Source organism: Sphaeramia orbicularis, chromosome 10 (assembly GCF_902148855.1).
Source record: "Sphaeramia orbicularis chromosome 10, fSphaOr1.1, whole genome shotgun sequence".
Lineage (NCBI taxonomy): Eukaryota > Metazoa > Chordata > Actinopteri > Kurtiformes > Apogonidae > Sphaeramia > Sphaeramia orbicularis.
Window position 1 is genome coordinate 48,985,763 of NC_043966.1, and position 124,604 is coordinate 49,110,366.

The 124,604-nt window shown below is 44.0% G+C and overlaps 2 protein-coding genes and 1 long non-coding RNA gene across 7 annotated transcripts; 2 read left to right on the forward strand and 1 right to left on the reverse strand.

Annotated features, from left to right (window-relative positions):
- Positions 1-43,508: 43,508 nt before the first annotated feature.
- On the forward strand, positions 43,509-70,607 carry LOC115427100 (nocturnin-like). 3 transcript variants are annotated; one of them, XM_030145499.1, is made up of 3 exons: positions 43,509-44,069; positions 67,024-67,317; positions 69,391-70,607. In XM_030145499.1, exons 1-3 carry the CDS (start codon positions 43,844-43,846, stop codon positions 70,251-70,253), a joined length of 1,383 nt encoding a protein of 460 aa, XP_030001359.1. In that variant the 5' UTR covers positions 43,509-43,843; the 3' UTR covers positions 70,254-70,607. The 3 variants fall into 3 exon arrangements, with proteins under 3 accessions (XP_030001359.1, XP_030001360.1, XP_030001358.1); XM_030145500.1 differs by lacking the exon at positions 43,509-44,069 and adding an exon at positions 63,365-63,506; XM_030145498.1 differs by lacking the exon at positions 43,509-44,069 and adding an exon at positions 65,024-65,342.
- An 822-nt stretch (positions 70,608-71,429) lies between these two features.
- LOC115427101 (ETS-related transcription factor Elf-2-like) lies at positions 71,430-109,030 on the reverse strand. Of its 3 annotated transcripts, none has more exons than XM_030145501.1 (6): positions 108,899-109,030; positions 107,185-107,301; positions 87,852-87,935; positions 76,699-76,891; positions 76,337-76,578; positions 71,430-72,610 (listed from the first exon to the last, which is right to left on the reverse strand). In XM_030145501.1, the coding sequence occupies exons 1-6, from the start codon at positions 108,999-109,001 to the stop codon at positions 72,126-72,128; spliced, it is 1,224 nt and encodes a 407-aa protein (XP_030001361.1). In that variant the 5' UTR covers positions 109,002-109,030; the 3' UTR covers positions 71,430-72,125. The 3 variants fall into 3 exon arrangements, with proteins under 3 accessions (XP_030001361.1, XP_030001362.1, XP_030001363.1); XM_030145502.1 differs by having other exon boundaries at positions 71,430-72,606; positions 76,336-76,578; XM_030145503.1 differs by having other exon boundaries at positions 107,185-107,298; positions 108,899-109,029.
- Positions 90,185-109,732, forward strand: LOC115427104 (uncharacterized). Its single transcript, XR_003936437.1, has 3 exons — positions 90,185-90,199; positions 96,452-96,457; positions 109,559-109,732. It is a non-coding gene; the product is annotated as an uncharacterized LOC115427104 (long non-coding RNA).
- The last annotated feature ends 14,872 nt before the right edge of the window (positions 109,733-124,604 follow it).

Genomic DNA, 124,604 nt, shown 5'->3' on the forward strand with positions numbered 1-124,604 from the left:
CAATCACTGTGTGTATGTGTATGTGTATGTGTGTGTGTGTGTGTGTGTGTGTGTGTGTGTGTGTGTGCGCGCGTATGTTTGTACCATAAAGTATTTTTTTCCTCGTTATACCAGTGTGACACAAATATAACGAAGAAAAAAAATGCCTTATTCAAAAAGCCATAGTGTCTGTTTTGCAGTGTGAGAAGAAATTAGCTAGCTATTGATAGTACCAAAGTTGTGAACATTTGTACCCCTGCTCGATGCTTTTTGACTGACTGCAGTAACGTTATGCTACAGTACTGTCTTGTTACATTCCTTAGGCTATACAGTTAACTGTGTATTTAAATGTGTGCCCCTAGAAATATATACTTACATATATATTTAAAACACACAAAAAATTATACACTCTACATTGTGGAAATGTTGCAGCGGTATCATATACAGTTAGCTAGCTTATCATGCCAAGCAAGCATTGAGGCAATGCTAATAGTGAGACAAGTCGCAAACGATCACTTCGTTTGACCTCTTCCGTAACCTGTGCACAGCAAACACATTATCCCGACACATTATTAACATGTAACGTGTAAATTCTGCGTTAATACCTTATATGTTAACCCCGTTAGCTTTGAATCATCAAACTGTTGACGAAGCTCCAGCCTGGATCCGGCACCACTGTTCCACCGACACAAATAAACAGAGCTTTTTTTTTTTTTTTTTTTTTTTTTTTCCAGAAAACAGTATCTCGTAAACTCAGAAAAACAGAGCTTTTTTTTTTTTCCGGAAAACAGTATCTCGTAAACTCATAAAAACAGAGCTTTTTTTTTTTTTTTTTTTTTTTCCGGAAAACAGTATCTCCTAAACTCATAAAAACAGAGCTTCTTTTTTTTTCAGGAAACAGTATCTCATAAACTCAGAAAAACAGAGCTTTTTTTTTTTTTTCAGGAAACAGTATCTCATAAACTCAGAAAAACAGCGCCGATTTTTTTTTTTAACTTATTTTTTCTCGTAATTATGAGATAATTATCTCATTAATTCAGAAAAACAGAGCCGAAATTTTTTTTTTTTTTTTTTTGTGAATGCAATACGCTTCTACGGAAGCGTATTGCATTCACAAAAAAAATAATTTCGGCTCTGTTTTTCTGAATTAATGAGATAATTATCTCATAATTACGAGAAAAAATAAGTTAAAAAAAAAAATCGGCGCTGTTTTTCTGAGTTTATGAGATACTGTTTCCTGAAAAAAAAAAAAAAAGCTCTGTTTTTATGAGTTTACGAGATACTGTTTTCCGGAAAAAAAAAAAAAAAAGCTCTGTTTTTATGAGTTTACGAGATACTGTTTTCCGAAAAAAAAAAAAAAAAGAGCTCTGTTTTTATGAGTTTACGAGATACTGTTTTCCGGAAAAAAAAAAAAAAGCTCTGTTTTTATGAGTTTACGAGATACTGTTTTCTGAAAAAAAATAAAATGTGGCTGTGTTTCTCTGTCAGTGGGACAGTGGTCCCTGGTCCAGGCAGGAGCTCCTTCTATCTGTGCTGCTGAAAGCCTCTCGGGGGAGCGTGAAGTTGTTTCCGTTCTCGTAACCGGTTCCGATTACGGATCATGGAACTAGTTTCGTTCACAGAAATCAGAACCAAGCCCCGCTTTGTGCACGGATCAAGCCCTTCAAGCACACCGGCGCTCGGAGCCTGTAACCCGGCTTCCTGACAGGGCACGACCGCGGTGATGGGAGCTGGCATTAATGAAGTCAAATAAAATGACATTCACCAGCATTAAAGAAAATATACACAGCAGAAGAGTGCAAATGTGGATTCATTTATTTGTCGGACCTGATGGAAAGCATTAGTCAGAACTAGATCCATGGAGGAGCGGCTTGGTGTACCGGTTCGTCCCCCCTCCAATAACTTTCCATCAGGTCCAGGTGGACAGCTATCCGCTCCCCGGTGTGTAAGCCGGACTGGAGCGGGTGGACGGAGCAGCTCAACTGTCAGAACAGCGGCGCTTGGAGCCTGTAGCCCGGCTTCCTGACAGGACAGGACGCGGTGATGGGAGTTGGCATTAATGAAGTCAAATAAAATGACATTCACCATGATTAAAGAAAATATGCGTCTTGGTGTCCCGGTTCACCCCCCACCCCCGGACAGCTTTCCATCAGGTCCAGGTGGAAAGCTATGGGGGTGGGGGGTGAACCGGGGCACCAAGAGCTCCTCCACGGATCTAGTTCTGACTAATGCGTTCCATTAGGTCCGACAAATAAATGAATACACATTTGCACTCTTCTGCTGTGTATATTTTCTTTAATGCTGGTGAATGTCATTTTATTTGACTTCATTAATGCCAGGACCTGGAGTACGCTGCTGACACCATCCTGCTCAGCACATCCTACAGTCAGCTGACAGATGCTCTGGGCAGTTACAGTGAAGAGGCACAGAAGCTTGGCCTCCAAGTGAACTGGACAAAAACCAACCTCACGCATGTCAGTGATGGGCCAGATCCACCTCCCTTGCAGCTTAGTAATGACATTGTAGAACCTGTCAAGAGCTTTGTGTATCTGGGGTGATGACAGACAACGGGGACCTAAAACCAGAGATTACCCGCAGAAGGGCCCAGGCAGCATCAGCTCTGATGTCTCTCTGGAAACCACTGTGGCGGAACCAGACCATCTCACGCAGGACGAAGCCCCGGATCTACAACTCTGCCGTCCTCTCCATCCTGCTCTATGGCTCGGAAACATGGCCCTTAAACCAGATTCTGGCTGCCAGAATAGGTGGCTTTGATAGCAGGGCTCTCAGAACCATCGAAAACATCAGGTGGACCCGGCGGGTTTCCAATCAGGTGCTTGGAGCCCGCACACGCCAGCCCAAAGCATCCAGCCTGGCCGCGCAACGTCGCCCCCGCTGGTTCGGTCATGTCCTCCGCCTCCCTCCTGACCATCCAACAAGAGCCATCCTTCAGTTTGACCCAAAGGCCGCAGACTGGAAACGACCACAAGGCAAGTCCCGCACCCGATGGCTCGACGTCATTGCAGGCGACCTCCGACAACATGGAGTTACCATGGAGGACGCAGAGCAGCTGGCACAGGACCACCAGCCATGGAAAACACTGGTTCACCTGGTCGGCCCAATGCACCGGGACAGGACACCCGCCCCATGGCAGGAGTCCTAGTAGTAGTGGTAGTCATTAATGCCAACTCCCATCACCGCGTCCTGTCCTGTCAGGAAGCCGGGCTACAGGCTCCGAGCGCCGGGGTTCTGACAGTTGAGCTGCTCCGTCCACCCGCTCCAGTCCGGCTTACACACCGGGGAGCGGATAGCTGTCCACCTGGACCTGATGGAAAGTTATTGGAGGGGGGACGAACCGGTTCACCAAGCCGCTCCTCCATGGATCTAGTTCTGACTAATGCTTTCCATCAGGTCCGACAAATAAATGAATCCACATTTGCACTCTTCTGCTGTGTATATTTTCTTTAATGCTGGTGAATGTCATTTTATTTGACTTCATTAATGCCAGCTCCCATCACCGCGGTCGTGCCCTGTCAGGAAGCCGGGTTACAGGCTCCGAGCGCCGGTGTGGTTGAAGGGCTTGATCCGTGCACAAAGCGGGGCTTGGTTCTGATTTCTGTGAACGAAACTAGTTCCATGATCCGTAATCGGAACCGGTTACGAGAACGGAAACAACTTCACGCTCCCCCGAGAGGCTTTCAGCAGCACAGATAGAAGGAGCTCCTGCCTGGACCAGGGACCACTGTCCCACTGACACAGAAACACAGCCACATTTTATTTTTTTTTCGGAAAACAGTATCTCGTAAACTCATAAAAACAGAGCTTTTTTTTTTTTTTTCCGGAAAACAGTATCTCGTAAACTCATAAAAACAGAGCTTTTTTTTTTTTTTTCGGAAAACAGTATCTCGTAAACTCATAAAAACAGAGCTTTTTTTTTTTTTTCGGAAAACAGTATCTCGTAAACTCATAAAAACAGAGCTTTTTTTTTTTTTTTTTCCGGAAAACAGTATCTCGTAAACTCATAAAAACAGAGTTTTTTTTTTTTTTTTTTCGGAAAACAGTATCTCGTAAACTCATAAAAACAGAGCTTTTTTTTTTTTTTTTTTCGGAAAACAGTATCTCGTAAACTCATAAAAACAGAGCTTTTTTTTTTTTTTTCGGAAAACAGTATCTCGTAAACTCATAAAAACAGAGCTTTTTTTTTTTTTTTTCCGGAAAACAGTATCTCGTAAACTCATAAAAACAGAGCTTTTTTTTTTCTTCCGGAAAACAGTATCTCGTAAACTCATAAAAACAGAGCTTTTTTTTTTTCAGGAAACAGTATCTCATAAACTCAGAAAAACAGCGCCGATTTTTTTTTTTAACTTATTTTTTCTCGTAATTATGAGATAATTATCTCATTAATTCAGAAAAACAGAGCCGAAATTATTTTTTTTTGTGAATGCAATACGCTTCCGTACGCTTCCGTACCAAAACAGCTTCTTATCGCGTGAAACGCTAAAAAATGACATTTTTGCCTCTTCTGCTCAGAAAAGCATGAAAACACTAAAAACAAGTCAAAAATAAGTGTTTTATGGCTGTTTTGTCAAAGTCTAATCAGTTCATGAAGTGTTGCTTGAGAAAAAAACATCCATGTGTCAAAGTGACCAAAACAGCTTCTTTTCGTCTGAAACGCTAAAAAATGACATTTTTGCCACTTCTACTCAGAAAAGTAGGAAAACGCTAAAAACAAGTATGAAATAAGTGGTTTATGGCCTTTTTGTTCAAGTCTTTTCAGTTCATAAAGTTTTCCTTGAGACAAACACATTCTTGTCTTAAAGTGAAAAAAACAGCTTCTCATCGTCTTAGACGCTCAAAAATGACATTTTTGCCTCTTCTTCTCAAAAAACAAGAAAAAACTGAGAGGTCTGGGCATTGTGGTGAGACTGTAGCCTGTAGCCCAGCGAAAGGAGCACGGAGCCTTGAGCCTGGAACTGAACACGAGACCGGAGCCTTGAGCCCATAAGCCTGGAAATGACCACAAACATGGAGCCCGGAGCCCGGAGCCTGGAGCCCGGAGCCCGGAGCCCGGAGCCCGGAGCTGAACCCGAGCCCGGAGTCTGGAGCCGGTAACCTGCAGAACGGAGCCTGCAACTTAAAAATAACCTGGAGCCTTGAGTCTGGAGGGCGGAGCCTGGAGCGCGAAGCTTAGAGCCACGGGCTTAAGGACTGGAACTCGGAGCCCAGATCCTCAAATTGACCCCGTGCCTGGAGCCATGAGCATGGAGCCGTTAGCCTGGAGCCGTGAGCATGGAGTTTTCAGCCTTGAGTCTGGAGCCTGGAAATGACCCCGTGCCTGAAACCTGGAGCTTTTAGCGCGGAGGAAGGAGCGTGGAGCAAAGAGCCCGTTCCTGGAGCCTGGAGCCTGGAACTGACCCCGAGCACGGAACCTTGAGTCCGGACCCAGGAGCCCGTAGACTGGAACTGACCCCGTTCCTGGAGCATGGATCTTGGAGCCTATAGCCCGGTGAATTGAGCCTTGAACTGACCCAGAGCCTTGAGCTTGGAGCCTGAAGCCGGGAGACTGGAACTTGGAACTGACTCCATGCCCGGAGCCTGGAGCCTGGAGCCTGGAGCCTAGAGTCTGGAGCCCGGAGCACGCAGCCCGCAGCCCGCAGCCTGCAGCCCAGAGCCCGGAGCCTGGGCACGGAGCCTGGAGCCGTGAACTGACACTGAGCCCGGAGCCTTGAGCCCAGAGCCTGAAGCATGGAGCCTGGAGCCTTGAATTGACCCCGTGAATGGAACCTGGATCCTGGATCCCAGAGCTTGTAGCATGGAGCCTGGAGAGCAGAGCCTGTAGCCTTGAGCGGGGAGCCCGGAGCCTGGAACTGACACTGAGCCCGGCGCCTGAAGCATGGAGCCTGGAACTGACCCCGAGCATGGAGCCTTTAGCCTGGATCCCAGAGACTGAAGCATGGACCCTGGAGAGCGGAACCTGGAGCATGGATCCTGGAGTCTTGAGCCCTGACCCCGGAGCATGGAGCCCAGAGCCTGGAACTGACACCGAGCCTAAAGCCAAGAGCTTGAAGCATGGCGCCTGGAGCCTGGAGCCCGGAGCACGCAGCCTGCAGCCCGGAGCCCAGAGCCTGGTGCACGGAGCCTAGGGCACGGAGCCTGGAGCGTGGAGTCTGGAGTCTGGGGTCTGGAGTCTGGAGCCCTGACCCTGGAGCATGGAGCCCGGAGCCTGGAACTGACCCCGAGCCTGGATCCTGGAGCCAAGAGCTTGAAGCATGGTGCCTTGAGCCTGGAGCCCGGAGCCTAGAGCCTGGTGACTTAAGCCTGGAACTGACCCTGAGCCTTGGGCTTGGAGCCTTGAGCCCGGAGCAAGGAACTTAAACCGAGCCTGGAGCCTTGAGCTCAGTGCCTTAAGCCTGGAGCCTAGTGCTTGGAGCCTAGAGCCTGGAACGCATAGAAACGAACCTGGACTATGGAGCCTGTAGCCTGGAACTAACCCCAAGCCCGAAAAGTGGAGCCAAAAACCTGGAGACCGGAAGTTGGAACTGACCCCATGCCAAGAGCCTGGAGCACGGAGCCTGGAGCCTTGAGGGGGGAGCACGGAGCCTGGAACTGACACCGACCCTGGAGCCTGGAGCCTGGAGCCTGGAGCCCAGAGCTTGAAGTATGGAGCCTTGAGCCTGGAGTCTAGAGCCTGGTGACTGGAGCCATGAACTGACCCTGAGCCTTGAGCCTCCAGCCCGGAGCCTTGAACCTGGAGCCAGGTGCCTGGAGCCTTGAATGCGTAGTCACGAGCCTTGAGCATAGAGCCTGTAGCCCTGAACTGAGCCCAAAATATGGAGCCTAAAACCTGGAATCCGGAGCCACGAACATACTCCGAGTCCAAAGCCTCGATCCCTTAGGAAGGAGCCTGGAGCCTGGAAATGACCCTCAGCAAGGAACCTGGAGCCTTGACCTTAAGTTTGGGTCATGGAGCCTGGAGCCTGGAGCCTGGAGCCTGGAGTCTGATGCGTAGTTCCTGAAACAGACCCCGAGCCTAGAGAAAGGAGCTTGGTGCCCGGAGCATGGAACTGACACCAAGCCTGGAGCCCTGTGCCTGGAACCAGGAGCCTGGAGCGCGGTGCCTGGATCCTTTAGCCTGGAACTGATCCCGAGCCAAGAGTCTTGAGCCGGTAGCCTGGAGAACAGAGTCTGCAACTGACCAAGACCCTGGAGCCTGGAGCCTTGAGCCTTGAGCCTGGAGCCTGGAGCCTGGAGCCATGAGCCTGGAGCCTGGAGCCTGGAGCCTGGAGCCTGGAGCTTGGGGCCTGGAGCCATGAGCCTGGAGCCTAGAGCCTGGAGCCTAGAGCCTGGAAGAAGACCCCAAGCCCAAAGCCAAGAGCCCGAAGCCTGGAAAAAACCTCGTGCCGGGAGCCTGGAGCCTGGAACGCGTAGCAAGGAGCTTTGAAAATGGAGCCATTAGCCTGGAACTAACCTCGAGCCCGAAATGTGGAGCCTAAAACCTGGAGACTGGAACTTGGAACTGACCCCATGCCCAGAGCCTGGAGCCCAAAGCCTGGAGCCTTGAGCGGGAAGCCCGGAGCCTGGAACTGACACTGAGCCTGGAGCCTTGAGCCTGGAGCCTGAAGCATGGAGCCAGGAGCCTGGAACTGACCCCGTGAATGGAACCTTTAGCCTGGATCACAGAGCTTGTAGCATGGAGCCTGGAGAGCAGAGCCTGGAGCCTGGAGTCTGGAGTCTGGAGCCCTGACCCCGGAGCATGGAGCCCGGAGCCTGGAACTGACCCCGAGCCAAGAGTCTTGAGCCTGGAGCCCGGAGCATGGAACTGACCTCATGCCCTGTGTCTGAAACCAGGAGCCTTGAGCGCGGAGCCTGGATCCTTTAGCCCGGAGCGTGAAACTGATTCCGAGCCTGGAGTCTGGAACCGGTAGCCTGGAGAACGGAGACTGAAACTGACCAAGACCCTGGAGACTGGAGCCTGACACCTTGAGCCTGGAGCATGTAGCCGTGAGCCTGGAGCCTGGAGCCTTTAGCCTAGTGCATGGAATCTAGAGCCCAAACCTTAAAGACTGGAGCCCGGAACCCAGGTACTCGACGTGACCCCGAGCCTGGAGAAAAGAACCCGGAGCCTTGAACTGACCATGAACATTGAGTCTTGATCCCTGAGCCTGGAACCCAAACCCTGGAACTTACCCCAAGCCTGGATCCCGTAGCATGGAGCCGTGAGCTTGGAGCCTGGAGCATGGAGCCTGGAACTGACCTTAAGTCCGGACCTTGGAGCCTGGAGCCAAGAAATGATCCCGAGCCCGGAGCCCTGAACATGGAGCATGGAGCGCGGAGCCTGGAACTGACCCCGAGCACAGAACCTTTAGCTCGGAGCCTGGGGCCCGGAGCATGGAGCCGTGAGCCTGGAGCCAAAAGTCTTGAACTGACCACGCGTCAAGAGCCTGGAGCCTGGAGTCTTTAGCCCAGTGCCTGGAGCCTTGAGCCCAGAGTCTTGAACTGACCCCGAGCACAAAACCTTGAGCCAGGACCCTGAAGCCCAGACACTGGAACTGACCCCGAGCCTGGAGCCTGGAGCCTGGAGTCCGGAGCCTGGAACTGACCCAGAGTGCGGAGCCTTGAACCTGGATTCTGGAGCCCGGAGTGTGGAAATGACCCTGTTCTCAGAGCCTGGAGCCAGGGGCGTGGATCCCCGAGCATGGAACTTACCCCGAGCCCGAAGCCTGGAGCCTGAAGCCTGGAGTCCGGAGCCTGGAACTGACCCAGAGTGCGGAGCCTTGAACCTGGATTCTGGAGCCCGGAGTGTGGAAATGACCCTGTTCTCAGAGCCTGGAGCCAGGGGCGTGGATCCCCGAGCATGGAACTTACCCCGAGCCCGAAGCCTGGAGCCTGAAGCCTGGAGCCTTGAGCCCAGAGCCTGGAACAAAGAGCCTTGAGCCTGGAACCTGGAGCCTGGAGCATGTAGCCTTGAGCCTGGAACTTGAAGCTTGGAGCCTGGAGCCCCTAGCCTGAAGCCCGGAGCCTGGAACTGACATTGAGCCAAGAGCCCGGAGCCCTGAGTCCGGAACCAGGAGCCTTGAGCCTGGAGCCTGGAGCCTGGAGCCTGGAGCCCGGAGCCTAGACCTGACCACACGTCCAGACCTTGGAGACCGGAGCCTAGAAATTACCACGTGCCTTGAGCTTGAGCCCAGAGCCTTGAGTGCAGGGCCTAGACGAAGGAGGCTGGAACCCAGAGCCTGGAATTGACCCTGAGCCTTGAGCGCGGAGCATGGAGTACGAAGCCTGGAACTGACCCTGAGACTGAAACCTGGAGCCTGGACCCTGGAACTAACCCTGAGCCAGGAGCCAGGAGCCAGGAGCAAGGAGCAAGGAGCAAGGAGCCAGGAGCTTGGAGCATGGAGCCTGGAGCATGGAAATGATCCCGACCCTGGAGCCTGGAGTCTGGAGCCTTGACCCAGGAGCCTTGAACTGACACCAATCCTGGAGTCTGGAGCCTTTAGCCTGGAGCTCGTAGCCTGGAAAAGACAAAAAGCTGGGATTCTGGAGCCTTTAGCCTGGAGCCTTGAGCCCGGAGCCTGGAACTGACCCCGAGCCCGGAGCAAGGAACGCGGAGCCTGGAGCGCGGAGCCTGGAGCCTGGAGCCCGGAGCCCGGAGCCCGGAGCCCGGAGCCCGGAACTCAGAGCCTAGAGCCTTGAGCCTGGAGCCTGGAACCTGGAGCCTGGAGCATGTAGCCTTGAGCCTGGAACTTGAAGCTTGGAGCCTGGAGCCCTGAGCCTGGAGCCCGGAGCCTGGAACTGACATTGAGCCCAGAGCCCAGATCCCTGAGCCCGGAACCAGGAGCCTGGAGCCCGGAGCCTAGAACTGACCACACATCCGGACCTTTGAGACCGGAGCCTAGAAATGATCCCGTGCCTTGAGCCTGGAGCCTGGAGCCGTGAGTGCAGAGCCTTGACATAGGAGGCTGGAACACAGAGCCTGGAACTGACCCTGAGCTTTGAGTGCGGAGCATGGAGTACGAAGAATGGAACTGACCCTGAGAATGAAACCTCAATCCCGTAGCCTGGAACTAACCCTGAGCCTGGAGCCTGAAGCCTGGAGCCCGGAGCCCGGAGCCCGGAGCCAGGAGCTTGGAGCATGGAGCAAGGAGCCCGGAGCTTGGAGCATGGAGCCTGGAGCCCGGCGCCCGGAGCGTGGAACATGGAGTCTTGAATCTGTAGCCTGCAGCCCGGTGCCCAGAGCTTGGAACTGACCCCGAAACCAGAGCTTTGAGCCTGGAGCACGGAGCCTGGAGCATGGAAATGACCCCAACCCTGGAGCCTGGAGTCTGGAGCCTTGAGCCCGGAGCCTTGAACTGACCCCAATCCTTGAGTCTGGAGCCTTTAGCCTGGAGCTCGTAGTCTGGAAAAGACCAAAAGCTGGGATTCTGGAGCCTTTAGCCCGGAGCCCGGAGCCCGGAGCCTACCTCGAGCCCGGAGCCATGAGCCATGAGCTTTGAGCTTGGAGGTTTGAGCCGGGAGAATTGAGCCTGGAGCCTGGAAGAAGACCCAAAGCCCAAAGCCTGGAGCCCGGAGACTGGAAATAACCCCGTTCCCAGAGCATTGAGTCCAGGGCGTGGAACCCGGAGCCTGGCACTTACCCCGAGCCCGAAGCCTGGAGCCTGGAGCCTGGAGCCTGGAGCCTGGAGCCTGGGAGCCTGGAGCCTGGAGCCTGGAGCCTGGAGCCTGGATACCAGAACTAAAACCACTTATTTCTGACTCTTTTTTAGTGTTTTCCTTCTTTACTGAGGAAAAGAGGCAAAAATGTCATTTTTGAGCGTTTCAGACGATAAAAAGCTGTTTTTGTCACTTTGAGACAAGGATGAGTTTTTCTCAAGCAAAACTTCATGAAATGATAAGACTTTTACAAAACAGCCATAGAACACTTATTTCTGACTTGGTTTTAGTGTTTTCCTTCTTTTCTGAGTAGAAGAGGCAATAATGTCATTTTTGAGCGTCACAGACGATAAGAAACTTTTTTGGTCACTTTGAGGCAAGGATGTTTTTTCTCAAGCAGAACCTCATTGTCTGAGAAGACGTTGACAAAACAGCCATAAAACACTTATTTCTGACTTGTTTTTTGTGTTTTCATGCTTTTCTGACTATATTGGTAAAAATGTCCTTTTTGAGCGTTTCAGACGATAAAAAGCTGTTTTTGTCACTTTGAGACAAGTATTTTTTTTCTAAAGCAAATCTTCATGAACTGATAAGACTCGAAACAAAACAGCCATAAAACACTTATTTCTGACTTGTTTTCAGTGGTTTCCATCTTTTCTGAGGAGAAGAGGTAAAAATGTCATTTTGAGCGTTTCAGACGATAAGAAGCTGTTGTTGTCACTTTGAGACAAAGACATTTTTTTCTAAAGCAAAACTTCATGAACTGATAAGACTCGAACAAAACAGCCATAAACCAGTTTTTTTCTGACTTGTTTTTAGCGATTTTCTACTTTTCTGAGTAGAAGAGGCAAAAATGTCATTTTTGAGCGTTTCAAGCCATAAGAAGCTCTTTTTGTCACTTTGAGACAAGGACGTTTTTGCTCAAGCAGAACTTCATGATTTGAGAAGTCTTTGACAAAACAGCCATAAAAAACTTATTTGTGACTTGTTTTTAGTGTTTTCCTTCTTTTTTGAGTAGAAGAGGCAAAAATGTCATTTTTGAGCATTTCAGACGATAAGAAGCTGGTTTTGTCATTTTGAGACAAGGATGTTTTGTCAAGCAAGAACTTGATGACATGCTTTAGCACATTTACAAAACAGCAATAAACCACTTATTTCTGACTTGGTTTTAGTGTTTTCTTAATTTTCTGACTAGACTGGTAAAAATGTCATTTTTTTACGTTTCACGCAAGCAGAAGCTGTTTTGGTCGCTTTTGAGGCTAGGATGTTATCAAGCAGAACTTCATCACCTTCATCATTTCTCCGTTGACAAACAGCCAGAAACCACTTATTTTCTGACGTGTTTTTAGTGTTTTCTTGCATTTCTAAGTAGAGAAGGAAAAAATTTCTTTTTTGAGCGTTTCGCACGAAAATAAACGCTTTGAGACAAGGATGTTTTTTCTCAAGCAGAACTTCATGATACGACTTTGACAAAACAGCCACTTATTCCTGGCTTGTTTTTAACATTTTTCTGCTTTTCTGGGTAGAACCAGTAAAAATGTCATTTTTGAGTGTTTCGCTTCAAGAGAAGCTGTGGGACTTTTCAATTTTTCCAGCCTTTATCTTACTTTATTTTTTTCAAAGACAAAATCCTGGTTTTCCTAACCCCCCTTTTTTTCTTTTTTTTTTTTTTTTTAACCTCCGGTGCTTCTCCTCATCTGGAGCTGGGAACCTAATCTCCTGGCCCGGTCTTACTTTTTTTTTTCTTTCTCGCTCCCCCTCTCTTCCCTCCAGCATCCTTAAAGTTGCACACTGAGTTCTGGCATTTTTCAAACTACCCCAGTGGAGAAGGAATGCTTCCCCACACCGAAAAAAAAACCCAGGGGTTAGAAAAAAAACCCAGGGGTTAGATCTCTGCTCCTCTTGGCCTAGTCTGACGTTTTTTTCTGTCTCTCTCCCCCTCTTTTCTCTCCAGCGTCCTTAAAGCTTTACACTTAGTTGTGGCATTTTTCAATCCGCCCCGTGGAGATGGAATTCTGCCTCACATTGTAGCCACACACTAGTGGAAGAACTCTGTACATGGTCCTGATTCTTTGTCTTTCTTTCTCTCTCGCTCTCCCTCTTTCCTCCAACCCCCTTAAAGCTGCACACTGGCGTCCATGGACAAGGAAGAACACTGGGAAATGTCGCACTGACCCTTGTCAGGGTTCGAACAGGACGGCTGGTGGACGGTGTGGACTCATTCTTTTTTCCAGCCTGTGTGGGATATTGTTATTTTTCCAACGACAGAACACCGGTTAGCCTAACCCCTTTTTTAACCTCCGGTTCTTTTCTCATCTGGAGCTGGATAACGATGAAACATGAACCGCATGTTGAACTTTGTTATTTTTTTGTCCAGAGACAACCCCTGTAAGCCTAACACCTTTTTTATTAACCTCTGGGGCTTCTCCTCAACTTTCGCCGGAAACCTAACCTTGTTCCAGGTCTGACTCTTTTCCTCTCTCTCCCCCTCTCTTCTCTCCAGCCCCCTTAAAGCTGCTCACTGAGTTGTAGAACTTTTTCAAACCCCCCCAGTGGATACGGAATGCCTCCCCACATCAGAGCCTCACACTCGGGGAAGAACTCTCGCCCTGGTCCTGGTTCTTCTTTTTCCCGTCCCTCCCCCTTTTTCTTCCAGCCACCTTAAAGCTGCACGCTGGCTCTAGGCCTTTTTCAAACCCCCCAGTGGAGACGGAATGCACTACAGCCACACACTAGTGGCAGAACTTTTTCCCTGGTCCTGATTCTTTTTTTTCTCTCTCTCTCTCTCCCCCTCTTTCTTCCAGTCACATTGGCATGCGCTGAGGAGGAGGAACGCCGGGAAGTGTCGCGCTGACCCAGGTCAGGATTAGGCCGGGACGGCCGGCGGACCGAGTGGACTCTGTCTTTTTTCCAGGCCTGTGTGGGACTTTGCTATTTTTCCAGGCCTGTGTGGGACTCTGTTATTTTTTTCAAAGACAGAACGCCGGTTAGCTGATCCCCTGTTAACCTCCGGTGCTTTTCTCATCCGGAGATGGATAACGGTAAAACTTGAACCATATGTGGGACTTTGTTATTTTTTTCCAGACAGAATCCCTGTAAGCCTAACCCCTTTTTGACCTCTGGTGCTTTTCTCACGTGGAGCTTGATAACGGTAAAACTCAAACCGTCTGTGGCCATTTTTCAGAACTCTGCTCCTCCTTACCCTGGTCTGAATCTTTTTTTCTGTCTCTCTCCCACTCTTTCCTCCAGCCACCTGAAAGCTGCACACTGAGTTCTGGCATTTTTCAAACTGCCCCGTGGAGACAGAATGCTGCCCCACATTGCAGCCACACAGTGGGGGCTGAACTCTGGCCCTCCTTTCCTGTCTTCAGTGTGACTCGGGCTTCTACAAACTGATTGCAATTTCTGTATTTATCGTATTTTAAATGTATTGTAATTGTATTTTATTGTGTTTTTTATGGTATTTGAATTGTATTGTATTTGTACTGTCTATTTGTGCTTTGCACTGTAAAGAACTTTGTGACTGTGTCTGTGAAAAGTGCTCTATCAATAAAGTTTATTGACTATTTAGCCTACTTACTGTCTGACTGTTTTTTTTCCCCCTCTCTCCCCCTTTCTTCATCAGCCACCTTAAAGCTTCATGCTGGGGCTGAAAATCATGTCCTCTGGCCTGGATAGGGTTAGGGCTGAGGCCTGGGCCAGGGTTGGGGCTCCGGGCTCAGGCTCAGTTCCAGGGTTCAGGTTAGGGCTGAGGCCAGGGTTAGGGCTCCGGGCTCGGGCTCAGTTCCAGGGTTAGGGTTAGGGCTCAGTTCCAGGACCAGGGTTAGGGCTCCTGGCTTGGGCTCAGTTCCAGGGTTAGGGTTAGGGCTGAGGCCAGGGTCAGGGTTAGGGCTCCGAGCTCCAGCTCAGTTCCAGGCTCCAGGCTCAAGGCTCTAGGCTCTAGACTCAGGGTCAGTTCCAGGCTCCCGGCACAGGGCTCCATGCTCCAGGCAAAAGGCTCAAGGCTCAAGGCTCCAGGCTCCAGGCCCCAGGCTCAAGACTCCAGGCTCCAGGCTCCAGGCTCCAGGCTCCAGGCTCCAGGCTCAAGGCTCAAGGCTCCAGACTCCAAACTAAGGGTCAAGGGTCCAGGCTCCATGTTTGGGGTCAGTTCTAAGCTCCGGGCTCCAGGCTCCAGGCTCCACGCTCCAGGGTCAAGATTCCAAGCGCTAAAAGAGGGCTCCTAGCGCTGGGCTACGGGCTACAGGCTCACCCCAATGCCCACACTTCTCGGTGAACCCATGTACCACACACTACAGCACTGCTTGCGGTGGAGCCAAGAAGGATGAAATCCCAGGCGCCGAAAGAATTGCACCCTTCGTAAAACCTTGTAGAAAAATAAAAAAAAAATTTTGAAAGAAGACTGAGAAGAAATTGACTTAGATTTCATTAATTTTAGTGTTTCACACGAAAAGAAGCTGTTTTGGTCACTTTGAGACTAGGATGTTTTTTTTTTTTCTCAAGCGGAACTTCATGAACTGAAAAAGACTTGAACCAAACAACAATAAACCACTTATTTCTGACTTGTTTTTAGTGTTTTCATGCTTTTCTGACTATATTGGTAAAATTGTCATTTTTGAGCGTGTTACACGATAAGAAGTCACTTTGAGAAAAGGATGTTTTTTCTCAAGCAGAACTTCATGATCTGAGAAGACTTTGATAAAACAGTCATAAAACACTTATTTCTGACTTGTTTTTAGTGTTTTCCTTCTTTTCTGAGGAGAAGAGGCAATAATGTTATTTTTGAGCGTTTCAGACGATAAGACGCTGTTTTTGTCACTTTGAGGCAAGGAAGTTTTTTCTCAAGCAGAACTTCATTAACTGAGAAGACTTTGACAAAACACCCATAAAACACTTATTTCTGACTTGTTTTTAGTGTTTTCCTTCTTTTCTGAGTAGAAGAGGCAAAATGTCATTTTTGAGCGTTTCAGACGATAAAAAGCTGTTTTTGTCACTTTGAGACAAGTGTAAGTGTCAGATAATATTTTCTTTGTCACATCCGGGGAGGAGTTATGTGAGGGTGGTGCTTAATTCACCGACGTAGTAAAATCAGCTGTTTGTACCTGTTTGAATGAATGAACTGAGGGGGTAAGGTCATACTTTTGCTGACCGCCGCCCAAGTATATTGTCTTGGGTGTTTTTTTAAATATTATTGGATTATTTCACTGTTTGTTTTTTTACCTTTAATAAACGTATGGACATTACTCTGGAGCTCATTTCCCTTTCTTTATTGTTTAGCAGCGCGTCCGGCAAATAAAGATTTTTTCCCTCGCTTAGCCTCTCGGCGACATTGTTTTTTAAAAGTCGCCCCAACATTGTCAGCAAAAATGAGACAAAATAAACTGGACCGTTGCCGCGAATGAGTCGACAGGCCGTGGATGCGAAGCAAATGAAGATTGAATAAGTAATCACACACACGGACACCTCACAGCTCATCAGCCGGCAACATCGCATGGTGATCAGCGGTATGTAACCTGTTTGGTCTGTTGGAAACTGTATGAAATGGTTGCTGCTGGATGGAAGTCGGCGTGTTGCCTTGGTGTGTTCACTGACGCTGATGAAGAGGAGTTTAATGCAGTGTTTGGACTGATGCGTCCGGTCAGTGTGTGGTTGCTGTGCAGCGCTGGATTTCATGAAATTATTAATCCACGCGATTCCTGTGGCTGTTGATATCGCTGGCTTTGCATTGGATTGAATTGTCACTGTGATTATTATTTTGTGCATGAAAAATGAGCGCTACAAATGCTGGTTCAACTGTTGAGAAACCTGAAGAGAAAAGAAAAATAATTCTCACTGAAAAGGCCATGATGAATACAATTGAATCCATTCAAAAGGATCGTAAAAAGAAAGTGGATGAAATAAAACAACTAATTTTTTCTCTCAAATTGCTCATGGGGGATGAAAAAAATGTTTCACTGGTCAAATCTAAGCTGGATGTTTTAATGCAACTGTTTGATAATGCTACTGCTCTTCATGAATCTCTAATGCTTTTAATTCCCACTGATGAACAACAAAAACAAAAGCTATGTTTTTCAAAGGTCAATAAACACAAGGAAGGATGCATTGAGGATGTTGAAGCATGGTTTAAAATAATCCACATGTCTCAAGGTGAACCTTTATTGGAAACTCTGGAAGGCCCCAGCAGCAAGAGGCCTCGTCAGTGGAAAAGGATGCACAGGAGGATGTGGAAAATGGAGAACAATCTCAATTTCACCAAAATCTCCAAAATGATGATCAGGATGAAATAGCACCATGTGACAGCATTTCAAATCAAGGCAGTGTGAAATATAGCACAAAGTCTACTGTGTCATCTACTGCATCTGCACGTCTCAGAGCTGAGGCTGAAATGGCTGCTTTACTGGCTCGGCAAAAGTCACTCAGGGAAAAACATGCCCTGGAAGAGCAGGAAGAGCAAATAAGGAAACGAAAAGAGCAGCTCCAACTTGAAGCAGAGATAGCTGCATCCATGGCAAAGATAAATGTTTTGAGAACCTCTGGATCAAGTGTTAGGAGTGCTTCCTCTAAGAAATTGGATGGCATGGAGTCTTATTTTGAACAGAAACTTAATATCAATGCAGAGCCTTTTGTACCACAAAAGGATGGAAAAGATGGAGCAGGATCACCGCCTGTAATAAGAACTTTAAATCCATATTTTGGAGGTGCAAGATCAAAGCAATCTGAAGGAGCCAATTATTTACATCAGTCAAAACTCCAGAGCGCAGCTCCTAAGGATGAAGTGCCCTTAGTGTGTCATCTTAAAGATGCAACTGCACCTCCTTTCAGGAACCTCAGCAGTGAACATAACGTAATGTCTGTAATGGAAAAACAAAATGAAATAACATCGATGCTGGTGCAGCAGCAAAGTTTAGCATCACTACCTAAAAGGGATATTCAGATCTTTGACGGCAATCCACTGCAATATCATGCTTTTATGCAGTCATTTGAACAAACAATAGAACAAAAGGCCGCCAATGGGATGGACTGTCTGCACTACCTGGAGCAATACACCAGGGGGCAACCACAGCAGTTAATCAGAAGCTGTCAACATATGACTGATGGAAATGGATATGCTACAGCAAAGGCTTTACTCCATGAACATTTTGGAAATAATCATGTCATAGCATCTGCTTATATGAATAAAATATTATCGTGGCCATCTATTAAATCAGAAGATACAAAGGCTTTGCAAGCATTCAGTCTGTTTTTACGTGGATGTTGTACCGCCATGAAAGATGTATATAATCTGTGTGATCTGAATACATCAGCAAATATGCTCACTGTGATTAAGAAGCTACCATACAAGCTTAGAGACAGGTGGCATACATCAGCTTGTGACATACAGGAAAGGTATCAACGCAGAGCTATGTTTGCTGATATTGTAACCTTTATTGAACGTCAAGTGAAGATTGCTATGGACCCCGTATTTGGAGACATACAGGATCCTCCAACACTGGTGGGAGTCAAGGAGAGTGGCAGAGTAAAATCTATGCCTTGTTCAAAGGTTGGTCTGAGCAGTTTCGCCACCACTGTTACGACCGTTAAAAGAGGAGCTCTTCCAGATAATAAGAGGGATGGATATGAGAAGGTCTGCCTCTACTGTAAAAACCAGGGACACACACTGGAATCGTGTACTCTACTGGAGAGAAAGGCTCACAGTGAAAAGATGAATTTCCTGAAAGCTAATGGAGTTTGCTTTGGCTGTTTGTGCACTGGGCACATCAGCAGAGAGTGTAGGAAGCGTCTTTCTTGTAAAATATGTGGCTCACGACACCCCAGTATGTTGCACATCCATCAAAAGGAAAATGAAAAGGCAGATGACAACAGTATGGTTGAAGTGCGAACTAGTGGTCTCACTGGGGCCGGTGACCAGGATTGTAAATTAGCCATCGTACCAGTCAAAGTCAGATCAAGTAAAGGCCAAAGGTCAGTGGAAACATATGCCTTTTTAGACCCAGGAAGTACTGCATCTTTCTGCACCATGGGTCTGATGGATAAGCTTGGTCTCTCTGGGAGAAAAACAATGATTCTTCTGTGTACAATGGGGCAAGAAAAGGTAGTTGACAGTCATATTGCGTCTTATTTGGAAGTTGCTGGATTGGACAATGACATGTATTGTGAAATACCAAAGTTATTTGTACAAAATAGGATGCCTGTTGACAAAAGCAACATCCCACGGCAGCAAGACTTGGAAAAATGGCCTCACTTGAAGCATATTTGTTTATCAGAAATAGATGCAGATGTGGGGATTTTGATGGGCATGAACGTTCCTAGTGCTTTGGAGCCCCTGGAAGTTATTAGGAGCATGAATGGAGGGCCATACACAGTCAAAACGGTGTTGGGTTGGACAGTAAATGGGCCACTTGGTGGATGCAGTGGTAGTCCTGGGTGTCAATCAGCAGTTACAGTAAATAGAATTTCAGCCATCACACTTGATGAGTTCTGGAACAAACAGTTTAAGACAGACTTCCCTGAGAACAACCAAGATGAGCTGCTGGGGATGTCAAGGGATGATTGCAGGTTCCTGGAAATGGCTGAAAGGTCTGTGAAACTGGTTGATGGTCATTACAGCATTGCTTTGCCTCTTAAAGACAGAAATATCAGTATGCCTAACAACCGCATAATTGCAGAACAACGCATTTTTAATCTGAAGAGGAGGTTTGTAAGGGAGCCATCATTCCATAAGGACTACATTGCATTCATGAATAATCTTATATCAAGTGGATTTGCAGAGAGTGCCAGACACAGATTTGGAACGCAGTGATGGCAAGGTTTGGTATATCCCTCATCATGGGGTATACCATCCTCAGAAGAAGAAGATGCGCGTTGTTTTTGATTGTGCAGCATCATTCAAAGAGGCCTCACTTAATGCACATCTCCTGCAAGGACCAGATCTCACAAGCACACTGATTGGTGTTTTAACCAGGTTCAGAAAGGAACCTATTGTACTGATGTCTGACATCGAGGCTATGTTTCACCAGGTTCGAGTGCCAGAAGAGGATGCAGACTTGTTACGTTTTCTATGGTGGCCCAATGGAGACTTTAGCCAGCGTTTGGAGGAGTATAGGATGGTTGTCCATCTGTTTGGGGCTACATCTTCCCCAAGTAGGCTAATTTTGCTCTCCGGAGGTGCGCCACAGATAACAAAAACCTCTTCAGCCAGCAGGTGATTGAAACCATCATGCACAGCTTTTATGTTGATGACCTCCTTGCTTCAGTGGCCTCAGAGCAGCAAGCTATATGCCTGTATAAGGACCTAAGAAGGCTATGTGCTAAAGGAGGCTTCAATTTAACCAAGTGGACCAGTAATAGTCGCTGTGTGCTGGCAGCAATACCAGAGGAAGAAAGAGCAAAAGAGGTTGGAGACCTAGATCTGGATCAGGATATTTTACCAGTGGAGAGAGCACTGGGAGTGCAATGGTGAGCACAGTCTGACACATTTGGATTCAGTATAACCTTTCCAGATCGACCATTGACCCGAAGAGGAATCCTTTCAATTGTCAGCTCATTCTATGATCCTCTTGGAATCTTGTCTCCTGTGATTTTTACAGCTAAAAGGATCCTACAAGATCTGTGCCGCAAAGGGCTGGGATGGGATGACACTACAGCACCATCTGCTGCTGAGGAATGGACAGGCTGGGTGGAAGAGCTACAAACATTGGATGGCTTCAGCACCAGCAGATGTTTAATACCTCCCAACTTTGGAGAAATAGCCACCGCCCAGTTACATCATTTTGCGGATGCAAGTGAAGAGGGATATGGGACCGTCACCTACCTGCTGTTGCACAATCACCAAGGTCTTTCACACAGTGCCTTTATAATGGGAAAATCCAGGGTTGCACCTTTAAAGCCTGTGACAATCCCACGAATGGAACTGACAGCAGCTGTGGTAGCAGCTCGCATGGACAAATTGTGGAGGAGAGAGCTGAGGATGATCCTACAAGATTCTGTTTTCTGGTCAGACAGTACCTCTGTTTTAAAATATATAAAGAATGAAACTACAAGATTTCGTGTCTTTTAGCTAACAGAGCCACAGAGATTCTAAAGACATCTAATCCATCTCAGTGGAGGTATGCGTCTACAAAACATAATCCTGCAGACCTTGTTTCCAGAGGTGTGAGAGTGGAATCTTTTTTAAAGAATGAAATGTGGATGTGTGGTCCCCCATTTCTCTTGGAGCCAAAGGAAACCTGGCCTGCTGATCCAGATGACTTGGGAGGGCTTCTGTTCGGAGATCCAGAAGTCAAGGTATCTGCAATGGTTTCTGTGGAACAAAAGGAAGAGAATGCTGTGACATGTTTGATAAACCGCAGCTCCTCCTGGACACGTCTCTTAAGAGTGATGGCCTGGATACTAAGACTCAAGGCCTTGTTATTAGAAATCAGGAAGAGGAAGGAAGTAAATGTACACTTTCCTGCATCAAATGTAAAGCAGCACAAGGATGTTAAGATGAGTTGTGGTCATCTCTCATTGGAAGAAATCAAAGCCAGTGAATTAGAAATAATCAAGTTCTGTCAGAGACAAAAATACTCAGAAGAATTTTCTTACCTCCAAAGGGGTGAGAGTGTGAGAGGGAACAGTCACATATACAAGCTCAATCCAATACAAGCTCAATCCAATACTGGATGATGGTGTTTTGAGAGTTGGAGGTCGGCTTAGTAAGGCGGCCATGCCTGAAGAGTCTAAACACCCAGCTATAATAGCTAAAGATCTTCATATCTCAGGTCTCATCATACGCCATATTCATCAAGAGGTCGGCCATGGTGGTAGGAACCATGTGTTATCAGGGTTACGTGAACGTTTTTGGATTCCCTCTGCCAGCATTGCCATAAGAAGGATTCTATCTAGATGTGTTGTCTGTCGCAGGTTACATGGAGCTGTCGGTCAACAACAAATGGCGGATCTGCCTGTCGACAGGATTTCACCAGATGAACCTCCCTTCAGTTATGTTGGGATAGATTATTTTGGACCTTTTGACATCAAGCGTGGAAGGAGTTTGATTAAAAGATACGGAGTCATCTTCACTTGTTTGGTGATAAGGGCGGTGCATATTGAAGTCGCTTCATCTTTGGACACAGACTCATTTATAAATGCGTTACGACGCTTTATTGCAAGAAGAGGACAGGTTAAGGAGCTCCGCTCAGACAATGGCACTAACTTCATTGGCGAAGAGCGTGAGTTAAAAAGAGCTATTGAAGAATGGAATCTGGAACAGGTCAACGACACACTCTCATTGAAAGGAATCAAATGGACCTTTAATCCTCCTACCAGATCATATCACGGTGGAGCATGGGAGAGGTTAATTCGTTCCATTAGAGGGGTTCTTAATTCAACTTTGAGAGCACAAAGTTTGGATGAGGAGGGACTCCAAATGGTTCTCTGTGAGGTTGAATCAATTCTCAATAGCAGACCTCTTACAAAGGAGTCTACAGATCTAAATGACTTGGAAGCATTAACACCGAACCATCTTCTGCTTCTAAAACCCAAGCCCTGTTTACCACCTGGTCTGTTTCACAAGGAGGACAGTTATGCACGTCGCAGATGGAAGCAAGTCCAATATATTTCTGATTTATTTTGGAAAAGGTGGACTAAGGAGTACTTACAACAACTACAGGAGTGCCAGAAGTGGACAAAGGTCAAGAGGAACTTCATTCCTGGGGACATCGTGTTAATAGTGGATGATTCTGCACCTCGGAATTCCTGGATCATTGGAAAGATCACTGAAGCAGTTACTGACAGAAGAGGATTAGTGCGGCAGGTCCAGATTAAGACCCGGACCAGTACTCTTTGTGGACCTGTGACCAAGATCTGCCTTCTACAGGAGTCTGCACAGTCTTAAAGGCTGTTTTGACTTATTTGACTTGACTGAGTGAATCAGGACATGTGCTGGAAACCTCTGTCCTAGACATGACTTGATTTGACTTGTGAAGACTGGGTCAAGATCTATGATGAACTGTATACATATGATGGAGACTAGTAAAGAAGATATGTAAAAAAAAAAAAAAAAAAAAGGGGAGAAATGTAAATTGTATGTCTTCTGTCTTTTTACGTGGGTTATGTATTTGTAATTATTACTGGGGTAAGTGTAATAATTATGGGGCCGGAATGTAAGTGTCAGATAATATTTTCTTTGTCACATCCGGGGAGGAGTTATGTGAGGGTGGTGCTTATGTCACCGACGTAGTAAAATCAGCTGTTTGTACCCGTTTGAATGAATGAACTGAGGGGGGAAGGTCATACTTTTGCTGACCACCGCCAAAGTATATTGTCTTGGGTGTTTTTTTTTTAAATATTATTGGATTATTTCACTGTTTGTTTTTTACCTTTAATAAACGTATGCACATTACTCTGGAGCTCACTTCCCTATTTTTATTGTTTAGCAGCGCGTCCGGCAAATGAAGATTTTTTCCCTCGCTTAGCCTCTCGGCGACATTGTTTTTTAAAAGCCGCCCCAAACAACAAGGATGTTTTTTTCTCAAGCAAAACTTCATGAACTGATAAGACTTTTACAAAAAAAAGCCATAAACCACTTATTTCTGACTTGGTTTTAGTGTTTTCCTTCTTTTCTGAGTAGAAGAGGCATAAATGTCATTTTTGAGCGTTTCAGACGATAAGAAGCTGTTTTGGTCACTTTGAGACAAGGATGTTTTTTCTCAAGCAGAACTTCATTATCTGAGAAGACTTTGAAAAACAGCCATAAAACACTTATTTCTGACTTGTTTTTTGTGTGTTTATGCTTTTCTGACTATATTGATAAAAATGTCCTTTTTGAGTGTTTCAGACAATAAGACGCTGTTTTTGTCACTTTGAGACAAGGAAGTTTTTTCTCAAGCAGAACTTCCTTAACTGAGAAGACTTTGACAAAACAGCCATAAAACACTTATTTCTGACTTGTTTTTAGTGTTTTCCTTCTTTTCTGAGGAGAAGAGGCAAAAATGTAATTTTTGAGCGTTTCAGACGATAAAAAGCTGTTTTTTGTCACTTTGAGAAAAGGATGTTTTTTTCTCAAGCAAACTTCATGAACTGATAAGACTTTTACAAAACAGCCATAAACCACTTTTTTCTGACTTGGTTTTAGTGTTTTCCTTCTTTTCTGAGTAGAAGAGGCAAAAATGTCATTTTTGAGTGTTTCAGACGATAAGAAGCTGTTTTGGTCACTTTGAGACAAGGATGTTTTTTTTTCAAGCAGAACTTCATTATCTGAGAAGACTTTGGCAAAACAGCCATAAAACACTTACTTCTGACTTGTTTTTAGTGTTTTCCTTCTTTTCTGAGGAGAAGAGGCAATAGTGTCATTTTTGAGCGTTTCAGATGATAAAAAGCTGTTTTTGTCACTTTGAGACAAAAATGTTTTTTTCTGAAGCAAAACTTCATGAACTGATAAGACTTTTACAAAAAAAAGCCATAAAACACATATTTCTGACTTGGTTTTAGTGTTTCCTTCTTTTCTGAGTAGAAGAGGCAATAATGTCATTTTTGAGCGTTTCAGACGATAAAGAAGCTTTTTTGGTCACTTTCAGACAAGGATGTTTTTTTCTCAAGCAGAACTTCATTATCTGAGAAGACTTTGACAAAACAACCATAAAATACTTATTTCTGACTTGTTTTTAGTGTTTTCATGCTTTTCTGACTATATTGGTAAAAATGTCATTTTTGAGCGTTTTACACGATAAGCTGTTTTAGTCACTTCGAGACAAGGATGTTTTTTCTCAAGCAGAACTTCATTATCTGAGAAGACTTTGACAAAACGACCATAAAACACTTATTTCTGACTTGTTTTTAGTGTTTTCATGCTTTTTTTAATATATTGGTAAAAATGTCATTTTTGAGCGTTTTACACGATAAGAAGCTGTTTTGGTCACTTTGAGACAAGGATGTTTTTTCCCAAGCAGAACTTCATTGTCTGAGAAGATGTTGACAAAACAGCCATACAACACTTATTTCTGACTTGTTTTTAGTGTTTTCATGCTTTTCTGAGTAGAAGAGGCAAAAATGTCATTTTTGAGCATTTCACGCCATAAGAAGCTCTTTTTGTCACTTTGAGACAAGGACGTTTTTTTTTCAAGCAAACCTTCATGACCTGAGAAGACTTTGACAAAACAGCCATAATACACTTATTTCTGACTTGTTTTTTGTGTTTTCATGCTTTTCTGACTATATTGGTAAAATGTCCTTTTTGAGTGTTTCAGACGATAAGACGCTGTGTTTGTCACTTTGAGATGAGTATGTTTTTTTCTAAAGCAAATCTTCATGAACTGATAAGACTCGAACAAAACAGCCATAAAACACTAATTTCTGACTTGTTTTTAGTGTTTTCCATCTTTTCTGAGGAGAAGAGGTAAAAATGTCATTTTTGAGCGTTTCAGACGATAAGAAGCTGTTGTCACTTTGAGACAAGGACATTTTTTTTCTAAAGCAAAACTTCAAGATTTGAGAAGTCTTTGACAAAACAGCCATAAAAAAAACTTATTTGTGACTTGTTTTTAGTGTTTTCCTTCTTTTTTGAATAGAAGAGGCAAAAATGTCATTTTTGAGCGTTTCAAATGATAAGAAGCTGGTTTTGTCATTTTGAGACAAGGATGTTTTTTCAAACAAGAACTTGATGACATGCTTTAGCACATTGACAAAACGGCAATAAACCACTTATTTCTGACTTGGTTTTAGTGTTTTCTTAATTTTCTGACTAGACTGGTAAAAATGTCCTTTTTGAGCGTTTCACGCAAGCAGAAGCTGTTTTGGTCACTTGTGAGACTAGGATGTTATTTCTGAAGCAGAACTTCATCACCTTCATCATTTCTCTGTTGACAAACAGCCAGAAACCACTTATTTTCTGACGTGTTTTTAGTGTTTTCTTGCATTTCTAAGTAGAGAACGAAAAAAATTTCATTTTTGAGTGTTTCACACGAAAATAAACGCTTTGAGACAAGGATGTTTTTTCTCAAGTAGAACTTCATGATACGACTTTGACAAAACAGCCACTTATTCCTGGCTTGTTTTTAATATTTTTCTGCTTTTCTGGGTAGAACCAGTAAAAATGTCATTTTTGAGTGTTTCGCTTCAAGAGAAGCTGTGGGACTTTTCAATTTTTCCAGCCTGTGTCTTACTTTATGTTTTTCAAAGACAAAACCCTGGTTTGCCTAACCTCCCCTTTTTTTTTTTTTTTTTTAAAACCTCCAGTGCTTCTCCTCATCTGGAGCTGGGAACCTAATCTCCTGGCCCGGTCTGACTTTTTTTTTTCTGTCTCGCTCCCCCTCTCTTCCCTCCAGCATCCTTAAAGCTGCACACTGAGTTCTGGCATTTTTCAAACTACCCCAGTGGAGAAGGAATGCTTCCCCACACCGAAAAAAACCCAGGGGTTAGAAAAAAAACCCAGGGGTTAGATCTCTGCTCCTCTTGGCCTAGTCTGACTTTTTTTTTCTGTCTCTCTCCCCCTCTTTTCTCTCCAGCATCCTTAAAGCTTTACACTTAGTTGTGGCATTTTTCAATCCGCCCCGTGGAGATGGAATGCTGCCTCACATTGTAGCTAGTGGAAGAACTCTGTCCATGGTCCTGATTCTTTGTGTTTCTTTCTCTCTCGCTCTCTCTCTCCCTCTTTCCTCCAACCCCCTTAAAGCTGCACACTGGCGTCCATGGACGAGGAAGAACACTGGGAAATGTCGCACTGACCCTTGTCAGGGTTAGACCGGGACGGCTGGTGGATGGTGTGGACTCATTCTTTTTTCCAGCCTGTGTGGGATATTGTTATTTTTCCAACGACAGAACACCGGTTAGCCTAACCCCTTTTTTAACCTCCGGTTCTTTTCTTATCTGGAGCTGGATAACGATGAAACATGAACCGCATGTTTAACTTTGTTATTTTTTTGTCCAGAGACAACCCCTGTAAGCCTAACACCTTTTTTTGTTTTAACCTCTGGGGCTTCTCCTTAACTTTCGCCGGAAACCTAACCTTGTTCCAGGTCTGACTCTTTTCCTCTCTCTCCCCCTCTCTTCTCTCCAGCCCCCTTAAAGCTGCTCACTGAGTTGTAGAACTTTTTCAAACCCCCCCAGTGGAGACGGAATGCTTCCCCACATCAGAGCCTCACACTCGGGGAAGAACTCTCGCCCTGGTCCCGGTTCTTCATTTCTCCGTCCCTCCCCCTTTTTCTTCCAGCCACCTTAAAGCTGCACGCTGGCTCTAGGCCTTTTTCAAATCCCCCAGTGGAGACGGAATGCACTACAGCCACACACTAGTGGCAGACCTTTTTCCCTGGTCCTGATTCTTTTTCTCTCTCTCTCTCTCTCTCTCTCTCTCTCTCTCTCTCTCTCTCTCCCCCTCTTTCTTCCAGCCACATTGGCATGCGCTGAGGAGGAGGAACGCCGGGAAGTGTCGCGCTGACCCGGGTCAGGATTAGGCCGGGACGGCCGGCGGACCGAGTGGACTCTGTCTTTTTTCCAGGCCTGTGTGGGACTTTGCTATTTTTCCAGGCCTGTGTGGGACTCTGTTATTTTTTTCAAAGACAGAACGCCGGTTAGCTGATCCCCTGTTAACCTCCGGTGCTTTTCTCATCCGGAGATGGATAACGGTAAAACTTGAACCATATGTGGGACTTTGTTATTTTTTTCCAGACAGAATCCCTGTAAGCCTAACCCCTTTTTGACCTCTGGTGCTTTTCTCAGGTGGAGCTTGATAACGGTAAAACTCAAACCGTCTGTGGCCATTTTTCGGAACTCTGCTCCTCCTTACCCTGGTCTGACTCTTTTTTTTCTGTCTCTCTCCCACTCTTTCCTCCAGCCACCTTAAAGCTGCACACTGAGTTCTGGCATTTTTCAAACCGCCCTGTGGAGACAGAATGCTGCCCCACATTGCAGCCACACAGTGGGGGCTGAATTCTGGCCCTTCTTGCCTGTCTTCAGTGTGACTCGGGCTTCTACAAACTGATTGCACTTGCTGTATTTATCATATTTTAAATGTATTGTAATTCTATTTATTGTGTTTTAATGGTATTTGAATTGTATCTTATTTGTACTGTTTATTTATGCTTTGCACTGTAAAGAACTTTGTGACTGTATCTGTGAAAAGTGCTCTATCAATAAAATTTATTGACTATTTAGCCTACTTACTGTCTGACTCTGTTTTTTTTCCCCCTCTCTCCCCCCTTCTTCATCAGCCACCTTAAAGCTTCACGCAGGGGCTGAAAATCATGTCCTCTGGCCCGGAAAGGGTTAGGGCTGAGGCCTGGGCTCCGGGCTCCGGGCTCCGGGCTCAGGCTCCGTTCAAGGGTTTAGGGTTAGGGCTGAGGCCAGGGCCAGGGTTGGGGCTCCGGGCTCAGTTCCAGGGTTCAGGTTAGGGCTGAGGCCAGGGTTAGGGCTCCAGGCTCGGGCTCAGTTCCAGGGTTAGGGTTAGGGCTCAGTTCCAGGACCAGGGTTAGGGCTCCGGGCTTGGGCTCAGTTCCAGGGTTAGGGTTAGGGCTGAGGCCAGGGTCAGGGTTAGGGCTCCGAGCTCCGACTCAGTTCCAGGCTCTGGGCTCAAGGCTCTGGGCTCCGGGCTCAGTGATACAGGATCTCCGCTCCAGGCTTTTGGATCTGGGCTCAGGGCTCCGGATATTTGGTCAGTTCCATTCTCTGGGCTCAAGGCTCCAGCCTCTAGACTCAGGGTCAGTACCAGGCTCCCGGCACTGGGCTCCACGCTCCAGGCTTCGGGCTACAGGCTCAAGGCTCAAGGCTCAAGGCTCAAGGCTCCAGTCTCTAGGCTCCAGGCTCCAGGCTCCAAACTAATGGTCAAGGGTCCAGGCTCCATGTTTGGGGTCAGTTCTAAGCTTCGGGCTCCGGGCTCCATGCTCCAAGCTCCAGGTTCCAGGTTCCAGGCTCCAGGCTCCAGGTTCCAGGCTCCAGGCTCCGTGCTCAAGGCTCCATGCTCCAGGTTCCGGACATGGGGTCAGTTCAAAGTTCTGGGATCAAGGCTTCAGGCTCCAGGCTCCAGGCTTCGGGCTCGGGGTAAGTTCCAGGCTCCGGGTTCCACGCCCTGAGCTCAAGGCTCCAGGCACAGGGTTTTTTCCAGTCTCCGGGCTCCAGGCTTTGGGCTTTGGGTCTTCTTCCAGGCTCCAGGCTCCATGCTCCCGGCTCAAAGCTCCAGGTTCAAAGCTCATGGCTCATGGCTCCAGGCTCGGGATCAGTTCCAGGCTGCGGGCTCCAGGCCTCAGGTTCCGGGTTTGGGGTCAGTTCCAAGCTTGAAGCTTCGGGCTGAAGGCTCCGCAAACAAGGATCCAGGCTCCGGGCTCAGGGTCAGCTCCAGGCTCCGGGCTCCAGACTCCAGGCTCCAGGCTCCATTCTCCGGTTCAGTTCCAGTCTCGAGGTTCCTGGTTCAAGGCTCCGGGCTCCAGGCTTTTGGTTCGGGGTCTTCTTCCAGGCACCAGACTCCAGGCTCAAGGCTCAAAGCTCCAGGCTCCGCGCTCCAGGATATTGGCTCGTGATCAGTTCCAGGTTCTTGGCTCCAGGCTCCAGGTTCAGGGTTTGGGGTCAGTTCCAGGCTCCTGGCTCCAGGCTCCACGATCCAGGCTTTGGGCTCAGTGTCTTCTTCCATGCTCCAGACTCCAGGCTCCACACTCCAGGCTCTTGGCTCGTGATCATTTCCAGCCTTCGGGATCCAGGCTCCGGGCTCCGGGCTCCACGATCCCAGATCAATGCTCCGGAATCGGGGTTAGTTCCAGGCTCCAGTCTCGGGTTAAATTCCAGGCTCCAGGTTCCGGGTTCCAGGCTCCAGGCTCCAGGCTCCAGGCTCCAGGCTCATGGCTTCAGGCTGCAGGCTCAAGTCTTGGGTTCAGTTTCAGGTTCCAGGTTCAGGGCTCCAGGCTCCAGACTCAGCACTAACGGCTCCAGGGCTCCAGGGCTCCAGGCTCCAGGCTCCAGGCTCCAGGCTCCATGCACGGGGTCATTTCCAGGCTCCGGGCTCAAGACTTCAGGCCCCAAGCTCTGGACTCGGGGTCTGTTCAAGGCTTCAGGCTCCTGGCTCCAGGTTCACGGCTTTATGGTCACGGCTCCATGCTCAGAGCTCCAGGCTCCAAGCTCAAGGTTCCATGCTCGGGAATTGTTCCAGGCTCCGCGCTCCAGGCTCCATGTTCCCTGCACAGGGCTCCGGGCTCATGGTCATTTCTCAGCTCCGGGCTCCAAGGTCCAGGCTCCACGATCCAGGATCCGACTCCGGATTTGGGGTCACTTCCAGGCTCCAGTCTCCAGGCTCCAGTCTCAGGTTCAGTTCAAGGCTCCAGGTTTCGGGCTCCACGATCCAGGATCCGACTCCGGATTTGGGGTCACTTCCAGGCTCCAGTCTCCAGGCTCCAGTCTCAGGTTCAGTTCAAGGCTCCAGGTTTCGGGCTCCAGGCTCCAGCCTCCAGCCTCCAGGCTAAAGGCTCCAGGCTCATTGCCCCAAACTCCAGGTCAAGGCTCCAGGTTCCTTGCTCAGGGTCATTTCCAGGCTGCAGGCTCCAGGCTCCAGGCTCCAGGCTCCGGGCTCAGTGTCAGTTCCAGGCTTCGGGCTCCAAGCTCCATGCTCCATGCTCTGGGCTCGGGTTCAGTTAAGGGCTCCCGGCTCCAGTTCCAGGCTCCGTGCTCCATTCTCCGGTTTCCAGAATCCGGGCTAGGGTTAAGTTCAGGCTCCGGGCTGAGGGCTCAAGCCTCCAGTCTCCAGTCTTCAGATTCCGGGCTTCCTGCTCAAGGCTCTGAGCTCCACGCTCAAGGCTCCGGGCTCCAGGCTTCGGGCTCTGGGTCAGTTCCATGCTCCAAGCTCCAGGTACTGGGCTCCAGGCTACCCTCTCGGGGTTATTTCAAGGCTCCGGTATTCAGACCTTGGACTCGGGGTCAGTTCCAGGCTCCAGGCTCCAGGTTCAAGGCACCAGGCTCCAGGTTCCAGACTCCATGCTCCAGACTCCGGGATTGGGGTCAGTTTTTGGCTCCGGGCTCCGGTTTCCAGGCTCCAGGCTCCAGGCTCATGGCACCGCACTCCTTCCTCAGGGTCCAGGCTTTGGGCTCGGAGTATGTTCCCAGCTCCGGGCTCCAGGTTTTAGGCTCCACATTTTGGGCTCAGTTCCAGGCTACAGGCTCTATGCTCCAGGCTCGTGACTACGTGTTCAAGGCTCCAGGCACCTGGCTCCAGGCTCAAGACTCCGGCCTGAGGGCTCCAGGCTGGGGGTCAGTTCCATGCTCCGGGTTCAAGACTCCAGGCTAAAGGCTCAGGGTCAGTTCATGGCTCCAGTCATCGGGCTCTAGACTCCAGGCTCCGGGCTCCTTGCTTCAGGCTCAGGGCTCAAGGCTCCGGGCTCAGTGTCAGTTCCATGCTCCGGGCTCCCCGCTCAAGGCTCCAGGCTCTGGGCATGGGGTCATTTCCAAGTTCCAGTCTCCAGGTTTTAGGCTCCACATTTTGGGCTCGGGGTCAGTTCCAGGCTCCATGCTCCATGCCCCAGGCTCGTTGCTATGCGTTCCAGGCTCCTGGCTCCCGGCACCAGGCTCCAGGCTGAAAGCTCCAAGCTCAAGGCTCCAGGCTTGGGGTAAGTTCCATGCTCAAGGCTCCAAGCTCAAGGCTCGGGGTCTGTTCCAGGCTTGAGGCTCCGGGCTCAAGGCTCCATGCTTCAAGCTCTTGGCTCCAGACTCCAGGCTCGGGGTCAGTTCCAGGCTCCAGGCTCCATATTGGTCAGGGCTCCAGACTCCAGGATCCAGGCTCCACGCTCCAGGCTCCAGGCTCCAGGCTCCAGACTCAGCTTTCCAGGCTCCGGGCTGTGGATGCCAGGTTCCGGGCTGCGGGCTCCAGGCTCCTCGCTCCTTCCTCAGGGATCCAGGCTTTGGGCTCAGAGTTTTTTCCTGGCTCCAGGCTCCAGGTGTTAGGCTCCACATTTCGAGCCCAGTTCCAGGCTACAGGATCTATGCTCTAGGCTTGTGACTATGCATTCCAGGCTCCAGGCACCTGGCTCAAGACTCCAGGCTCCGGACTCAGGGTCAGTTCATGGCTCCAGTCACCAGGCTCTAGACTCCAGGCTCAAGGCTCCATGCTTCAAGCTCTGAGCTCCAGGCTATAGGCTCCAGGCTCGGGGTCAATTTCAGGCTCCGGGCTCCATGCTTCAGGCTCCGGGCTAAAGGCTCCGGGCTCAGTGTCAGTCCCAGGCTCCGGGCTCCCCTCTCAAGGCTCCGGGCTCCAGGCTCCAGGGTCTTGGCATGGGGTCAGTTCCAGGTTCCGGTCTCCAGGTTTTAGGCTCAACATTTTGGGCTCAGGGTCAGTTCCAGGCTATAGGCTCCATAGCCCAGGCTCATTGCTACACATTCCAGGCTCAAGGCTCCCAGCACCAGGCTCCAGGCTGAAGGCTCCAAGCTCAAGGCTCGAGGCTCGGGGTAAGTTCCATGCTCCGGGCTCCAGGCTCAAGGCTCTATGCTTCAAGCTCTTGGGTCCAGGCTCCGGGCTAAGGGTCAGTTCCAGGCTACAGGCTCTATGCTCTGGGGTCAGGGCTCCAGGCTCCGCTCTCCAGGCTCCAGGTTCCGCTCTCCAGGCTCCGGGCTGCGGGCTCCAGGCTCCGGGCTGCGGGCTCCAGGTTCCGGACTACAGGCTCCAGGTTCCGGACTACAGGCTCCAGGTTCCGGACTACAGGCTCCAGGCTCCAGGCATGGAATCAGTTCCAAGTTCCGGTCTCCCGGCTTCAGGCTCCAGGCTTCTGGCTCAGGGTAATTTCCATGCTCTGGGTTCCACACACAGGGCTCCAGGCTCGGGGTTTTTTCAAGGCTCCGGGCTCCAGGCTTTGGGCTCTGGGTTGTCTTCCAGGGTCTAGGTTCCAGGCTCAAGGCTGATGGCTCCCGGCTCCAGGCTCAAAGCTCCAGGCTCAAAGCTCCAGGCTCTGGGCTCGCCATCAGTTCCAGACTCCGGTCTCCAGGACCCAGGTTTCGGGTTCGGGGTGTATTCCATGCTCTGGCCTGCAGCCTCCAGGCTTCAGGCTCGGGGTAAGTTCCATGCTCAGGGTTCCACACCCTGGGCTCCAGCCTCCAAGAACGGGGTCAATTCCACACTCCTGGCTCCTAAATCCAGGTTCAAGGCTCCACACTTGGGGTCAGTTCAACGCTCCAGGCTCCAGGCTCCAAGCTCCATGCTCCGCGCTCCAGGCTATGGGCTCGTTATCAGTTCCAGGCTCCGGGCTCCAGGCCTCAGGCTCCAGGTTCTAGGCTCCAGGTTCGGATTTTGGGGTTAGTTCCAGGCTCCTTGCTCAAGGCTCCATGATCCAGGCTTTGGGCACGGTGTCTTCTTCCAGGCTCCAGACTCCGGGCTCGGGTGCAGTTCCAGCCTCGAGGTTCTTGGCTCAAGGCTCTGTGCTCCAGGCTTTGAGCTCGGGGTCTTCTTCCAGGCACCAGGCTCCAGGCTCTAAGCTCCAGACTCCAGGCTCCGCGCTACATGGCTATGGGACCGTAATCAGTTCCAGGCTCTAGGCTCCAGGTTCAGGGTTTGGGGTCAGTCCCAGGCTCCTGGCTCCAGGCTTCGCGATCCAGGCTTTTGGCTCGGTGTCTTCTTCCAGGTTCCAGACTAAAGCCTCCAGGCTCCGCGCTCCAGGCTCTTGGCTCGTGATCAGATGCAGATTCCGTGCTCCAGGCTACAGTTTCCGGGTTCGGACTCAGTTCTAGGCTCCGGGCTCAAGGCTCTGGGCTCCAGGCTCAAGGTTTGGGGTCAGTTTTAGGCTCCAGGCACCGGGCTCCAGGTTCCAAGTTCAAGGCTCCAGGCTCCAGGCTCCAGGCTCATGGTCAGTTCCAGGCTCCGGAATCCAGGCTCCAGGCTCCAGGCTCTTGGCTCGTGATCAGATGCAGATTCTGTGCTCCAGGCTACAGTTTCCGGGTTCAGATTCAGTTCTAGGTTCCGGGCTCCAGGCTCCGGGCTCCGGGCTCAAGGCTCTGGGCTCCAGGCTCAAGGTCTGGGGTCAGTTTTAGGCTCCAGGCACCGGGCTCCAGGCTCCAAGTTCAAGGCTCCATGCTTCAAGCTCCAGGCTCCAGGCTCCAGGCTCCAGCCTCTAGGCTCAGTGTCAGTTCCAGGCTCCGCGCACCGGGCTCCAGGCTCCAGGTTCATTGCCCCAAACTCTGGGTCAAGGCTCCAGGTTCCTTGCTCAGGGTCATTTCCAGGCTCCCAGCTCAAGGCTTCAGGTTGCGGGCTCCAGGCTCCAGGCTCAGTGTTAGTTCCAGGCTTTGGGCTCCGGGCTCCAAGCTCCAGGCTCCATGCCCCGGGCTCGGGGTCAGTTAAGGGCTCCGGGCGCCGGGCTCCAGCCTGCAGGCTCCGGGCTTGAGGCTCCACGCTCCATTCTCCGGTTTCCAGAATCCGGGCTAGGGTTAAGTTCCAGGCTCTGGGCTTAGGGCTCAAGCCTCCAGTCTCCAGCCTTCTGATTCCAGGCTTCCTGCTCAAGGCTCAAGGCTCCGCCCTGAAGGATCCAGGTTCCAGGCTTTAGGCTCCTGGCTTCGGGCTCTGGGTCAGTTCCAGGCTCTGGGCTGTAGGTACCAGGCTCCAGGCTCCACTTTTGGGGTTATTTCGAGGCTCAGGTATCCAGACCTTGGACTCGGGGTCAGTTCCAGGCTCCATGCTCCATGCTCCAGGCTCCAGGCTCCAGGTTCTGGGCACCAGGCTCCAGGTTCCAGATGCCATGCTCCAGGCTCTGGGATCGGGGTCAGTTCTAGGCTCTGGCCTCAAGGCTCCAGGATCAGGGTCAGTTTGTGGCTCCGGGCTCCGGTTTCCAGGCTCCAGAGTCTGGGTCATTTCCAGGCACCAGGCTCCGCGCTCCATGGTCCAGGCTCCGGGCTCTTGGTCTTTTCCTGCCTCCGGGCTACAGGCTCCAGGCTAAGGGTCAGTTCCAGGCTCTGGGCTCAAGGCCCAAGGCCCCAGGCTCCAGGCTTTGCGCTCCAGGCTACGGGTTCCAGGCTCCGGACTCGGGGTCAGGTCCAGGCTACGGGCTCCAGGCTCCATGTTTGGGATCAGTTCCAGGCTACGGGCTCCAAGCTCCAGGGTCAAGGCTCCAGGCTCGTGTTCAGTTCCAGGCTCCAAGCTCCGGGCTCCTATCTCCGGGCTACGGTCTACAGGCTCCAAGCTCTTGGCTCCAGGCTCTAGGCTCTGCACAACAGGCTTCTGGCTCCGGGCTCCGGGCTCCGGGCTCTGGGCTCTGGGCTCCGGGCTCAGGGCGCTGGGTTCCGGGTTCCAGGTTCCAGGCTCCAGGCTCTGGGCTCTGGGCTCGGGGTGAGTTCAGGGCTGTGGGCTCAGGGATCCAGATTCCGGGCTCGGGGTCAGTTAGAGACTCCGGGCTCCAGGCTCCAGGCATCAATGTTCCAAGCTCCAGGCTCCAGAATCGGGGCTCTGGGTTTGTTCTAGTCTCCAGACTAACGGCTCTTGGCTCCGGGCTCCAATCTCCGGGCTTGGGGTCAGTTCCATCCTCCGGGCTCCAGGCTTCAGGCTCCAGGCTCGGGGTCAGTTCAAGGCTCAAGGCTCCAGGCTCCAGGCTCCAGGCTCCGGACTCCAGGCTCCAGGTCCATTTAAGGCTCTGGGCTCCAGGGTCAAGGTTCCGGGCTCTATGCTCCATTCACCAGGCTCAAGGCTCTGGCCTCCAGGCTGTGGGTCAGTTCCAGACCCCGGCCTCAAAGCTATCAGCTCAAGGATCCAGGCTCCAGGTTCCAGGTTCCAGGCTCCGGCCTCCGGGCTTCAGGCTCTGGGTCAGTTCTAGGATCTGGGCTCCGGGCTCTGGGTTCCGGGTTTGGGGTTCGTTTCAGGCTCCAGGCTCCAGGCTCCAGGCTCCGGGCTCCAGGCTCCAGGCTCAGGGCTCCGGTTTTGTGGTAAGTTTCCTGCTCCTGGTTCCAGGCTCCAGGCTTGGGGTCAGTTCCAGGCTCAGGGCACCAGGCTCAGGGCACCAGGCTCTGGGCTCCGGGCTTCGGGCTCCAGGCTCCAAGCTTTGGGCTCCAGGCTCCAGGCTTCAGGCTTCAGGCTCTAGGCTCCAGGCTCCAAGCTCGAGGTCAGTTCCAGGCTCCAGGCTCCTGGGTTAAGGCTCCAGGCTCAGGGTCAGAACAAAGCTCTGGGCTCCCGGCTCCGGTTTCTAGATCCATGCTCCGGGTTCCAGACTCCAGGCTCCAGGCTCCGTGGTCATTGCTACGGGCTTGGGGTCAGTTCCAGGCTCAAGGCTCCGCGCTCCAGGCTCTTTGTTCCGGGCTCCAGAATCCATGCTCGGGGCCATTTCCAGGCTACAGGCTCCAGGCTAAATGCTCCCTGCTCCAGGCTCCAGGCTCCAGGCTCGGTGCTCTGGGTCAGTTTCAGGCTCTAGGCTCCAGGCTCCGGACTCCGGACTCCGGACTCCAGGCTCCAGCCTCCGGTTTCGGGGTCATTTCAAGGCTCTGGGCTCAACGCTCCAGGCTCCATGCTCTGGGCTCGGGGCTCGGGGCTCGGGGCTCGGGGCTCGGGGTCAGTTCCAGGCTCCAGGCCCTGGGCTACTTGCTCCAGATCCCAGGCTCCATTCTCCAAGGTCCTTTATCCAGGCTCCATGCTCAGGGTTAGTTCCAGGCTGTAGCCTCAAGATTTCAGTTTCAGGGTCAGTTCCATGCTCCAGGCTCCGGGCTCCGGGCTCCGGGCTCCGGGCTCCGGACTCCGGGCTTCGGGCACCGGGCTGTGCGCTACAGGCTCATGGCTCTGTGCTCGAGGGCCAGGGTTGGGGATCAGTTTCCGGAACTTTTTCAAACCCCCCAGTGGAGACGGAATGCTGCCCCACATTGCAGCCACACACTGGTGGAAGAAATTTTTTTCCTGGTCCTTGTCCCCCACCCCACCCCACCCCACCCTTCTTCAAGCCACCTTAAAGCTGCACTCTGGCTCTAGGCCTCTTTCAAACCCCCCAGTGAAGATGAAATGCTACCCCACATAAAAGCCACACACTGGGGGAAGAACTCTGGCCCTTATCCTGGTTCTTTTTTTCCCCCTCTCTCCCCCTCTCTTCACCAGCCACCTTAAAGCTTCACATGGGCTCTGGGCCTTTTTCAAAACGCCCCAGTGGAGACGAAATGCTGCCCCACACTGGGTGAAGAACTCTTGTCCTGGTTCTTTTTTTCCCCCTCTCTCCCCCTCTTTCTTCCAGCCATCTTTAATCTGCACACTGGCTCCAGGCCTCTTTCAAACCTCCCAGTGGAGATGGAATGCTGCCCCAAATCAGAGCCTCACACTCAAGGAAGAGCTCTCGCCCTGGTTCTTTTTTTCCATGTACCTCCCCCTTTTTATTCCAGCCACCTTAAAGCTGCACACTGGCTCTAGGCCTTTTTCAAACCACCCAGTGGAGACGGAATACTGCCCTACATCAGAGCCACACACTGGGGTCAGAACTCTTCTCATCCTGGCCCTGGTCTGACTTTTTTTTTTTCCATCTCTCTCCCCCCCTCTTCTCTACAACATCCTTAAAGCTGCACACTGGGTCTGGGCCTTTTTCAAACCGCCACGTGGAGATGGAATGCTGCCCCGTACTACAGCCACACAGTGGGGGCAGAACTTTTTCCCTGGTCCTGATTCTCTCTCTCTCTCTCTCTCTCTCTCTCTCTCTCTCCTCCTCTTTCTTCCAGCTACCTTAAAGCAGCACACTGGCGTGCGCTTAGGAGGAGGTACGCCAAGAAATGTAATGAAGTGTATGTGTAGTCGGCGGACCATGTGGACTCTGTCTTTTTTCCAGGCCTGTGTGGGACGTTGCCATTTTTCCAGGCCTGTGTGGGACTCTGTTATTTTTTTCAAAGACAAAACGCTGGTTAGCTGATCCCCTTTTTAACCTCCGGTGCTTTTCTCATCTGGAGCTGGATAACGGTAAAACGGTATGTGGGACTTTGTTATTTTTCCCTGACAGAACCCCTGTAAGCCTAACCCCTTTTTTATCTGTGGTGCTTTTCTACGTGGAGCTTGATAACGGTAAAACTCGGACCGTGTGTGGCCATTTTTCAGAACTCTGCTCCTCCTTGCTCTGGTCTGACTCTTTTTTTTTCTGTCTCTCCCCCACTCTTTCCTCCAGCCACCTGAAAGCTGCACACTGACTTCTGGCATTTTTCAAACTGCCCCATGGAGACGGAAGTCTGCCCCACATTGCAGCCACACACTGGGGGCTGAACTCTGGCCCTTCTTCCCTGTCTTCAGTGTGACTCGGGCTTCTACAAACTGATTGCACTTGCTGTATTTATTGTATCTTAAATGTATTGTAATTGTATTTTATTGTGTTTTAATGGTATTTGAATTGTATTTTATTCGTACTGGTTATTTAGGCTTTGTACTGTGAAGAACTTTTTGACTGTGTCTGTGAAAAGTGCTCTATCAATAAAATTTATTGACTATTTTTCCTACTTACTTGTCGTCGTCCCCCCCCCCCCCTTTTGTTCATCAGCCAGCTTAAAGCTTCACACTTGATCTGAAAATCATGTCCTCTGGCCCGGTTAGGGCTCTGGGCTCGGGCTCCACTCCAGGGTTAGGGATAGGGCTGAGGCCAGGGCCAGGGTTGGGGCTCCGGGCTCGGGCTCAGTTCCAGGGCCAGGGTTAGGGTCCGGGCTCGGGCTAAGTTCAAGTGTTAGGGTTAGGGCTGAGAGCAGGGTTAGGGTCAGGACTTTGGGCTCCGGGTCAGTTCAAGGCTCCTGGCTCCAGGCTCTAGGTCCTGGGATCCGGGCTCCAGGCTCCGCGCTCCAGGTTCCACGCTCCGGGCTCCAGGCTCCGGGCTCAGGGCTTGGGTTAGGGTTCGGGTTCGGGCTCCAGGCTCCAGTTAGAGTTAGGGTTAGGGCTCCAGGCTCTGGGCTCTGGTTAGAGGGTTAGGGTCAGGTTAGGGTTAGGGGGTTAGGGGGTTAGGGTAAGGGATTTTGAGTTAGGAGGTTTGGGTTAGGGTTAGAGGGATAGGGTTTGGGTTAGGGGGTTAGGGTTTTGGAGTTAGGGTTAGGGTTAAGGGGTTTGGGTTAGGGGGTTAGGGTTAGGGGAATAGGGTTAGGGGGTTAGGGTTCGGGCTCCAGGCTCTAGGCTCTGGTTAGGGTTAGGGCTCCAGGCTCCGGGCTCCGGTTAGCGGGTTAGGGTTTGGGTTAGAGGGTTAGGGTTAGGGTTAGGGGGTTAGGGTTAGGGAGTTAGAGTTAGGGTTAGGGGGTCAGGGCTAGGGAGTTAGGCAGTTAGGTTTAGGAGGTTAGGGTAAAGGGATTAGGATTAGGGTTTGGGGGTTAGGGTTAAGGTTAGGGGGTTAGGGTTAGTGTTAGGGTTAGTGAGTTTGGGTTAGGGGGTCAGGGTTAGGGTTAGGGGGTTACGGTTAGGGTAAGGGGGTTAGGGGGTTTGGGTTACGGTAAGGGGGTTAGGGAGTTAGGCCTAGGGTCAGGAGGTTAGGGTTAGGGGGTTAGGATTAGGGTTTGGGGGTTAGGGTTCAGGTTAGGGGGTTTGGGTTGGGGGTTAGGGGGTTAGGGTTAGGGTTAGTTAAGGTTAGGGGGTTCGGAGGTTAGGGTTATGGTTAAGGGGTTAGGGGGTTAGGGTTAGGGTCAGGGGGTTTGGGTTAGGGGGTTAGGGTAGGGTTACGGTTAGAGTTATGGCCAGGGCCAGGGCCCCGGTTAGGGATTGGGTTAGAGCAGGATTACTACTGCAAAAACACATCATCAGTAGGGTAAAACTAACCTGTCTCACAATGGCCACGATCAATTGCCACCATTTGTCCAGCTCGTTCCTCTTCATTACATACACACAAAAACACAACAGAGAGTCTCCGGGTGCAGAGAGGTGCCATAGGCAGCACACAGGTTGGGTTCTGTCTGTGGTGCCATGACCCGGATCGTGGCACTTCGAGACCAAAGAGGAAGCTTGGGATTTACAGTGAATTTACAATGTAATATGTACAGAGTGCCAATTGGAGTTTTTATACAGTGAGTGGATAAAAACTCACTGTGTACAGACTGTACAGGAATACAGTCTGTAAAAATAAATAAATAAATAAATAAAATTATTATTATTATTATTATTATTATTATTATTATTATTATTATTATTGTAGCATCATGATGGTGCAGTCAGTGAACAGAGAACAGACTAGAGCTATTAATTAAATCATCTCTCTCTCCGTGTCAAACCAAATTCCTGAAAAGCCGTCCTGATCGGTTGGTATCAAGTCAAGGAAAGGACACCATTTTCAAATGACGTTTATGGTGACGGATGAGCTCCAAGAATGAACAAAGACAACAAAACTTAGACTCATTGTCACCTGTTCTTCATAAAGAGCCATCTCCCCTGTCGTGGTAATTTAGGGTACTCAGGAACTTAATGTTTACACTTAGTCGACCACCTTACTCTCAACATCTGTGTCCCATCTTTCTTGTTTTCCCAGAGGTGGAGGTAAACCAAAGGACAAAAGACTGAATAACAAAACTCGTATCTGTTGCCATGATTAATAGTGTCACAGTAATGTATTAATGTGATTGTACTCAGCATGTTAACTCTTTTATGTATACCTATGCATAAGCCATTTGCCTGACCTGTGGTTTCATATATGTGTGTCCTGTTCATGTTCACGGTGACTTATGTGAAAGTAAGAGTAATACTGCTTATAGCATGTCGGAATAATGGTGCTTATCTTACTGATGCTGAGTGAGGTTACAGGTGATGTATAAAGTTTGAGTGATCTTTTTTAAAGTTGGGAGAAGTTTTCTTACAAGTTTGCACAGTCCCGTCTCCCTCTCTAAGGGAGAAAGAGAAACTTGACGCCATTGGAGCATGCAAATGACTGGCAAAGTAGGCTGGATTAGCGCCAAAATGGACAAAGAAAGGCACGGCCCAGAGAGATCAATGACTCATCAATATGCACGAGGAGGGTGTGCTGGGTTGGTTCCTGGCCAAACTATAAAGGAAAAGGACCCAACTTCTCCCCATGCTTTTGCTTTTTGCTTTTTGCTTTATGCTTTTTGTTCTGTTCTTTTGTTCTTTCGGAGTCTTTAATCTTTAGCTTCGCCTTTGCTAACTCTCCAGTTCAGGCTCTTCAGTTTCGTGAGTTTCTTCTCAATTCTTTGGCCCTGTGCGTGCCTTCTCACCTCCTCGCCTCCTTGCCTTCTTGCCTCTTGCCTCCTCTGCTCGGGCCATGTCAACACCTGCTGCTGCTTCGAACTCTGTCAGAGATGTCATCACAACCTCCTCCATCCGCCGCAGAGACCGCTCCCAGCCGTTCCAGCTGTTTTCGTCCACACCGCTGCCATGTCACTCTAGCCGTGTTGGCTCCTTCTACAAAGTCAAGACCCGCATCCTTCAAAGACCTACAACCTGTAAGAAAACTTACTCCTGACTTATCTGAGTTGGTGTTATTCCCAATTTAAGTAGATTTACCTCACCTTAACCTCACTAACATTATAACATCTTGAATATAGCCATCTACCAATTTAGTTTACTTTTCTCCTGTCCACAATCTCCTGCTCCTTTTTGTCGTATTTGTCTCTTGTCTTTGTTTTATTTGTGTGTCTTAGTTTAGTTAATAAATTCTTTATGTGTGTATAAGTCCGCTGCCTCAGTTGTTCTTGTGTACTGTCTATTTTCACACTCGGGTTCCCTGTATAGTCATCGTCCCACCACCTTTGCAAGGTTTCCAAATTATTGGTTTGGGTTAATTTAAGTTTAAGATTTAATAGGTAGATGCGGGCATCTTCAACTATAAATCTGTAATTGAATTAAGCTATAAACCAATGCTCCTTTCTTAAATAATTTGGCTTCCTTTTGCTACATTATTATTATACACAGGAAACCCCACCACCCTCCCTTCCTCAACAACGACTCCACACCCTGGTCCCTGTCACAGCTGCCACTGCCCCCTCCCATTATCACACTCCCACCAAGTGGAAATCCCAACGTCATCTGTCACCCTGCCCATGGCCCACAGACAGTACATTACTTCCAACCATTATACCCACCATCATTTCATATCAAAGGCAAACCATTCGTCCTCCGTCCACTGTCATCCTTCTGTTGCCAACTTAAAAAACCTGATTTTAGTATCTCGACAACACATTAGCTTCCACACCATCTTTTACGCCAGTACATTTTGGCCTTTTAAATATTAGATCTTTAAACAACAAATCGTTTTTATGTCATGATTTTATTACTTTTAATAAATTGGAATTTTTTAATAATCACTGAGACCTAGCTTTCTGAAGGTGACTGTAGCCCCCTCATTGATGCAGCCCCCCCCAATTTTACTTACCTTCACCAACCCCAGCTGAAAGGCCAGGGAGGGGGGGATTGCTGTCATCTTCAGAAGATTTTAAATGCTCCCCCATCCCTCAGACTGATTTTACTACATTTGAATACCTTGGTTTTAAAATAGATCCTAAACACCGAGTTCTAATTTTAATAATCTACAGACCACCCAGGCCAAACAATGTTTTTATCCAAGAGTTTGCCAAGCTAGTATCTGGTTTTATTTCAAAGTTCAATAGAATTCTTATTTTAGGTGATTTTAACATACATGTGCGCTGCCCTGCTCAGTCTCTTGCCTCTGATTTTATGGATACATTGGATTCTTTTAATCTCACACAGATCATACAAGCTCCCACACATTCAAAAGGTCACACACTTGATGTTGTAATTCATCTCAGTCTCAATCCTGACAACCTCAATCTTAAGGATGTCTGTGTGTCAGACCATAAAACAATTTTATTTAAAGTAATCTTATCCAAACCACCTTTTAGTCACTTCGTTGTCGTGCTTTTAACTCTATGTCCACCAGATTGATTGGCTCTGGGAGTAGCAGAGAAGCTCCTGTTGGTGAAGACTACAGAGTTTAAATATTTCAAAATTTTAAATAAACCACATTGTCTCTATTTTCTGTGTAAATCATGTATTTTCCTATATTTAATTCACAGACCATGTCATAAAAAGTTCAGAGTAAATTCAAAAGTTTTTATATCAAAACAGAGAAAATCGATGAAAAAGTGTTTTTTTTTTTCAGCAAAGAAATCTATCCTGAACATAAAATAAGTGTCTTCATCCACTATCATTGGTCAAACTACATGGTGAATCAGTGTTACAGAAGACGACAGTGTTTCCACGTTCAGAACATCGCCTCTGAATGTCCAAATGGGTCATATCTGATGATCATGAAAAGATGACAACCTGTATTTTACACCAATTATTTACATGTATTGATAGGATTAGTGGATCGACAGGTATTAAACATTTTACATCAGTAGATGCTTTTGGTCACCTGTGGCTGTTTCGGCCTTTATGAATTAAATAAAGAATCAAAAATATGTTTGCAGTTGATTTACAACTTAACACTAAATACACCATTACTTTTTACCCATTGTTCTTTTTTTTTTTTTTTTTCAAAACTTTTATCTTGTGTGTGTGTGTGTGTGTGTGTGTGTGTGTGTGTGTGTGTGTGTGTGTGTGTGTGTGTGTGTGTGTGTGTGTGTGTGTGTGTAGGAATGAGAATGGTGTGTATGGGGGACTGAGTGTTATGTTGTGAGTTGAAAGTTCAGCGTCCTGATGGCCTGGGGGAAAAAGCTCTTCTTATTTGTATAAACCAACAGGGCTACTGTACTAACCCCACCGTTTTAATCCTGCTCTTTCCGTAGAACAGGATGATGGGTATGATGAGTAATGTTGGCCAGTCTGCTCTTAATACACAACCAGTTTTCGAGGAAAGCTGATATATTTTGAGAGCACGCCGCTCTGACAGCTCAGGGACACGGCTTCTTGGGCCTGTATGTGACGTCAACGTCGGCATTAAGCGCACTGAACGCTGATTGGTTTAATTTTGAAGGCCCACCCCTTGTTCCACGTTCTGACTCTGGTTCTGCCTGGGAAGAACCACTTTTGACATTACGGGGGAACCTGCACTGGAGTTTTTTTCATTTCAAATGCTTAGATATAGTCAAGTGGAAGGTAAAGGCTGAGTGTTGTTTTTCTGCTAGTTTAATGTCAGTCTGAATTAAAAAGTTGGTTTTGTACTGAGTAGATACAGAGTAAAATGTGATTACATTATCCGCTCCCCTCCCATATTTCCACCCTCGTGTCCGTGACTCACTAGGGACATGATGTAATCCACCGGCTTTCACCTTTTACACGAGAAAACGAAGTTGGCGATTATTGTCCTGGACCAGGAACATTCTCGGGCTTTTTGTCAAATAATGGCGTGTTTTTGTTAGTGTATCTGGGTAACCGCCAGTAACGGACGGTTGGTTCAGCTTTGGACGGAGAAGAATGAACCCCACACGGCGCTGCTCGGCTCTGGTCAACCAGCTGTGCGCCTCCTCCAGAGGACCGGCCCGGAGTGGACCGGCACCCAGGACACTGTTCTTACCATCTGTACTGCCACGACCGGCGGCCGGAGTCCGAACGGGTGACCCCGGTGTTGGAGTCGGGGGGGTCAAAGGAACTCGACCCCAGCTGAAGCCCCGCGGAGCGTCCACCACGGCTACACCACCAGGTACTGTCCATTAGACCTTTTGTTCTGTCCAGTAGACATCTGGTACTGTCTATTTAACCCCAGGTACTGTCCATTTGACAGTTGGTACTGCCATTTGACAGCAGATACTGTTCATTTGACACCAGGTACTGTCCATTTAACTTAAGGTACTGTTAATTAGACAGCTGGTACTGTCCATTATACACCAGGTAGGCCTACTGTCCATTTAACGCCAGGTAACTGTGCATTTAACATCGAGTACTGTCCATTAGACACCGGGTGCTGCCGATTTCAGGATGGTCACCTGACTCGGGTAACCCACTATCACACTACTGCTGGAACTAGTTTAGACTGACAGGTTTCCAGTTCATAGAACTCCTGATACTAAGTCAAAAGGTGACTTTCGTATTGGACTGTAACCATACTAACATCTGACAGTCATTTCTAAACAGGTTCACCACTATAAGTTAACTTAGTTGACGATTGACTTTCCATCTGAATGGAGATTCAGGAGTTTTTGAGTTTTTTTGTTTTTTGTCTAATACTGATTTCCTCTGCTGTCCTCTTTAGATGTCACTGGGATTGGGTTTTCTTGAAATGTGGTCATGACACCAGTTCATAGATTATTACATGAATCAGTGGTGTGCAAAAATATTAGAACACTTGTCAGATCTTAAGAAACTGGTGGTTTATTTGTTCCCAGAGCCTGAATTTCACATTTTGCCATTGCAAAAGGTAAAGATGAAAGGTACTGAGAGTATTTCACCCTCAAATTCAAGTCCAGTCCTTTTTTTTTTTTTTTTTTTTTTTTTTTTTTACATTTTACTGTAATATTTAGTACGGTCCCCCTTGGCAACAATCACAGCAGTGCATCTTTCTGGCATTGTGTCGATGTATTTTCTGAGAGTTTCAACCCCAATGTCATTCCACTCTCTCAGAAGCTCATTCCAGATAGTTTCCTTACTTGGTTGCCAAGGAGGGCCAAGCAGACGTGAGCAGAACTTAGTAAAACCTGATCAAATCTGGTAGAGAATGAGGGCTTCTTAAAGCCACTGTACTCAATAATTATATTAGGAGAAAAGATTTAAAAAGGCCTGTTTGATTTATCTTCTTGGCATATATTGGCAAAATTGCACAAACTAAATTAAAAATGTTCTGGAAGGTTCTTTGGGCTAAATTTTTTTTTTTTCTTTCAGGGCTATGTTTTACATAGGGAAATTGTTTGCACTGTTCAGAGACTTGCAAATTAATCTCAAAATCAGTGTAAAGAATCGTGATAAAATCGAGATTGTGATTTTATTTTTTAAAATCATGATATGATATTTTTGCCATATCTCCCACCCCTAATTGTTTATTATTATTGTTATTATTATTATCATTTTTATTATTATTCATCTTCTGAACTGCTTGACTAGAACTACTATGACTAGATACCTCTGTGTAGATTAGGGGTGTAACGGTGCACTTGTTTGTACTGAACCATTTTGGTTCGGGGCCTTCAATACAATAAGGAGGTGTACCGAACGAATACATGTAGCTTATGTGAAGAATGCAAACACTACCCTTAAGTTTTCAAACGAACCTCAAAGCAGCACGCACACCGTATGAGCAGGGTGGCTGCAAGCATACATACATTCTGCACTGCTGCAGAATTGTCAGCACTGCTGCAACAAACACTTTATTCTGAGGCTGGGGTGCCGATAAGGGGGGGTAAACATGACAACAGAGAGTATAACAGAGGCACAGAAGCCGGGTCAGACAGTCGATGCATGTTAAGTTTCACTTTCAGTTTTTGGTAGTTAGGAGGCCCACCCCCCATTACCCCCCCCCCACACACACACACACACACTGGTCTCCTTCACTGTACCGAAAACATTGAAAATGTGTCGAACCGAAGACCCCTGTACCGAAAACGTACCAAACTGAAATTTTTCTGTACCATTACATCCCTAGTGTAGATATTTATCTGTCTCTCCAGAAAAATTAGAGCAAAAATCTTTGATTATGCGATGGAATATGCAGGGTTTTTATGTGATTTTATGCTGTGAAATTGAGGGAATTTGCAAAGAAATGCTTGAAGTTGTGAAAATATGTGGGAACTGCAAAAACATGTGTTTTGATGAAAAAAACAGATTCTTCTCCCACACCCTGTGGAAGAAGAATCTGGGCTATTAGGCTATTATTAAATGAAAAATGTCTAATTTCATCCTATGATAAGTAAACATACAAAAAGTAAGAATACACTACAGAGAATAAGCATGGCTCAAACAAGTCTTTAACATTCCTGAGTCACAAGTGTCAAAAATGAAATAATTGCTTCCTGCTTCATAAAAGTGAGGCAGAATGGGCCATCTGTTTCAAGGCTATAGCTTATATGTTCATATAACATAATTTTCACTGCAGCAGAAAACATTTTCTAATATTTTGCATTGGAAAAGTGGCTGTCCACTGTTGGTTTTCTCTTATGTTGCAACGTACAGTAGTATCGGGTGCAAAATAGTATGCTGCTGCTTTCATGTAGGACATCGGGGTACTGGTTGGCTTTGTCTTTTGCAGATATTTATGTCAGCAAATGAGTCGCATTTTTCATCATCTTGCAGGATTATTTTCTGAGCTTTCTTCTATTGATTTTTGTTTTTGTTTTTTATTATTTTGCCATAGAAAAAGGCCATCACTTTTCAAAATAAGTTTATAACTAATGCTTTGTTTAGACCCACATTGAATAAATAAGTTTTTTCCTGTATTGTATTGTTAAATGTTAGAATATCAAATTTATTAAAAAGTCTGTTATGTGGGGTGGAATTGCTAGATCTATGTCTAACCCTCCTCCTTTATCTGGAATTGGGGCCAAGAAAGAGACTCAAAATACGTTTTTTTTTTCTTAACTTTGGTTTAGTTTCTAGCCTTCTGCTCCACCTAGGGGCCTACAACAACTCACTGTAAAACATACAAATTTTTTGGCCATAGCTATAACATTTTAAACTTTTTTTGTATTAATGGTTTTAACCTCCCAACATCCAAAAAGAGTCACTGTCAATGGCAATGTGAGAAATTATGGTAACGGATTCGACTGCTGCGCAAGGCGACTGGGAGGCTGACCACCTGTGAGTGCTTTGGTATGGTGGAGGGGTTCATGGCAGCACCTGAGGCTCGTTGAGGACAGTACCTGCAGAGTGATGCATGCTTTCACATTAGAGTATCTAGAACATCAGGAAAGTATCCAGCAAGTAGTGCTGCAACAACGAATTGATTAAATTGACCCAAATTGATTCTGAAAAGAGTTGGCAACAAATTCGGCAGTTGATTCATTGGGTCTTGAGCACATTAGTATAGAGGGTATGCACGTGACGTCACCACTAGCGGAAGTCACCGCAGTTATGCCCAGTAAGTAGCAGAAAGAGGGAGATGAGTGGTAGCGTTGGCTTCAATACTGTCTAAACTTAAGAACAATATTCAATAAAAAAAAATGGGGAATAGCTGTTGTGTGATTGATTGTATGAACAGGTTTGAAAACCAGTCGGAGCTTTCGTTTTACAGACACCAAAAGCCAAAGAAAAGAGAAGTAGATGGATCCACAAATCCAAGAAACCAAACCTAGATTTGTGGTTCCCGTTTCGTGTCAGGTAACATTAATTTATGCTGTATTTTTGGGTAAAATCCTACTTTAAATTACGTATTGTTTTGGCTAACGTTACTTCTTAGTAAAGCTCTTGGTTTCAAGACCAGATCTTTCATGGTTTTTGTCTTAATTTTGTGATTCTGAACCTTGTGCTCCTACATGATTTGTAAACTAACTTAAAATGAGGCTAACACAGTTTTTCAAATACGGGGGTACTCCAGCACAAAGCTTCAACAGTTATTAGGGCCACATAAGAAAATAAAAACACTTGTTACTATGAGTATAAAGTCATAAAATATCGATATAAAACACATAATTTTATGATAATAAAGTCGAATACAAAAAGAATCACAATGTTATAAGAATAAAGTTGTTATTAAAAAAAAAAACCTCATAATTTAACAAAAATGTCATTCGTTTATGAGATTAAAGTCATCATACTCTGACAATAAAGCCATAATATTACAAGAATAATGTAATTTAAAAACAGGTGGGGAAAGTATCATAATTTACAAGAATAAAGTTGTACCCTGCTCGTACAAAGCATCTGTGTTGTATAAAGTGACGTAAATCTCTCTTTATCTCTCTTTAACCCCAACTGGTCAAGGCAGACGGCCATCCTCCAGGAGTCTGGGTCTGCTCGAGGTTTCTGCCTGTTAAAGGGAAGTTTTTCCTCGCCACTGTCACCAGTCACAAGTGTTTGCTCCTGGAGGATTCTGTTGGGTTTCTGTAAATTGACTTAGAGTCTGGTTTTGACCAACTCTATATATAAAATGTCAAGAGATAACTTTTTTGTGATCTGGCGCTATATAAATAAAATTTGATTGATTGAGTGATTTAATTGGTTTTCCCCTGTAAGTCGCTTTGGAAAAAAGCGTCTGCCAAATGCGTAAACATAAACATAAACATAAATATCCTCAGTACCAGTAGATTATGCATGTATTCACTAGGGTCAGTACATCTGTAAATGCATGGTGGATCAGTTGGTTCTCTGCCTAGTTTTGGACCCTGGTTGTCAGTAATGATGAAACCATGTATATTTGTTTCAGGTAAAAATAGTGATGATCCCCTACACCCTGGATGTCAGGTTACGCGATTTCGGGTCACATGTCAATGTCCGTGGACCACTTGTTCTTTGGTAGTTCCAACGGATCAATGTCGAGTCCAGTTGTCCTTAATTTCGTTTCATATTTCACATTTTCCCAGGCCCCACTGTGTTTACTGCTGTACTCCATCATGTTGAGCAGGTTGGTTTTTGCCACTCACTCTGACTTATAGAGGGGCGTGTCCTGGAGAGGAAGTGACGTATGTGCATACCCTCTATTGAGGCATGCCTGCACACTGTGTAGTGTAACAGAGGAAAACACAGAGCAGCATGCCTGAGGCTTCGGATGGTGGGCACCCCTGTTTGGCTGAAACGTAGTTTAGTTTATGTAACAAAACTTGAATATGGAGGAAAAAAATGGCCAAAAGCCTATGGTGCATTATGTTTCAGGCAAACAGGGCTACAGTGGCTACCAGGAATATAATGTAAACCTATCTTGAGATAGTCATGATTACTTTAACCTACTAGTTAGTTAGACACTATTGTGGTAATTATAATGTTTCCATCCATCTCTGTTTATCAGGCCACCAGACTAACATTACCTATCGTTGACTGGAACAAATACATACAACGCTGGTTTGATAGCCTAAAACCGGAGCTGGTTGAAGTCTATAGCTTTTTAGTCTCTAGTCATAACAAGTCTAGTGCCTGCTATCTATACCCGAAGCCATTGCAGGGGTGTAATCATTAGTGTCTTGTCTGCAGCCTATATTGCTTTGGGTTAAATACCGATCTTTGAGAATTGAGTCTTCTGTGTTTATCTGATGAATTGATTAGTTATTAAAATAATCTATCAATTATTAAAATCATCGTTAGTTGCAACAACACCAGAAAAAAAGTCACTAAATTGGTCCCTAGTTGCTTTTGAAAAAAAAAAAAAAACAAAGTCAGCAAGAGAATTTGAATTTTAACCAGTCAACCAATTTTAACCAGTTATGTAGCCAGCCTACTTTTAGCCAGGACTAATGTCTATTTATTCCCTGACAAAATGGTTCAGGATGTTCCACATAGTGGAAGTGGAGTTCATAATCCAGTACTAGTATATGTGTGTGTGTGTGTGTGTGTGTGTTAACTAGCCCTCCCCCCATTGACAGGGGAAGATGGGTTCTAGTTTTAGATCATGGCTGCTAAGTCCCACAGACATACATGTACAGTGACATGGGTTTGAGATGATCTTGTTTAAGGGTGACTTTGGTGTGTGACTGGTAATGGAACTGGGTTCAGGTCTTGTGTGGCCTGGGTCTTTGGTGGCCTGGGTCCTCAGTTGCCTGGGTCTACGGCTACCTGGGTCTTGACAAGGATGGAACGACAATGAATTCAGTTCATTGTCATTTATCAGCAGTGGTCTCAAAACACCCTGACCTGAAGCCATTTCACAGATAAAGGTCACCATCTCAGACAGGAGTGTATGTAGTCAGTGTCAGCCCATGTTATTTGGACCCACACCCACTGAATAAAATGCCTTTTATTTTTACACAAATCCTACAGTGTGCCTTGGAATATTTTTTGAAATCTAGCATGCTTATGCAGATTTTTTTTTTTTACTCTAACTGACTGTATTTGTCCCTTGAGTCTTGTGTCTGTTGATCTGCAACTGTTGTTTCTTTTCTTGTGTATTTGTGTTTGTCACGCTGGCCTGAAGGCTAAGGCTTTTATTAGACTGTTCTTATTTTACCAGGACGCTGCATCTGTGTGCTTAGCTTCTGCTTCATGGACACATCACGCACCACTTGATTCCATAAATGAAGTCGATTCACATCGTTCTTCCCCCTTTTTTTTTAATCTCTTTAATAAAGAGATAAAAAAAAAAACTGACTTATAATAAATAATTTAATAAAAACCTGGCTTATTCTGTACCTCACAGGAATGATAAAAGTTGTATAGTTTAATGTGTAATCTAATGAATCCAAATGAGCCAGTCATGTATTTATCTGAAGTGGAAAAGAAGAGTATTTTGTTTTTAAACTGAACATTATTTGGAATTGAAATTTGGTAGCAGAAGAACAAATGACCTCAAAATAGTCCATGAAAATGTGTCCAGTTTCATCTGTAAATCAGTGAGTGAATGTTTACCTGCCACAGTGGGTTGTGTACAGTATGGATCTACATGAACAACACATATACGTGCATTTATGGACAGGAGGAATCCAAGAGGGTCTGGCTGCAGACCTCCACTGTGAGGCACCTCCATTGTAAAGACCGGAAATACGCACTGGAAATACACAAACTTTCAAAATAAAATTAACCGCCACTGTCGGGACTGGAAATATAAAATTTTCAAAACAAAGCGTACTTCTGGTTATTTTAAGACTACAATAAGACTGAATAGCCTATTTGGAAAGTAAAATATTTAATTTGGTTGCCCAACAGTTTTTTGTTTTTTTTTAATTTTGCAAGATGGGGAAATGATTTTCTTCTGGATGTATTTATGAGGGAAAACGTGTGTGTGTGTGTATGGGGGGGGGGGGGGGGGATGTAACACTGGTCTACAAGTAAAATGTTTCCAGAATAAAAGTAGTGAAATTTTACCACATGTCACTGATAAAGAAAAATCCAGTCCTAAATGCTGGTTGGCTGAAGTTTCCAAAATACAGTCTTGGGTCAAAATGTGAAATTCAAGAATTAACGAGAGAATGGGTTTAACTCCAAAGGAATATTTGTCTCAGAGCTATCAGATCTACTTCAAAACACTGTCTGCACATGACAATACATTCACTTTACAAGTCCTATCTTGTGGAGCATTTATAAATCTATTATATAAATGTACATAAACCAACATATATGTGTAATAACACTTTATCATATACCTTGAAATCAGCAAACCAGCACTCGTCATTTGTTTTCCAATTAATCTTATTAAAATATGTAACATTTAACACATTTCATGTCAGAAGCAGATGGATAAAAAAAATTGTAAACCAGTGTAATATGCTTTTTTTCTTTTTTTGTAACTTTTAATGTATGTCCTAACTGGTATAGATATTTATGCTGGAAAAGAATGTGTATTGGATGTTCTACCTGTGATATTGTCCTCCCTGCGTTGTAGGGACAAAATAGCACTTGTTGTATTACGATAGAGCAGTGGTTCCCAAACTTTTTTGGCTTGTGACCCCATTTTAACATCCCAAATTTCTTGCAACCCCAGACATTCAAAAAAGCGACATTTTTCTCTTGGAGATGTCTTAGCAGGGCCAGGCGGGCGAAGAAGTCTTTCCATTCTCTGAAGCACAGTGATGCATGACATGATCAGGTCAATCAAGATAGACCCTCTCAGATATTATATCCTGCATTTTATTTGAACTTCATTTTTATTAGGAAAAGTGTGTGGTGCTTTGATTATAATGGAATATATATTCAGGGTTCCTACACATTTGAAATTTCAAAATTCCATACTTTTTCCAGACCCTAATTTCCAGATGTCTTTGTAAAAAATTGCAACCAGCCAACCAGTCTTTAAATTTGGGATTTATGAGCCAGTCGTCAGAGATTTTACATCTACCCATCATGAGCTCTGCCAACAATCATACGAGGCATGTTGAATAGCTCGCTCTCAAACAGTTTGTGGACATCACTTGTCTGTCGAAGCAGCAGTGAAACTTGACAACACCTGGGCGGGCTTTAAAATTGGCTGGAGGAAGATAAGAGCAGAATGCTGGACATTCAACTTGTCCATCTGCCCAAATGTTTTCTGTAATGCGTAGGCTACTGTATGTGCTCTCACACAAACATTTTAAGCAGCTTAAAAAAACAGATCGATTCATTTCTTTTTTTAGATATTCATAATTTTATAGAATAGTGGTAACAGTCTGGGAAACATGAATATTTTTTCCATACATTTGTTTCCATTTTCCATACTTTTCCAGACCTGGAAATTTATAAAATCAAATTCCATACTTTTCCATATTTTCCACACTTGTGTAGGAACCTTGTATAATTTACAATAGTTTAAAAATTAAAATTTTTTAAAATTAATTTAAAAATATTTTTTTTAGCAATTTTTTTTTTTTTAATCAATTACTAGAAATTTCAGGCGACCCCATTTGAATTCCAGGTGACCCCCACATGGAAAACACTGCAATAGAGAAAAAAATTAAAGCTTGCTTTTTCTCAGTATTTTCTAAAAATGCTTCTCATTTTACGATGCAAGGTCTGTACTGTGAAATTTTACAGATGCAATTATTTGAAGTGTATAGTGCATAAAGAACCAAAATAATGTAAGGAACAACCTCTCTTTTGCCTTATATTGTTTTAATTGAAAAGATCAAAGACAAAAACTCACTCTCCTTCAAATCACTTTTGTTCTCCGCATTCACAAAAACTTTTCTTTTGTTATCTTATTTTCTTTTGTTCAAAATTTCCTCAGTTAATGTCGACACATCTTCAACATTATAAAAATGAATTTGAATGGCTCGCAGATTGCCTCCCTGTCTTCTTCATCCACTGCATACCAGAGTTTCAGTTTCAGTTGGTGGCGGTAATGCGCCTCCAAGCTGGTTTGCCAGCCTCTATGACACAATAAAGCTGCAGAAAAAGAAGGAACAACCACAACAACAATGGCCGGTTTCAGAACAACATATGTGCTGCTAACTGTGCTCAATTTGCTGTTGCTTCTCCACCAAAAGTTAGACTTACTGCGGAGACGCATTTCTTATATTCGCCAATGCCTGAGTCAATCCCTAACGTACCATCGAAGGAGGACAGTTAGCAGATCGCCAGCTACTGGTCTGGCATGGCCACTACAGCGTATTCAGCCGTCCTCGCGGACTCATGTTAACGCAGATCGTTATCATAGCGGCTTCGTCTTAACGCGGAATGATTTTATAACGCAAAGGAGAAATCTTTGCGGAATTAGATCCTAGTGTTGCCGTGTAAACGTACCCTTATACTGCAGCCTCAGCCTCTTCCCCTGTGCACAGCACATCAGGCGGGTCAACTCTGCTGCATGTCTGCAGTCCTGAAAGATTCTAGTGTCCCATGTGTTCTATAAACATAACAGATAGAAAAATGAGCTTTCCAATGCTGCACCAATGTTGTCCAACAAGTAACTGCTTGCAAACCAGACTACCTCATCTACTGGTGTCTCAGTGTCTGCAACACTAGCACACTAAGCCTGCTGCTCCTCTTCCTGAAAATATATCTTCATAATTCAGAAACGCATCAGGCAAGATAAAAAATTCAGTTCTTTAGTTTACCCTTAAAACTGGTGAATTCCATTCAAGTTATTACAAACAGAAGTCGTACAAAAATGTCTAATTGTAAATCATCCTTCAGTACTATATATATGACAGCAATTTCATAGGATGATAAAGTTAGTTCATTTTTTTAACACTTGTTTTGTTTTCAAGATCCAGCAAAGACAAGATAAGATATTCCTTTATTAGTCCCACAAGGGGAAATTTGAGGTTTACAGCAGCAAAGTACAAGCACACAAGAGCAAAGAAGTGCAAAATCAAAATAAACACAAACAAGAAAGTTATATACACTATTTACAACTGAGCACATGCTGATCATGTCACATGTCATGTATTTGTTTATTGTACAGTTATTACACAGAATTTTTGGAGCAGTTCTTATTGTTGAGCCTGACAGCTGCAGGAAGGACAGACCTTCAATACCTCTCCTTCAAACACTTTGGGTGTCTCCTGACACTGATGAAGCTCTTTAGTGCAGTGAGTGTGTGTTGTAGGGGGTGGGAGTCTTTGTCCATGATGGAGGACAGCTTGGCTGTCAACTTCCTCTTCCCCACCTCCTCCACCTGCTCCAGAGGACATCCCAGGACAGAGCTGGCCTTCTTAATCAGTTTGTCCAGCCTCTTCCTGTCAGCTACTGTGATGATGCTCCCCCAGCAGACCACACCGTAGAAGACTGCAGAAGCCACAACTGAGTCTTAGAAAGTCTTCAGGAGTGCCCCCTGCACCACAAAGGACCTGAGCCTCCAGAGCAGATAGAGTCTGCTCTGACCTTTTTTGTAAAGTGCATTGGTGTTATCAGTCCAGTCCAGTTATTGTTCAGATGAACACCCAGGTACTTGTAAGATGTCACCATCCCAGTGTCCCTTCCCTGGATGTTCACTGGTGATGTGGGGGTGTGGGGGTGCCGATGAAAGTCCACAACCATCTCCCTGGTCTTATTGGCATTGATCAGGAGGTGGTTTCACAGGCACCAGTCCACAAAGTCCTGGATAAGTCCTTTATACAACCTGTCGTCCCCATCCGTGATGAGTCCAACGATGGCAGAGTCGTCAGAGAACTTTTGCAGGTGGCAGGTGGATGAAAGGTGGGAAAAGTCAGCAGTGTAGAGGGTGAAGAGAAACGGCAGTACTGTTCCCTGGGGTGCCCCTACACTGCAGAGAACAGTCCCTGACACGCAGTCCCAGGTCCTCACATACTGTGGGCGCTTGGTGAGGTAGTCCACAATCCAGTATGTGAGGTGATGGTCTACCCCTGAAAGTTCCAGCTTGTCCTTCAGGGTGTGATTATGATGTTGAAAGCATTGCTCAGGTCCAGGAAGAGGACTCGTACAGGGCTCCCAGGTGACTCCAGGTGGGACAGAGCTCAATGGAGGAGGAAAATGATGGTGCCGTCCACTCTGATGCCATGCTGGTATGCGAACTGCAGCGGGTCCATGGATGAGCTCACCAGGGGACGCAGGTGGGCAAGGACCAGCTGCTCCAGGGCCTTCATGAGATGGGATGTTAAGGCCACCAGCCTGTAGCAGCTAAGGTCCTTGGGATGTGGGATCTTTGGTACGGGTACCACGCAGGACGTTTTCCAGAGGTGTGGCACCCTCCCCAGTTTCAGGCTCAGGTTGAACGGATATCCAATGATCCCACTCAGCGGGTCTCAGCAGGATCTGAGGAGCCTGGAACTGAGACCATCTGGTCCTGCAGCCTTCCTGGTCTTGATCCTCCTGAGCTGGTACCCCACCCTGAGAGGAAGAATTGATGGGAGGTTGAGAGGAGTATTGGGGGGTGAAGGTGTTGGTGAACTGAAAGACTGTAGGGAGGGAGGTGAGGGGGGGACTTTGGCAGAGTGTAGGGAGATCAGAGGAGGGGGGCTGCTGCAGGGCTGACACAGTTGGGGGAGGGGCTGATGTCTCCTCAAACCTACAGAAGTAGGTGTCTAGTTCATCTAAACAGCTGATCCCTAGCTGCCTAAGAGTTTGTCTCCTGATGGCCTGAAATGGTTTTCAGGCCTCTCCAAACTTCCCTGGTGTTGTTCTCCTGCAGCTGTTCCTCCATCTTCTTCTTATATTTGTCCTTCCCCTCTCTAATTTTCCTCCTCAGCTCCTTCTGGACAGTTTTCAGCTCCTCTTCATAATCCCAGATCATAAAACCAGATCATAATCCCATGTACATACATAGGACACAGACATCTGAATATACAGATTTCCGTACAAATTGCAATTTGCACTGGTATAACATACAATGAAGGGAGTTTGTTTTTTTAAAAGAATCACAAAGCTAAACCTTAGTTGAGATTTTTCATAAAGTTGTACCAAAGCTCAAAACGTGAATGGGTTTATAAATCAGTTGAGCGTTTTGTATAGATCAGTGAAAATGAACTGTGAGGGCCAAACCAACAGAGACATAGTAAGTTGAGCCTTTTGTATAGATCTGTAAAAATTAATGCAAAGTGATTAAGAATGTAAGGAATTAGGGTAAACTGATTAAGAAATTAATTAAAACAATGAACAGAAAATTCAGATTGCACCTGCATATGTGTTTTTATAAGAACAAATATATATATATATATATATATGGGGCCTGGGGATGCAAGCGTTCTGGGGGTATACAAGCATTCTGAATGAATGATGACTGAATGAGGTATACAGGGATCTATGAGCTGGAGCTGGGGCCAGGGGCCGTAGCTGGGGTTTGAGCCGGAGTTGGGGACAGAGCCAGAGTCCGCAAATTGTTGGTGTGCACTGCTTGTGAACCCTCGGGAACAAGCATTGCACGTGCCAGTACTCTGGAGGCGTGGCTTCGGAGGGATGTCTGAAGAAAGGGGTTTGGACTTTTGAATTGAGTATTTTCAAAATGTAGCTTGCTTAAACCATTTTTCTAAGATCTCGTACCCCACCTTTAACAAGTCAGTAATACTATGTGTAAAACTTGGTGATGTTACCTGACATGATGTCTTCATGGCAGCACCATAAGTTCTGATGTTTCACCATAAGGGAACAAATTGTTGTAACTCAGCTGTGCCAGGTCCAATCTGCATCAAATTTCACATGTAGAAGAAGAGTCCCACCCTCTACACTACAGAATGGGCGTGGCACATGGCCAAGTGAAACTCACTCAGTAGTGCCCCCTAAAGCCTGCTTCTTTCACCAATCTGCACCAAATTTGGTACATGTCTCACTGGGATGTCCAACAAAGTTTATTCGGTCTATGAACCCAGACCAACAGGAAATCCGCCATTTAGAATTTTGCAACCATTTTTGGCGATTTACTGCCAGTGTAATTTATATAACTTCTCCTGGGGATTTAACTCAGTTGACTTCAAACTTGGCCATTTACATTTTAAAAAATGTTTCATTCTAATTCTCTATTTATATAAATACCAAATTTCTCATTTTCCTTTTCACTTGTGGTTCTTTTCTACCTGTCTTTCTCTTGCAATGGTGTGTTGTATGTTGCTGCTGTCAACTGTGAAATTTCCCCATGGTGGGATCAATAAAGTCTTATCTTATCTTATCTTATCTTATCTTATCTTATCTTATCTTATCTTATCTTATCTTATCTTATCTTATCTTATCTTATCTTATCTTATCTTATCTTACCTTACCTTACCTTACCTTACCTTACCTTAAGTCTTAAGAGGTTGTAGATGAAAAGTTGCATACAGATTGGGTGGGTGACCTTGAAAGGGTTCAGGGCAGGACAGCGAATTTTGATGGCTCACCAATAAAAAAAAAATAAATAAATAAATAAATAAATAAATAAATACTGTTATAACTCAGCTATTTTTCATCCAATCAAAAACTAACTTCACGTATTTGATAGTAGTACCACCCTGAACAAAATGTCGTAACAATATTGAATCTAAATAATAGTGCCACCTATTGGTGGACAATGGAATTCACACTCAACTCAATATTGCTACATCCTCAGTCACGTCATACCTCCAGACCCCTGTGTTTCCGCAGTTGCAAAACCCCTCGACCATGACCCACCCTGAGTTGCGTGGGTGCGCAAGGGTCTGTCATAACTGCTCACAGTTACTAGGTTTTGGGGTTTTTTTATTTTTAGACTGGACTGAAAATCACTCTAGATTTATACTCACACATCATGCTGATTGTACTGTTTTTTTTTTTGTATCCCATTAGAGCAAATGGTTCTTTTGTCATTCAAGGTCAAAGTGTCTTTATTAGTCTCCCTTGGGAGAAATTTGTCTTGGACAGAGGGGTCCACTGCACAGACAACACATACCACTCATACAACAATAACATTAAGAAACACCCAGAATAAAGAAATAAATAAGTGAAATAAAAGTGCAATGCGTTATGACATTGGTTAAAAACAAAAGTGCAATGTGCAAATTTAGCATTATGTGTAAAAAGTAATACAGAACAGAACACACCCCTTGCACTGTTACACACAGTTATCTGGAAGACCTTACTGGCTTCCTGTCTTTCTGTTCATCCCGGGTAATCTGCTCATTAATGAGCTTCACTGACAAAGGGATGAATGAGTGTTTGTACCTGCAGTGGAACCCTGTACCTTCTTCCTGAGTTAAGTAGAATGTATTTAGGGTGCAGTGCATGAGAGGTATCTGATAAAATATTGTCTGCCTAGAGGGTCATTTGTCCAAACAGGTCTTGTGGGGTTAGAGGTGCTTGAGCACCGATGACTTTCCCTGCTGTCTTTAACAGATTAAGGGCCTGATTTACTAAGATCGCAAATAACAGGCGCAATGTGCTTGCTCGTGTTAAAAGATGCATGTGCTATTGATTTGTGTGTCACGGGTGATCAACTAAGATTGCCTGTGCAATAAAATGAGGATTTTGTGTGCACTACTGGTTGTCGTCAGGGAGACAGTGCGCCGTAATAGTTGCTCTGGGATATACCAGGACTCATAAATATGAAGCTGTTCTTTTTCCACACCAAGGGGTGAATTGGTACGTCTGTTGTTGTTTATCAGTGAAGTGTGTTATCAGTGAAATAAATACCTATATAATAGTATGTCGCTCTGTTTGGTGAATGAAAACTTTTAAGTCCATGGGCATGATAAAAAAATTAAAAAAATAAAAAACATCTGCTTCTACTCCGGTTCCAGAGTCCATTCACAACGCCGTGGACAGCGCTGTTTCTCTGTGTGTGTGTGTGTGTGTGTGTGTGTGTGTGTGTGTATAGTGTGTGTGTGTATATGTGTGTGTGTATGTGTGTGTGTGTTGTGCAGCGCTAGAACCTGTCCCGTTTGGTCTCCCTTGCACGCGCGTGCGCGAGAGAGAGACATCTCTCAGGAGTCTGGTCCTGTCCTAATGGTGATGTGCCACTGGTGGAATCAGGCATGGGGGGCAGGCCCATAAAGTGGGGGGCCAAATGTCTTAAATTACTATTTTTTTCTCCCGTCATTCCAAAAATGTTGATGTGAAAAGAGCGGATTGCAGCTAAAATTTGCTTAGAGGTCTTATTTATGTCTTTGTGCATAAGAAATCAATATAAGTGAATCCCCAAAGGAACTTTGTGTGGGTAAATGCAAGTTATGCAAATTTACAGGACTTCAGTTTTGTTGCAACATGTTGATGGTCATATGAACTATGTTTTCAGGTCAAAAATGTCCAATTTCATCACAATTAATGGTATATTTTCATGTCACAAATGGCCAAGTTATATTTTAACTGAATTTACCTGAAAAACAAATATTTTATTCTTTTAGATTCCCCAATTTTTCCTATCTGATTATATACTACATATCACGTTTTATTTTTACAGGTTGCAATATGGTGTATCGTGCTGAGCCATCCTGCTTATGTTACGCGAATACATACATTAAGAATGTCACATGTCACTTTTTAAATCAACAGTTTTCTAATAATCATTTTTATAAAGAACTAACAATTCTATATTGTTATTTACTCTTTAGTATGATGATAAATGATACAATAAATAATTATGATACTAGTTTTTGCACAGGGATCATTTCTGGAAATGGTGACATGGCTGCCGTAACCACCATGTCACATCCGTCCACTGCCACATTTTGTGTTTTTGTTAAGCTATTATTGTTTTAGATCCACAATAGTAACATTTAGACAACATTTAGAGGATAATTAGCAATAGTAAGTATATAAATTTATTACTAATAAAGTACTGGTACTGACCAGATCATCATGGGTAATGTCATGTCCGTCCACTGTCAAGTCCGTCCACCGGCAAAAGTTTTCACATACACGTGCTATTCAAAATCCAATATTTCTGAAAATATAGTTTCTATTGTCAAATAATATCAGTAGTCTGTGCACAAATGTATTAGCGTAATTTCAACACAGTTCTATGCATTTCTTACAACTTTTTTTTTTTTTTTTTACAAAACTGGCCACTCATTTGACCCCCTAAGTCAGGCATGTCCAAAGTCCGGCCCGGGGGCCAATCATGGCCCGCGGTCAGATTTTAGACGGCCCACAGCTTGGGTTTTAGAATGTATTATTTATGGCCCGCTTGGACTGTTGAACTGAGTACATGAATCACAAAAGGTTCAAAATGCAGTTTCTCCTTTCGCCTCATGGTGGCAGCACCACTCTAACTCTATCTGGCTCTGTGACTTTGCCGTGAACCCTTCTCACTAATTTCTAACCATGGCGCCTGTAAATAAAAAAATGGAAGTTGACAGTGAGGGCCGCCGCTTCCAGGAGAGATGGGAATTACATTTTTTTTTTTTCACTGAAAATCGAGGCGATTGTATTTGCCTAATTTGTCAAGAGACTGTTGCCTTGTTTAAGAAATTCAATGTAAAGACACACTAGCAGACAAAACAAGCTAACACATACAACAAGCTAGCAGGGAGTGAGCGTTCCGAAAAAGTGAAGCAAATTCAAGCTGCTTTAAACTCACAACAGTGACTCTTCATGTGAACCTGGGAGTTCAATGAATTCACCACCAAGGCAAGCTACCAAGTTGCCAGGTTAGTTGCCTATAACTGCTGGTGTTATGTACTTGTAGATGTGACACAAAATATTACTTTCTGAATGATTTTGTGAAAGACAAGAGTAAGAGTCATGTTTTCATCTGAAATGTTAACAGACTCTGCATTACTGAGTAATATATGAGTAATGATTACTTATATAAGTCATGTTTAAAATGAATGTGGGGTTAAGATTTTTTATCAACTTGGAAGTTTAAGATACTCCATACAGTTTGTTCTATGTTATCTGACTCCAGATGTGAAAGGAAGGCAGAAATGTTATTTTTTTTTTTTTTTTTTTTTTTTTTTTTTAATTTGTTCACACCTGAGTGGCTTAGATTTGGTTACATTGCCATTTAAAAAAATGATATTGTGACAATGAAAATAAAATTGTTGTAGAACAGCGCATTTATATGTAATTTTTACGGTTTAAAAAATGTCCAAAGGGACCACTGGCCCCTGGCAATGTCCACATTATCAGATCTGGCCCTCTTGAAAAAAAGTTTGGACACCCCTGCCCTAAGTAAATTTTAGCCGATTGGTTCTGTGTGTTGCCTTTGGTTGTGCCTATGCGCCTCCATGCTATAACACCTGCAGCCAGTTTTGCGTGAAGTTGTGCCAGTTAAAACCTGCCTTTCAGATGCGCTAAATATAGATGCAAAATCAGCCACCGCAATCAGTTTCAGGTTTGGTAAATAACATTGCACGCACTAAATAAATATTTGCATTTACTCCTCCCAATAATTTTTACGCGTTTTGGCAGAAACACCCATATTGCATATTCATCAGGGCAAACACGCTAAATGGGTTATGCAAGCTATTTTGACCATTTTAGAGGCACGCCCTGTTAGTAGATAAGCTTCAAAATGTCAAGTTTGCGCACATTTTTACACGCGCAAACCTTTCGTAAATCAGGCCCTAAGTATCTGAGCTTTTGACTTCACAGTCAGATTTCCAAACCAGCTGGTAATGCCATACCGTAACACAGACTCAATTGTTGCTCTGTAAAAATCTTTTTTTACGGACACCAAACAGCCTGAGTCGACGGAGGAAATGCAGGCGCTGGTGGATTCGAGCACAGACACATGCCACTTGTGTTAATTGCGTTTTATTGTCACTTTTGTTTTTGTCCTCTGTTTTATTTGCTTAGGGAAAGAAGGGAGGGGGTGGATTTCTTTTCCGTACTTTTTCTGTTCTGTGATGTATCTTACGTCAGTTCTTGAAAATGTAAAAAAAAAAAAAAATCTAAATAAATAATTAAAAAAATAAATAAACAAATGGTTGTCTTCTCTGTGTTTTAGTGTTAATAGGCTATTACTGGAGCACTGCTCTCAAAACAGTGGAGCAGACAGAAGCCTGTTTTTATCATATGCCAACTAGAGAAAATTACCATAATTACCAAAACGTGAACAGTTGACCCAGTTGGCCACAGCTGATAATTCATCACACTGAATGACTGTCAGCAAAAAAAAACATAACGTGCACGCGCTTGAAAACCCTCGGCCTGACTCATCAGGTGCACTACTGCCACCCAGTGGCCTGGCTTATCAAGTGCATACCAAAGTTTTTGGACAGATGGACAGACAGATGGATGACCAGCTGATGACAATACCCTGTGGCCAGTGTGGCCAGGAGTAAAAAGCAAAACACACATTGAATCCAATGCATGTCTTACAGGAGTTATGAAAAACCAATGTGTTAAACTTCTGATGGAACATAAAATATAAATATGAGGAAACTTTTAAAGAAAGCTTCAGTTAAAACTAGAAGCACTTGGAGAGCGCAGACCTCTGCCAAGGCTGATCAGTGGCCCCCCCGTGGGCCCCCCCCCCCCCGATCACCACCAAAATTTAATCATTTCTTCCTTATCCCATTTCCAACAAACCCTGAAAATTTCATCAAAATCTGTCCATAACTTTTTGAGTTATGTTGCACACTAACGGACAGACTAACAGACAGACAAACAAACCCTGGCAAAAACATAACCTCCTTGGCGGAGGTAATCAGCCGCTCACTGATGTTTTACAAATATTTGTCATAAAGAGGAAACTGAACACCATCAGCCTATACATGGAAAAGACAAAGAATAAGTTGGTTTGGTTTGGGTGCATTAACAGGTGTTTTGAATAATGTTTTTAATGTGAGACACCGGGGGTTGAGATCCTGGTGGGTTCTACAGAAGCGGGTTTATTCTGGACTTTCTCCACTCAACACCTCCTATTATGTTACACATGTACATACACCTCAGCTTTTGAAGAGATTTTAGTTTTATGGTGTATTTGAGTAGACATTTTGGCGTGAGGTTTAAGGAGTGGTATTAGAGTTGTGTTTGGGAATGTTACGTCAATGGGATGTCCTCACAAAGGCAGAAACATCCAAATGTGTGTGCGTGTGTGTGTGTGTGTGTGTGTGTGTGTGTGTGTGTGTGTGTGTGTGTGTATTGAATGAATGGCTGAGTGTCTGCCTTCATGTGTATGAAATGCAGTATTCAGTCAGTCACTACACCTTCCTACCATCCATCCTGTTCTGCAGAGATGGTAGCAATGGACAACTGAGCAGAGACAAGACAGTTGAATGCTGCTGTTTATATCCATCATTCACTCTGTGTGAGTATTATTCTTGTATTGTGTTTGTCTGTGGTCAGTCAGTGAATGTGATAGGACATGATGTCTGACTGTCAACACAATGAACATCCAGGTTTTGGGAATGACCATGAATGTGTATCATAGAAAAAAATGGCGTTTAGACCAAATGGTTGCTGTGTGTGTGTTTTTATATATATATATATATATATATATATATATATATATATATATATATATATATATATATATATATATATATATATATATATATATATATATATATATGTGTGTGTGTGTGTGTGTGTGTGTGTGTGTATATATATATATGTGTGTGTGTGTGTGTATATATATATATATATATATATATATATATACACATATGTATATATGGATGTCAAAGGTGCTAGAGAGGTGGTGCTTGGTTATACTTTATGATGTTAAGATGGTGTTAATCACACCAGTGAAGTGGGTGTGGTTCACATTTTTAACACATTTTGGCCAAAGTCCAAAGTGTCATCATCCAGAGCTGAAAAATGAGGTAGAAAAATATGCAGTTTGTTAAATGGTCAGTGGTTAGCCCTATACCTAAAATACTAAACCTTACAAGAGCATAAACGTGTACCTATTTGTGTTCCCATAGAAGCGTAATGGAAAGACCAAACACTGAGGCTTCGTTGTAGTTCTGTAATGAGTTTTTTTTATTCTTCCACCCTGCTGTCAAGTGTCAAGAGAATCAGTGCAATAGTTTTGTATGGTATTGTGTATTTCCACTGACAGGACTCCAGTTTACTACCAGCCTCAACCACTTTCGTGTATCTTTCTTTTGTCAAACGTGCTGCTGTCTAGTGTTGTAGACAAGTTTGGTAGATTATTTGGTAGATTTTTCTTCAATCACAGTGGTAATATTGACAAATAAATTAGACCACGCTGAGGCAGTTTAGTGATAGTCTTACATTTGTGGTCCTGACTGGTTGTAATACGTTTAGTCTTCGAAAAATGCTTGAGGAAAAAATTCCTATAATCCTAATGCTGTCACATTTCCCTGGGCTAATGGTCTAATTCTTGGCATGTCATCCTCTGATTTCATTTGATCAGTGCAGCTTTGGGGTTGGTAGTCGACAGCATTATGCATGTTTCACATAGTTTGAACCATGTTCAATATTCAAATCTTTACATGGTTTGAACAGAATAGGTTCAAATAGAAGTACAGAGGATGTTTTATGTGGGCATAATAGTTTTAGCAGCAATTCTGTGGAAAATAATGAATGCACATCAACCTCAAATCAGATTGAATGAGCAAGGTTTAAAAAAGAGAAGAGCTCAGCCTCTGCCTCTGCTTAATACAGAACACATGTCCTGCCATCCCCACCTGTTGGACAATGTGGTCCATTCTTACCAAACCCACTTACTGCATTAGTTAGGAAACGTCCTTATGATGCACACACCCATATAGCTCTAACACAGAAATGCTTCCTGTAGTTAGCATCTCATTACCATGACGATGGGGACAATGAACAGAGTTTATTGCTCACTAGGTGTCTGTCTGTCTCTCCATGTCTGAGACAGATTTACTATGTGAGCTGACAGTCCTGAGGTCAGTCTGTCAGAGCTTGGGGTGGGGTGAGGTGGAGGGGGGGGGGGTGACTCAGAGGCAGAGGGAGGCAGACACACCAGTGGATAAAGGATTAGTCAAAGCAGAGACAGTGCAGGGAGTGACATTCAGAGGTTGGACTGTGAGCTGTGATAGGTGGGAAGACGGGTGGGAGGACAGGCTGGAGGAGAGGTGGGAGGACAAGTGGGAAGACAGGCAGGAGAGACCATTGGACAGACCATTGGACAGGCAGATGGAGCCTGTGGGTAAGACACCCTGCTTTTCCTATTCACAGCAGCTGAAGACCTCAGCCTTGGTTTAGGGTTCTAACTTGTCTGTGTCTGGGCCTTGGCCTCAGTCTCTACCACCGTCTCGGTCTTGCGTTAGGGTCCTAACTGGTCTGGGTCTGGGACTTGGCCTCAGTCTCTACCTCAGTCTTGATTTAGGGTTCTAACTGGTCTGGACCTTGGCCTCAGTTATAATCTCTGCCACCTTCTTGGTCTTAACACCCTAACTCAAGACTGAGGCCAAGGCCCAGACCCAGACCAGTTCGAATACTAACCTAACTGGTCTGGGTCTGGGCCTTGGCCTCAGTCTCAGTCTGTTTCTTGGTCTTGAGGTAGTATTCTAACTGGTCTTGTGTCTGGGCTTTGGCCTCAGTCTCTGCCTCGGTCTTGAGTTAGGGTTCTACCTGGTCTGGGTCTGGGTGGCCTCAGTCTCAGCCTCCTTCTCAGCCTTAGGTCAAATGCACCCAGCAACTCTGTCCTCTGGGCCCACATAAAAAAAAATTAAAAAATGAATAGAAAGATGAACCTGAACTCATCATTTCATTGTGATGAATTAATTTCATTTTTACTTCTAATTCTATATTTATATAAATATTTAAATAAGTACGAAATTTCTTATTTTTCCTCTTTATGTTTAATTTTTCACTTGTTTGTGGTTTTCTCTACCAATCTTTTTCTCTGAACTTGCTTGTTGTATGTCGCTGTTAACTGTGAAATTTCCCCACAGTGGGATAAATAAATTCTTATTTTTATCTTATTAGACATGGAGGGGAGCATCTCACACTGTTTGTGAGGGGGTAATTACTGCTGTTAATCACATGTTTAACCCCCATACATGTTTGAAAATGCCTATGATTAGTCAAAAACAGAGAAAAATGGACATAATTACCGGGTAGATTTTGCACAGTCTGGAAACAAGAATAGTTGATTTTTTCAGTCACAGTGAGTGCTGGTTCCTGACTGGTCCCCGGTCAGCCCAGAAATGAGTGGATCAAAAGAGACTCATAGTAGAGGTTTCTGACCAACTCTATCACACAATTTAACCAGATGTGAAAACAGGATTTTATGCTGTTTCCATCCACTGTTGTTCTGTAAATGGTAAGAGCTGCTTCTTCAACATCATAATTGTCAGCATGGCTTAAAACTTTGCCCAATTGAAACCTCTTATCTGGATCATAGTATAAGATTTCAGAATATTCCAGTTTGTCAAAAGTGTTTCATCACTGTCTTTTCTGTTTTTGGATGTTTCATTCTCTCAGTCTGCTTCCATTTCACTTAGTCAGATTAGATCGTTTTTCTCTAATCGATACACAAACATTCCCATATCTTCCAACATCTTGAGATTTCTTTCAGTGTTTTTCGGTTCCTGGACTGGCAGATATTTAGTCATCATGATGTGAGATGTTTAAAGGCCAAACTCACCAAAGTAGTAATAGAACAACTGACCCATCTCCGGTGTGTGTTGACAGATAAGCTGTACTGTTTGTTCTGCTGAACCCGGCCCCATGTGTCCCTGTCACTGCTGTCTTTGGGTTGTTTGACCCTGAGTCAGTTGAACTGAGGAGAACTCAGATTCCCCTCATTCACAGAGTCTGGTTTAGACCGTCCTCCTGTCCAGTGTGTTCAGTGTGTGAACCTCTACTGTCTGTTATCTTGTCAGTTTGTCCAATGGGCAGCAGCAGCAGTCGACTGTTCGGTACGTTGGCCCAGCCTCTGAACAGCGCCCCCTTGGCCAAACAACATCTGTTCCCAGAGGTGAACACTGATCAGGACCTGGACCAGGATGAACTGACTGAAGTGGACCCAGACCAACTACTCCGAGAGTGTGAGGAGATCCTGCAGAGGCGTCCGGCCAGACCACACCGGGATCTGGTCTACCTGAGCCATGCAGCGCCTGCCCACCTCCAACACAACCCCACCATCAGGGTGATGCAGTGGAACATCCTTGCACAAGGTAAACCAGGCTTGCAAGAAGGACCACATCATACATGAGCTTCCGTACAGCTATTTTAATTAAATTACATTGATTATTTATTTCTTTACATTTTATTGAAGCTGGACAAACAGTGTTTCATTATACTAGACAAGCATGATGCTACGGATAGATATGTAGAAATAACTTTTTTTATGTGATGCTGTATAAATAAATTATTTCATTTAATAATTCTGATATCAGGAGTAGTAATTAATTAGGAGTATTGAAATTTAAATTCTAGTTTTTATTCCAAATACTAATGAGTTGAAATCCCAGTGTTGATGCTGTATAAAGTCAGTTCACCTGTTAACTGTACCAGTTGTTTTTGTGCTAGTTCGGACTTCTGAATATCTAATGCTAAATGTGGTAGGAGATATGAGTGATGGTACTTTTTAACAAAACTGAGCCTTTTCTCCTCATCTCCTGTGTATGACAGGAGTTGTTTTTTTTTTGTGGTTTTCAGGTTTCCGTTGAGAGTGGATCTGTTTAAGGTCCACTGTTACCCCTTTTCCACCAAAAAGAACCTGGTTCGGTGCCAGTGCTTTACTGGTTCCAACCTGGTGCCTCCATAGGCCAAGAGCCAAGTCAGAGCTGCAGCATTACATCATTGTAAAAAGCGATCACGTGACTGGGTCTGGTGCGGGAGACACTTGCTCAGAAGAAAGTGCTGCTCTTTGTTTACAAGCCTTTATTGCAGTCCACAGGCAAAAAACACAAATATTCACTCTGTGGCATTTGTGATAAACATAAATATGTGGGTTTCTATATAACAAACGTAGACACATAATGCATGGATAGCCTGTAAACAGATAATTAGTGAGGTCAGCAGAACAGTATTCTTACCCAAGTTTATGTGAGGCATAGGAAAACATGGACAAAATGAACTTTATGCATTTCAAATGGGTTTATTCACACTGAAGTAAAAAAAAAAAAAAAGGCTCAAATAAAACATGCTTTCAAAACTTTGCTAAAGGGAAGAAAACTCCAGGTTGTGTTGGTGTGAATCTGCCTCCTCGTCCATGGACAACTGTAAAGAACAAAACAAAGAAACGGTGGTTTAATTTGACATGTTCTCCCCAATGTGGACAATAACCCTGTCTACTGGAACACGGTTCAGTTAACTACTGTTAGAACCATAACCCTGTCTACTGGAACACGGTTCAGTTAACTACTCGGTTCAGTTCTGACTTTATGAACCCTCTGAGAAAACAGCGTTTTAGAGACAACACGGAAATGTTAATGTTAGCTTATTGTTAGCATACCAGTAGCTAGCGTTTTAACGTCCATAACGTTAGTAACTCGCTTTAATCTCTAAGGTTGACTTTTTGTGAACTATTAACCATGCGTTTGAACTACAGACTCATCCACAATCGAAAACCACCAGTCCGTGTCTGCTGTGGCCGAGTTCAGTGCACCCGTAGTCGGATTCCCTGGTCCCCAGTCCAGCAGGTCCAAATGTGGGATTCTTTTCAGCCATCCGCTGCGTCCAAGCTATCTTTTCTGGTCCCTGTAGTCCTTCTTTAACTTCTTGTGTTTGTTAAGAAGCTCGTCCAGGTCCGGTCGTAGTCATCTCTTCATATTTTAACACCAGTTTTGTCTTAGACTTTGGATGAAGCCCACAGTGCCAGTAAGCACTAGGTCTCCTCCTCTGTCCACAGTGGCTTTTTTTTGCTGTCTATTACTCTTTCTCTAAAAACTTAACTAAAAGCCTGCTGGCTGTAGTTTTAATATGCATTTGCATACTAATGCCGGTTCATAGGTTGTTCCCGTTTGGGTCTGTAACCCCCGCACTCCGATGACGCAGGGGTCGTGTCATCGGTTCTTAGTCTGGGCCCAGTTTAGCCCAGCTCGAAGTTGGTGTGTGCCTGGAACCACTTTGGAAGTGGTTTGGCTGGTGCTTAGGCGGTGGAAACACAAAGAACGGGTGCTAAGGCAGGCACCGGCTCCGAACCAGCCCTGGAACCAGTTTGGTGGAAAAGGGGTATGAGTGTTCTGTGGTATAAGCTGTCTGATCTGTCTTTGGATCTGTTTTTTGTTTGTGTTGTGGTTCAGCTCTGGGTGAGGGAAAGGACGGCTTCATTCGATGCCCTCTGGATGCTCTGAACTGGCAGGAGAGGAAGTATCTGATCCTGGAGGAGATACTCACCTACCGGCCCGACATCCTCTGTTTACAGGAAGTCGACCATTATTATGACACTTTCCAACCCATCATGTCTGGTCTCGGTTACCATGGCAGCTTCCTGGCCAAGCCCTGGTCTCCCTGTCTGGACGTGGAGCAGAATAATGGCCCCGACGGCTGCGCCCTGTTCTACCGCCGCTCACGCTTCTCCCTGCAGGCCACGGCCCACCTGCGCCTGTCAGCCATGATGCTGCCCACTAACCAGGTGGCCATTGTGCAAACACTTACCTGCAGGGCAACAGGTCGCCAGCTGTGTGTAGCAGTCACCCACTTGAAGGCTCGCAGTGGCTGGGAGAGGCTGCGCAGCGCTCAGGGCACCGACCTCCTGCACAGCCTCCGCACCATCACATCCCAGACCGCTGGCGGCCAAAACCAGGTGGTGTCTGCGCTGCCGCTGGTTGTATGTGGGGACTTTAATGCCGAACCCTCGGAAGACGTGTATCGGCGCTTCCGGTCATCCCCCCTTGGCCTGGACTCAGCGTACAAACTTCTGAGCTCAGACGGACAGACGGAGCCCCCCTACACCACATGGAAGATCCGGCCCTCTGGAGAGAGCTGCAGCACCCTGGACTACATCTGGTATACCCAGAATGCTTTGAGCGTGGAGTGTTTGTTAGACCTGCCCACTGAAGACCAGATTGGCCCAGACCGACTGCCATCCTACCACTACCCATCAGACCACCTGTCACTGCTCTGTGACATCAGCTTCAGGGATGAGCCCCATAGGCTGATGTAGCTGTCACTTAGCAGCTCTTGACCAATAGGAGAGCACCTCTGCTGTCCATCACTGTTTACATTTACATACAGCATAATCCTGGACCTGCCCTGTACAGACTTAAATAGACACACAAATATCATTATGGTCCATATGACAGGTTATGGGACTCACCTCCTCAGGATTTTATTGCTTCCACTGTACACTTAAGATTATGACTTTTAATTTGATGAACTTATTCTTTCCACAGGTTTTCACTGTTCATTCTACTTATTTAAAGATGGTTCTTCAGGATGACAATAAATCCCAACTCTTGTGGTTGTGACACATTGAATATGAGTAGAAATGTTATGAAATAAAATGTTTTCAAGCTGACGTTGTCCTCTTGAATTTCATCACAGTTCACTTCACCAATATTAATTTTACTTCTTTCATCCCAATAGTAGGAGTCATAGGAAAGTGTGGAGAGTGTCAACCGTTATGTTTAACTGGTTTCTATTTATCATCTTTTCTGTTCCCAATAAACTGACCCTGACAGCACATGTGCAGTTGGATCCTGTTCACTGCTGTGCATCTCTGTTCTAAACAGCTGATGAATGCTGACTGGAAGACTGGAATTTAATTGGATTAGGAAATGTTTCCCTGTGACAGCCCAGAGAAAATGGTTGTGTTAATATATGGCCTAAAAACAAGGGCAATCACATGAGCTGAGGGGATTTGTCCACAGTACCTTATTCACATGGACGCAAACTCACTTAAAACTGTATGGTACCAAATGAAGTATTGAAATAAATTAAATCAATAAAACAATACAATGACTAACATAAAGGAGACACTGACTTATGTTGCTTTAAAACTAATACAGGTCGAATCATTCATTTGTAGAGTTTTCTTTTTCAAAAGGTCCTTATGCTCAAGTACAACATGTACAGCTTACTTTTGTATTTGATTTTCCAAACACTGGATATGGGTTCATCCATGATGAACCAAAAACCTGTTTTCATTAACAAGGCCACAGTAATTCATGATAATATAATAATAATAATAGTGTAAGACCATGATAGTTGTACTGTCACTTTGTGCCTCTACCTTCAGAAATGCTTCCAGAAGTGAACATTGCAGTTGTCATAGGGCAGTGACTCTACACCACCTCCTTGTGGCTGGGTGTCACTTTCTTAATGCACCTCTGAATAAAAGTACTCAGAACACTGTTTTAATCCACATTTGTCTTTTATAATACATATTTGAGTAAAATCTACTTCAATACACTGATAGTTCAAGGAAAAATTGTATATTTTGAATGAGGAACACACCATTGGGTTGTTTCCCGTGGAAGCAGACATTCATTCACTCCCTTTTTCTGAACAAAAAAAAAAAGAAAAGGAAAACCAGACTGGAGCTGATGAAGACTGTGACACTGCAGTGTAGAAACAGAAGTGTGAACAGAGCAGGAAACTATGAGAACCTAAAGACAGAAGTCATACTACATGTGATACAGAGCATCGAGTATCAAAAAGGCTTTTTACAACGTCTCATCAGGCGTTTATATTAGGTTTGATTACAAAAAGGAGGTTTCATGTACAATCTAAGGCTGTGTGTCTGTGTGTTTGAACAACAGTCCCTTTATTCCTCTGAAGGGGCTTCATCTGCTCCAGAAGAGACAGTCTCAGCCAATCAGAGAGCAGCTATGCTCTGTAGAGAGGTGGGACTGGGGGTGGGATGTGTCCTGCGCTTCCTTAGCAGTGTCCTCAGTCACTTCCTTTCCCCCTCCCTCCCCCTGATCCTACTTCGTGGCCCACCTGAACAGGGCCTCAGGATGCTGGGGTCTCTGCAGCTACTGGGAGGGGACTGGAGGGGGGCGGGGCCTCTGCTTCCACCTCTGGTTGCACTGCTTCAGGCTGACTGCTGAGGTGCTTCTGACTCTGGGTTTTGGGCAGAACAGGCTGACTCACTTGGACAGAGAGCTGTGGCAATGGCTGAAGCCACCGCTGCCGGTTTGGCCAGGATGAGCTGCGGCATTGGTCGTCCCGGCGTCAGCTGGACTGTGGTGGTGGCTGGTTTGGTGGTGGCGGTGGCTGGGGCATGTGCTAGCTGCGTAACCACGGGTTTGGCCTGGATGAGCTGCGTCACCTGACCTGAGGGTTGCATGAGTGTGGCCAGCTGATTGGCTGGGATAGTGATGATGGTGATCTTCTCTCCTGCTTTGGAACCGGCAGGTAGCACAGTGGGTAGGGCCTGGATCACCAGCTTTGGGGTTGCATTAGCGTTGGCCACTGTTACCGGGACTCCTGTGGTAGTGGTGAGGATGGGAGAGGAGTTTAATGTCACCTGACCTAACGAGTTGGTCATCACCACCGGCATGGCTCGGATCGGCCTGTAAACACAATACAAAGGACAGTTTACTACGATATAAATTACTGATTAACAAATTATTTTCTTGACTCTGCTGACTATGTTTACTGATTGTCACCACTGTCAAAAAAAGAACTTTGGAACAAAATCAATTGTTCAATGTTTGCATTCACTTAAAGTTTATCTGTTTTGGTCATGCTTATGACATTAATTGTGCTTTGCATATTACATATAAGCAAGAGAGGGACAAATTCAGTAAAAAAAAAAAAAAAAAATCACCATCAATGCACCACGATTTGCACCACATGATTTGCGGGTGGGCAGAACCTATGGGGAACAGCCATTGCCAGCCATAAGTGATGCACCCTTGTTGATTCCAGGTGATGAAGTGCAAGTAAGGCCTCAGTCACAAAGATTCTTAGGAACGATGGGCTCATAAGAATCTCCCAGTTCGTACGAAATCTGGAGTTCATAAACATTTGTGGAGGGAGCATTAGTTTCTTCTGGCCATCTTATGAAGTTGGTACAGCTACCGTTCAAATTGCCAGAGCAACTTGAGGTCTCTGTGAGAAAATTACATGATTTTGTGTCACACAAAGACCGTACAGTTGTCACGTTCTTCGTAAGGGTGCCTTGGGACCTTCCTGCATCATACCTTCATCCACTTCAGGAATTTTTTTGGTCGTAAGGTGGACATACGGCACCCCTATGTGCAACTCACGGCACTTTGATGTTGATGGTAGGAAGATCTTGCACTTTTTCAGAATATTTAGATCAGTATATAAACAGTGGCCGTGTACTAAAAGTCCTGTGTTGTGATCATTGCATTCAACATGGCAATAATGCCCACAACACTGAAACTTCTACAGCCACTGCAAGGTGAAGAAGAGGAAGATCAAGTGGTTGTGGCTGCTGTCTCAATCCAGCAGCAGCAGAAGGGGAGGGACATTCTAAAACGTTAACGTAAAAAAAAAAAAGCTTAATGTAGCTTAATGCTTAAGAACAGTGATCAATAATCACCAGAGTTAATGTGGGCATCTCTAGTCATATCCACTTTCACCTCACCAAAAATCACGATGACAACCCCAATTTTATGGATTCTGTCTACATTTTAAGCCTTTTCCTCTCCATATGCGCAAATAACAAATAAAAAAAACTCAACATAGTTTAATCTTAGAGTATCAGAGGTCGCGTTAACCGAAAATATTCCGTCATTGACAGATTTTTTTTTAAAATGACGGAAAATTCTGAAGGCCGTCCGTCATTTTGACAGATTCAAATACTGAGGGTAATCTACTGTTAACCTTTCCTGCTCGGCTCGTCCGACCGTAGTCAGCGAGCACAGGGCAGATTTCCTCCAGGGCCGATGTCGGGTTAACTCCCTTGCCGGTAGTGGAAGACAGCAGCTTTTATTTATGCACAGTATATCGATCTTTGTACACTTTTTCCTTCTGTCCTCTTACACACTCATACTCAAAACTGCCGCTCCCTCACCTTGCTCGACCACTCACACCATTCGTTCACGCACGCACCACACACCGCTCTCGCACTTAAAGGAACACACACACCAGTCTCATACTACAAAGAAAGTTTTCACACAACACTGTGAGCAGAACCTGTTCGCAGAATCGCTGGTCTGTCTGTCTCTCTTAACGATGCATCAAACAGTCCATAACAGCATCCACCTGTACAGAACCAACAGCACCACTGTTCACAACTACACTGAATACAACAGCGGTACTGCAGTCACATGACTCACCGTTAGTCCACCTGTAGTAGACCCCCTGTCCAGTTAGTCCACCTGTAGTAGACCCCCTGTCCAGTTGATGGTGAGTGTGAACATTAATCAGTCAGTGTCCAGTCTTGTGTTGTTGTTTTGCTGACTTTAGCCAAAATTAGAGGCTACTTTTCTTGCGCAAACTGTGAAGACAGCCGAGTCTCCTTAGTTATTTTAGAAAACCCAGTTAAATCCGATGTCATTAATAAACGCGGTGAAAAAAGAGGGACGGATGCGGTGGAGGATGACGGAAAAGCAAGGAATACGCCAGTGGCATTTGGTGTGCTATATGTACGCATTTTCTACCTTTCATGTGTTATTTGATGGCATGTCAATTTGTGCGTAGATCTCTGGTTCATATAACCTGAACCCTAACCCTCAGTGCATAACACACCAATTATAAATGGCGTATATAATTATGCGAGTCGTGATATCACGTTGGTTTATCAGCCAGCAGCAACTACAGTTGCTGCATCATTGAAATGTTTTTGAACATTAAATACTACTAAATATATCTCTTTATCATTAAAAAATAAAAAATTGAAATGACGGATAATAATACGTTATGACGGAATTTTTACGACCCTGTCCGTCAAAATGACGGACAATAAAAATGTCTAGCGCAACCTCTGGAGTATTGTTTTTTCATTCATTCATTCACCTTCTGAACTGCTTTATCCTGGAGAGGGTCACGGGGGTGCTAGAGCTTTTCCTAGCCATAGATGTCCACGCATAATTTGGTGATGACTGATTGCTGTTTTCAGACATTAAGCTACATTTAGCTTTTTTACATTAAATGTTCTAGAATGTCCCAAAGAAGAGCAGAGAAGACAGAGACGTTAGTGGGTGCAGCCATAGATACAGAGGCAGCACCTCTATGAACAGTATGACACTGTCAGCCAAGACTTGACTCATTACTACCCTCCTGTTATTTTTCTGCAGGTAACAGAATTAAGTAATAAGGTAGAAGTTAGAGGAACATTGTTATATGAAGTAATGTGATGTCAAGTCAAGTAATTAAAATTTGGCCAGCATGTTTTCTGTGTGTTTGGGATTATGCGCTGTTCATGGTGCTGAATTACACACACCTGTAGAGAATACAGGGGGAAACACCTGACCTGCATCATTAAATGTAATAAAAATTTGGAGTCATAATAAGACACCAAATGAAGAAATTTGAAGTAGAAGGTATACAAAGGTAAACAAAGATACACAAGAATAATAGAGGGAACTGAATATTAAAACACTAACAGATGGAGCGCCGAACTCTAACTGTCCATCACGCACATTCTCTCCATTACCCTGATCCTCGTCACCCTGTGGACTCTGCTTTATCTCCCTCCAGGTTTTGTGTTGTTTCTTCATGTTTATTTTTCTTTTAATAAAACACTTTCCATTCAGCACCTTGCATTTGAGTCCAGTCATTCACTCCATCTTGAAAATTTGTATGTGACCCCCTCTAAGAACGCTACGAATGCTGGACAAATGAAAAGTTGTGCGTTGTTCTTAGGTTGTTCTTAAGGCATTCTAAAGGCGATTTCCGAGCACGTTCATAGAAAAATTTTTTGTAAAACAAAAAAAAGAAAAGAGAGAAAGAAAAGAAATTCACAATCTAAAGGATATCGTCAGATTATCCTGATCGGGAAATTAAAAAAAAAAAAAATCAAGATATTTTTTTGCCCATATTGCCCACCCCTAACAGGTACCCTTTAAAAAAAATTTGGCAATCATTGGTTTTAAAGGCTCCATATAAATTAAGTTCTCAGATAATCATTACCATCAAGACTATAGAAAACACTCATGATCATGTATAACTTCTATTTTTTTTTTACAGAGTTTATTATCTGTAATTAAACCATAGGCCAGTGGTCCATTCCAGCTGTTTTAAAATATGAACCACCTCCTGCCTTGACCCCAGGTGGATGATGGACTCCACCTGTGCTTCAGCAGCAGACTGGGATGTGTTTGTTGTACCTGGTGGTGTTGCTGGGGATGACAGTGACGTAGGTCTGGTGGGGCTGGGTGGGGGAGCTAGTGCCCAGGGTGGGGGGGCCCTGCTGGTGTGCTGGGTACTGAGCAGACACCGCTGCCTCGCCATCCTCCATGTCCTCGCCTTCATCGTCGTCGATGACCCGAATGTTCTTTGGCATGTCTTTGAACTGGTAGGCCAGACGCTGCCCCTCCACCTTGGCCAGAATGCCGCGCTGGTAATAATATCTATACAAAGGCATACAGTGTTAGTGTGTGAGATGGAGTGGCCGGTGCAGTGTGTGTGTTTTTGTTTTTTTTTTTTTTTTTTTTGGGGGGGGGGGGGGGGGGGTACAACAGCAGCTTTACCTGAGGGCTCGGCCCATGGTCTCATAGTTCATGTCAGGCTTGTTCTTGTGTTTGCCCCACAGTCGAGACACGGCTTTGGAGTCAACCAGTTTAAAGATGCCCTTGTCCCTCTGCATCCACTTGATGTACCTGGGACATGTGTTTTTATCCTGCAGTAGTTCCAAGAGGAACTCCCACAGATATGTGGTATTACCTAGAGGACACGAAGCAAGGAAACAAAGAATGAGGAAGAATGAGAACCCATCATGTTCCTTATATTACATATATATATATATATATATATATATATATATATATGTATGTATGTATGTTCCTTGTATATAATAAACACCAATCTTAAAACAAATAGATTAATCCTTGAAATTACATGAAATTGAGTTCAGATGCTGTTTCAACAAGTAAACATAACGTGCTGCGCAGTTTTAATACCCCTCGGCCAAATATAGATTCTATTGAAAGTTACTGCTCTTTAATTTAGATTAGACTGTCTTTGCATAAACTTACTACATACGTATATGTAATAATAATTACACAATTACTCATTACATTTATATTTGACAGTACTTATAACTGCAGAAGGCACAAGTCCACTTGACCTTGAAAAAGCAGGTCATGGTCACCTATATTCAATAGGCTTCTGCTGCATGCCAAGATGCATCCACAATACAAAATTTGGTGCAGATATCTCAATGCATTCTTCAGAAAATGTGATTACGTTGTTGAAAATACTTGTTGTCATGTGACCTTGAAAAAGTAGGTCAAGGTCACCTATTTTCACTTGGTTTGTGCTCCATGTCAAGATGTATCCACAGTATAAATTTGGTGTAGATATCTTAATGCATTCTTCAGATGAAGCAATTATGTCATTGAATGGACAGACAGATGGAGTAACAGACAACAAACGATTACAATATCCCTTCAGCCAGAAGTTGGCCAAGGGGTAAAAACTGAGGACCATTAGCATTAGCTTAGCTCTGACAATGATTCATGATTGGTGTACTGTGAGCTGAAAGAGAGAGTGATCGACTAGAGATGGGGCGATGTGAGCAGAGGGGACAAACACAGCAGGTATACTGCAGTAAATGACTGTTATATGATAACAACTATGAACATTAAAGCTGCAAGCAGCATTGGGCGGGATCTCGCACCGGGCCTCCCATGGGTTCCGCCTCCCGTACGTTCTGCCTCCCGTACGTTCCGCCTCCCGTGTCCGTCGACACCTCCACTCCACTCACACCTCTCCGTCCCGACACCAGCCCCCTCCCTTTTGCATCCGTCCTCCTTTCATCCCTACAGAACTGCGCCCCTCTGCTGAAACCACCATCACCTTTTAATGAGGCTTTTATTTTGAAAAGCCTACTGTGTGTGTGTATGCATGTGTGAGTGACAGGCAGAATCCGTTTGAGTGAAATGAAATTGTCTTAACAGCTGAGCATAGAAGTGATAATTTACCATTTTTATAAAAGCTTTGATTTTGAAAAACTTTATAGTGTGAATGTGAGTGTGTCTGTGTGTGCGTACCATTCACATTTTTTATCATGTCCTCATTTATGTATATATGTTGGTGTTAACTCTTGATGCACACTGGAACATTCGTAGTGCTCGATGGAACGAACATTTGGCATTGGTTTCATGTCTCTCGGACATTCCTTCTGGCCACTATGGTGGTTTCCATGTTTTTTGACATAGGTGGTGCTAGAGAGCCCATTTTGACACCTACGGGGTTAATTTTTGCATTTTATCAAATTTTTTGCCGGACCTGACATACATGCCAAATCTGGTGAGTTTTCGAGCATGTTTAGGGGGTCAAAATCCAGTTCAAAGTGGTGGACGGAAAATAATTCAAACCGCAAGCGGTGTTAAGGCCCTTGCCCTCCCGTGCGACCGCCTCACGATGCAACCGCCGAGGCCACCGACAGTGAGAGGACACCGTATCGTAGGCTGGATCCGACATTCTTCGAGATAAGCAGTGTTATAATTTTGAAAATGACCACTTCATCGCGACCTCATCACAGCCACACCCAACATTTGATCAAAATTTAGGTGATCACTTTTGATCACACATGTGTGTAGGTGATTTTCACCAGTTTGGTCCAAATTGGATGTAAACCCTAGGAGGAGATGATGACAGTATGAGGGGTGGGAATCTGACAAAACCCATTCATTTCTATGGCAGAGTTTGTGTTTTGTCATGGCAATACGATATTAAATAGGGGTGTGTCCTTAATGACTTTTGGTTCAGTTTGGCATGAGGGATGTGTGTGCCAAATTTTGTTTGACTACGTCAAAAAACATTTTTTTTTGTCCCATTCAAAAACTGTAGGGGGCGCCAGAAAGCCATTTTACAATCCAAGTATACGAGTTCCATATTATCGTGTTCAGGTTGTCATTCCGCACAAATTTTACATTGGGTCCAACTCAATCTGACACTCGGTGTTTGAGATATACACACTTTTATACTCCTAAAAATGGCTGCTTCGTTGTGAGGTCATCACAGCCACACCCAACATTTGATCAAAAATGTAGATGATAACTTTTGATCACATGTGTGTGTAGGTGATTTTCACCCAGTTTGGTCCAAATTGGATGTAAGCCCTCAGAGGAGATGATGAAAGTATGAGGGATGGGATTTTAGAGGTCCACACTTCCACCCAATATGGCCGACTTCCTGTTGGGTTTAGGGTGGGGCCATAATGTAATTTTTACTTGTCCTACCATGGGCTATGTCTGGACCAAGTTTCATGTTTGTACGTGGAAATTTTTTTTGGGTGGGTTCCCATCCGTGCAATGTATTTTCATATTTTGAGGGGGCGTGGCCGAGTCATTTTTCAATATTTTGAAAATTCTTCTTGCTGGAAAATTCTACTTTTCCACAGTGTAATTTTCAGTCTGTGTACCTTTAGTGAAACACAAAGAGTTTTTCAGCAATAACATCCTTGTGGAAAAACCCCATTCATTTGAATGACACAGTTTTGGTGTAGTCATGGCAACATGATTGTAAATAGGGGTGTGACGTCATTGGCTTTTTGGTTCAGTTTGGCATGAGGGATGTGTGTGCCAAATGTCTTTTTCCTATGTTAAAATTTTTTTTTCGTTCCCATTCAAAAACTGTAGGGGGTGTGAGAGAGCCATTTTACGATCCAACCATACGAGTTACATATCATCGTGTTCAGGTTGTCATTCCACACAAATGTTAAATTGGGTCCAACTCAATCTGAAACTGTCTGTGCGAGATATACACACTTTTATACTTCTGACAATGGCCGCTTCGTTATGAGGTCATCGCAGCCACGCCCAACATTTGATCAAAAATGTAGGTGATAACTTTTGATCACACATGTGTGTAGGTGATTTTCACCCTGTTTGGTCCAAATTGGATGTAAACCCTAGGAGGAGATGATGAAAGTATGAGGGGTGGGATTTTAGAGGTCCACACTTCCATCCAATATGGCCGACTTCCTGTTGGGTTTAGGGCGGGGCCATAATGTAATTTTTTACTTGTCCAACATGGGGCATGTGTGTACCAAGTTTTATGTTTGTATGATGACAAAAATTTGATTGCGTAATGTATTTTGATTTTTGAGGGGGCGCTACCGAGTCATTTTGCGATATTTTTTCTTGGCGACTTCAAATAAATAAATTTTTCTCCGGGCTTGAATTTTTGGTCAAATAAAATTGACTTTTCGTTAATGTTCAGGGGGTCAAATTTTGCGTTCAAAGTGGCGAAAGTAAATAATAAAAAAATTAAAGCTGCAAGCAGCATTGGGGGGGACCTTGCACCGGGTGATCTGCCTCCCCCGCGATCCGCCTCCCGTGGACCATCCACACCTCAGCTCCACTCACACCTCTCCGTCCCAATGCCAGTTCCCACCCTTTAGTGTCCGTCCTCCTTACATCTCTACAGAACACCAGCAACCCTCTGCTGAAACCACCATCACCTTTAAATGAGACTTTATTTTGGAAACCCTACTGTGTGTATGTGCATTTGTTTTGTATGTGAGAGAAAGATCTGTTTGAAAAATGAATTGAAATTGTATGAATAATTGAGCATAAAAGTGATGATTTATCACATTTAAGGCTATTATTTAGAAAAACCCTATTGTGTAAGCATGTGTGTCTGTGAGAAAGTACTTTTGAATGAAGAAACATTGTACAAACAGTTGAGCGTTTGGTCCTACAAGTGAAAAGAAGTTATGTAATTGAAATTATGCATTATTTTCAATAGGGGTTTTATTTTGAAAAAGTTTACTCCGTGTACTTTGTAATGTGTGCAAAATGTCCAATATTCACGATACAATGCAGCAAACGTGTTTTAAAATGTGAGAGGTGGAGAATAAAAAAAAAAAAAAAAGAAAGAAAAAACTAAGTCACTGTCCTGTCTGGGGTTTGAGCTCATGTCTCCTGCACAACAGACCAGTGCTTTAACACTGGTCTACTATCAGACACATGCATGTTTGCACTGGTAAGCCTTATATAGGGATTTTGTCATTGTGAAAAGTGAAACTAAACGTACTCTTCAAAAAAAAAAATCGCCATTATTCCGTACCCATAGGTAGTATCTGAAAAATTCTTTCACTTTTGGATTCTGCGGACTTGTGGAATTCAACGAGGCTATAACTTTTGTGTCAAAAGCCTGAAATAAATAAGCAGTAATTGCAGAAACGTAGAGTAACTTTGAAAGGCAGATTGCCAACTTCCTGTTGGAGTTAGCTCATGAGTGTCAGTGTATGATTTGTCGGGCGCAATCAGACCAACATTTTGGCATTTGTTTCATGTTTCTGACATTCCTACTGGCCGCTAGGGCAGATTTTGTGTGTTTTTTAGTACAAAGGTGGCACTACAGAGTCCATTTTGGCACCCAAGGGGTTAATTTTGATATTGAATCAAAGTGTTCAGCAGCCATGACATATATGGCAAATTTGGTGAGTTTTGGAGCATGTGAAGGGGGTCAAATGGCAGTTGAAAGTGGGAAAAAGTATGAAAATAAACAAATTGCTATAAATCAATAACCGTACATCGTATCTCAAAATTTTTGCATGTGAGCGTTGTGCTGAGTCCCCCTGAACGTGTAGATATGTCACAAGTGGGGAAAAACTCCAAAGTGAAAAATGAGTTCCAAACATCGCAACTTTGCGGGCTTCTAAAAAAAAAAACTAAGACAGTTATGGAAAAGTGCGAAGTAACTTTTTTGAGGAGTGTTCACTCGATCTTTTGGTGGTATTTAGAAGTCAATACGACAAACAGTGTAATTGGAGTTAATTTTAAATTTGTATTTTGAAAGGCATATTGCGAACTTCCTGTTGGAGATAGCTCATAGGTGTCAGCATGTGATTTGTTGGGCTCGATTAAACGAAGGTTTTGGCGTTGGTTTCGTGTGTCTACGACATTCCTACCGGAAGTTTGGAATTTGAGCATTTTATTTTGAAAGGCAAATTCTGAACTTCCTGTTGGAGTTAGGTCATGAGTGCCCACGCGTGATTTGTTGGGCTCGATGAGACGAACATTTGGCATTTGTTTCATGTTTCTATGACATTCCTACTGGCCGCTAGGGCCGTTTTTGTGTATCTAGGGGGTGCTAGAGAGCCCATTTTAGCATCTATGGGGTTAATTTTTCATTTGATCAAATTTTTCGCCAGACCTGACATGCATGCCAAATTTGGTGAGTTTTTGAGCATGTTTAGGGGTCAAAATCCAGTTCAAATTGATGATAGTATAATAATAAAAACGAACAAATAACAATAGGGCCTTGCTTGCAGGCAAGGCCTCTCCTTGTGTGAGAGGGCCTTACCTTCGGCTCGGTCCCTAATTAAAGCTGCAAGCAGCATTGGGCGGGACCTTGCACCAGACGTTTCCGCCTACCCCGCGATCCGCCTCCCGTGACGTCCACACCTCCGCTCCACTCACACCTCTCTGTCCGATACCAGTTCCCACCCTTTAGTGTCCGTCCTCCTTACATCTGTACACAACAGCAGCGACCCTCTGCTGAACCACCATCACCATTTAAATGAGACTTTTATTTGGTAACCCTACTGTGTGTTTGTGCATTTGTTTTGTATGTCAGAGAAAGAATCAGTTTGAAAAATGAATTGAAATTGTATGAATAACTCAGCATAAAGTGATGATTTATCACATTTAAGGCTATTATTTTGGAAAAACCCTATTGTGTGAGCATGTGGTCTGTGAGAAAGAGTACTTTTGAATGAAGAAACATTGTACAAACGTTGAGCGTTTGGTCATAAAAATGAAAAGAAGTTATGTAATAGACATTATGTATTATTTTAAATATTGGTTTTATTTTGAAAAAATTTACTCCGTGTACTTTGTAATGTGTGCAAAATGTCCAATATCCACAATATAATGCAGCAAAACCTGTTTTAAAATGTGAGGGTAAAAAAAAAGAGGAAAAAAAAGTCACTGACCTGCCGGGGGTTTGAACTCACACCTCCTGTACATTAGACGACTGCTCTATCCACTAGTCTATTGTCAGACACACAGGGACCTGTTCTGGAAAGCCTTATATAGGGATTTTATCATTGTGAGAGTGAAACTAAACATAGTCTCATAAAAATCGCCATTATTCCATAACCGTAGGTCGTATCTGAAAAATTCTTTCACTTTTGGATTCTGCAGACTTGTGGGAATTTAATGAGCTTTAACTTTTGTGTCAAAGTCTGGGGGTCAAATGGCAGCCTAAAGTGGAAAAAGTATGAAAATAAACAAATTGTTATAAATCAATAACAGTACATCATATCTCAAAAAATTTTGCATGTGAGAGTTGTGCTGAGTCCCGTAAACAGATAGATATGTCACATGTGGGGAAAAACTCCAAAGTGAAAAATGAGTTCCAAACATCGCAACTTTGCGGGCTTCTAAAAAAAAAAAACTAAGACAGTTATAGAAAAGGTACGAAATCTTTATTTTGAGGAGGGTTCACTCTATCTTTTGGTGCTATTTAGAAGTCAATACGACAAACTGTGTCATCTGAGTTATTTTGAAAAATTTTATTTTGAAAGGCATATTGCAAACTTCCTGTTGAAGATAGGTCATCAGTGTCAGTGGATGATTTGTAGAGCATTGTCCAACCAACATTTTGGTGTTGGTTTCATGTCTCTACGACTTTCCTACCGGCCACTAGGGCAGTTGCCGTTTTTTTCACATAGGTGGCGCTAGAGAGCCCATTTTGGCACCTATTGGGTTAATTTTTACATTTTATCAAATTTTTCGCCAGGCCTGACATGTGTGCCAAATTTGGTGAGTTTTCGAGCATGTTTAGGGGGTCAAAATCCAGGTCAAAGTGGTGTCTGAATAATACTAATAATTAAAGCTGCAAGCAGCATTGGGCGGGACCTCGCACTGGGCGATCCGCCTCCCACGCGATTCGCCTACCCTGCGATCCGCCTCCCGTGACCGTCGACACCTCAGCTCCACTCACACCTCTCTGTCCTGATACCAGTTCCCACCCTTTAGTGTCTGTCCTCCTTACATCTCTACAGAACACCAGCGACCCTCTCCTGAAACCACCATCACCTTTAAATGAGACTTTTATTTTGGTAACCCTACTGTGTGTATGTGCATTGTTTTGTATGTCAGAGAAAGAATCAGTTTGAAAAATGAATTGAAATTGTATGAATAACTCAGCATAAAAGTGATGATTTATCACATTTAAGGCTATTATTTTGGAAAAACCCTATTGTGTGAGCATGTGTGTCTGTGAGAAAGAGTACTTTTGAATGAAGAAACATTGTACAAACAGTTGAGCGTTTGCTCATAAAAATGAAAAGAAGTTATGTAAGAGACATTATTTATTTTTTTCATAAGGGTTGTATTTTGAAAAAATGTACACAGTGTACTTTGTAATGTGTGCAAAATGTCCAATATCCACGATACAATGCAGAAAAACCTGTTTTAACATGTGAGGGGGGGAAAAAAAAAAAAAAAAAAAGTCAATGTCTCGCCTGGGGTTTGAACTCATGCCTCCCATGCAATAGACCACTGCTCTATCCGCTAGTCTATTATCAGACACATACATTTGTGCACTGGTAGTCCTTATATAGGGATTTTGTCATTGTCAAAAGTGAAACTAAACATACTCTTCAAAAAATCACCATTATTCCGTACCCGTAGGTCGTATCTGAAAAATTCTTTCACTTTTGGATTCTGCGGACTTGTGGGAATTCAACGAGGTATAACTTTTGTGTCAAAAGTCTGAAATGAATAAGCAGTAATTGCAGAAACGTAGAGTAACTTTCAAAGGCAGATTGCCAACTTCCTGTTGGAGTTAGCTCATGAGTGTCAGTGTATGATTTGTCGGGCTCAATCAGACCAACATTTTGGCATTTGTTTCATGTTTCTGTGACATTCCTACTGGCTGCTAGGGCAGATTTTGTGTGTTTTTTAGTACAAAGGTGGCGCTACAGAGTCCATTTTGGCACCCAAGGGGTTAATTTTGATATTGAATCAAAGTGTTCAGCAGCCATGACATATATGGCAAATTTGGTGAGTTTTGGAGCATGTTAAAGGGGTCAAATGGCAGTCTAAAGTGGAAAAAGTATGAAAATAAACAAATTGTTATAAATCATAACCGTACATCGTATCTCAAAAATTTTTGCTTGTGAGAGTTGTGCTGAGTCCCGTAAACGGATAGATATGTCACATGTGGTGAAAATGTCTGAAGTGAAAAATGAGTTCCAAACATCGCAACTTTGCGGGCTTCTAAAAAAAAAAAAACTGAGACAGTTATGGAAAAGCCCGAGATCACTTTTTTGAAGAGGGTTCACTCTACCTTTTGGTGCTATTTAGAAGTCAATACGACAAACAGTGTCATACGAGTTAGTTTTAAAAATTTTATTTTGAAAGGCATATTGCGAACTTCCTGTTGGAGATAGCTCATAGGTGTCAGCACGTGATTTGTTGGGCTCGATTAAGCGAACATTTTGGCGTTGGTTTCGTGTGTGTACGACATTCCTACTGGAAGTTTGCAATTTGAGCATTTTATTTTGACAGGCAAATTCTGAACTTCCTGTTGAAGTTAGGTCATGAGTGTCAGTGCGTGATTTGTCGGGCTCAATGAGGCAAAAATTTTGGCGTTTGTTTCATGTTTCTACGACATTCCTACTGGGCGCTAGGGCCGTTTTTTTGTATATAAGGGGCACTAGAGAGCTCATTTGGCACTTATTGGTATAATTTTTATATTTTATCAAATTTTTCGCCAGACCTGACATGTGTGCCAAATTTGGTGAATTTTTGAGCATATTTAGGGGGTCAAAATCCAGTACAAAGTGGCGGTCGGGAAAAAAAATATAAAAACGAACGAAAAACAATAGGGCCTTGCTTACAGGCAAGGCCTCTCACTGTGTGAGAGGGCCTTACCTTTCGGCTCGGTCCCTAAAAAAATAACGGAACCATGCAATTTTAATAGGCCCTCGCCAACATGTATGTCTGGGCTCGGGCCTAATAATGAAAAATGAATGAAAAACAATAGGGGCCTTGCCTTCTGGCAAGTCCACTCACTGTGACTGGACCTGCCCTCTTGGCTCGGTCCCTAATAATTTCGTTTTTTACGAACGAAAAAAATAGGGGCCTTGCCTTCTGGCAAAAACTAATGTGGGTGTGGGTGGGTGTGTGTGTCTTTGTGTGTTTGTGTTTGTGTATGTGTGTTTGTTTCTGGGTATGTGTGTGTACCATTCACGTTTTTATCATGTCTTCATTATTATTAAACTTTTATTCATATATAATTTTTTACATACATAAAAACATTTCTTAAGTAATTTTCGTATTTTTTCTGAATTGTTCAAATGTTCTTGTGTAGAGATTGACAGTGAAGAGTCTTGTCAAGTTTTTAAGTCAAACTAGGAATCTGACTGTCTGTTCATGGTCTTAGAGCACCACCTGGTGGTTTCATTGTATGCATTACACAGGAAAAGATTCAGCCAATCCACTTTCAGGCATCGGTATGCGAAGAATTTGGCAGGTCGTCACCTCTTTAAACTCTCAAAGAGGGAGACAGCTATTCTTTGAAGCAAACTGTTTAATTTATAACTACATCGTATCTCAAAAATTCTTGGACTAGAGGAAAACAGAAAGTGTCCTTTGTGGATTAATATATCATATTTGTAATAAGAGATTGAACTGAATAAGCAGTGATGGTGGACAAGAGCCACTTCCAATGAATTCTTTGAAGGTAGAATACAGTCAGAGGCAGATTGCCAACTTCCTGTTGGATTTAGCTCATGAGTGTGAGTGTATGATTTGTCGGGTTCGATGAGACCAACATTTTGGCATTGGTTTCATGTCTGTACGACATTCCTACTGGCCACTAGGGCAGCTTTTGTGTGTTTTGACTACATAGGTGGCACTACAGAGTCCATTTTGGCACCTAATGGGTTAATTTTGATATTGTATGAACGTATTCACCAGACTTGACATATGAGCCAAGTTTGGTGAGTTTCTGAGCATGCTGAGGGGGTCAAATGGCAGTTTAAAACGAAAAAAGCATAAAAACGAACAATTTCTTATAAATCCATAACTGTACATCCTATCTCAAAAATTTTTGCACGGGAGAATTGGGTGAATTTTCTGAACGTGTGGATATATAACGTGAGGAAAAGTCAAAATTGAAAAATTAGTCCCAGACATCGCATTTTTCCGAGCTTATAAAAAATAACTAAGACATTAATTACAAATTTGCGAAGACAGTTTTTTAAGAAGGGTTTACTCTATCTTTTGATGCTATTTAGAAGCCAATATGACAAACTGGCTCATACTAGTTTTAAGTTGAGGGTTTTACTTTGAAAGGCAATTTGCCGACTTCCTGTTGGAGTTAGCTCTTGGTGCCCACTGGAACATTTGTAGTGCTCGATATAACAAACATTTTGGCATTAGTTTCATGTCTCTCAGACATTCCTGCTGGACGCTATGGCGTTTCCGTGTTTTTTGACATAGGTGGCGCTAGAGAGCCCATTTTGGCACCTACGGGGTTAATTTTTGCCTTTTATCAAATTTTTCGCCGGACCTGACGTTTGTGCCAAATTTGGTGAGTTTTCGAGCATGTTTAGGGGGTCAAAATCCAGTTCAAAGTTCACAGCACTCACTGTGTGAGTGGACCTGCCCTCTTGGCTTGGTCCCTAATGATAGATCCAGGTGGTGTCACTAACCTTTACCCTCCCTTGGTCTCTTCTTCATCCCCAGGTCAAAGGAGCCATTGGATGCAGGCTGGTGTGTTCTGGGTTTCCGTCCTCCTGCATTGAACACAGACACACAGTGAGAGCCTTATTTCTCCAGCTTTTAGGTCTTGACAGGTGTAATCACTGCTCCGATCTAATGTATTTCTTTTTGGATGTGGATCAGGTTAAATACAGCAGATTCAAGTCTGTCAGTTAAGCACACACTATAAGGTCCAATAAGTTCAATTCACCACTGTACAACCCGCCTTTTGGCTCAAAACCAGGTGAAAAACTGGTTTTGAATTGAATACTCATCAACAGGGCATTTGCTCTTTGTCAAAATAAAAATATTCCAGACTCCTTCAAAACTGCTACCCCCCCCACCCCCCCAAGACCTTCACTTTATGTACTTTCATACAGAAGATTAGGAACCAATGCATTACCTGACAGTCACAGCTGAAAATGAAAGCTTGCAAATGTGACACTAACTGCAGGCATGGTAAATCTATAGCAAACTCACAAATTTAACCATTCATAATAACATTACCATATACAGGTCTGTGTACAAACTGCTGTAATTACACATCATCATGGGCATTCAGGCATGGCCTTTGCATTTACATGACACTACTGATCCAGGTTATTTTTTCTGCTACTGTTAATTACTATATGATCAGGACCAAGTCATGGTAGGCAGTGGTTTAATTGGCTTTTGTGAGGAGGGGGAGCCTTTCTGTAGCCGACAGTCAATGGTCATCTTTTGTGATGAGCATTTACATTATTAACCTCACATTGGCCACAATTTATGTCATACTTTTTTTGGGTCAGTTTTAATTTGTAGGCCATTTGAATAATTATCTAAGCAACGAGGATGTTAATACTTTTCACTTTATCTTTTCAATTTCATCATGCAACATAAAGTTATTTATTTGTAACATTACAAGCTGCACGAAGAATGCAGAGGTTGCTGTTTGTTGATTTCATCTCTGCTTTCAAGACCATCAACCTGGAAAAGGTGGTCAACAAGCTGCTCTCACTGGGCCTGGACTACCACCTCTGTAGATGGATTAAGGACTTCCTCTCCAACAGACCACAGCACACCACACACACACCACAGAATTGGGGATGACATCTCCTCGGATATCATCCTCAACACCAGTGCTCCCTCCAGTGCACCATAGAAAGCGTTCTGAGCTATACATAAAGCGCTATACAAATCTAATCCATTATTATTATTATTATTATTATTATTATTATTAGTTGGTTTTTTACAGTTCTAAACTGTGTGAAAGGTTGTCAGTTTGCATCAATTTAGGTTATCTACAGGCTAATTTTACAATCAAACTCTATCTAAGAACAATTAAAAAAAACATATATCTTGTTTCTCTCTAGTCTAGGTAGTATTTCAGACTCAGCAGGCCAGGGGTGTCTTATACGTCAATCGCGATTGTCTGGTAGATCGCATGGCATTAAAAATGAACTAAAGTTTGAATGGGTAATGCACTGGCTCCCTGTAAAAGCTACGACAGACTTTAAAATACTCCTACTCACTTACAAAGGCCCTTCATGGCCAGGCACCTACTTATCTGAAAGAACTTTTAGTTCCATACAATCCATCAAGAGCACTACGCTCTCAACATGCAGGCTTACTGGTGGTCCCGAGAATCTCCAAAAGTAGGACAGGGGCCAGAACCTTCAGCTATCAAGCTCCATGATTGTAGAACCACCTCCCTGCCTCAGTCCTGGAGGCAGACACCATCTTTATGTTTAAGAGTAGGTTAAAAATGTTCCTTTTTGATGAATCCTATAGTTAGGGCGGCTCAGGCTGCTCTTAGTTCTGCTGCTATAGGCTTAGACAACTGGGAGACTCATCTGGACACACTGAGCTCTTCTCTGCTCCTCCTCCTCTCTGACCTTTTCTCTCTTACTTTCTCCTCTATTTACACCCTAGCGTATACATATTACTGACTTGACTTCTTCCCCAGAGTTTCTGTGCTTTATCTCCTCACAGGTTCTGCCAGGATCATCACAGGTTTCCCATGGACCTACTCTGGACCTGCCTCTCTCCTGCCTTCATCGTCATCACTCACTTATTCATATAGCTGTGATGGTGTTTATCATATAGTACCATAGATGGTAGCTGTTTCTATTATTTGTACTAACTGTTGTGATAGCAGTATATCTACTGTTAGTACTTGTATTTGTAGTAGAGTCCAACCGATATGGGATTTTGGGGCCGATGCTGATACTGATATTGGGGGCTAAAAAAAGGCGAGTTACAACTGACCCGTTACACCTGTCCCCACTCTACCCTACTCTAGTAATACCCAGGCCTGCCTGTAGAATTAAACCTGTGAGGTAGACAGGAAGCACAGAGACATGGGTGTGTGTGTGGGGGGGTGAATATTTCATGGGGGGGGGGTTAGTGGACCATCCTCCTCAGAGCGCAAGGTAGCAGTCCATGATTTTGCCGGGGGGGGGGGGCCTTTGGAGCAGGGGGATTAGCAGTCCATCCTTGTCAGAGTGCATGAGCGGGGTGTAGCTCCGTGATTATGCGATTGTGTATGTGGGGGTGATAGCATCATTGTCCGAGCAGGAGTGAAAGTGAAACTAACTTGCTTTACTGTTCCTCTAGCTCTCCAGGCAGCTCACACACACAGGAGCAGTGAGCGACAGAATGTCCACGCAGCAAAAAAATTAATACATCAGCAACATATTGGCCGATGTTGATTAATCGGTGATACACTATAATCAGCCCTCTAATTTGTATAGTTGTACATCCACTGTTAATGCTTGTTATATAGTAGTAGTATTAACAGTCAAGGACCTTTGTTCTGGTTTCTAGTAATTATACTAACACCAGCTGATCTACTTTTGACAGTTCTAGTTCAGTTATCTGTGCGTCAATTGCATCCATGTGTCTCCCCCTACTCCCCCCTTCTCCCACTCTCCCCCAGTCTCTCTATCTCTCTCTCTTTTTCTCCTCCTTTACCCTCTCTCTTTTGGCCCAACTGGTCAAGGCAAAAGCCGTCCTCTAGGAGTCAGGGTTTGCTCGAGGTTTCTGCCGGTTAAAAGGAAGTTTTTACTCACCACTGCCACAAGTCAAGTGTTTGCTCCTGGAAGATTCTGTTGAGTTTCTGTAAATTAGCTTGAGAGTCTGGTTTTGACCAGCTCTATATGTAAAGTGTCATGAGATACCTTTTGTTATGATTTGACACTATATAAATAAAATTTGATTGGTTGACATGTCACTGTGACGGTATGAGCCGAATTTGACAAATGTTAGTCTCTATTGGGCGCTGCAAATATGTGAAATTTTTATCTTTGAAACGCCTTTACAGATTTCTATGAAATTTGGTGAGTATGATGTGGGGTCACTCCTGAGGCCAGCTGTAAAGTTTAGTAATGATTGGTCAATGTGAGTGTAATCTATTACAACAAATCCCAGTCCCCACACATTCCTCCTTTCACTCTACTGGTGCATTTGTCCCATTCCAGTGAATACAGCGGCTCAGACAGTGGAATACTAACTACAACTGTAAACCCTTATGTACAGGGGCCCAGCCTCCACCAGCTCAAGCCCCAGACCATCGTCCTTCGGGGTCGACTTCCGTGGGCTCTGTGGGCCTGGGGTCCGAGTGGGCGGGGAGGCTTGGCCCCCGTTCATAACTGCTTGCAGTTCTAGTTATTAGGGGGCCAAGCCCACGGGGGACTGGGGGACGCGTATGCCAGCATACGCGTTCCACAGTTCCAGTGGTGCTGCGGAACCCTATTGTTTTTGTACGGATTTTTATTCTTCAATATTATTTTATTCTTCCATTGATAAAACTGTTACTGCAGCCTAAACCGTACATGGTACGGCAGTGCAATTTGAAGGATTGGTCCAGACACCTGCAGGGACCTCAGACACAAAAATGCGCATATATTCACAAGCAGGGGGCGCTATAATCAAGGATAACGCGTTTTTGTCTATAACTCCCACACCGTATGTTGCACATTCAAAAACCTTATATCCTCGGATTCCCAGACTATACTGAATCACGTGGGCTAGGCCACGCCCACTTCCGCCATGACATTTTTCCCCCGCAAAAATCGCGGAAAATTGAAAAACCTACTTTTTTGAACTCCGACTCTGGAGTTTGTCCGATCTGCATGAATTTTGGCACATACACTCTTCTCATGGACCTGATCCAAAGTTATCACAAGAATTTTGTTCAGTCGAAAAATGTGCAAACAAACAAATTTCTGTAGCTAGCTAAAAAAATCCTAAGTGTTACATATCTCGGTCATTGTAAAAGATATCAACACCAAATCTTAGATCCTTGGTTCACATGTGATTGTGAGGGTATGAGCCGAATTTTGTGAATGTTGGCCACTAGGGGGCGCTGCAAATATTGATAAATTTATATTTCTGAAACGGCTGCACCGATTTCTACGAAATTTGGTGGGTATGATGGAGGGGCCTTTCCTGAGGCCATATCTTGAAGGTGGGTGTGGCTGAACAATGTGGGCGTGGCTTATTACAAGTTAAACAACAAACATTTCCTACAGCTGAACTGTTCTGCTGAGGGCTGTGAAATTTCTATGGACCCTATAGAATAGGACACAGATCTACCACAGCAAAAACTGTGGATGTACTCCACTAGGGGGCGCTATAAAAGACAAATCCGCGTTTTTCCTCTAACTTCCACATTTTAAATGACACATTCATAAACTTTACATCTTTGTATTCCTTGGATAGAGATGAGTCTTCTGACAAAGGCCACGCCCACTTCCGCTGCATATTTTTTCTTCTTTCTTTCTAAGTCGCTACATATTGAAAACATACTTTTTCGAACTCCTACTAGGGTTTAAGACCCACTGGCTTCAAATTTTGCACATACAATCTCCAGAGGCTTCTGATCTAAAGTTATCACAATCAGCTTGCTGCTGTAAAAATGTACTAGTTATGAACGAACAAATTTTTTTGCCAGCTAAAAAACAAATATTGTAACATATCTTTGTCAAAATAAATGCTATCACATCAACTTAAGATACTTGTTTTAGAGGTCAACCAGAGGCACTGTACCAAATTGGTACATATCGGACAATAGGGGGCGCTATAAACGGAGAAATATCAAGTCACCAAAAAACTTGGTCAGATTCACACGAAATTTGGTGAGCATGATGGGGGGTCACTCCTGAGACCAGCTGTAAAGTTGGTAATGATTGGTCAACGTGGGTGTAATTTAGTACAACAAATCCCAGTCCCACACATTCATCCTTCTGCATTCCTATTGCATTGGTCCCATTCCAGTGAATGCAGGGAATCCGGCTCCAACTGTTCCTGCAGCCTAAAGCATACATGGTAGAGCGCTGACATTTGGAGGGTTGGTCCAGACCCCTGCACGGAACTGAGACGCAAACAATTATATATGTCCACCAACAGGGGGCCATAGAACCAAGGTATATGCATTTGGTCTATAACTCCCACACTGCATATCGCACATTCAAAAACCTCATATCCTCAGATTCCCCGAATAGGGTTTGAATCACATGGGCGTGGTCAGGCAGATTTTGGGGATGACTTTTTTTCCGGCAAAATTGTGAAAACTGGAAAACCTACTTTTTCAAACTCCTATTTGGGATTTGGGGCCAATCTGCGTGAATCTTGGCATGTACGCTCTTCTTACAGACATGATACTAAGTTATCAAAAGAATTTTGTTCGGTCAAATAATGTTAAATTATTAATTAATAAATTTCTGTAGGTACCTAAAACAATGTTGACTACTACATATCTCAGACAAATTAAATGCTATCACACCAAATATTAGAAATTTGGTTGACAGGTCACTGTGAGGGTATGAGCCGATTTGACAAATGTTAGCCTCTATTGGGCGCTGCAAATACTTGAAATTTTTATCTCTGAAACGCCTTTACAGATTTCTATGAAATTTGGTGAGTATGATGTGGGGTCACTCCTGAGGCCAGCTGTAAAGTTTGGTAATGATTGATCAACGTGAGTGTAATCTATTCCAACTAATCCCAGTCCCACACATTCCTCCTTCCACTCTACTGGTGCATTTGTCCCATTCCAGTGAATACAGCGGCTCAGACGGTGGAATACTAACTCCAACTGTAAACCCTTATGAACGGGGCCCAGCCTCCACCAGCTCAGCCCCAGACCATCGTCCTTCTGGGCCGACTTCCGTGGGCTCTGTGGGGCCTGGGGTCGAGTGTGCGGGGAGGCTTGGCCCCCGTTCATAACTGCTCGCAGTTCTAGTCTTATTTTTATTTTTCCGTTGATAAAACTGTTACTGCAGCCTAAACGTACATGGTACCGCGGTGCAATTTGGGGGGGTTGGTCCAGACCCCTGCAGGGACCTCAGATGCTAAAATACACATATATCCACCTGCAGGGGGCGCTATAATCAAGGACAACACGTTTTGGTCTATAACTCCCACACCGTATGTCGCACATTCAAAAACCTTACATCCTTGGATTCCCTGAATAGTACTGAATCAAGTGAGCTAGGCCACGCCCATTTCCGCCATGACTTTTTTCCCCGCAAAATCGCGAAAATTGAAAAACCTACTTTTTCGAACTCCGACTTGGGAGTTTGTCCGATCTGCGTGAATTTTGGCATATACACTCTTCTCACAAGCCTGATCCAAGTTATCACAAGAATTTTGGTTGGTCCAAAAAATGCGCAAATAATTAAAGAACAAATTTCTGTAGCTAGCTAAAAAAATGCTAACTCTTACATATCTCAGTCAAGTAAATGCTATCAACACCAGGTCTTAGATCCTTCGTTGTCATGTGACTGTGAGGGTATGAGTCGAATTTGGTGAATGTTGGCCACTAGGGGGCGTTGCAAATATGGAAAATTTATATCTCCTAAACGCCATCACCAATTTCTATGAAATTTGGTGGGTATGATGAAGGGCCGTTCCTGAGGCCATATCTTGAAGGTGGGTGTGGCTGAACAATGTGGGCGTGGTTATTACAAGGTTAAACAACAAACATTTTACTACAGCTGACCTGTTCTGCTGAGGACTGTGAAATTTCTATGGACCCTGTACAATAGGACACAGATCTAGCATAGCAAAAATTGTCGATGTACTCCACTAGGTGGAGTACATCAGGTGTCCTATAATGGACAAATGCGCATTTTTTCCTCTACCTTCCAAAGTTTGAATGACACACTCATAAGCTTTACATCTTTGCATTCCTTGGATAGAGGTGAGTCTTCTGACATAGGCCACGCCCACTTCTGCTGCAATATTTTTTTTTCTACATTGCTACATGTCAAAAACATACTTTTCAACTCCTACTAGGGTCTAAGCCCTATTGGCTTCAAACTTTGCACAATCTCCAGAGGCTTCTGATCTAAAGTTATCACAATCAGTTTGCTGCTGTAAAAAATGTGCTAGTTATAAACAAACAAATTTTTTTGCTAGCTAAAAAAAACACATATTGTTGCATACCTTTGACAAAGTATATGCTATCAACATCAAACTTAATTTACTTCTTTTTGAGGTCAACCAGATGCTCTGTGCCAAATTTGGTACAAATTGGAAAATAGGGGGCGCTATAAAATGAGAAATATCAAGTCAAAAAAAAATTGGTCCAATTCACACGAAATTTGGTGAGCATGATGTGGGGTCACTCCTGAGACCAGCTGTAAAGTTTGGTAATGATTGGTCAATGTGGGTGTAATTTATTGGTCCCATTCCAGTGAATGCAGGGAATCCGGCTCCAACTGTTCCTGCAGCCTAAAGCGTACATGGTAGAGCGCTGACATTTGGAGGGTTGGTCCAGACCCCTGCACTGAACTGAGACGCAAACAATTATATATGTCCACCAGCAGGGGGCAATATAGCCAAGGCATATGCATTTTGGTCTATAACTCCCACACTGTGTATCGCACATTAAAAAACCTCATATCCTCAGATTCTGTGAGTACAGCTGAATCACATGGGCGTGGTCAGGCAGATTTGGGGGACGACTGTTTTTTCCAGCAAAATTGCGACAACTGGAAAACCTACTTTTTCAAACTCCTTACTTGGGATTTTTTCCGATCTGCGTGAATCTTGGCATGTACGCTCTTCCCATAGACATGATACTAAGTTATCAATAGAATTTTGTTCAGTCAAAAAATTTGAAAATTATTGATGAATAAATTTCAGTAGCTAGCTTAAAAAATGTTAACTATTACATATCTCGGACAAATTGAATGCTATCAACACCAAATAGTAGATACTTGGTTAACATGTCACTGTGAGGGTATGTGCCGAATTTGATGAATGTTAGCCTCTACTGGGCGCTGCAAATATGTAAAATTTTTATCTCTGAAACGCCTTTACAGATTTCTATGAAATTTGGTGAGTATGATGTGGGGTCACTCCTGAGACCAGCTGTAAAGTTTAGTAATGATTGGTCAACGTGAGTGTAATCTATTCCAACTAATCCCAGTCCCACACATTCCTCCTTCCACTCTACTGGTGCATTTGTCCCATTCCAGTGAATACAGCGGCTCAGACGGTGGAATACTAACTCCAACTGTAAACCCTTATGAACGGGGCCCAGCCTCCACCAGCTCAGCCCCAGACCCACGTCCTTCGGGTCCGACTTCCGTGGGCTCTGTGGGGCCTGGGGTCCGAGTGGGCGGGGAGGCTTGGCCGCCGTTCATAACTGCTCGCAGTTCTAGTTATTAGGGGGCCAAGCCCGCGGGGACTGGGGATGCGTATGCCAGCATACGTGTTCCACAGTTCCAGCGGTGCTGTGGAACCCTATTGTTTTTGTACGGATTTTTATTCATCAATATTATTATTCTTTTTATTTTTCCGCCGGTAAAACTGTTACTGCAGCCTAAACCGTACATGGTACGGTGGTGCAATTTGGAGGGTTGGTCCAGACCCCTGCAGGGGCCTCAGACGCAAAAATGCGCATATATTCACCAGTAGGGGGCGCTATAATCAAAGATAACGCGTTTTGGTCTATAACTCCCACACCGTATGTCGCACATTCAAAAACCTTATATCCTCAGATTCCCTGAATAGTACTGAATCACATGAGCAAGGCCACGCCCATTTCCGCCATGACTTTTACCCCTGCAAAATCACGAAAACTGAAAAACCTACTTTTTCGAACTCCGACTTGGGATTTTATCTGATCTGCATGAATTTGGCACATACACTCTTCTCATGGACCTGATCCAAAGTTATCACAAGAATTTTGTTTGGTTGAAAAATGCGCAAATAATTAACGAACAAATTTCTGTAGCTAGCTAAAAAAATGCTAACTCTTACATATCTCGGTCAAAGTAAATGCTATCAACACCAGATCTTAGATGCTTGGTTCTCATGTGACTGTGAGGGAATGAACCGAATTTGGTGAATGTTGGCCACTAGGGGGCGCTGCAAATATGGAAAATTTATATCTCCTAAACGGCTACACCGATTTCTACAAAATTTGGTGGGTATGATGAAGGGCCAATCCTGAGGCCATATCTTGAAGGTGGGTGTGGCTGAACAATGTGGGCATGGCTTATTACAAGTTAAACAACAAACATTTCCTACAGCTGAACTGTTCTGCTGAGGGCTGTGAAATTTCTATGGACCCTATAGAATAGGACACAGATCTACCAGAGCAAAAACTGTGGATGTACTCCACTAGGTGGCGCTATAACGGACAAATACGCGTTTTTTCCTATAACTTCCACATTTTGAATGACACATTCATAAACTTTACATCTTTGTATTCCTTGGAAAGAGATGAGTCGTTTGACATAGGCCACGCCCACTTCCACTGCATATTTTTCTTTCTAAGTTGCTAGATATCGAAAACATACTTTTCGAACTCCAACTAGGGTTTAAGCCCCATTGGCTTCAAACTTTGCACATATAATCTCCAGAAGCTTCTGATATAAAGTTATCACAATCAGCTTGCTGCTGTAAGAAATGTGCTAGTTATGAATGAACAAATTTTTTTGCTAGCGAAAAAAAATCATATTGTTGCATATCTTTCTCAAAATAAATGCTATCCACATCAAACTTTAGATAGTTTTATTAGAGGTCAACCAGAGGCTCTGTACCAAATTTAGTACGAATCGGACAATAGGGGGCGCTATAAAAAGAGAAATATCAAGTCACAAAAAAGTTGGTCCGATTCACACGAAATTCGGTGAGGATGATGTGGGGTCACTCCTGAGACCAGCTGTAAAGTTTGGTAATGATTGGTCAACGTGGGTGTAATTTATTACAACAAATCCCAGTCCCACACATTCCTCCTTTTGCATTCCTAATGCATTGGTCCCATTCCAGTGAATGCAGGGAATCTGGCTCCAACTGTTCCTGCAGCCTAAAGCGTACATGGTAGAGCGCTGACATTGGAGGGTTGGTCCAAACCCCTGCACGGAACTGAGACGCAAACAATTATATATGTCCACCAGCAGGGGGCCATAGAACCAAGGCATATGCATTTTGGTCTATAACTCCCACACTGCATATCGCACATTGAAAAACCTCATATCCTCAGATTCCCTGAATAGGGTTGAATCACATGGGCGTGGTCAGGCAGATTTAGGGTACGACTTTTTAGGCGGCAAAATTGCGAAAACTGGAAAACCTACTTTTTAAAACTTCTACTTGGGATTTGGTCCAATCTCCTGAATCTTACCATGTACGCTCTTCTCATAGACATGATACTAAGTTATCAATAGAATTTTGTTCGGATCAAAAAATTTGAAAATTATTGATGAATAAATTTCTGTAGCTAGCTAAAAAAATATTAACTATTACATGTCTCGGACAAATTAAATGCTATCAACACTAAATATTAGATACTTGGTTAACATGTCACTGTGAGGGTATGAGCCGAATTTGACGAATGTTAGCCTCTATTGGGCGCTGCAAATATGTGAAATTTTATCTCTGAAACGCCTTTACAGATTTCAACGAAATTTGGTGAGTATGATGTGGGGTCACTGCTGAGACCAGCTGTAAAGTTTAGTAATGATTGGTCAACGTGGACATAATTTATTCCAGCTAATCCCAGTCCCACACATTCCTCCTTCCACTCTACTGGTGCATTTGTCCCATTCCTAGTGAATACAGCGGCTCAGACGGTGGAATACTAACTCCAACTGTAAACCCTTATGAACGGGGCCCAGCCTCCACCAGCTCAGCCCCAGAGCCACGTCCTTCGGGGACGACTTCCGTGGGCTCTGTGGGGCCTGGGTCCGAGTGGGCGGAGAGGCTTGGCCCCCGTTCATAACTGCTCGCAGTTCTAGTTTTCTTTCTAAGTCGCTACATATCGAAAACATATTTTTTCGAACTCCTACTAGGGTTTAAGCCCCATTGGCTTCAAACTTTGCACAGACAATCTCCAGAGGCTTCTGATCTAAATTATCACAATCAGTTTGCTGCTGTAAAAAATGTGCTAGTTATAAACGAGCAAATTTTTTTGCTAGCTAAAAAACACACATTGTTGCATATTTTTTTCAAAGTAAATGCTATCAGCATCAAACTTAATATACTTATTTTAGAGGTCAACCAGATGCTCTGTACCAAATTTGGCGGTAATCGGACAATAGGGGGGCGCTATAAATAGAGAAACACTGAGTCACAAAAAAGTTGGTCCGATTCACACGAAATTCGGTGAGGATGATGTGGGGTCACTCCTGAGACCAGCTGTAAAGTTTGGTAATGATTGGTCAACATGGGTGTAATTTATTACAACAAATCCCAGTCCCACACATTCCTCCTTTTGCATTCCTAATGCATTGGTCCCATTCCACTGAATGCAGGGAATCCGGCTCCAACTGTTCCTGCAGCCTAAAGCGTACATGGTAGAGCGCTGACATTTGGAGGGTTGGTCCAGACCCCTGCACGGAACTGAGACGCAAACAATTATATATGTCCACCAGCAGGGGGCCATAGAACCAAAGAAAATGCATTTTTTCCTATAACTCCCACACTGTATGTTGCACATTAAAAAACCTCATATCCTCAGATTTCCTGAATAGGGCTGAATCAAATGGGCGTGGTCAGGTTGATTTGGGGAGGACTTTTTTTCCAGCAAAACTGCGAAAACTGGAAAACCTACTTTTTCAAACTCCTACTTGGGATTTTTTCCGATCTGCATGAATCTTGGCATGTACGCTCTTCTCATAGACATGATACTAAGTTATCAAAAGGATTTTTTTCGGTCAAAAAATGTGAAATTTATCAATGAATAATTTTCTGTAGCTAGCTAAAAAAATTTTAATTATTACAAATCTCAGACAAATTAAATTCTTTCAACACCAAATATAAGATAGTTGGTTGACATGTCACTGTGAGGGTATGAGCTGAATTTGATGAATGTTAGCCTCTATTGGGCGCTGCAAATATGTGAAATTTTTATCTCTGAAACGCCTTTACAGATTTCAATGAAATTTGGTGAGTATGATGTGGGGTCACTCCTGAGACCAGCTGTACAGTTTAGTAATGACTGGTCAACGTGAGTGTAATCTATTCCAACTAATCCCAGTTCCCACACATTCCTCCTTCCACTCTACTGGTGCATTTGTCCCATTCCAGTGAATACAGCGGCTCAGACGGTGGAATACTACTCCAACTGTAAACCCTTATGAACGGGGCCCAGCCTCCACCAGCTCAGCCCCAGACCCACGTCCTTCGGGGCCGACTTCCGTGGGCTCTGTGGGGCCTGGGGTCCGAGTGGGCGGGGAGGCTTGGCCCCCGTTCATAACTGCTCGCAGTTCTAGTTATTATTATTTTTCTCCGCTTATAAACTGTTACTGCAGCCTAAACCATACATGGTAGAGTGGTGACAATTTGGAGGGTTGGTCTAGACCCCTGCACGGAACTGAGACACAAAAAATTATATATGTCCACCAGCAGGGGGCGCTATAACCAACGACAATGCATTTGGGTCTACAACTCCCACACTGCATATCACACATTCAAAATCATCATATCCTCAGATTCCCTGAATAGGGCTGAATCACATGGGCTAGATCAGGCAGATTTGGGGGAGGACTTGTTTTCCGGCAAAATTGCAAAAACTAAAAAACCTACTTTTTCAAACTCCTACATTGGATTTTATCCGATCTGCGTGAATCTTGGCATGTACGCTGTTGTCATAGACATGATACTAAGTTATCAAATGAATTTTGTTCGGTCAAAAATGTGAAAATTATGTATAAATAGACTCATGTCAGCTCTAACTGGAACCATACACAGTGACTCAGCACCTGGTCTGCTCACTCAGAGCAATGATGCTCATCCTCTGCTGAAGCTCTCAGCACATCATCTGCGGAGGACGGGATGTCCACATCGCTAGCAGACCGCGGACACGGTCTCCAGCTGATCATTTTGGTCTGGATTTTCTGCCCTGTTGGTGACTCCGTACACTCTTTCCTTGAGACAGAAGCCTTCGAAAAATGGTCGCTATTGAGCGCTTCATCTGGTCTAAACAAGGCCAGTGGTTCTCAGAAACTTCTAGCCAATCATTACTTGATTGCTAACATCATGGAAATAACCACACCATGACGTTTGTTGGCCCTACTGCCAGCCAGCGCACTTCCGGGTTTGTGCAAGCAGGCGAAACGCAGGAAGGTGTAACAATACCGGCATGTGTCAGCCGGGAGGGGAGTTTATTTGACCGCTTGTTATGCCGGCGGGGCGTTTATTTTCACGCTTGAGTCAGCCAGTGTGGCATTGGGGCTTTTTTCCAGTGCTCCTGTCAGCATGTGGCTTTTGTTCTGCAGCCCATTATCGAGGCGCAGGCCTATAGCTTTTGCTTAATTTTTGATAGTCACACCAGTGCAACCGTGATTTCATATTAAGGTCGCACGTCCAAAATTATTGGCACATATGCGCCCATTCGGTCGCAATCGAGAGCACTGGCATAGATATAACAGTCACGTAAGAAGGTAGAGCCTGACCTCCTCTCTCCTTCGGCAACTGTAAGGTAGAAAATTTAACTCTTGGTCCTCTTCTTGAGCCAGACAAATCTTGAAATGTGCTTATTCCATTCCCTAACTGTTTGTCAGGGATAGGCACTGGTAGGAATAAAAGGAGATATAATAGTTTAGGCAGAATATTCATCTTGATTGTCTGTATCCTGTTGCCAAAGTCAAGGGTGAGCAGGCTCCAGCTGTTGAGGTCACTAATTATATCTTCATTAAAGCTATACCTACCGATGTGGCATTTCTCACAGCACTTAGTAAAAGTTTGAACATGAACAACCCGCCTCCCTCCAAAGCCCCGCCCCTTCCCTCTGCCTGAGCTCTGAGGCTCCTCCTCCTCTCTCCTGATGCGCGATGCACACGGAGGAGGAAGCAGAGGTGGAGGTCCGGTCCGTTTGGCGTGTCCGCGGACCCCTCCCTCAGTAATCAGATGCATGATCACCTGCCGCGGGCCCGCGGCTCCTATTCAATCAGTAGACCTGGTCTGTGCAGTACTGGGTCAGTGTCTTCACTGCAGTGCCCAGGGGATGGGCGCGCGCACTGTGAACACGCGGCCTCCGTGAATTTTCCGTGTACATTTGAAGTTTCATAGTCCATACAATTATCATCCTACATCATCTTACATTGTGTGACACCATGTACATGTACCTGTATGAGTCCCACCGTCATAAAAGCTGAGCTTTATGCAGACCTGTTTAGTCCAGTACAGCTGACTTCCGGACTTTATCTCCATCCTTCATTCATCAGACTCCCGTTGTGCCCCTCAGTTTTCTGTTCATAAATCCATTTAATCCCTTCCACATGTGCATGTCAGTTCTATCCATACACATCCTAGACAGTAGACTGTGGTCAGTGACAGGAGAAGCAGCGCCAGTGAAGCGTCAGATTCAGAGGGACACATATCGGATGTGAGACGGCGATAAGGATCGGATGCTGGACGGCCGTAATGGATGATTGAAAGGAGGCTCAGTCAGGTTCGGCCAATTATTTTATTCGGACCGACTAAAATGATTGGTCAGACTTTTATTAGAATATATGAGAATTAAACATTTTTGAGTTTCAATACCTGGTGGATTTCTTTTACATTTTAGTTTGACACACCACTTATTAGGAGCATTTTAAGATGACAAAAGAAAAGTGTAAAAATGCCACATCATACGGTATAGCTTTAATGTGGTTATAATTATCAGCATACACCTGTGACAAATCTTTGGGTAGATACACTCCTAAATATTTATTGCGTTTTGAGTGCCAGTTAAAATTAAATTTGGAAATTATTCTTGTGTAGGATAAAAGTTAAACGTTAAGACTTGGGTTTTTTGGACATTTAGAACATACCCTGAGTATGTACCGTACATTTCCAACATCTTCATTAACACCTGTAGGACATGAATTAGGGTCTGTGATTGTAATGAGGATATCATCTGCATATAAGCATACTTTACATTCTTCCCCACCTATGTGTATACCTTTTAATGCAGTTTCCTTGCATATTGCTTGGGCTAGAGGTTCAATAAATAAATTAAACAGGTTGGGACTTGCAGGACACCCCTGCCTGCAGCCGCGTTGTACTTAATAGGATTAGTAAGGCTACCATTTATTTTTAGTCTAGCAATAGGGGAAGAATATAATGTCTGGATACAATTTATAAAACCACTACAGAAACCAATCTTTTCATTACTAATACAGAAAAATCCCCCTGGACTGAGTCGAAGGCTTTTTTCAGCATCTAGACTGAGAATACTTGAACTAATTTTCCCCCTATTAATGTGTTCAATAATATGTGGAGCTCTCCTTATGTTATCCTGGGTTTGCCTATTTTTGAAAACCAGTTTGGTCTTCATCAATCAATGAGGGCATAACTGCATCCATTCTCTTAACTAGAATGGTTGTATATAATTTATAATCCGTATTTAAAACACTTATTGGTCGGTATGCTTTGCAGTGTTTTGTCCTTTCCCTCCTTAGGTATCACAGATATAAAGGCCTCTTTCCAGGATGGAGGTGTTGCGCCTCCTTTCAAAATGTAATTAAAGCTTATTTCTAGAGTGGGTAGAAGGTATTCTCTCATCGCCTTGTACCAGTCGGGTGGGAACCCATCAGTACCAGGCGACTTATTAGTATTTAGACTAGAAATGGCCTTATCTATTTCTTCGCGTGTTAAGTCTGTTTACAGACTTACATAAGTTTGTTATTTGCTTCCCTGCCAACTGAGGGGAGATCTAAGGAGTTCAGAAAATTTGTTTTTGCATCTTCATTAACTAATTCAGATTGACTATACAAAGATTTATAATAGGTTTCAAATGAATTTGAATTTGGTCTAAATCAGTTACAATTTTGTTGTTTTAGGATCTCTGATTTAAATATAGTATTTTCAGCTTGTTGCTTTTTTAGTCGCCATGCCAACAGTTTAGATGCTTTGGGGCCCACTTCGTAAAATCTCTGTTTCACGAAGCGTATGTTTTTCTCCACTTCTTCGCTTAGTATCTTACCTAGTTCCTGTTGTTTGTCTAATTTGAATTGGTTACAGTGGGGTTTTTGTTATTAAATATGCCTCCTCTAAAACCTTTAATCTTCCCTGTAACTGTAATAATTCTTCAGTCTTTTGCTTTGTAAGCATGGCAGATCTCGCTAGTATTTTACCTCGGAGGACAGCTTAGCTGCATCCCATATAATGCTTGGGTTTGTCTCCTCCATTATCATTGTCCTGTAAATACAATCTCAGGTCAGTTGCCATCGTCTTGAAGAAAGATGAGTTCGTCAACATGCCTGTGTTTAGTCTCCATAATGTTTTCTTCTCCGTCACCCATCCAGATGCAGATTTAAATAAATTCAGAGTGGTCAGAAAGAATTCTTGACCAAGTCTACATTCTTTTATCCTGTTTAGATCCCAATTATACATGAAGCATAATCTAATCTAGAGTGGACTGAGTGGTGTGCAGAGTAAAAAGTACAGTCCAGGGGGCAGATCTGTGTACAGATCGCCACACATCAATGAGGCCCAAGTCTGATAACATTCTTTTCACCGTGTGTCTCTACAGAGGAGCATTTTCTGCCTGTGTAGTAGTATCCAGTCGGGGGTTTAACAGTAAATTGAAATCCCCTGCACAATAAGACATCCATGAGATTCTGTGGTAATCAGATCAAATTTTTTTTTTTAAAAACTCACATCGCTGAAGGGTGCGCATAAATAAAGTGACATCCTTTTGGTCAATTTTTCTTTACTAAAATGAATCTGCCTTCCTTGTCTCTTATTTCAGATTTGAATTTACTTTATTAGAAATTAAAATAGCCACTCCCCGTTTTTACCACTTCTGTGAGATGAATAATATGTGTTTAAACACCCATCTTTTTAGTTTTTCATGTTCTGTGTTAGAAAGATGCATTTCTTGCCAATACACTATGTCTGTCTTTTCTTTTTCATTTGTACCACCATTTTGCTCCTCTTTATGGGATTGTTTAATCCGTTAGCATTCAGTGACAGTACATATAGTATTTATAAGACATCATTTGTGTATAAACAATATACCATCCCAGACCTCAAAGAACAACCTTAAAACACAAACTCACTGAACAATAAAACCACACAACATTAAACTGAACTTCCACCGAGAAGGATACCATATTGTTCCTTGTTAGTGAGGGGACTTGCCACAAGGTGGGGCCCCTCTCCATGATGAGCATTGAGAAAAAACAAAAGAAGACAGCAATGTAGGCTGCAATGATAAAACTCAACAGTTACTTAGTGACTCTCTATCCATGTAGTAAGGCACTAGCCCTTCTACAGAAAATGAATTCGGACAGGACTACTAAAGCCATTGGACATGAATAATCTGAAAAAACAAGTCTCACCAGAACGTAGCCGAGTTCTCACATAGAATCCTCACTTGATTACCGGCAAGTTTCCCGACATTCTCCGGAATTCCTTAAGTTTCTCTTGAGCATGGTTTTGGAAATCCCACGATGTGATGTCTGCGTCTCCCATGGTAAAAGCTGCCTCAGCGTTTCTGCCGTCATCTAAGTAGTTTGGTCCCTGCTGTCACGACCAGCTCATCCACTGTTGCAGATCCTCCGCAGCTTGGGATGTGTTGTTGTAGAGCACACTTCCTGATGCATAAAAGACTCGCATCTTACTAAGTGGAGTCTGAAAGCGAATTCCTTTCTCCTTTAATGCTCTTTTAATAGGGATGTATTCTCTTCTTCTTTTCTGTATATCCAGCGCGTAATTGTGGTCAAAATACACTTTCTTACTGTGGACCTGTATTGTTTTTTTTCCCATGCGGCTCGGAGCACTTCTTCTTTGACTGTGAACCGGAGGAAGCGAATTATTATTGAGCTTGGGGATGTGCTCGCTGGTGGTTTTGGTCCCAAAGCACAATGGGCACGTTCAATGCCGAGGTTATATTCAGGGTTTAAGTCACCTCTGAGTTTGCTCTTTATAAGGTTCTCCACAAAAGTAATCATAGACGTGCCCTCAGAGCCTTCCGGAACACCACAGATTCGGATGTTATTTCACCTGGCGAAACCCTCTAAATCAGACACTTTTCCTGGAGTGCCTGTTGATTTTGTAACAGTTGCACAAGCATGTCCTTAACCCCAATGTCCCATCGTTCCATCTCTGCCATACTGTCCTCAACCTGTTTCACACGGTTCACAGTTTCCTCCACCCGGTGAATAGTTTCTTGGAGCTTTTGGTGTATTTCTTTGGTAAAGTCGTCCTATCCGTTCTTTATATCCTCTCGGAGCGGAAAACTTGCAGGTCGTTCTTCAAGCCTGTTTGGAAGGTTGCCATCCCAGCCATCACAACCTCACTTATAGCATCTTGGATCAGGGTAATTGTGCTATCGTCATGTTGCCCTGATGCTAGGTCCGCTACATTAGCCAGGTCTACTTCTACCATTTCCCTGTAAGGAACGCTTCGTAGTCTGTGTCCACCTTTCGTAGTTTTATCCCCACTCATTACTGAACCGAAATGTTACAGTTTTTGCCAGATGTTGTCTTCAAGTTGGAGGAAATACTGAGCTAGCGCAGGAGCTCAGTTCTTATGTGACCATATTGGTCTGTGCGCCACCGGAAGGCTGTGTTGCAGCTTTTGACATGAAATTTGGCAGAAACGTTTCTCTTTAGGTATATTTTTTATATCCAGTATCTTTTACTCTTCTGAGAGATTTATTTAAAAAATACCACAAAAAATGGAATACTTTCCATAAAACAGTAATGAATTTGTAAAAGCAGCCACTGGAGACTTGACATGCCATCGGTTTAAGTTGAGCTGAGGTGGCCAATAAACACTGCTGTAAATTATACCTGAAACCTGCTAAAAGTGCCTTTGATGCCAGATCAGACGTGTGGTGCTGCTGACACTCACCTCCTCTCCTCTTCTTGGCTGCAGGTTCACAGTCAGGTGGGATGGGGAAGGACTCCTCCTCTATAGTTCCACATTCTGTAGAAACCTCCACCACTGTCTCCATCATCACATCCTCTGCTGAGGAACAAACAACAGCTCGCTAATGCTTTCAGCTAGCCCTTTACATACTAAGGGGTAGAGCCCAACTGGGCCAAATATAGCATATCACCAATTAATCAACATCGGTCAATATGTAACTGATGTATTAACTTTTTTGCAGCGCAGAGATTCTGTCACTCGCTGCTCCTGGGTGTCTGTGCTACCCAGATAGAGGATTAGTAAAGCATGTCACTTACACTTTCACTCCGACAATCATGCTAACCCCCACCATCCTCCACCCCAACAAGCATGGACCCCCCCCCCACACACACACACACACACACACACACAATCACGGACTGCCACCCACCCCCACTCCCCTGAAAATCATGGACCACTACTCTCCCCGTCTTACGAACTATTCATCCCCCACATCTACAACCTGTGGTTTCTCACGGGTCACATACTACTCTAATACCGTATGTCCCAAAAAAAATTACAATCGGACTTTCCACATTGATAACTTTCAAAATAATTAAGCAATCTAAATGCTATTTCAGGGTATGAAACTATAACTTGTTACCTACATCTTGCAGAAAACTCCCATTTAATTTGGTTCAGTGGTTACGGAGAAATGTGGATCTATGTAAAGCATGTCATGGGTTCATTTCTTCTTTCTTCAGGGCATCCCGATCAAACCTTTCTCGAAACTCCTCCCTTACAAAGTAAAGACTGTGGTTTGTTTCAGTGTACCTTAACACAATGAATGCTCTCTGAGCAGGAGTTTTAGGAGGTAGACCAACCATACTGAATTTGCAGTTTGAGAATTGGATAGGTAAGAATCAAAGTGAAATGCTTGTCAACAGATGTTAGCTCCTTAGGGAACAAATGCAAAATGGTAATTGAGAGATCAATGTCTTTCAACAACAAAACCTCACGAGTACAAACCTCTGATATTATGTTATGCACAGAATTTGAATTCATTTGTTAGTTGCCCTGTCAGTTGCGAGCAAAATATTTTCATTCATATGGATGCCAAGAGCATCCAAGTGCCAAACTTGGAAGAAACGAACCCATGACATGCTTTACAAAGATCCACATTTCTCTATGACCACTGAACCAAATTAAATGGGGTTTTCTGCAAGATGTAGATAACAAGTTTTAGTTTCATACCTTGAAATAGCATTTAGATTGTTGAATTATTTTGAAAGCAGAAAGTCCGTTTGTAATTTTTTTGGGGGCATATGGTATATCACTATTATACAGCATTTTAAAGTTGTGTAAATTATCTTTGTGAGATAAACAAAGATGCAACTGTTCATTCATATGTCCGCCATTATCTAATATAAGACTATTATATCCTGTGTATATCAATGTTGTTAGTTCATGTATTGGCAAATATATCAGTTGATATGTCGGGTAACAGCTTTTTTTAGCCCCCAATATTGGTATCGACCCAAAAATACCATATCGTTGGGCTCTACTAGGAGGCTTCAAAAAGTTTGTGAAAAAAAGAACATAGCTCTGACATGGTTTAAATGGCATGGCCCTCAGTTTTATACAGATGGGCTTAAAGCCTAGTATCAATGCTTGCAGAAGTGGATTAATGTAGATGGAGCATATTCAGTGTGTTTACCTGTGTTGCGTTCAGAGGGCAGACCTCCAGGAGATTCCATGTGAAGCAGAGCTTCAGCTGCTTCAAACGTTTTGTCAAAGCAGACCATGTCATGAGCCGACATCTCCACTGAGAACAGGAGGACAAAGAAGACGTTAAGAAGGCTGAGGACAGACTGAAACAGCAGGCTGAGTGTGTCTTCTAACACAACATCCTCTTTCTGCTTTTAATTTAGTTTGTGCAATTTTGTGAATATGTGCCAAGAACACAAACATACCAAAAAGGTAAACAACATTCTGACTAAGCGCACTCTTGAACATAAAAACTAAACTGCACTTGCTTTCTGAGGTAGCTTTCAATAAATTGAAAAGAAAAAAAAAAAAAATACAGAACAAATTATCAATTATCAATGAAATTATCAAATTATCAACTGTTTCCAATAATCCTCCAGGCTTACAGAACAGGTGGCTGGTAGCTCTGGTTTTTCAACTGGTACTCAGTTTATTGGGTGGTCTTGGATGGAGGAAGAAGTCCAAAATGAGAAGAATATCATCCAGGCACTCCAAAAAGGAACGTACTTGCTACTCTTCATAGAGTGCCTTTACTAACTGCTTTAAAGTTTGCTTTTGTTTAATTCTACCTGTTGCCTCTGACTGCGGTGGGGCTGGTCTTCTAGTTCAGTTTGACTCTATTACTGTTTGGGATGCTGTCTCTTCAGCTGATTGAACAGTTTCGTAGTGTTGACATACATTATTCTAAGAGTATAACACGACAGACCTGTATGTGGAGGAAGTGGAGGACTGACATCGGGCATACTGTGCACACGTACTGTGAGCAGAGTGGACTCTGTGCGCACTGTCCACAAACCTCCAGGAATATATCAAGAAGAGAATACTGAAAATACTGGGAAGCAAAGAGCATCATGAAGTCCAAGGAACACACCAGACAGGTCAGGGATAAAGTTGTGAAGAACTTTAAAGCAGGGTTAGGCTATGAAAAGATTTCCCAAGCTTTGGACATCTCACGGAGCACTGTTCAATCCATCGTCCAGAAATGGAAAGAGATAGCACAACTGCAAATCTGCCAAGGCACGGCCGTCCCCCTAAACTTACAGCCCAAACAAGGAGAGCACAGATCAGAGATGCAGCCAAGAGGCCCATGGAGACTGTGGGCCAACTACAGAGATCCACAGCTCAGGTGGGGGAATCTGTTCACAGGACAACTATTAGTCGTGCACCTTTATGGAAGAGTGGCAAGAAGAAAGCCATTGTTAAAAGAAAACCACAAGAAGTCCTGTTTGCAATTTGCCAGAAGTCGTGTGTGTGTTGGGGGGGGCAACAAACATATGGAAGAAGGTACTCAGGTAGGTACTAGTCAGATGACACCAAAATTGAACTTTTTGGCCTAAATGCAAAATGTTGTGTGGCAGAAAACTAACTCTGCACTTCACTTTGAACACACCATCCCCACTGTCAAACATGGTGGTGGCAGCATCATGCTCTGGGGGGGGCTTCTCTTCAGCAGGGACAGGGAATAGTCAGAGTTGATGGGAAGATGGATGGAGCCAAATACAGGGCAATCTTGGAAGATAACCTGTTGGAGTCTACAAAAGACTTGAGACTGGGGCAGAGGTCCACCTTCCAGCAGGACAACGACCCTAACCATAAAGCCAGGGCTACAATGGACTGGTTTAAAACAAAACATATTCATGTGTTAGAATGGTCCAGTCAAAGTCCAGACCTAAATCCAATTGAGAATCTCTGGCAAGATCTGAAAACTGCCGTTCAAAAACGCTCTCCATCTAATCTGACTGAACTTGAACTGTTTTGTAAAGAAGAATGGGCAAAAATTTCAGTCTCTAGATGTGCAAAGCTGGTAGACATACCCCAAAAGACTTGCAGCTGTAATTGCAGCAAAAGGCGGTTCAACAAAGTATTGACTCAGGGGGGCTGAATACTTTTGCACACCGCACTTTTAAGTTTTTTATTTGTACAAAAAATTTAAATCATGTATCATTTTCTCACTACTTCACAATTGTGTGCCACTTTGTGTAGGTCTTTGACATAAAATTCCAATAAAAATACAGTTATGTTTGTGGTTGTAACTTGACAAAATGTGGAAAACATCAAGGGATATGAATACTTTTGTAAGCCACTGTATCACAGAATCAATAAAACTGCCCAGCCTTAATGTGGATCACTCATCTTACGTCGTCCCGGATCTGTACCATACCGTCTTCTTCCGATCCGGGTCGCGGGGGCAGCAGCCTCAGCGGGGGAGCCAAGACAGCCCTCTCCCCAGCCACATCCACCAGCTCTGGGGATATTGAGGACTTGCAGCTGATGTCACTGGTCATGTGATTGTTGTTTACACCGCCATATTGGTAGGCACGCTATCTGGACCCAGAAAGTCAGAACTGTTGCTTTATATTGTGTTTTTCTTTGGACTCGTGTTTGCATGTTTTGTTATTTGCGGATATGTGTGCTTTGATAAAGGCACCATAGCCACATTCCACTACGTGGTACTGGCTCAGTTCGATTCGACCGTTTTGCGTTTCCATTATGAAAAACGACCTGGAATCTGGTACCCGTACTACTTTTTTGGTATCACCTCCACCAAGGTTCCAAGACTGGGGAACAGATACTAAAACGCAATGTGTAAACACTGCAGACCGCTGATTGGTCAGAGAGTTGTCTCTGTGACCCACCGTTTTACAAAAGACAGATGCGGAAGTTTACAGTAAATGTAGTGGTAGGTTAATCTACATGATGACAGCCCACAAAACTACACCATTCTGTCAGGAGATTCAGTCTTTGATGGCTGACGTAAAAATTCAGCATGAGCTTGACGAGTCAACACGCAACAAGCGAGTTTATCAGCAACTCTGAGCAGATGACACAGAAGTAACGCGCTGCATCACTATGATGGTCTCCAGGAATAGTATCTGGTACCCGAGTCGAGTCGAGCCTGTTCCACGTAGTGGAAATGTGGTAATAGATGAGTTTCAATGTTTACTAAAAACAGTGATGTGCGGGCAATTCAGAGGCAAAAAGATGAGTACCAGCTACCAGCCGACTCACATCAGCCGTGTACACCTCCAGGCTCTCCCTGGAACTTGTGAACGAGCCGATTTGTTAGCTCTAAAACGGTCCATTAACTTTCTCTGTTCAAAAGCCGATCCCATCTTCTCTTTCACGGCCACATAATTTGACTTGACCACATGGGGAAGGCTGTCCCATAGTAGAAAAGCAGACTTGCACAGACAGGTGGGGAGTATTGTCACCAGCTCCCCGCTAAACTCACCGGTGTTGCCCGCCATAGCTCCAACTGCCACTACCAGCTGCTTCACCCAGCTGAGAAAACTCTGGCTGCCATCGCCGGCAAAGGGAGCAGGTAGATCCACAATCACTCTGTCTCTGTAGGGCGATAGGTCAGGGGAAGCCCTGCTGGTAGGTTTAAAGGGGTCTTCATCACTGTACCACATGATGACAATTCTTTTTTTCCACGCCACTAAAGCGCAACAAGCACGCAGGCTAACTATACTGAGAAGCTACGCTAACCACGGTAATAACTATAAACAGCGGTCGGCAGAACAGAACCACCGCTGCCACCGATGGAACCGAGCGGTCTTTATGCCTAACTTATAATTGGTGAAAGCTAAGGGTGTATTCACACCTACCACGTTTGGTCCATTTAAAACGGACCAGAGTTAATTTCCCCAGAACATCCAGTCTTTTTTTAGGTGTGAATACAAACATGTGAACTCTGATTGGACCCAAACAAGTGGATCAAGACTACCTAGAAGAGGTGGTCTCGCTCCACTTCCAAACGGACTCTGGGCCGGTTCACTTCTGGTGTGAATATAACCAACCGAACCAAACCAAGGAATCTTGCGCCTTTTTGTGCTTGACGAGCCACCATAGCTGCTGGAAGTAGCCGAGGTTTACGGGTGGTCAGAGCTAATAGCAGCAGCTATGAGCTGTGAACAGACGTGGAGCAATGAGGAAACTGAATCTGCCATTGACATTTCGTCAGATGCCTGTATTATGAAACTGGCTCCGACTGAGCTTTTCTTGAGTGTTAACATTATTTTCGAAAATTTGTGTCAGTAAAAATACAATTTATATTCCGAAAATGATAACTGTATGTAGGAGTACTACAATAATTTTCATCAACACCGGCCGTCTCTGGTTCACCCCGCCCCCGACTTTTCTGTCCAATGCTAGCGCAGTTCATCACATGCGTGCTTGTGTTCACGCATTTTGGTCCACTTGCAAAAAGCGCAATGTGAATGCGATCCGACCCAAATGAAAAAAATAAAGTCCACATTTGATCCGAATCAAATAAGCAGACTGAAGGACTTTTCAGGTGTGAATACACCTTAAGTTATAAACGGCACACAGGAGTTTAGCAGGTCCATCATTTAACACGCTGTACGATCCAAGGAAAGCTTGCCTACCAATATGGCGTTGTAAACAGACAACCATGTGATCATGTGACGTTTGTGCAAAACCTCAATAATCCCTCCAGTGTGTCCTGGGTCGGTCTCTTCCATGCACAGATCCCCCAACTTAAATATAACTGCATGGGGATCACTCATATTACATGGTCCACGCACACACGCATGACTGATGCCTGTCAGTGACTTACATTGGTATCACTTCTGTGGGCCCATCACGTGATACCATCACAGATTTGAGGTAGGGAGCAGTGCCTTGCACTATGGGCTGCTCACAAAAACAACATGGTGACTTCTGTTGTCTTTTGTGGTTCTGCCCAAATATTGAAATTGAAACTCGAGTTTTTAAAGTAAAAAAAAAAAAATTGGGATTTTATTTTTGACCAAAATTGTGCAGCCCTAAAGGACACAGATTTTTAGCAACAAAATCTGGGTTACTCTTGAGTCTTCCACCAACAGATGATGCCCTTCAGCAACACATCAAGTGTTCAGCTTTGGCAACAACAATCAGCAAGTCTTCACACATCACAAAATCAAACCTGTTGACTTCACATCATATGGCTGGATGCTGCAAGGTAATGTACTGAAACCCGTTTACCTGATCAAAGAAACATTGCTATGTAAATCTTCATATTCATGTCAGGTGCATGTACATGTGCAAAAAAAAAGTGTGCCAGAAATTGTATTTGGAATATGTGAATTTTTCGGTTAAAAAAATTTGACAACTGATATTTGTTCATAAGGCAGCAGTATAATGTACTAAATGAAAGCACATAGAAAGTCCTATCATGTAATACACATACTGCATATGAGGAGACCAGAGTAGCAGGTATCAGAAATAAAATACTGTAAAGAATTGAGCGGTCAGAAAACAATTGCATTCAACACTTCGGTTGCCTCAAATAATTTGTTCTTTTTCAATACCATATTTACTAATAGCCTATATATAAGGGATGCAATGGTATTCGGGAAAACCATGTACAGTTTGGTCTGCACTGCACGGGACAATCCGCCCTTATGGACCGTGGGTTTTCAGTATTGCAATTGATTCTCTCTTGCTCTCTCTCATGACATGCATGTGAGTGTGCAGCACAGGGAAGCCCCACCCCTCAGTGAGAGACAGTGGACAGCCTGCCTGCAAGCCTGCACCCACCCATATCTGCAAACATTAGACTCGCAACCTGACCCGAAATTAACGCATTGGCTGCCAACCATTTTCAGAGCAGAGAGCCCCATACTGCCAGTGTATGGAGCATTTTGACTGATCTTTCAAGACCCACAGAATATTGAGTTATATGACCACATAAGCACTGAAACTATCAATACAAAGTGCAGACTCTCTTCTTTCATCAGGAAAAAAAGTTTGTTTCTTGCCTTTTGGGTTCTTTAGTAATTGGCAGTAGAACATAGGGTGGTTTCAGCATAAACACCTGTTTTGGACCAAAAAAACTGAGAAAATTTGCTTTTTGTGCAAAGAGGAATGTCAAGCAGAACAGTGATTTTGACACCAATATTTGTAGCTTTAGTGACACTTCAAACAACTGAACAGTTGTTTACTTCTATGAAACAACAAAAACACTGAAAAGAATATAGAAAATAGAATATGCATATAAAAAAGACCTATGTGTAAGTATAAAAAACAAAAAACTATGGTTCTCTGATAAAACCAAACTATTTCCAACACATATGGCACAGTGCTATTGCACATTGAGTGAGGGATGAGGGGGTGGGGTGTTATGTTGATTTCAGTTATTGCAGTTTTATATTGTACACTGGACAGTCCTGTGTTCATACTACTACTACTATCCCTCATTCATTTACTGAATGGGGGGGGGGGGGGGGGACTGAAAGAAGGATGAAAAAAAAAAATGTCTACACTGTCTTTTGATGGGGGGTTGGTCCGTGGTCCTTTTGATCTGATGCATCTGGGGTCAGGCTCTGCTGATCCCACTTCCTCCAGATCCCATCCGATCGCTGAGCATGACAGCGGGCCACAGCGTGTGGTTTCACCACCACAGCCCAGCTCATCTGACAAATCCGGGTCAGACGAACCTGGGCTGTGGCAATGAAACCAGGCACCGTGACCCACCGTGACGCTCACTGCTCGGCAGGGATGTGCACAGATAGACCTGAGGTGTCACTTAAGACCTGCCCTCTGGCCTCAGTGCCCTTCTGGCGATGTTTTTTTATTTTATTTATTTTTTTTTTTTTCCCTCATTCAAAGAAGACAATAGAGTCCGCATCAACATGACATTTAATCATATTTTAATATTAAGTTAAATTCAAATAATTCCCAGTGCCTCCTGTCCTTCCCCGAGTCCGCCTCCTGTAACTGCCTCTCTCTGCTCCGCTTGTGTTCGACTCAAGCTGCTCAGTGCAGTCGGAGCTCCGCTATTTGCTGATCACACATCGCATGGCCTCGACTTTTTGCTAGAGACAAACTGGCAACAATAGCAGTGCCTTTGACTTACAAATGTTCAAGCAAATCTTTGGCCCGTTTCCCACAAGTTTGGCTGGTTAGTGTAGCCAGTAGCCCAATACTAGCATGTCGGGTGATTAGCTGTCACAAGCTGAGAGGTCACGGACCACGGCCCGGTAATGCTAATTCAGTGCATCTGATAATGTGAGGAGAGATGGAGGGACAAACCAGCAAACTGACGAAAATCCTCTGCTATTTATTTGCGTGAAAAATTGTGAGTACCCAGTATATTTTCAGAGTCACAAATATATAGTGGCCTATTAATCCAAACTGTGTCTAAAACTGCGTGTTGTTGTCGTGTCAGGCTGAACAGAGGCAGTGTAGTTTCTGGGGAGTCAATGAGAGAAGCAGATCAGAGGTGAGCACCCAGACACTAGGCTTCATGTTACATTCGCATTGATTGGAGTATTACACATAATATTAAAATTAAATCAGATCCCCTTTTTTGGAAATTATTAGATGTGAAGTTTCAGATTATTAAATTATTGTCAAAGTCATTGTCATTATAATAAGTTACACAAGCATAAAAACAATCTGTATGTCTACAGTGTTCATTGTAGTGCACAATTTGATGTTTCTTATTCATCAATTGCAGCAAAATGCAAAGAAAGGAAAGAGTAAAGAAACAGAGGGAAAGAGACTTGCAGCAGGCAGCCCAGGGTACCAGCTCTCCTCTGTCCTGGATCAAGCCAAATGTCAATCAGCAGGTTCAGGATGCATGTCCAGGGACTGCAGAGACAATGACTTCAGACTCAGAAGAGTGTGAAGCTGAGTGCGAGATGGACACAGGGCATACCATAGCACAGACCATAAATGAGGAACAGCCTGAACCTGCAATGTGAAGTGCCACTGAGATGATTTAATTAGCAGCATCGCTACTATGCAGTACCCAACAGATCCTTTTCATGTCGAAAAATTTGGACATAAGTGTAATGAAAGATACATCAATCTGTGCTGCAGTGTAGGACCTTGTCAGCCAGATATAATTTACCCAAAAAACAACAAAAATCGGTCTTTTCAAAAACAATGGTTTTCCTGAAATGTGTGGCTAGAGTACACACCTTACTGTAATATTTCTCATTACACAGAAAGTACTTAGACCTTATGCACAGTTGTGTCAAGTGTGTAGTCCTAGATTGGTTATGATAGTGGTTTGTTCAGTTGGTTGTGGTTGTTCAGTAAATTAGTGATTGTCATGGTTATGTTACTCAGTTTTGGCTTTGTAGGTTTTTACAAGGTTGGGTGGTTCATAATCCCTCTCTAGTCATTTTTTGCTTTTGGACTCTTAAAGCCTATGCTCATTGTACTTTACAAGTAGAAAGTTTTTTGTTTGTTTTTTTCTAGTTATTTGGTCTAAGGCCATTGCAGTAGCAGTACATTGTTTTGTAGAATGCTAACATATGTGTAATACTGAATAAACAGTGATGGCAAGTTATTGCGGACCAATATTTATGAAAACGCTGCAGATCAGGATTGTCAGGAGAGGGTGTCCTTTTGGGCAGGCTGAGGACCTGCCCCTCTAAATGTCTGTGCACGCCACTGCTGCTCGGCCCGCTTTAATTCTCTATGGCTGATTTTCAACGAAGCTCCCTCCTTTGATCGGTGCCTGTTGTCTTTTTGGCCGATTGCAACACTCTTCTTCTCGGAACTGCAGCGACACATACTCTGTCCGAGCGGAGCTGCCTCAACTTTACAGATTTCATTCGTTTCACCATCTCTCTCTCTCTCTCATTCTACCACTTCCTAGTGCACCACCGTCACCTTCTGTTCATGTAATTTATTCGTTCTACACATTATATAATTTATTATTTATTTGTATATTGTTCACCTCTACGTTAAATTCTATGATTACAAGCATGATTTTCACCAACAAGCTGCCCCCATTTAAAAATGTAATTGACATTTATAGACGTCATTGGCAGTCAACGTTCAGATTTGAATTGACACGTTAGACGTCAATGGAAGCCAGTGAGTTACACACATTGTCGACACGGTAACTTACTTTTAAGGGTTTTATATTTGGCTAAAAGGCATACCATCAATACATCTCTAATATGTGCCGATCAAAGCAGTCTGTGGCCGGATGTAAACAGAGGTGAAACTCACTTCCCAATAAAACAAACTGGCTGTGCACTCAAAAAATGATTCTTGGCTCTAATAAACATGAAGTAATATTTTAAAGTAAAATGTAACTGAAATATATGAAATTTAAAGTTTATTTATCCGAAAAAGTCAAACAAAATGTGAATATGCTTAGTATAAAGTGAATCTAAACAAATAAAGTAAACTTTATTTACTAGATCACATAAAAAGGCTGAGCGTCACAGTCAAACATAGTTTATGTAAAAGTTTGCATTAACTAAAGCAAATCTGACTGAAGGTATTTAATTTATTCATATTGACTCAATATGATAGAAAAAACATTGTATTAAATGCAACTCTTTACATTAAACTTATGTAATAAATTACATGGGAAATTTACATGTAATGGGTTATTTTTTATGTGTGGCAGACAAACCATGATCTTTTCCTTAACCTAACCATGTATTTTTGTTGCAGAACCGTTCAAAACTGGCTTAAAACTGAAAATAATAAGTCTAAAAATGAAAAGTCAACACTCAACTTTAAGTTTCACATAGGACTCCTAGGGGACCATCCTGCTGCCCCAATTTTTAAAAATGACAAACTGTTACAATAGGCTCCATCAATAAATTCTGGGAAGACTTCATTTGTGCATTTAAATTCTGACCAGTTTTACTGCTATTTTTGCATCACCCTTTATTATCTTGACACTTTATTGAAAACATAAACACATGTTAAAACTTCAGAAATTAGACATAAGTTTAATTAGGCTGAGTTAACAGGTGATCTCATTATTTTTATTTCCTCTCCTCTTGGCCCTCATAAATATGAGTAGTATAATATGATATTTATGTAAAATGTAACTAAATTTTATGGAAAATAAATAAACACAATGTGAATCTACTTAGTATAAACTGAATGTAAACAAATCCAGTAACCTCTATGTGGCCAGATCCCATTTGCGGCTATGTGCTTAATACTCCAACACAGCAGGTGGTGGTAGTGCACCTTAAGACTGGTTGCAACCTTACCCACCCAAAACCGGAATACCAACGTAACCCCTGGGCGCTGGTGAAGTGACCCCGCAACCTCTACGCATGGCAACGTTTGCCTCAACGACTGGGAAAATTGCGCCGAATGAGTGGCAGGTTCTGTAAGTATTTCAACCATTTTCCATTTGTTGTGTTACACCATGGTGATGTTATTGCGATAAGTGTATTAATTTAAATTTTGTTTTTTAATTTACTTAAGCGAATGTGATTGTTCTGCTGTGTATGAGGTCGGTGAATTTAGGTTAGCGCATCTGCTCTAGCTAGCTGCTCGTCCTGCTAGCAAGTGCTAGTACTAGCTGAGTGGCTCGTATCTCGCCAACCATGAACTTACAAGTACAGCCAAATTATTCATAGTTGTTGTGAGATGAGAGGACCTACGGTGAACAACACTGCTATAACCCAGGGCCGCTCGGGCTGCGTTGATAGCTCCACTATGTCATAGTCCTCTAGCAACTGCTAATTGGCTGAGCACTAGGTAGTAACACAGCTTCACTTTCTGACTTGCTCAACTCCATGAAACAACACTTGTCATATTTTACTGCGGTCTCTCGCTTCTGCAGCGAGATACAGAGTAGAGGCTGACATTTGTGTGGGAATGCCGCGGGATGGGAGTCAACTTTACTATTAATCACGTGATTGGGACGATACAGGTTAACGGGGCATACGAGCGGGAATCAACCAATAGGACACACACACCGAAAAACATGACAGGCGCACCGCCATTTTTGTAGTTTTCTTTCCATAAGCCTACACGGCAGTGCAAGTCAAAAGAACTACACGGCCCAGAACCCAACACTGCTTCTGGCCACTGCTTGCCTGCTTCCCACTGAAAATTAAACAACAGCGATGGAAGGAGCAAGCAGCAGCAGCGCAGAAGCCGAAAAAATTGAACTACAACGTAAAGTACACACAACATACACAACATTCACACTTACGCATAACAGACTTATTATGCAAGAATGTGTTCAGTTATTCAAACAGCCCTAATTACTTTCAGGGCAGCGTTTTCTTGCAAATAATCAATAAAATTCAGAGTGGCAAACCAGACTGAAATGGCAGTTTTTATTTAATATTTGAATCTTATGCACTTTTTTCTTTTTCCAAATAAATACTCCTGTATCACCACAGATGAACTGTTCCTGTTGCCAATTTTTTAAAATAAAACTCCAGACTACAAAGTAATCTAAAAATAATCAGGAGAAGATCAAATCAAATTCAGTGTATGCATAGAGACTAGAAGGGAAAAAAATGGGAGCGGTACAGGAGTGGGAGTCACTTTACCGGAAGTGGGATGAGACAGGAATTTTTTTTCCCCTCTGGCCCGGGATTGGGACGGGACACAAATTTTCTCTGTGGGAGTGGGATGGGACAGGAATGAAAATCCAGTCCCGTGTCACCCTCTAATACAGAGTCGGCGGTGACACTGCTGCTCAGAATGCATCATTTGCAGAAGCTAATGTAGTAGAAGCTAGTGTAATTGGTCCCTAGTTTTAATCGGCTATCTCTTGCTGCTCTGACTCGACCCTCAATTTGCTAACACTTCATTGTTAATTTAATTATGTTTACGCCTCAACTGACCTGGTTGGTATTCAAAACTCATTGATAACAATAGTCGATCAAGTATCATTACAGGACCAAATATAGCACTAGCTAAATCCTGAAAAAATATTGGAGCGTAATAATTTGGATTTGCTTCACTACCCAGCCAGAAAATACACACGAGTAAGAAATGGTGTTATTAAAATGATCACATTCACTTGCAAGTCAGACTAAAAATTAAATTAAGCAACAGCAACACAACAAAAAAACTATTCTGGACCAAATATTTCATTTGACTACTTGGGAATAAGACCAAAACGGTCATCACTCCTTCCTCAATTATGCCTTGTTGATCATTAGTAAAACGCTTTGAATTTGGAAGAATATGCACTGCTCTGACCAGTTTGTTTGTCTTTTCTTTTGATGCCAGAATTATTTACGAAGACATGAACAGTAAAAACTCAAATCATGATTGAATTACTTTAGATTTATTGCTTAATTTACATATTGATCTTGCTTTAAGTCCTGCATGGGGTGCTGTTAATTTTTACATGACTGATTGTTCATGAAGTATTACATTCATGTATTCATTCTTATTGATACACAATGTCAGAAAAATGTATGTACCTTTACCATGAAGAGTTGTTACATACACACAAACCTGCAGCTGACTATTTCTTAACCTGGTTGGAAACTAACATTGTACTGTTTTTTCTTATTTACAGATACAACATCACAGGGCCAAATCAACAGAGTAGCTCACATCTTGAAAGGGCAACCTCTCAATTTAGGTGAGTACACATAATGTTGTGAGTAAGATCTATATTAACGCTTTCCTTCTTTTTTTCCCTTCAAAATGGCAGCAAACTTACATCTTGACCATGTTCTTTTTTCTTTTCTAGCTACAATATGTGAATGGGCATGTGGGAAAGCAAGGTGTGCAGGATATCAGTAGTAAGCAGGTATGAATTACTGAAACACTACAAGCTAAAGCATGGGCACCATGGAAACAGACTCAGGCATCCATGCCCATATTCTGATTGTCCCTGCACATTTATCTTATGGAATAATCTTTTGAGTCAAATATACCGCAATCACCAAACCCAAGCATCTTCAAAGACATCTAAGTTATCTACATTTTCATGTCAGTTGTGTGCATGTCATGAGATTTCAAATGAAAGAGAGTATTTCAGTCATGTAAATGAACATTTACGTAGACATGAAACAGTAACATGTACAGTACAGGCCAAAAGTTTGGACACACCTTCTCATTCTTTGCATTTTCTTTATTTTCATGACTATTTACATTGTAGATTCTCACTGAAGGCATCAAAACTATGAATAAACACATGTGGAATTATGTACTTAACGAAAAAGTGTGAAATAACTGAAAACATATCTTATATTCTAGTTTCTTCAAAGTAGCCACCCTTAGCTCTGATGACTGCTTTGCACACTCTTGCCATTCTCTTGATGAGCATCAAGAGGTAGTCACCTGAAATGGTTTCCTAACAGTCTTGAAGAAGTTCCCAGAGATGCTTAGCACTTGTTGGCCCTTTTGCCTTCACTCTGCGGTCCAGCTCACCCCAAACCATCTCAATTGGGTTCAGGTCCAGTGACTGTGGAGGCCAGGTCATCTGGCGCAGCACTCCATCACTCTCCTTCTTGGTCAAATATCCCTCACACAGCCTGGAGGTGTGTTTGGGGTCATTGTCCTGTTGAAACATAAATGATGGTCCAACTAAACGCAAACCGGATGGAATGGCATGTCACTTCAGGATGCTGTGGTAGCCATGCTGATTCAGGTTGCCTTCAATCTTGAATAAATCCCCAACAGCGTCACCAGCAAAGCACCCTCACACCATCACACCTCCCCCTCCATGCTTCACAGTGGGAACCAGGCATGTAGCATCCATCCGTTCACCTTTTCTGCGTCGCACAAATACACGGCGGTTGGATCCAAAGATCTCAAATTTGGACTCATCAGACCAAAGCACAGATTTCCACTGGTCTAATGTCCATTCCTTGGGTTTCTTGGCCCAAATAAATCTCTTGTGTTTGTTGCCTCTCCTGAGCAGTGGTTTCCTAGCAGCTATTTGACCATGAAGGCCTGATTCACGCAGTCTCCTCTTAACAGTTGTTGTAGAGATGTGTCTGCTGCTAGAGCTCTGTGTGGTATTCATCTGGTCTCTAATCTGAGCTGCTGTTAATTTGCGATTTCTGAGGCTGGTGACTCAGATGAACTTATCTTCAGCATCAGAGGTGACTCTTGGTCTTCCTTTCCTGGGGCGGTCCTCATGTGAGCCAGTTTCGTTGGAGCGCTTGATGGTTTTTGCACTGCACTTGGGGACATATTCAAAGTTTTTGAAATTTTCTAGACTGACTGACCTTCATTTCTTAAAGTAATGATGGCCACTCGTTTGTCTTTACTTAGCTGATTGGTTCTCGCCATAATATGTATTCTAACAGTTGTCCAATAGGGCTGTCAGCTGTGCATCAACCTGACTTCTGCACAACACAACTGATGGTCCCAACCCCATCAATAAGGCAAGAAATTCCACTAAGTAACCCTGACAAGGCACAGCTATGAAGTGAAAACCATTTCAGGTGACTACCTCTTGATGCTCATCAAGAGAATGCCAAGGGTGTGCAAGGCAGTCATCAGAGCAAAGGGTGGCTACTTTGAAGAAACTAGAATATGATATGTTTTCAGTTATTTCACACTTTTTTGTTAAGTACATAATTCCACATGTGTTCATTCATAGTTTTGATGCCTTCAGTGAGAATCTACAATGTAAATAGTCATGAAAATAAAGAAAATGCGAAGAATGAGAAGGTGTGTCCAAACTTTGGCCTGTACTGTATGTTTAAAGGTTGTGTTTAAAACTAATGTCTATAATACATTTCAAACACACCGAAACAGGAAGCACAATCCCCATACTTTAAATGATTTTAAACCTGAGGTTGTCAGTGTAGTTACTAGATTACAAGAATCAGTTGTTGACATTGAGTCTTGTGCTGCAGACACAGATGTAGAATCTGAAACTGATTTTGCTGCACATAGTTTATCTAGTATTGAAGATACTTCCAAAGTTGTTGAGGTCAGTAATCGCTTCAGTTCTGTTGAAGTTCGAACATATTTTGTTTGTACCATCCACAGCAATTAATGAATTACTACATGAATTACACTATTTGTTAAGCTCCCCATCTGTTCCCATCACCTTTAACAGTCAGTCTAACATTCTTAAAAATCAGTGTTCAAGTTGATGAGTCAGTTGTCAAAGAGCTTGCTCGAGAAGTGTGCAAGTCCAATCCTGTGGCCAAAGCCTTTGCAAAAGACGGGCCCCTGGCTACAGCTTACAAAAGGAAGCAGTATTATAAAAAAATATTTCAGTGTGGTGAGCCCAGTTGAGTACATCCTTTGTCCTAAGACCAATAAGACATTTCAGTATATTCCTATTTTGTCCTCTTTGCAGCATCTGTTAAGTAACAGTGACATTTTAAAAAGTGTAGTCCATACCCAGAAAACACAGGAAAATACTTCAGGTGTAGTGCAGTACAAATCGATAAGAGATGGAATTTACCATAAAGAAAATGTTTTTTTCACTGGAGAGGATTTGAAATTATCAATATCACTATATGTTGATGACTTTGAGGTTTGTAACCCCTTAGGCACATCAAGAAAAACTCATAAACTTTGTGGTGTCTACTGGATTTTGAATAATTTGCCACCTGGATCTCACTCAGCTCTTTCTTTCATCTACTTGGCTATATTATGCAGGATTACTGATGTAAATGTGTATGGCTATGAAAAAATTTTAGAGCCCTTTTTACAGGATTTGGTTATTTTAAAGAAGTATGGTGTTTTTGTTTCAGGTCTTGGAGAGTTTGTGAAAGGCACAATCGAGACAGTAATTGCAGATAATTTAGGAGCCCATGGGATTCACTGAAAGCTTTTCGGGTGTCTACTTCTGCAGGTTTTGTGCAGGTGAGCGATCATATTCAGACTAAGGCTGTTCAGTCAGGTCATTTTAACATTCGAACAAAAGACATACATGACAAACAAGTTACATTTGCAAGGGAAACCTCAACCATCTTTGTGGTGTAAGGAGAGTG

Coding starts and splice junctions, on each gene's coding strand:
- LOC115427100 (XM_030145498.1), top strand. CDS start 65,039: ATGTCTGAGACAGATTTACTATGTGAGCTGACAGTCCTGAGGTCAGTC. Junction 65,343..67,023: donor CAGGCAGATGGAGCCTGTGG/GTAAGACACCCT, acceptor TTATCTTGTCAG/TTTGTCCAATGGGCAGCAGC. Junction 67,318..69,390: donor GTGGAACATCCTTGCACAAG/GTAAACCAGGCT, acceptor GTTGTGGTTCAG/CTCTGGGTGAGGGAAAGGAC.
- LOC115427101 (XM_030145501.1), bottom strand. CDS start 109,001: ATGTCGGCTCATGACATGGTCTGCTTTGACAAAACGTTTGAAGCAGCT. Junction 76,579..76,698: donor ACCATGGGCCGAGCCCTCAG/GTAAAGCTGCTG, acceptor GCCTTTGTATAG/ATATTATTACCAGCGCGGCA. Junction 72,611..76,336: donor CATCCCCAGCAACACCACCA/GGTACAACAAAC, acceptor TGTATTGTGTTT/ACAGGCCGATCCGAGCCATG.